This window comes from Cinclus cinclus, chromosome 3, assembly GCF_963662255.1.
Source record: "Cinclus cinclus chromosome 3, bCinCin1.1, whole genome shotgun sequence".
NCBI lineage: Eukaryota > Metazoa > Chordata > Aves > Passeriformes > Cinclidae > Cinclus > Cinclus cinclus.
This window is the reverse complement of record NC_085048.1, coordinates 3366166-3496200: the sequence shown is the minus strand read 5'-3', so window position 1 is coordinate 3496200 and position 130035 is coordinate 3366166. Positions and strand designations below refer to the sequence as shown.

At 48.7% G+C, this 130035-nt stretch overlaps 9 protein-coding genes and 4 non-coding genes across 13 annotated transcripts; 6 read left to right on the top strand and 7 right to left on the bottom strand.

Annotated features, from left to right (window-relative positions):
• Positions 1–3092: 3092 nt before the first annotated feature.
• XKR5 (XK related 5) lies at positions 3093–8149 on the bottom strand. Its single transcript, XM_062488400.1, has 7 exons — positions 8092–8149; positions 7105–7288; positions 6828–7003; positions 5931–6140; positions 5636–5805; positions 4992–5103; positions 3093–4270 (listed from the first exon to the last, which is right to left on the bottom strand). Exons 1-7 carry the CDS (start codon positions 8147–8149, stop codon positions 3204–3206), a joined length of 1977 nt encoding a protein of 658 aa, XP_062344384.1. The 3' UTR covers positions 3093–3203.
• Positions 8150–11900: 3751 nt separating this feature from the next.
• LOC134041563 (gallinacin-4-like) lies at positions 11901–15293 on the top strand. The gene is made up of 3 exons (XM_062488399.1): positions 11901–11967; positions 12704–12790; positions 15157–15293. The coding sequence occupies exons 2-3, from the start codon at positions 12733–12735 to the stop codon at positions 15291–15293; spliced, it is 195 nt and encodes a 64-aa protein (XP_062344383.1). The 5' UTR covers positions 11901–11967; positions 12704–12732.
• Positions 15294–18464: 3171 nt separating this feature from the next.
• On the top strand, positions 18465–20223 carry LOC134041508 (gallinacin-5-like). Its single transcript, XM_062488307.1, has 4 exons — positions 18465–18507; positions 18788–18874; positions 19446–19572; positions 20214–20223. Exons 1-4 carry the CDS (start codon positions 18465–18467, stop codon positions 20221–20223), a joined length of 267 nt encoding a protein of 88 aa, XP_062344291.1.
• Positions 20224–27109: 6886 nt separating this feature from the next.
• LOC134041507 (uncharacterized) lies at positions 27110–32635 on the top strand. Its single transcript, XM_062488306.1, has 7 exons — positions 27110–27192; positions 27949–28053; positions 28347–28488; positions 31014–31139; positions 31465–31552; positions 31923–32049; positions 32531–32635. The coding sequence occupies exons 1-7, from the start codon at positions 27110–27112 to the stop codon at positions 32541–32543; spliced, it is 684 nt and encodes a 227-aa protein (XP_062344290.1). The 3' UTR covers positions 32544–32635.
• Positions 32636–50745: 18110 nt separating this feature from the next.
• Positions 50746–53332, bottom strand: LOC134041562 (gallinacin-2-like). Its single transcript, XM_062488398.1, has 4 exons — positions 53279–53332; positions 51739–51817; positions 51471–51591; positions 50746–50936 (listed from the first exon to the last, which is right to left on the bottom strand). Exons 2-4 carry the CDS (start codon positions 51794–51796, stop codon positions 50888–50890), a joined length of 228 nt encoding a protein of 75 aa, XP_062344382.1. The 5' UTR covers positions 51797–51817; positions 53279–53332; the 3' UTR covers positions 50746–50887.
• A 15782-nt stretch (positions 53333–69114) lies between these two features.
• Positions 69115–71645, bottom strand: LOC134041561 (gallinacin-9). The gene is made up of 2 exons (XM_062488397.1): positions 71588–71645; positions 69115–69281 (listed from the first exon to the last, which is right to left on the bottom strand). The coding sequence occupies exons 1-2, from the start codon at positions 71643–71645 to the stop codon at positions 69148–69150; spliced, it is 192 nt and encodes a 63-aa protein (XP_062344381.1). The 3' UTR covers positions 69115–69147.
• Positions 71646–79399: 7754 nt separating this feature from the next.
• Positions 79400–79845, bottom strand: LOC134041560 (gallinacin-10-like). Its single transcript, XM_062488396.1, has 2 exons — positions 79788–79845; positions 79400–79536 (listed from the first exon to the last, which is right to left on the bottom strand). Exons 1-2 carry the CDS (start codon positions 79843–79845, stop codon positions 79400–79402), a joined length of 195 nt encoding a protein of 64 aa, XP_062344380.1.
• An 11908-nt stretch (positions 79846–91753) lies between these two features.
• TRNAW-CCA (transfer RNA tryptophan (anticodon CCA)) lies at positions 91754–91825 on the bottom strand. The gene has a single exon. It is a non-coding gene; the product is annotated as a tRNA-Trp (tRNA).
• Positions 91826–92913: 1088 nt separating this feature from the next.
• Positions 92914–92986, top strand: TRNAR-ACG (transfer RNA arginine (anticodon ACG)). Its single transcript has one exon. It is a non-coding gene; the product is annotated as a tRNA-Arg (tRNA).
• Positions 92987–95650: 2664 nt separating this feature from the next.
• TRNAR-ACG (transfer RNA arginine (anticodon ACG)) lies at positions 95651–95723 on the bottom strand. Its single transcript has one exon. It is a non-coding gene; the product is annotated as a tRNA-Arg (tRNA).
• Positions 95724–96645: 922 nt separating this feature from the next.
• Positions 96646–96717, bottom strand: TRNAW-CCA (transfer RNA tryptophan (anticodon CCA)). The gene has a single exon. It is a non-coding gene; the product is annotated as a tRNA-Trp (tRNA).
• A 3642-nt stretch (positions 96718–100359) lies between these two features.
• LOC134041559 (gallinacin-11-like) lies at positions 100360–103114 on the top strand. Its single transcript, XM_062488394.1, has 3 exons — positions 100360–100417; positions 101334–101462; positions 102987–103114. Exons 1-3 carry the CDS (start codon positions 100360–100362, stop codon positions 103112–103114), a joined length of 315 nt encoding a protein of 104 aa, XP_062344378.1.
• An 8416-nt stretch (positions 103115–111530) lies between these two features.
• LOC134041558 (gallinacin-13-like) lies at positions 111531–113479 on the top strand. Its single transcript, XM_062488393.1, has 2 exons — positions 111531–111591; positions 113358–113479. The coding sequence occupies exons 1-2, from the start codon at positions 111531–111533 to the stop codon at positions 113477–113479; spliced, it is 183 nt and encodes a 60-aa protein (XP_062344377.1).
• Positions 113480–130035: the final 16556 nt, after the last annotated feature.

Sequence of the window (130035 nt, the reverse complement as noted above, 5' to 3'; positions counted from 1 at the left end):
CCCAGGCCTCCATGTTGCTCCACACAGAGGAGTGCCCTGGGATTTGTGGGATGTCTGCACCCCATGGGCTGATGTGAAGACAGACTGGAGCGTGGAGTGACCAGATCACCCACCAGGGCACAGCTCCAAGGATACAGCACCAAAATCAGGACTCAGCACCATGGTGGTCACAGCTGGAGCTGGTTCCACCAAACCCCCCAGGGTCCCATTGTGTGATCTGGGACATCTCCCTTGCACACATACCTTTGGACATGAAGGCACCACGGGATATTTACAGGTCAGTGGCTCTTCTGAAGAGGGCAGGACCCTGACAGTGGTTTTCAAACATTCCCCATGGCCCAGTGAAGCCTGGGAAGTAAAAGGAGATGCCCACAACCATGGTCTCATTCCTCCAGGCCCTCGTTGTGCACTCCATGTCCAGTATCCCAGAGCTCCCCATTTCATCCCCACTGCCTCCCAGTACAATGCCACAGTAGCATCAGTCCTGCACCTCCCTCTCCTCTCATCATCAGAGCTTTTCCAACCTCAATGATTCCATAACACAGGCACTGGAGGTGCACACAGTATCTGGACCTTGAGCAGCATCTCCCTCTGGTGGCAAAGGAACAAGGAGTTTTGGGGAGAAACTCCTTCCCAGCATGATTTCCCTGGTCTGGCAGTATTGTGAAAAATCTGGAGGTGCACCAGGTCATTGGGGCATCTTCAGTTCTAGCCCCAGAAGACAGGAAGGGTGGAGAAGGATGTCTGAAGCTGTGATTTGCTGCTGGAGTCCTCCTACTTCAAACAGGGCTTTAGAATTCACTAAAGAATAGGTTAGATGGGACATAGGGAAGAAATCCTTCCCTGTGAGCATGGTGAGGCCAAGGTACAGGGCGCTCAGAGAAGCTGTGGCTGCTCCTGGAAGTGTCCCAGGCCAGGTCGGATAGAGTTTGGAGCAGCCTGGGATAGTGGAACGTGTCCCTGCTCATGGCAGGGGATTAAAACGAGGTGAAATTTAAGGTCCCTCCCAACCCAACACATTCTGGGATTCTCTGATTAAATACAGGTTATTTCTACAGGCAGAGACCTGTGGATCAGTGCTGGGACTGTACCACCATGCAGGACATGGACATGGAGTGCAACAAGGCTCTCACACAGGCTGGAAGCCTTTAAGGACAAGCAATCCATGTTATCCCCCCTGCTTTCACATTGCTCCCAAGGAGAAGGTGAAGGGGAGCATGGCTCACCAGTGACCAACTCTCATCACCAGGGACCAAAGCCATGGGAACACAGCCCTCACACAAACACCCTCATCTGAGGTCAGAGCTATCAGCTCACAGTGCCCCTCTGCACTGTGGATGTGCTCTGAGAAATCAAAGTCCACGTTTACACCTGGCTCATGTGCACAAAAATATTCTTTACCTTCTTGAAATTGTTTCTGTCCTGACTGGCCTGTAGGACAGTTTCATGCTGGCTGAATCTTTTTCTAACACCCCTCCTTAACCTTCCCTGACACATTTTCATGCCATTCCCTCAGATCCTCCCCCTCCTTGCCAGGTCCCTTCTTCACCCTCCCACTGGAAATCCCAACAGACAACTCATCCTGGGGCTGCAAGAGACGAGAGTGGGAAGAGAGACCCTTCCACACTTATTTTCACCCCCAACATGAGACAAAGACACAGCAAAGGATGGTTTGGGGTGTTTTCAAGCATAATTGTATATTATCAAAAGTAGAAAACCAAGCTAGATAAAAATTCCTGTAACGGCCTGGCAGCGACACTGCCTTCTGTGTGATCCACACAGAGAGAAGGGCTGTGGAAAAGCCACTGGAACTGCTCCTGCCTGCAGAGCACAGCCACAGCACAGGGGACTGGGGTCCAGATGGAGACAAGGAGCCTTCATTCCCCTGGAATGTGGCCTTACTCCGTAGTCAGCACCAACTGGGTTTTCTGTGCCCTGAGGAAACATCTGGCTGGGTCAGCCCTGAGCAGTGAATGCATCATGGAAGCTTTTTTAAATAATTAATCACATGTCTGTGCCCTTCCTGCTACCTTTCCTGCCCTGTGGCAGCACCAGAGTCCTGGCCACAGCAGGACAACAGCTGGAGAGCACAGCCAGATGTGTTCTAGCTGGCACTCAGGAGCTTGGTGGTGAATCCAGCTGATCACACCTTAGTTAACCTGTTAAGCCATGTCCTGGGCACAAACCTGTGCTCTGGGCACAAATCCATGCCCAGCCAGCCTGGTGGAAGCACTGGCTATTTCTGAGACCATGGTATTGATGGTTTTAGTTCCTGACACAAATAAACCCTGCCTGCGCTGGGGGTTTTATGGCAGCACTAAAACTGGTTTGAGATTTGGCCTGAGTCTGAATTTAGGAGGGAGCATCCAAGCAGATGTGGATTATAACCTGGTAATTTGGTCTAGTGGAAGGTGTCCCTGCATGTAGCAGGGGTTGGAACTAGATGAGCTTTAAGGTCCCTTCCAACCTAAGTAATTCTGGGGTCCTGTGATGTGCAGCTGGAAGGGGATGAGGAGGAGGTTGGAGAGAAAAGATCACTTGAGGAAGCAGGACAGTGGGCAAGAGGCAGGACATGGCTTTTGGTTGTAAATCCAAGTTCTGAGGTTCTGGTCTGCATCAGGAGGAGGATCTGCAATCCTATGTGGCCCCCAAAAATGCAGTTGGTAAAGACCTCAAGACAAACCCAGTGGTGAAAAAAAAATATCAAGCAATGCTGAGCCTTATTTGAGGCCTTACTGTGCCCAGAAGGAAGGCCATCCAAGAGTAAAACCCATCATTTTTCTGATTTAGGCACTTATTTGTCCTGAGAAAAATGCTTTGGCCAGCACTGCAGCCCCTGCAGACAGCAATCAGATCTCCACACTGGGACAGGCCAGCAGCTTGTGCAGGCACTGGTTAAAGGACACACTTCAAGTCACTGTCACAAATAACACCAAAGGCAGAAATCTCCAGCTGCCTGGCAGGTCTGTGACATAAGCTCAATAAATAACCAGCCCTGGACTTTTGGGCATTTTAAGGCTTTTGAAGTTCTTCAAGACTGCCAGTAGAAGATGTACTGGGAGGGAAGGTGATGTGTCAGTGATGGAGGAGCACATCTGCCCATGGTAGGGGCACCATGGGGACAGTCTTCATCCCCCCACCTCCTGTTGATGAGAGAGTGACCCCAAGGCTGACCCAAGATGACAGTGCAGCCATTTACAGGGTCACTCTGGTAACCCAGACAGGTCTGTCCCCTCTCCCAGCTCCCCCAGTCCTCGCTGGGAGCCTTTAGAGCTAGCCTTGGGGGTGGAGGTGAAGCACGGTGACCTCAGCTTGCTCCTCACCACAGTCCCCTGTGGGCCACAAGGGTGGGTGTCCCAAAGATGATGGCACCCCACAAGGGCACCCTCTGTCTCTGTGGGCTCTGAGCCCTCTTTGGGGGGACCTGCCACCCCACAGCTGCCTGTGTTGCCGAAGGAAGAGCTTCTCTGCAGATACTTGTGGGCACAAGCACCCAGGATTGGGCTGATGCTGGCCATCCCAAGGGATAAATCCCCTCCTCTTCCTCCTTCTCTTTCCCCCAGGCAGCCTGGGGGAGGCTGAGCTTTGCTGTCCCTTGGCACCAGGGCCATGCTTGTGGCTGTGGCTGTCCCTGTCCCAGGTGAGGCGATGCCTCCTGCACTTGCACTGAAATACATAGAGGAGCTCTCGGTTGAATCCGGGGAGAAGCCACTGGGATGAGATGTGGATGGGGGAAAATCAGGCTCCTGCCCTGCTCCATCCTCCTGTGCCATTCCCAGAGTACCAGTGCTGTGTTTGATGCCTCCTCCATTCCCCACTGCCAGTCCAGAGGGATGGATGTCCCTCATGGGGAGGGAAAAGTTTGCCCCAGGCTCAACACCAGGGGGTTTCCCCATGATCCATCCTCCAGGAAAAGCCTCTCCCACGCCACCATCTCCAAAAGCTGCATTGATCACGGACAGATCTCCTGTCTTCAAGGCCAGCTTCACCAGCAGCCAGTGGTGATGCTCTGTCCAGCTGTCCTCCAAACACCCTTTGGACTGCAACAGCAATGAGCTGGTCTCATTCTTGGGCTCTCTCTTGGTCCCTTCACCTGGCAAGGACTCTTCATCTCCCAGAGTCCCTGAACTCTGCCCAGCTTGGGAGCTCTCTCCAGACACCTCCTCATCCCCAGCTGCTGCAGCACTGCAGATTGACTCCAGAAATCCCTGCCAGATCTCTGTGGACTTGGGATGGAGCAGGCTGTAGTAAATCATCAGAGCTGTGGCACCTGGAAAGGAGCAGAAAAGTTGCACTGAGCAGCCCCAGCAGCATTTTGGTCAGGTGTGGAGAAGAGGCCAGACCTTGCTGCACCTCCAGATCAACAAGACCTTTATAAAGATGCTGCTGAGCATCTGATATATGAGCAGCACATATTTCAACCATTTACAGGGATGCAAGAATCCCACCTGAGCAGCTTTTGGCAAAGAAAGTCCACACTCAAATCCAAATTTAATCTGGATTAATTTGAAGACTGACAGTTGCCCAGCAGGGAGATGTGTGATGCAGGAAACCTTCCATGTCACAGCATCCCCATCCTCTGGCCCTTAAGTGAGACATCAGCAGTTTTTTAAGACAGCTTCCTACTTATACCCTGAACTCATCCAAGACCATAGGAATTGCTCCTTTTCCATCCCGTTTCTTTAACATGGTTGTCCTGAGGGTCTGGGGAGTTGCACAGCTTCCCTCTGGCCCCATCCTACTGGGAAAGTATAACCCTGCTTGGCACAAAGATGCTCCAAGGGCTGGATCCCCTCTGCTCTGGCAACAGGATGAGAGCTGGGGATGTTCACCTGGAGAAGAAAAGGCTCCAGGGAGACCTCAGTGCCCCTTCCAGTGCCTAAAGGGGCTCCATGAGAGCTGGAGAGGGACTTGGGACAGGAGTCTGGATGCTCATTTCCTCAAACAACTCTCAAAATGTACAATCCAGACTCTAAAATCAATGCTCTTACCTATTACAGACCCTGACATGACAGCCCCAGTCACAGTCAGGCTGTCCCTCAGCTCTGCCTGCAGGAATCGGGTGCCCAACAGCAGCAGGAGTGTGTTCTCCATCAGCATTATCTGCATGGCAGAGGGAAGAGAGTCATCACTTATATCCTTCTGATGGCTTTAGATATGCCTCTCTAAACAGAAAACACCCATTTTCTAGATTTTCATAGATTTTTAGAATCACAGAATGGTTTGGGTCAGGAAGGGACCTTAGAGCTCATCTCATTCTGCCCCTTGCCATGATCAGGGACACCTCTTACTATCCTGGGTTGCTCCAAAGCCCCACCAACCTGGCCTTGAGCACTTGTCCTGTTATATATTTTGCACCAAATCTATCACTTAAAACATAAAAGTTGTCAAACTGAACTTTCTGCAAGGTCTTCACCTATTCTTTTACCACTGATACTGTAAGGCTGCCTCTAAGGATTCAAAGCCTGTGCAGAAATCACATCTGCCTTGGTGACCACGTGGCTTTGTCAAGACACAGTAAAATGCTGGATTTTGAGCAAGTGGTGATGTGAGAGATGAAAATGAAGAGTCTGAAGCTGTTGCTTGTCCCCAGCAGCTCCATCCATGTGGAATACAAAACATTCCAGGTACTCACTGTGTAAAATACAGCCACCCTGGTCTTGGAGGGGCCGGGCCGGACATTGATGTAGCAGAAGATGTACACAGCTCCCAGCAGGCAGTTGAAGAGCCTCCAGCAGCATGGCTGGGCTACAATATCCGTCTGCTGGGCCCCCAGCCAGAAGGACATGAGCAGCCAGTGGACCCCTGCAGGGAGAAGGGACTGAATTTGCAAAGCCACTCCTGGGTCAGGCTGCAAACAATCCCAGCAGCAAGAGCATCACAGGGCTGATATTGGGCTGGGGTGTGGGGAACAGGATCTCAGGTCTTACCTGCCACAGCAAAAACCCAGAAGGAATAGAGCCTGGCAAAGAGCACCAGGGCCAGGACCCGGGTCCCCAGCATCCCTGTCCTCCAGAGCAGCAGGCACAGGAGGACGGCAGCTGGCGGGCTCAGGTGTCCAGGCTTCAGCAGGCAGGTGAAGTGGCTGTAGGAGACCAAAGCCCAGGCCAGGGACAGCAGGGACAGCCCTGCACTGACACCTGTATGGGGACAGGGGCAGTCAGAGCTCTCTGATGGAGGCCCAAATGCACAGCAGGGCCAATTCTCTGTGTTAAGGAGGTGTTGGTAGCATGGCACCCCCATACAAGCCAGACACACCTTGATCCTGCCAGGTGAATCATGGAATCAAGGAATCACAGAAGGGACCTTAAAGGCCATCCAGTCCAACACCTTGCAATGAGCAGGGATACCTTCCACCAGACCAGGATGCCCAGAGCCCTGTCCAACCCGACTGGAATGTTACCAGGGATGAAACTGGACTATTTCAACTAAATCCTGCTAAATCTGGTCTCTGCATGCTCGGCATCTCCATGTGGATACCCTCTGAGTGCTGTCTCCATGGGCAGAGCTCTGCAGCCCCAGGGCAGCTCCGTCCCAGTCACTGCCATCGGATCAGAGATGGACAATGAGCAAGTGTGACCTTGCACATGTCCTGACTCCACACCACAACGTCCCTCTTTGCACACCTGAAAGCTCACCTCTGGGGCAAAGCAGCCACCTTTGCATTCAGCCACAGCAGATCTTTCAGCCACACTTGTCCCTGCTGCTTCACATCGAGGCTTCCCAGTCCCTTTTCATGCAGCACATTCCTTCATCCAGAGACACACACATCCCTCACCCAAACTCATCACGCCTCGACAGCCTGAACCATCCTCCTGGGAACTCACCAGGGATGACGCCTGCTGGGTCCACGGCCACCACGACATAGGCCTGGAGCAGAAGGTGAGGCAGGGTCTGCAGCAGGGCCTCCAGGAGCCGCAGCACACAAACATCCCCGAGCTGAGCCAGCACCTCCCGGGCACCGCCGCCCGCCTCCGCCGCCGCCCGCGCAACATCCCAGTACCTGCAAGAGTCACCGTCACGGGATGCCCAGCCTGGTTTGGGGAAGCTTGGGGCAGCACTCGGGTTCTGGGGGTTGGGTGGATGGGAGGGAGTGTCTCTCACCGTTTCCAGAGCCCCAGCTGCAGGAGGTGGAGCGCCAGGAGCCAGCAGCCGGGAGTGTGTCCGTCTGCCCGGAACCAGAGGATGCTGAGGAGCTGGGCAGCATAGCCGGGCACCAGGCAGGCGATGGTCAGCCCGAACCAGCCCAGCTGCCCACGGACAAGGTAGTGGATGATGGCACAGAGCCCTGGAGAGGGTTACAGAGGCAGTGCTGAGGGATGGCACAGTCACCCCCCCCCCCCCCCCGCTCAGCAACTGAGCGGTGCCATTCATAACCACAGAATCCCAGAATGGTTTGGGTGGGAAGGGACCTTAAAGCTCATCCCTTCCACCTTCCCAGGTTGCTCTAAGCCCTGTCCAACCTGGCCTTGGACACTTCCAGGGATCCAGGGGCAGCCACAGCTTCTCTGGACACCCTATACCAGGGCCTCACCACCTTCACAGGGAAGAATTTCCTCCTAATACCCAATATAAACCTGCTCTCTGTCAGTTTAAAGCCATTCCCGCCAGAACTCCATCTCCCAGCCCGCCCAGGGAGTTCGCAGCCCTTGTCCTGGGCTTATCTCCAGCTGCCGGCTCCCGGTGGCTTTGTCAGCTGAGGCACAGCCACCGCCACCGAGGAGCCGGGCCCCCAAGAAGGCTCTGATAAATAGCTCGGGCTCAAAAATAAACTAATAAATAAATAAGTGGAAGGGGTTAAAAAAAAATCGATTTTTTAAAGATGAAAAAAAAAAAAATATTCCAAGAGGACGTCTGGACCCGCCGGGATGCCGGGAGCAGAACCGCAGGAATGCAGAACCGCATCTCCACAAGCGCGGGGCGCAGGGATGACCCCCCCCCCCCCTTCCCCCCTCCCCGGTACATGGAGGTGATTCGGGACCCCCGGGACGGCCGCCAAGGCGTCACTGCCATCATCCCATCGCCTTCCCCCTGCCCTCCGCCGGAGCGCAGCCCCCGCGCATCCTGCGCGCATCCTGCGCGCTCACTCACGGGCGCCGCTCTCCGCCGCCAGCAGCGTCAGGCTGAGCCTGGGGACGGCCCCGCGCATCCTGGGAGCACGACAGGGAGGAGGAGGAGGAGGGAGGAAAGGGAGGAGAAGGAGGAGGAGGAAGAAGAAGGAGCGCCGGGGCCGGTCCCGCTCCGCCCGCTCTTCCCCGGCCTCACAGGGCACCTCCCCCAGTGTCCCCTCCCCGGGCAGTGTGACATCACGGTGCTTGCGTCACCCCCGGGGGCTTGGGGACACAGAGACCGACCGGGGCTTCACCAGCCCGACGCCCCTGGAGCTGCTGTGCGCTTCCACAAGCCCATCCCGTATCCCCCAAATTGTTGTGCACCGGCACAAGCGCATCCCGATGTCCCCCGGGTTCTTGTGGAGTGGCACACGCCCACCCCGATATCCCCCAAACTGTTGTGCACTGTCACACGCCCACCCCGATGTCCCCCAAATTGTTGTGGACTGGCACACGCCCACCCTGATGTCCCCCTTGTGATGCCCTTGATGTCGCCGTGTCGCAGGGATGAGCACTGGGTGGCAGCTGGGACATGATGTGCACAGAGCCATAAATTAATCCCGTTGTTTTCCCGCCCCACCACAGAGATGAAACCGTTGTGAGATGGAATCCCAAGCATCGGAGGATGCAGGGGCCCTCTTGTGTGCATTTGCTTTTTATACCAATTTCCAGCCCTGCAGCCTCCAGCCGAGATGCTTTTTTTAGAAAATAAACTCCCAGCAGGTCACTAAAGTAAAAGCCACAAAGGGGGATTTAATTAAGTCAAAATATCACCTCTGGTTTTGGTGTTTTTTTACAATATGCTGCAGGAAGCTACCAAAACTTTGTACATCACCTGGGCTGTCACATGTGCCTGTGTTCTGGGACTTTTGTATGTTTGTTGTTGCTTTTTAAAGTTTTATTGAGGTCTTTTTGCAACTCTGGCAGTAAAGCCCCAGACTCTGCTGTGTAACAGGAGCCACCAAACTGCTCAGAAATGTCCTTGCCTGGTTTTCCCTACTCATGGGAGCATCCCCAGGCTCTCTGTGGGTCTCCAGCACTGCTTTTTACCAGGAACTTGGCATCTCTGCAGCCTCAACTCCATCTGACTGGGTTTGGGGGCCCTTGGGTTGCAAAGGACAATCCACTTTTCCTCCTGTCCCTCTGCCCTGCCTGTACTGGTGTTTCATTAATTAATGATATTGGGCTGCTGGGCCTGGCTCCAGCAAAGCATTTTAATAAAGTCAGGGGTATAATTAGGGCTCTGGAGTCAAGTGAAGCTCAGCCTTGGCTGTTTCTGTCCTCCACAGCAGTAAATACCACGTGGTCCATTCCTAGAAAACCCAATCTTTAGCATACAAGGCACAACTCAGCCTCTAATGGGCACCAAAGCCTCTTCCAGACCTGAGAGTGGGATGTGGAAGAACCATTTTTGCAAATTCAGCAGCGCAGATGCTGCCAGGGTCCATACAGGCACAATGTCACCCTTCTTGTCACCCACAGAAAACATGTGAACCTCACCATCTCATCCCCCCTGTCCCCCATCATCATCATTCCCACCCTGAGGTGTCTCAGCTGTCTTTCCTCAGTCTCTCCTCCTGTGTGCCAAGCCAGGAATAAATCCTGTGCCATCATCACCCCGGAGCTTTGGCGGGCAGAGAAAGCCAGAAGGCCTTCCAGAAGTTATTCCCAGAGCTAGCCACCCTCCCCAGTTTCTCTGCCAGTTCCCAGTTGCTCTGGCTGCCTCCCAGCCACCGCTTTGGCTGCACTTTTCTCTGCTGGATTTCAGCACCCAGGAGCCTCTTTTGCTAAAAAAACCTCATGTCTCCAAGAAAGCTATGTCCTAGAGAAGAGAAGGATCCAGGGAGAGCTCAGAGCCTCTTCCAGAGCCTAAAGGGGCTCCAGGAGAGCTGGAGAGGGACTGGGGACAAGGCATGGAGGGACAGGACACAGGGAATGGCTCCCCACTGCCAGAGGGAAGGGATAGACGGGATACTGGGAAGGAATTGTTCCCTGGGAGGGTGGTGAGTCCCTGGCACAGGGTGCCCAGAGAAGCTGTGGCTGTCCCTGGATCCCTGGAAGTGTCCGAGGCTGGATGGGGCTTGGAGCAACCTGGGATAGTGGAAGATGTCCCTGCCCATGGCTCCAGCCCTTGGAGCATCTCCATGGCCTCTTCTGGACTCACTCCAGCACCTCCAAGTCTTTCCTGTGCTGGAGACACCCTCAGATCTGGATTTGGTGCTCCACAGGTGACATTGCACACATTGCAGACCCAGCTGTTCCATGTTTGCCTGCACATCTGTCTGCAAACCCCTCAGGGAATGGTTTCAGCAGCAGCCCTGCCCTAAAGAACTCGGGGGACCAGGGCACATCTTCTGCAGGTCCCTCCCTTGCCTGAGGGGATGCAGCAGAGCAGATCTGACAGGTGATTGTGGCTGATGCCAGGTGATGCAGACATTAGATGTTTCCTCTGTAAAATGTACATTTTTCTTGCCGTCTCAGCTTCCACAAGAACATTTGCCTTCCTGGATTAGGTGCCGAGGACCCAATTCCAAAGCTGTTTGTGGGAGCTGCTCTGTAAAAGTGACCACAGCACAATTTTGTGTAACCACGTTATGAGACCAAGTACGGTCAACATACGAGTATTTAATCCAAAAAAAAAAAAAAAAAAAAAAAAAAAGCAAAAATGAGGAAAGAAAAGACAAGCACCCAGAGAAGCAGCCCAGAGAAACAAGAAGCTTGTGCTTGTGGGCAGCCTGAAAGCTGCTGAAAAGGCTGAGCTGGAAGCCTCAGTGAAATTGTTGCTTTAATTGGGAAAGAAAACAAAGAGATTTAAGAAAAATCCCTGCAGGGCATGAAAGGCGAGCCCAGGGAGGCTCTGGCAGGGATGAGCTCAGCCGTGCTCCAGCAGCTGCCAGAGGAGAACAGCAGCTCTCCTGGAATGTGGCCGGATTCAAGTAGGAAAGAGGGATAAAAGAGAAGTGAATGTCCCTTTGCAACAGGCACCTGAATTTATAGCAATGCCTTTAAATGCATAAAAAGCAGGGAGCCAATGGAGGAATCCTTGGTGAGAAATGAGGATGCTGTCCTCAGAGTACTCTTCTGTCCATGGCAAGAGAGTAAAGACAATGATAAAACCAAAATTGCTGGGCAAAGGCTGTAATCATTTTCATAAATGGGTATAGCATACAATATCTTACATGCCATGCAGGTAACCTAGTAATGAAAATGTTTTAGTGCAAAAAATCAAACCACTTTTTCCTTTTTTTATTCTTAATTCTTAGATTTCTGTTTTCCTCTCTCACATTTTTCCTTACCATTCCCTAGTGCAGATAGTTTCCATGTTCTTTATTGTCCACATTTTCCTTTCCAACAGTAGTAATGATGTAGAATTCATGACAGCCCATTAACACTCTTCCTGATTTTCCAAAGAAGAACTAACTTCCCATTTAACGTGGGTTTGGTGGTTTTATTTTAACATAGTCCCAGCTGATGATTATCTTTCTTCTGTGATGATATATTGTTCATGTTTGCAAGGAAATGCAAAACCTCTGAAAACAAATGGAAACAGTGAGCTGCTGTGGCCAAAAGGTTGCTCAAAAGGAGGAGCCCCAGGGTGGTTTTTCTCATCTCAACACATTTCCGAGGCGATGCTGCAATGGTTTGAAAGCCAGACCTTGGTTCCTCTTATACAACAGCAAAGAGGATCCACTGGGTGTCCCCAGAGCTTCCCAAAGCCTCATTGGCCACCAGAAAGCTGTGGAGGTCAAACATCCCTCACCACCCTCCAGAAAGAGCACAAACCACGCTCTGCTCCTTCATCCAGGTGGCTGACACTGATCCTGGGACTGTTCCAGCCTAGAGCTCCTCCTACCTGGTAACGACCAAAATATTCTCATTGTTCAGCATCTCTCAAAATGTTTTGTCCTTTTTAAATGGCCTGGACACTTCCTATCTTTCATGTTTATCTGCATTTTGTTTTAAAGCCTTAACTGTTCTTTAAAAGTGACTCCAGTCTGTTATGAGCCAGTTCTAGAGGTGTCAAGTTTTTTGTCAGTTTTTTGTTGGCTGCGGGAAATGTAAATACTCAAAAATTATCCTGGAAATAATGTAATTCTTGAGGGTAAGGAAAAACAACAGCCTCTAAGCAAGAATAAGGAGAAGCTGACTTTTGAGTTAATTGGGAAGAAAATTGCTTTTTCTGCTCTTTTTTTTAGGCAGAAAAGTTTAGAAAACCCATGAGATCTTTTTGTATAAATCTAGCAAAAAATTGTCTTATTTTTTGAATTAACAGCTTTAAATTCCGTAAGGCGAATCAAATTTATTGCAATACATTGCAAGTTATCAAGAAATCCAGGATAAATTGCTGCTTATTTGATGCATTAATTAAAAGGGGATTTAAAATTGAATTTTTTGCATAGAAATCTTTTTCCTATGCCATGATCTTATGTATGCTCCAGGAAAATCTTAGGACAACAGACATGATCATGACCAAAATGGGTAATAACCTCTTTTAGGTAACTTCCAGGTCTTGAAGAACATTTCTCTGTGTCACTTCTGGGACTACGGAGGGACAAGGCTCTAACCAATGTCCTGGTCTCCTTTCTCTGCAGTGACCCAAGATTCCAGCCCACCCTCTGCCATGAAAATCCTTCCTTTTCTCCTTGTTGTTCTCTTGGTGGCATTTCACGGAGCTGCAGGTAAGGTGAGGGACTGGAGAGAAGATGTTGGTGTCTTTCAAAGATCTCCTGTGCCCTTTGGGACGTGACCAAGCTCCGTCCTGCAAAGAATCCTCATATAAATCATCAAAACTCATTGGAGATTTCAGCTGAGAAATGAAATTAGCAGGCACATATTCCGAGCTTCACTTTGAATGGGGCAATCCCAAAATTACCATTCAGCACCAGTCTTTTCCCCGTTAAGCCCTGCAGTTTGTACTTAAATCACTTTGCCTCTGAGTCACCCAACAAACAAATTAAATCATGATCAAATATTCTTAAACCACACAGAAAAAAAAAAAAAGTATCTGGCCCCCATGTTCTTCAAATATCCTTTGTTTTAGGAGGTGGGACATAGGGTGGAGAGGCACAAAATGATGATGCCTGTTGGGCTGTGCAAAGGAGTCTGGAACACCAAACCAACTCTATTGTCCAGAAAAAGGGACTTTATTTTAATATCAGCCCTGAAAATGGCACAGCTACATCTGCAGGGTGCTCTGTGCACAAGCAAGGGCTGGTGGAGTTTTGGTCTCTGTGGGAACAGGGTGGAAAGTGTCCTCTGGGGAAGTAAGGATGGGAAAGACTGACATGAACTGCAGCAGAAATGCCAGAAATGTGGGAAAAGTGTCATATATGTCCCTGGAGGGATTTAAAAGCCATCTGGATGTAGCAGCTGGGGACATGGATTAGTGGTGGGCTTGGCATCCCTGGGTTAACAACTGGACTTGATGATCTTAAAGATAATTTCTAACCTAAAGGAGCCTGTGATTCTATGATTTTATGTGGTTGTCTGATGTTATTCTTACCTGGGCTTCTGCCTGGGCCACTTGTCAGAGGCAGGACACTGGGCAAAGAGTTCCTTAGGTCTGTGTTATGTCCTCATTTAACACACAGTGGATGTTTGGGCCATTTTCAGTAGCATCTTCTGGGTATATGAAACCCAGAAATTTATCTGTATCTGGGAAGAAATGTGTTTCTGGGAGCTCAAACTACTCATAATCACCTCTGCAGTGCCCCACAGACTACTAGTTTGAGACCAGGAGTGTTTCATTCACCCTTTAAAGAACTCCTTCATTTCTCCCTGAGATTTTCTGGGTGGGCATGCTGGGTGTTCACACGTTGGGAATCCAGCCCACCAGGGATGTGCTGCATACACTGTACGTATGTAATATCCATTTTCTGGTTCCTGGAACAAGCTGCCCTCTCTCTGAATATGCTGAGCTTTGTGTTGTTCCATGGATGAGCTGGAAGCTGGAATTAATTGGTTCATGTGCACTCAGTCAGGTGCATCCAGAACACTTCAGCTGCCAGGCCACGTCTTTATTAAATTGACTGAACAGGGGCAGGCAATCTCCTGCCTAATTACTAGTCTGCTCCCTGGGGTTGTTTTGATCCCTGTGAATTAGCACCTTCATGGATAAAACCTGTTCTGGGAATAGCACAGGAATGGCTGGTGGCCGTTCCTAAAAGGCAGTTTAAATGTGGGTATCCTATTTTAGCAGGGAATTCCATTCAGACATGTAGGGAAGAGCAATTCCAGATTGTTCATCCCCCGACCCAGAGGGCAATGCCTGGTGTGGTGGGTTTGGTGTTATGGAAATGTTGTTCTGCAGGGATTGATGAATTTATCCATGTATGGGAGCCATCCCTATGGACTGCTGGACATCAGGACCTGTTTGAGACGTGGGTGAAATGTGTAGGGAGGGAAACAGCCAAATCTGTAGAACCATGGAATTGTGGAATGGTTTGGGTGGGAAGGAACCTCAAAGATCATAAAATTCCAACTCCCTGCCCTGGGCAGGGACATGTTCCGTGATCCCAGGTTGCTCCAAGCCCCATCCAGCCTGGCCTTCCAGGGATCCAGGGGCAGCCACAGCTTCTCTGGCCAGCCTTTGCCTGGGCCTCACCACCCTCATAGGGAAGAATTTCTTCCTAATTTAAATCTCTCCTCTTTTAGTTTAAAGCCATTCCCCTCTGTCCTGTCACTGTTCATATCAAAAGCCTCTTCCCTTCTTTTCTACACAATGGGAGTCTCCCAAATGAGCTGGTGCACCTCTCCTGAATGACAAGGTTTTAAGAGGTGCTAAAAGCCTGCTTGCTGTTTTCTATCAGGTCTCTGATGACCATCCCTAAAATCTGAGTTCCTAAGGAAGTCCTGGGCTTGGAGACACATCAGAAGAAGGAATTAGAGTGTTTTCTTGGCTGTTGAGCCCACAGATCCCCTCCTCTGAGGGTTGAACTGTCACGACCCTGTCAGCTTACGTGAATTAAACAAAATGCAAATCCCTGCCAGAAATAAAATGTCTCCCATCTTTGTTTATTTGTTGGTTTATTTTTTATTTTTTAAGGTAGAAGCTTGGCACGACCCAGGAGACCTTACATGCAGTGTGGATATCGTGGGACCTTCTGCCACAGGGGGAAATGCCCCCGTGGCAATGATTACCTGGGGTCGTGTCGTTCTGGGTATAATTGCTGTAGGTGGTAAGTTCAAGATTTATCTGGGGAAAAGGCGACTCCCCAAGTTATCATTTGAATCCCAAGCAGCAGGACTTTCCTCATAATTGTAATTCTGAAAACCCTGAAATATCCTTTCTTTCATGTAGGCTGTAGTGTGGCTAATTGTGGAGAATCTCCAGGATTGATTGCTTTTGACTTCGCTGGATTCAAGAATTATTGTAGCAGCCACCAAGGATTTGTCATTCTCCTTTCAATAAAAGCAAGATCTGGAGAGGTTGCTTGGCTGCACTGTGTGGTGTTGTCGTTCATTTACAAAAGTAATTAATTTCCCGAGTCTTATTTTCATTAAGAATTTTAAACAAGAATTTTGAAATCAATCTAAACCTGCCAGGAATGTGTAGTTCACCGAAATATTTACCCCTCTTGGGCTGCTGATTGAGTGAGTGCTGGCAAGTTCTCCGTACATGCCTGCTAGGGAATTCTCTGTCATGACTAAGACTGAGATCAGTCACCATTTCCACTGGGAGCACAGAAGTCTTCTCCAGTGTCACCATTCACAACACCCGAAAACTTTGGGTTCCAATATCTTGATCCAGAGCTTTCATACCTGGGAACAACATATTGTTTTATTATGAGAACTAAAATCACACTGAGCAGGACAAATTGGTGACCTCAAGCCTGATCTTACTCTTGTCATTTCTGCCTGATATAAATTTGGAGTGAATCTGCAAAATGTATATTGGCTGCAGCTGCAAATCAGGACATCAGAGTTAGACCTGTGACATTGCTTGAGACAGTTGTAGAAACATGTGCAGGAAGTCAACCCCACAGAGCCTCTGATCACTTCTCTTCTAAGAGATTCAGCCTGTCCTGCCATGGACCACAGCAGAGAACCTAGAAGGTGCAGTGTGCTCAGAGAGCTGCTGTCTCTGCAGCTGCTACTGCATGGTCAGGAGCATCCTTGTGCTGACAAGGAATCCTTGGTGCCCAGAGTGACTGCCCCTGGACCCCTGGAAGTGTCCAAGGCCAGGTTGGATGGGGCTTGGAGCACCCTGGGATAGTGGAAGGTGTCCATGCCCATGGGAGGAAGTTGGAATATGATGATCTTTAAGGTCCCTTGTAATCCAAACCATTCCGAGATTCTGTGAAGGGAGGAGCAGTAATGTCTGATTTTTAAGGGAAGCAACCAACCCAAGTGCAAAGGACTGACTCAAAGCTCTGAGCAGCCCATTAGCTGCAAAGCATTTTCCCACCCTTCACAGAACCACAGAATTTTTAGTGTTGGAAGGTACCTCTGGAGATCACTCCAACACCCAGGCGGAGTGACCTGGAGCAGGTGACACAGGAACATGTCCAGGTGTGTTTGGAATGTCTCCTAAGAGGAAACTCCACACCCTCCCTGGGCAGCTGTTCCAGTGCTCTGCCACCCTCAACATAAAGAAGTTCTTCCTCAAGTGGAGGTGGAATTTCTTGTGTTTCAGTTTATGGCCATTGCTTTTCATCCTATGGCTGGGCACCACTGAAGAGAGTCAGCCAGCATCCTGTGACACCCCTTGGAAATATTTCTGTGGATTGTTGAGATCCCCTCTCAGTATTCTCCAGACTGAACAGGCGCAGCTCCCTCACTCTCTGGGCCTGTTCAAAGCAGATGTTTCTGCAAATGCCTCTGGCACCATTGAAACCACAGCCCTGTTCAGGGCAGGAAGCTGGGCCAACAACCTCCTCCAGGGATCTCCCTGCATGGAAACCTGAGGAAGTTGCCAAGTGGAGCCAAACCAAAAATTTACTGTTGATGTCCTAAGAGGTTTTTGCACAATCCACAGTAGGTGAATGTTTCACAAACTGGAATGGCACAAGATTTTTGCTCAAGGGCTGAGGGCTTTGCAGGGAGGGTTCAGCCCTTGTAATTTTAGATTCATCTGCCTGTAGCCAGCATTGTGCAGAATCCAGTCTCATCATGCTTTTAGCTCACCACCACAAAGAGCTGTCCTTGCCTTTCTGGGTGGGGAATGGCTTCAAGAGCCAGTTTAGAGTGAAAAGGGTGAAACCCTCTAGGATCCATGCTGCACATCTCCTCCCTGCTTCTTATACCAATCCCATCTCCCCAGCACTCTACAAGTTCAAATTCATAGAATCAGAGAATCACGAAATGGTTTGGGTTGTAAGGGACCTCAAAATCATATAGATCCAACCCCCTGCCATGGGCAGGGAACCTTCCACTATCCTAGGTTGCTCCAAGCCCCATCCAGCCTGGCCTTGGACACTTCCAGGGATTAAGGTGATGTGTGTGCTAAAGAGCAACAGCACAGAGATGCAGCTAATTGCCACCTTAATGAAACCCTGCAAGGTACCTGACTACTGGATGTAGCTGTTCCAAATCCCTTGCCTCCTGAGGTTTTGATGCCAAGACAGCTAAGCAGATTAAAAAAAGTAAAAAGGGGCATGGCCTTTTCCCTTTTTCTGGCTGAAGATGTAGGATCAGGATTTCCTTCAGTGGTGAAGGAAATAAGAAGAATCTATCCTGAGTGCTCTGACTGCCATGGCAGAGTAAAAGTGATCCCCCTGGATACAGATCTGCAAATAGTCTGTAGAATGTCCCTACCTGGGGAGTGAAAAAACAATGAAATATGGTGAGTTGTTTGGTTCAAAAGCATATTAATGTATTGCCCAGAGGAGCTATGGCTGTCCCATCCCTGGAAGTGTTCAAAGACAGGTTAGATGTGGCTTGGAGCACCTGCTGAAAGGTGTCCCTGCCCATGACAGCTGGTTGGAACCTCCTGGCCCCTTCCAAACCAAATCATTGTGTGATTCCACGATTCATGTGACTGCTCAATGAATACACACCAGGCACGAGTGTATTTTTAAAATCCACACACGTACCTGTAACTGCAGCAAGGCTGGAAATGCCTATGAAGGTGCTCCATCAAACAGCAAAGGGTTACACACAGCAAACTCCACCAAACAAAGCCACAATTAAAGCTTGTCCTCACTGGACGGGGATGTCATCCCAAGTGGCGTCTTCCCAATTATTTTCAAGTGAAGCATAGAGAGCGTGCTTCCCGCGGGGGGAGGAGGACAGAGCTCCTTTGTGTGGTGAAAGCTGACTGTTTGCCAAGGTCTAACGAACAGGGATGCTGTGTGTGTGTACCCAGAGGTGTCCAGCAAACCACAGCACCGAGCAGCCCTTATGCAAGGCGGGATGACACAAGATCCTGGGCTGGAGGCCTGGGAATCCTGCTCAGGTGTCAGATGAGGAAAGCTCTGCTTGTTTTTCTCTGTTGGGGGAAGAAACTGAAAAAGGAGCTTTGGGGCTGGATATTTTGAGGACTCAGCCATCCCAAGGGATATTGTGCCACGTGGAGAGACCAAACTCCTACTGCCAGGAAGCTCTAGGCTGCTGAGTGCATCCTCCCACCAGTGACTGGTCACATCCCCTCTCCTCAGTTCTGTCCCCACAGGTGCTACAGGACCTGCAGGAGGGGACCCTCCCGCTCACCTCTGCCTCCTTTCTCTTCTCCCCAGAGCTGCGACTCTGCTGGCGACTCCCAGGCATGAGGATCCTGCCTGTCCTCTGTGCTCTGCTCCTCCTGATGCTCCAGGGAGTGACAGGTAAGAAATGTGGAGGGTTTGTCCTTTGTCAGTGTTTTGTAGGGAGAATTTGTCACCTGAGCTGATGAGTCAAGTGTGAGATCTCCTGGTGGTTGTGTCATCCCTGCCGGGGTCCCTCTCACCCCACACCTTTAAGGAAAGACTCCAGATGCAGGTTCTGCTGTTGGGACCAGAGCTGGGGCATTGTATTAAAGCTGTCATCCTTCCAAAACTGGGATTTGACCCCTCTCCATGCCTCCGGACCCTTGCATTTCTGATTCAGCAGCACAGGGCACAGCAGCCCTGCTGGAGAGGAGAAGGGATGAAGGGAAATCCTGCTTCCACCCTTGGAGTTCTCCGTTGTTCCAGAAAGCAGGCAGCAGGCACGATGGAGAACTCTCCCAGAGCCTGCTTAGGGATGTAGTGACTGTGTCTCATCCAAGTGCCATGAACTCACCAGGGTTTCTGCCGCAGGCACCCTCGCAGCAGTTGTGGCAGGGGACAAGCAGGGCTGGGCTAACGCTGGCAGCGCAGGGACCAGGGGCTGTGCTCAGCATCTCGGCTCAAAGTCTCCTCTCTCCGTGTCCTGCAGGGCTGTCCCCGGTTCGAGCATCAGCCCAGGACTGCGAGCGCCGAGGGGGATTCTGCTCCCGCCGCTCCTGCCCGCCGGGCATTGGCCGCGTCGGCCTCTGCTCCGAGCAGGAATACTGCTGTCGGATGTGAGTTCAGGGCTGCCCGCAGGGCTCAGGTTCCTGCCTGTTGGGGGAAAAAAACGGGAATGTTCCTGATCCTCACTGCTGGGACAGGCAGTGCCAGACCTTTCCTCCCACAGGCGGTGGTATCCCTGATGGGCTCCTGCATCCCCGATGGTCTCCTGCATCCCTGATGGGCTCCTGTATCCCTGGTGGGCTCCTGCATCCCTGATGGGCTCCTGCATCCCTGATGGGCTCCTGTATCCCTGGTGGGCTCCTGTATCCCTGATGGGCTCCTGTATCCCTGGTGGGCTCCTGTATCCCTGATGGGCTCCTGTGTCCCCGATGGTCTCCTGCATCCCTGATGGGCTCCTGTATCCCTGGTGGGCTCCTGTATCCCTGATGGGCTCCTGTGTCCCCGATGGTCTCCTCTATCCCTGATGGGCTCCTGCATCCCTGATGGGCTCCTGCATTCCTGAGCACAGCACCAGCCTGTGTCCTTGCTGTGTGGTCAGGACTATGCTGTCTGGAGCCACCAAGCACTGCCAGGGGCAGCAGGCCTGGATCCCATGGGAATCCCATTCCCCAGTGTCCCCAATACAAGGTGGTGGTCATTCCCACTGCCAAGATGTATATCCTGGGTGTGCATCTCTTTTCTCTGCGTGTAGGGAAGGGTAGAGAGGATGGGGTGAATTCCTGACAGACATGGACACACAAACACTGTCCCACCATCCACCCTTTCTCCATGCTAGCCTCGGCCACACCAGCACCTCCACCCGTGGTGGGAGGGGGGACACGTGACACTCACATGGACCCCAACTCATCTTTTTGGCTCAGCAAGGGGACCCCATCACCTCTCACACAGAGATGGAGGGGCTGTTAGGACCACCCTAATTTCAGTGGGGGCCTGCTGGTTGTCCCCCGGCTCCCAGGCTGGGTCAGGAGTCCTTGTGGGCTGTTCCATGGGACACACACTGCCTTGGTGTCCCCAGCTGTGGGGCTTGGGTGTGGGGCACTGGTGGGTGTTGTAGGATCCAGAGGTATCCAGAGGGAATATGGACTGATGGCTGTGCCATGGGGTTTCTCAGGAGCTTGGGATTGAGTTGGGGGCCGAGGCTGGGAGAGTTTCAAGGCTTGGGGGCTCAGTTAGGAGCCCAGGTGGGTCATTGTGGACGATTTGTGTGGCAGATCCAGGATGTTCAGCTCAGGGGTGCCATAGGGCAGTGACCACAGGGATGCTGGGACAGGGGGACACTTACTGCTCCCCTCCATGGAGCAGGGCAGCCAGGGGTGGGAGCAGCCTCTCCTGGAGTACTGGGCACTGCTGTGGGTACAGCGAAGGTCAGATCAGGGTGCCAGCTGTGGGTCCAAATCTAGGTCTGGATCAGCAAGGCCAAGCTGCAGCTCTGATGGGGTCGAGCACAAGATCCCCAGGTCAGAGCAGATTCCCAGCCTGGCCCCAGCCATGGCTTCCCTGCAGTGGGGATTATAGAAGTCCTTTCTACACCATGAGCAGCAATCCCTGGCTATGCTGGCCCTGGGCTGGTCCTGAGTCTTGTTTCGAGCCTCCAGGAGTGAGGATATTCCAAGGACCCAGCAATGGACACCCTATCCTACTTCTACAGATTGATGCTCAAGGGATGTCCCCATCATACATCAAGGCCATGTTGGACAGGGCTTGTGGCATCCTGGGATAGTGGAAGGTGTTCCTGCCCACAGCAGGGGTTGGAATGAGATGAATTTTAAAGTTCCTTGCAGCCCCAATCATTCCATGATTCCATGCATCTCTCTGAGAGATGACACCAGACCCTGTGTCCCTGATGTATCCAACCTCAAGACCCATTCTGCTCTCCAGGACCCACCTCCAAGAGCTTTGGTCTCTCTGAGCAATGAACCAGTACCCTGGAGACACACCACAGACAGTTTGTACAAGAAAGGGTTACAAATAAAGTTTACTAGGAATATAGGACAGGTACTGAAATGGATGGAGGGCATGGCCAGAAAGCAGCCATGCAGACATTGCTTCTTTCTCTCTCATGATCTTTCCTCCATGAGCCACCTTGATCTTTATCTTTCTGAAACACCACAGAATTCCTATAAATCCAAAAAACTCTCCTGATCAAGTTCACACCTCTAAGGCCTCATAAGGCCTTATTCACCTTCCTTCACTAATCCCCTACAGATTGCACATTTTTATACAGCATTTTGCTGCTGTTGAACCACATTTGTGGATTTTGTACCAAGTAGGGCAGTTTCAGAAGCCGTGGATTCAGACAGAATGAGGTGAGGTGTGGTCTCCCCTGATTTCAATTCCTCTTTGCACTTTTTGAATATAAATTTGACTTTTATATTGGCCATTATACTGACTATTTGAGTCGACATAAGAAAGGCATCTTTAGGCTCACCACTTCCTGGCAGGTCACCTTGGCAAGGATGAAGCTATTCTTGTGATGTTAAAAGAGAAGGAAACCAAAATTTTTTGAATGCTTCTGTGTGTCACACAGCACCAGCTCCCCAAGCAAACTGACAGGACAGGAAGAGACAGATATTTTATCAAACAATATCAGAATGGTCTGGGGAAGAAGGGACTTTTAAGGTCATCCAGTTCCAACCCCCACCATGACCAGGGAAACCTTCCACTACCCCAGGTTGCTCCAAGCCCTGTCCAACCTGGCCTTGGATACTTCCAGGGATGGAGCAGCAACCTCTGGGCAGCCTGTGCCAGGGCCTCACTACCCTCACAGGAGAGATTGGTTGGGACTGGTTCCTACTTCTGCCTGTCCCCACCAGCCTGTTTTGTCCATCCCAGGCAGTTCATGCCATGCCACCACAGCCGGGGTGCCACGGGTGTCACAAGAGGTGTTGCATGGGGACAACTGTGGCATTGATTGCAACAGCCCCAGGAGGCACCTCAGCCTCTGCTGTTACATTAAAGAAGGATAAGGAGAAGTCCCAGCATCCCCACATGGATGGGTGACTTTCTGATTGGTCAAGAGGAGATGTGTCAGCAAAAATCAGTGAATGTCCCCATAGCTTACAACAATATAAAATCAGAGTGTTTTGGTCAAAAAAGTGCTCCTTGAATCCAAGGGCCACTGGAGACAGCAATTCTTGCTGGGTTTGTTGCTGCCTGAACACCCAGACCTTCATCAGGTAGGTGACTGTGGGGTCTCCTGAAAAAGGATCAGATGAGGTTATGGATTTCCCAGACACTGAAATATCATTAAATGCTCCTGAGGTTGTCAGGGTGGCACAAGCCACAGAATTCTTTTTTTAGAGGAAAGTAGAGGAATCATCATCAGCTGTGGCTGGAGGCAGCCAATCTGCATTTTAGTGAAACACAGAGCCCAGACTCCTGCCCCACCTGGGCTCCTGCGTGTCCCCATTGCTTTGGTGTCCCTCTGCAGCCCTGTGAAGACCCAGGAGAGGCAGCAGCCATGAAGATCCTGTTCCTGCTCTTCCCCCTGATCCTCCTGTTGGTCCAGGGTGCTGAAGGTGAGATGGAAAGTGGGGAGATGGGGAGAGGTGTGATGCTCCATTACTGGGGTTTTTCCATGTCCTGGGAGGTGGCCACTTTAGTGGAGTGATGCAGAGGTAAGAGAGAATTGAGGAGAAAAGTGTTTCTCCAGTGATAGTTCTATAGGACATAGAGTTGGGGTGGGAAGAGCCTATGGGGATAGAATACTGGTTTCTTTGGTTGGTCAGGAAGGGGTTTGGTCCTAGGCTTCCACCATACACCCAGCTGGTGGACACTCTTTGGTTGTCTCTGAATGTTCTTTTGCCCCATGTGTGATCTTTGCTGTGGAGAGGTTGGAGATGAAACCTTCCACTGGCCAGAAATGCACAAACACCATCAACCTTTTGCAACCACACACTGCTCTCGAAGATGATTGCTTTGATTCTTCTGTATGTTTCTTTCCCCGTGGAAACCGAAAATGCAGCCAGATGCAGGCGGAGAGGGGGATACTGCACTTATGGAAGATGCAACTTCCCGGCAAGACCCATTGGAAGATGCTCACTGTACAGTGTGTGCTGCAAGAGATAAGGTCTGGAATCCTGCCTGAGGACAGACTTCCCTCTTTTGTTCACAATGAAACATACAGCAAATTTATTTCCTATGAATGTCTGCTACATGATTTCCTATCTATTCCTTGTGGGAGAGATGCCTAACAAGGGAGGGAAAAGCCCTTGTAGGTTTTGGAACTGCCCTGAGTGTGGCTGCAGCAGCCCCAGGTCAGCCAGGGCCAGCCCAATCTCCTCCAGTCCCAGAGCCTCATTCAGGCTCTGCAGAGGACACCTCCGAGCCATAAAAAAGGGAAACATTCCCTGTCCTTGGGCAGCACTGGGGACATGATCCAGCTCTTGCTGCATCTGCACAGACCTGGAGCCAGGGCTGCCAGCACTGACATAGCCCAGGTCCAACCTGCCTGCACCAAGGACTGCACCTCACCTGCCCTGAGCCTGAGGCTGCTGCACCACACCCTGGGCATTGCAGAGCAGGGGGACAGAGTGGCAGGGAATGTGACAGCAGGTGATGTGCTTGTTTCTTTTCTTCTTACAGTCTCTGGGGATAAAACCCTGAAATTCCCAAGAAGAACATCCCATTGGCTCTCTTCTGTCTCCTGTCCCCATGTCCTGCTGTCCCTGCCCTCGTGCCTGTGCCGTGCCCAGCTGTGGTGACAGCAGCAGTGGCAGCTGCTCCTGCTGGGTGCTGCTGGGCTGGAGCCCTGTGCTGGCAGCCCCGGGCTCTTTGGGGCAGGGGCTGCTTTTCCCGGCTTGAATAAAGAGCAGCACTTTGGCATTGCAGGGCTGGGCTGTGTGTGCGTGTCCTGCTGCTGGAGGGGTGCTGTGCCTGCTGCCCCTGGGGGTGGCACTGCCTTGGTGGCAGCAGAAGGCCCTGGGGATGGTGCTGGGGCTGAGCAGAGGCTGTGTCCCTGGGGATGCTCCTGCCTGGCCGTGCTTTGGGCACGCTGAGCCTGTCAGTGCCTGCTGGGCCGGGCTGGGTGGGGGGCCTGTGCTGGAGCTGCCCTGGGGATGCTCCTTCTGGGGGAGGTGGGATCCCTGGGCTGCTCCTGCCAGTCCCACATGTCCCTTGTCCCTGACAGGCACAGCCTCATGTGCACAGCTGTGCTGGGGCTGTGTCCCTTGAGTGGCCATGGCCATGGTGACCCACAGGAGTTGTTCCTGCTGCTCCTCCTTGTCCTGTTCCTGTGCCACAGCCCTCCCTGCTGTGGCTGTGCTGCTCCACACCCCATCCCAGAAGACAGGATGGGGAGGAAGCTGTTTGCAGTCTTGGGCTGGGTGACCTGGGAAAAGGTGCTATACTGCTGTGGAAATGATCACATTTGTTTGCTCATGGGAGTCAGCAGAATGTCGTGACCTGTCTGCCCATCTCAGGCAGTCTGGAGTGACAATGATCTATCCCATGAAAGGTAGTTGCCTCTCCCTGTGCTCAAAGTAAACCTCAGGTGCTGACATTTGAATGTTTCACTACACGTGTGTCCATGTACTTGCGTGTGTAAGAGTAACTGGGGATCCTGCGTGGTTCAGGGACAGCTTTCCCTCCAAAGAATCATAGAGAAATGCGGTTATTAATGTTGGAAAGGCCCTTTAAACTCATCAAGTACAACCATTCTCCCAGCATGGCCAAGGCCACCACTAAACCACATCCCCAAGTGTCACATCTATATGGCTGTTAAATACCTCGAGATCTGGCAATTCCACCAGTGCCTTGGGCAGTCTTTTCCAATGCTGATTATTGATTCCACAAAGAAACTGCTCCTAATACCCAACCTAATTCTTCCCTGGTGCTGCTTGTGGCCATTTCCTCTGTTTCTGTCAATGGTTAGCGGAAAGAAGAGACTGACAGAAAGAAATTTTTGTTGCCATTGTTTTCTAGAACTAGAGAGTTTGGTGAGGGATGTTCATATCAACCCTGCCTGCTGTGGCCTTTCCTTCCCCTGCACTAACCCTGAAATTTTATTTTGTCCTTCTTCTTTACAAACTATGTAGACAAACCTGTTGAGCTGAAAGGAGAGGTAAAGCTTTCCTCTCACCGTACACAGCTGAGCACATTTGCAGTATTCAATCTTATCTTCCATGTCTGAGTATTTATAACATCAATAAAATCAGAGGATGCAAAGAACCAAGCCATTTCCTCATTTCTGCTCTTCCCAGCATGAATCACCCTTCCCTGTCCATCCCATCCCTCTCCTGCCCAGCCCGTTGCCGCTGTGCCGCGGGTGTCACAAGAGGTGTTGCATGGGGACAACGGTGACATTGATTGCAACAGCCCCAGGAGGCACCTCAGCCTCTGGCCCTGCAGCAGGGAGGGACCAGGGGCAGCCCCAGCACCCCACACACATGGGGCACTCCCGGGTTGGCTCAGGGCACTTGTGCCAGCAGCAGCTGGGGCCTGTCCCACCCACCAGCACTGCCATAAATCCAGTGTGTCTGGGGCACAGCAGCATTCCCTGGCCCCAAGGGCATCTGCACACAGCCATTCCTCTTGGGTTTGCTGCTGCCTGAATGCCCAGACCGTCTCCAGGGAGGTGAGTCTGGGGTCCCTTTCCAGAATCCTGCTCACTCAGGGTCTCAGCTCAAAGCTCAGGACAGCACAGTGTCTGAAATCACAAAGGGCTGGAAGCATCCAGGTGTAAAATTTGGCCATCAGAGATGGCTGGGAAAGAGAATGAAAGTCTTAATAGAAGTCTAAGAGTCCAGAATATGTGGAAAGTGAAATTTTGATTTCCTAAGTGCAGGAGAGATTGGAATGGCGCCTTTGCTGCAAGAAGTAGATGAGATCATTGTTGGAAGAATGATGACTTTCCAAAGCAAAATAGGGGGACACTTTTCCCAAACTAGCACAGAGATTTCCCATAATTTCAGGCTGTCAGTAATTCCACACATTGATTTCTGTTCCCATTTTGGGGCGTTAAGACTTCCCTGCCCTGTGGCTGCTCCCTGGGTCGGTGCTGCCCAGGGCAGGGGCAGCAAGTGTGGGGCCGGGGAATGTCCTTGCTGGGAATGCTGGGAATGCTCTTGGATTGGACATGGGCACTACCAAGTGGAGTTGGGAGGACTTTTGTGATCCCATGGAAGCAGAGCTGATTGCTCAGGGTGTTTGGGGCATATGTTTGATACATTAAGCCCAAAGGAGGAACAACCTTGTAGTTCCATAACTTTCAATGGTCATTTTATGTCTGTATTTCCCAAATTCCACTGGCTATTTATTTTGATGGCATCAGCAACAGTGGACCCAGATGTGCAGTCTGTGCTCTGGAAAAGGTTTTAGAAGATCTGTGGGGAAGGTGATTGAATCAGCATAGGTTATTGATTTCCTGGAGACTGAAACAGTGGAATACTCCCAAGGTCTGAAGGCTGGCACACACCTAAGAATTGTTTTTAGAGAAAGGGAAACATCATCAGCTGTGGCTGGAGACAGCCCATCTGCAGTTTAGTGAAACACAGAGCCCAGGCTCCTGCCCCACCTGGGCTCCTGCATGTCCCCATTGCCTTGGTGTCCCCTCTGCAGCTCTGTGAAGACCCAGGAGAGGCAGCAGTCATGAAGATCCTGTTCCTGCTCTTCCCCCTGATCCTCCTGTTGGTCCAGGGTGCTGCAGGTGAGAAGAGGGGGAAGGATGGCAAGTGTGAGACCCCACCAGGGGGAATTCAGCATCCCTGTAAGTGACCATGTTTGTGGGAATAATGGGAAGGTAACAGGGGATTGAGGTCAAAGGGGTTCCTCAAATGGGTTTCCAACTGGACAACAATATGGGATGGAGAGAGCCCATGGAGACAGAATCCTGGCTTGTTCAGTGGGTTGAGAAAGGGTTTGGATTCAGGCTCCAAGCCTGCACCCAGCTGTTCCTCTTTGGGGCTCTGGGTGTTCTCATGCCCTGCACAGGGATGGCAGAGAGCCCCAGGGGATGTTTGGATAGGAGGGTTTCCTGGAGAACAAAGATAACCCTTCTTACCCAGTGGTTCATCCTCCGAGTGTCCCAAATCCCCATCGCCACAAGGGATGATCCCTTCAAGGGCTGCACAAGGACTTTCCATCAGAGGTGACCCAAATAAGAGCAGAGCGAGGACAGGAACGTGGAATGTGAGGAGTCCCTGCCTGCCAGCTGTGCTGCTCCCAGCTGAGGTGGGAATGCAGCTGGGAGCCAGCACAGCTCTTCCTCAACCTCACACTGGTCTGTTCCACTCTCTGCTCTGGTGTGCCCCCAATTTAGGGGCACAGGGACCTTCCAGGTGAGACACATTTCAATTAGAGATGTGGCTGTGGGGAGGTTGGAACTTCTCTTGGCCTGTAATGCATCGGGAGCATCAGACTATAACAACACTGATGTCCCTGATTGTGGTCTTGTCCCCATGAGTGTCTTTTCCCATGGAAATAGGAAGTGAGCTTCAATGCAGACACCGCAGAGGATACTGCTCTTTTGGGAGATGTATCCCCCCTGCAAGGCCTATTGGAAGATGTACAGGACAAACCATCTGCTGCAGAGGGTAAGATCTGGAATCCTGCTTGGGGAGTTAACTTCTTTTTTCTCAGAAAGATCTGTTACAAATTTCTTACTTGACAACCCCTGAAAATACTCTCCTGCATTTATGCTTTGTGAAAGATGCCCAAAAAGGAAGGGGAAAAGTCCTTGAGGTTTTTTGGAACTGTCCTGAGTAGAGCCAGAGCAGCACCAGGACAGCCAGGGCCACCCCACTCACTGAAGCCGTAAAAGAGGGAAACATTCCCTGTCCTTGGGCAGCACTGGGGACATGATCCAGCTCTTGCTGCATCTGCACAGACCTGGAGCCAGGGCTGCCAGCACTGACATAGCCCAGGTCCAACCTGCCTGCACCAAGGACTGCACCTCACCTGCCCTGAGCCTGAGGCTGCTGCACCACACCCTGGGCATTGCAGGGCAGGGGGACAGAGTGGCAGGGAAAGTGACAGCAGGTGATGTGCTTGTTTCTTTTCTTCTTACAGTCTCTGGGGATAAAACCCTGAAATTCCCAAGAAGAACATCCCATTGGCTCTCTTCTGTCTCCTGTCCCCATGTCCTGCTGTCCCTGCCCTCGTGCCTGTGCCGTGCCCAGCTGTGGTGACAGCAGCAGTGGCAGCTGCTCCTGCTGGGTGCTGCTGGGCTGGAGCCCTGTGCTGGCAGCCCCGGGCTCTTTGGGGCAGGGGCTGCTTTTCCCGGCTTGAATAAAGAGCAGCACTTTGGCATTGCAGGGCTGGGCTGTGTGTGCGTGTCCTGCTGCTGGAGGGGTGCTGTGCCTGCTGCCCCTGGGGGTGGCACTGCCTTGGTGGCAGCAGAAGGCCCTGGGGATGGTGCTGGGGCTGAGCAGAGGCTGTGTCCCTGGGGATGCTCCTGCCTGGCCGTGCTTTGGGCACGCTGAGCCTGTCAGTGCCTGCTGGGCCGGGCTGGGTGGGGGGCCTGTGCTGGAGCTGCCCTGGGGATGCTCCTTCTGGGGGAACAGGAACATTGTCCTGATGGTAACAGCTCCAGATGTATTCTATTCTCTGAGCCCTGCTCCCATGTCCATTGCAGAAGACATGGACTAAGAACTCTGGACATAGTGGCCAAACCTCATCGCTAAAATAGGCTCAGCTTGGTTACAAGGTCCCAGCTCCAGTCCCAGCTGCAGAACTTGCAGCAGGAACCAGTCTTTAAAGGGATGGAAGAGTAGAACCTCAGGGAACATGACATAGACATGCAGAGAACTCATACATAAATCATGAGCCTGATAGTGGTAAAATAAATACCTGTACCAAAAGGTTTGTTTTGTCTTCTTTCATCTGCATTATGTCTGTGTGGAATGCTCAGGATCCACAGCACAGCTTCACTGGAGCATCACTAAAAGCCTCCATTTTTCCATACATTCAATTCATTATCATCTTTCCTGCTGCTTCTTGCAGCATCAGGATGGGGAGAGCACAGAGGCCAGGCTGGAGTCATTGGTAGCCCAAAAGTTCCTTTCCCTATTTCCCCTCTACTCCAGAGAAAAGGAGGTTTTGGTTTCCTCTTCTGGCACCTCTGAGAAGGATTCCCGGCCCAGGGTCTTGTGTCATCCTGCCTTGTAGAATGACCTGGTGGTGCTGTGCTTTGCTGGACACATCCATAGGCACAGGGACACATTCAGGGACACAGGGACACATCCAGGGACACAAACAGACCTTGCTCACTGGAGACCAGCACCAACCTTCTGCTCTGGCACAGAGTGGAACCTTTTCTCAGTCCCTTCAAGAAACCCTCCCAGTAAAGCCCACCAGCAGTAATGTGTGCAGCTGCTGCCTCTGCTGCTGCTGAGCATGCAGAATGCATCTCCCACATTTTTGAGGATTGTCACCTCGTCACTGTGACTTCGCATCTCAGGGTAGTGATGCAGAAGAGGATGAGACACCAGATTCCACGGCCAAATCCCCAGCAGCTCAGCTCACTTTGGGGGGACCAAAACTCTGATTTTGGTCTGCCAAACACCTGGAGAAGAAGCTGCTAAACTGTGCCCATGGCACAGACCCTCCTGCCTGGCAAGGACTGTCACTTCTCCCAGTGGCATGGCTGGCATCCAACTCACTGGATTCACAAGTGGTGGCTGCATCCAGCCTGTATTTATTCACCTTGGCTGGCATTAGAAGGAGACGCAGGTTTGTTGTGTCACCTGGGTTACAGAACTGACCATCTGTCCTGGTGTTGCTCTCACATTATCAGAAGAGTCACGAGAGAGAACACTGTTTAAACCCTGAAATGTCAGGTGCAAAGACATCTTGTCTAATAACATGTTTTTGAAGTTTCTAAAGTTGCTTTCCGCGTTCTGTAACTATTTGCACATCCAACACAATCTGGTTGTTCAACCAGAGTAGGAAAAACAAAGGATAGGAGAGAAGAAATTGTTTTAATTTCACTCTGAAAGAGTTTAAATCAGATACTAGGAAGGAATCCTTCACTGGGAGGGTGGTGAGGTGCTGGAACAGGGTGCCCAGAGAAGCTGTGGCTGCCCCTGGATCCCTGGAAGTGTCCAAGGCCAGGCTGGATGGGGATTGGAGCAACCTGGGACAGTGGATGGTGTCCCTGGCCATGGCAGGGTGTGGAAAAAGATAATATTTCAATTCCCTTCCAACCCAAACTATTGAAGACATGATCCTGTGAGCTTAAGCAAAAAAGAATTCTGCTCCCCCAGGACTGCACTGATGCCTCTGTCAGCCCCCACCAGTCCCTGTGCCCATCCCAAGGATTTCCCAGCTGGCCCCACAGCCCGTTGCCGCTGTGCCGCGGGTGTCACAAGAGGTGTTGCATGGGGACAACGGTGACATTGATTGCAACAGCCCCAGGAGGCACCTCAGCCTCTGGCCCTGCAGCAGGGAGGGTCCAGGGGCAGCCCCAGCACCCCACACACATGGGGCACTCCCGGGTTGGCTCAGGGCACTTGTGTCACCAGCACAAACAGCCTGTCCCACCCCCTGGAAACAGGGCAAAAGCAGCGTGTGTGGGGCACAGGGACACTCCCCTGGCTGGACTCTTCACACAGGTGATTCCAGGTTGGTTGGTTACAGACCACTTCTGCCTTGCTGTGCTCGGAACCAACACCTTTCTCAGGTAGGTCACGGGTGAGTCACTTCCAGCCCACCAAGTCACTTCCCTGCCCTCTTGCTCCTGCCTGGGTCAGTGGTGCACAGGGATGGGGAGTGGGCTTGCTGGGAATCCTGGGAATAATCGGGAGCTGAGGGTGGATACGTGCAAGATGAGCTGGGAAGACTTTCTTGACCTCGGGGCATTGTACAGGCTGTTTGGGCAACAAACTTTGGGCAGGCTGGGCGGTAAAGAGCATTGGATAAAATTTCATTTAGCTTGGCATCTCCAGGCACAAAGATTCCCCTAAATCCTTGACCCTGCTTTGGTTCTTGCTGTGTCCCCTGTGCAGCCCCAAGAAGACCCAGGACAGACATCAGCCATGAGGATCCTCTACCTGCTCTTCCCCTTGCTCCTCCTGTTGCTCCACAGTGCTGCAGGTGAGAAGGACACAGGGGTCATGGCTGAGGTGTGAACCCACAGCAGTGGGGTTTTCCAGGTCCTGGGAATCGACCACGGTTCTCAGGTGTTTATAACATTTGGGAAGGATTTGCTGTGAGGAAGGTCAGTGCAGCAGAGGATCCAGCTCAGCAACTCCTGTAGCTCACGCTGGTTTTTCCCTGTGTCTTTCCCCACATGCACACATTGCTGGAGGACAAATGAACTCTGACTGGAGAGTTGAAGATGTTGAGTTTGATTCTCAGTTCCCATACAAGACTGGGACTCAGAGCCAGCAGCAGCTCCTCTGGATTCAGATCCATTCTTTACATTTAGGCCGCACTCACCTTGATCACTTTCCTTTTTGTGCAGGATCTGCCTTGGCTCCAACAAATAAGAAACAATGTGAGCGAGAAAATGGGTTTTGTGGATTTCTGAAGTGCTCTTTCCCCTTCGTCATCAAAGGAAAATGTTCCAGGTTCTTCTTCTGCTGCAAAAAGTAAGTTTTGGAATTACAAAACCTGCTGTCAGGACAGAAGATGGTTAAGGAGCCCTGAGTAGCTAAAGGCTCAGCGCCCTTCAGGCTCCAAGGCAGAGCTGAGGGGAGGGAAGGTGCTTGGAACTGCCCTGAGTGTGGCTGCAGCAGCCCCAGGTCAGCCAGGGCCAGCCCAATCTCCTCCAGTCCCAGAGCCTCATTCAGGCTCTGCAGAGGACACCTCCGAGCCATAAAAAAGGGAAACATTCCCTGTCCTTGGGCAGCACTGGGGACATGATCCAGCTGTTGCTGCATCTGCACAGACCTGGAGCCAGGGCTGCCAGCACTGACATAGCCCAGGTCCAACCTGCCTGCACCAAGGACTGCACCTCACCTGCCCTGAGCCTGAGGCTGCTGCACCACACCCTGGGCATTGCAGGGCAGGGGGACAGAGTGGCAGGGAAAGTGACAGCAGGTGATGTGCTTGTTTCTTTTCTTCTTACAGTCTCTGGGGATAAAACCCTGAAATTCCCAAGAAGAACATCCCATTGGCTCTCTTCTGTCTCCTGTCCCCATGTCCTGCTGTCCCTGCCCTCGTGCCTGTGCCGTGCCCAGCTGTGGTGACAGCAGCAGTGGCAGCTGCTCCTGCTGGGTGCTGCTGGGCTGGAGCCCTGTGCTGGCAGCCCCGGGCTCTTTGGGGCAGGGGCTGCTTTTCCCGGCTTGAATAAAGAGCAGCACTTTGGCATTGCAGGGCTGGGCTGTGTGTGCGTGTCCTGCTGCTGGAGGGGTGCTGTGCCTGCTGCCCCTGGGGGTGGCACTGCCTTGGTGGCAGCAGAAGGCCCTGGGGATGGTGCTGGGGCTGAGCAGAGGCTGTGTCCCTGGGGATGCTCCTGCCTGGCCGTGCTTTGGGCACGCTGAGCCTGTCAGTGCCTGCTGGGCCGGGCTGGGTGGGGGGCCTGTGCTGGAGCTGCCCTGGGGATGCTCCTTCTGGGGGAGGTGGGATCCCTGGGCTGCTCCTGCCAGTCCCACATGCTCCTGGTGCCTGCCCCCACCAGTCCCTGTGCCCATCCCAAGGATTTCCCAGCTGGCCCCACAGCCCGTTGCCGCTGTGCCGCGGGTGTCACAAGAGGTGTTGCATGGGGACAACGGTGACATTGATTGCAACAGCCCCAGGAGGCACCTCAGCCTCTGGCCCTGCAGCAGGGAGGGACCAGGGGCAGCCCCAGCACCCCACACACATGGGGCACTCCCGGGTTGGCTCAGGGCACTTGTGCCAGCAGCAGCTGGGGCCTGTCCCACCCACCAGCACTGCCATAAATCCAGTGTGTCTGGGGCACAGCAGCATTCCCTGGCCCCAAGGGCATCTGCACACAGCCATTCCTCTTGGGTTTGGTGAACCACAGAGCCCAGACTCCTGCCCCACCTGGGCTCCTGCGTGTCCCCATTGCTTTGGTGTCCCTCTGCAACCCTGTGAAGACCCAGGAGAGGCAGCAGCCATGAAGATCCTGTTCCTGCTCTTCCTCGTGATCCTCCTGTTGGTCCAGGGTGCTGAAGGTGAGAATATGAAGGGGAAGATGGGGAGAGGTGTGATCCTCCATTACTTCTGTTTTCTGTTTCCCTGGAATTGAGCAGTAGTAGGAAGGATGCAAATCTTAGGGGGACTTGAGATGCTTTTTAAGTGATATCCGAATAGGACATGGATTTCAGGTGGGCAGAGGTACTGGAAATAGAATCCTGGCTTGTTCTGGGGATTTAGTTTCAGGTTCCTGGCATGCACCCTGCTGTTCCTCTTTTGGACTCTCTGGCTGTTCTCATGCCCTGAAGAGGGATGGCAGAGTGACCCAGGGGATGTTTGGATGGAAGAGTTTCCTGGGACACAAAGGTGACACTTCTTACCCACTGGTTCATCCTCTGAGTGCCCCAAATCCCCATCGCCCCAAGGGATGATCATTGCAAGGGCTGCACAAGGACTTTCCATCAGAGGTGACACAAATCATGGCAGAGTCAGGACAGGGATGTGGGCTATCAATGAAGCTTGGGTGGCCTTGGCTGAAGAAAACCCTGGGGCTTGAGACTGAGCTGTCCAGTGGGAGTTGCTGAGTTCAGGAACTCATCCAGCAGCCCTGAACCTCATCACAACCTGGAAACTCTTGGCAGCCAATGAATTACTCCTTCAGGAACTATGGGGCACTTCCAATTCAACTGCTGTTGCTCTTATGGAGGGCTCATCTTGCCAGGAATCAACTGGGAACATCACACAGCTGGTATAACCAGAGCCAGAAAATTCCTGAAAAACTTGGATGACAGCTTTTTGGATCAGGTCCTAAGGGAGCCAACTCACACAGATGCCCTTCTTGATCTGCTGCTTGTCAACAGAGAGGATCTTGTGATCTTCTCCAAGTGGGGATTGGGGCTGTCTTGGCCACAGCAATCATGGAGCATTGATGTTAAAATCCTCTTGACAGGAGGAAAAACCTCAAAACCTCAAATCTGGACATGAGGAGAGCTGACTTCAGGGTGCTCAGGGAATTAGTCAGTAAGGTCCCCTGGGAAAATGCTAGAAAACTGTGCCAAGGAAAGAGACTTGGGGATCCTGGTTAATGGCAAGTTGAACATGAGCCAGCAATGCCCTGGCAGCCAGCAGGGACATCCCTGTTCCGGGGGCCATCAGGCACAGCATCATCAGCAGGAAGAGGGAGGGGATGGTCCCTCTCTGCTCTGCACTGAGGTGGCCTCACCTTGAGTCGTGGGGGCAGTTTTGGATACCACAATATTAAAAAGACATTAAATTATCTGACAGTGTCCAAAGCAGGGCAACAAACATGGTGAAGGGCCTGGAGGGAAGTCGTGTGAGGAGTGGCTGAGGCCACTTGGCTTGTTCAGCCTGGAGGAGACTGAGGAGAAACCTCATTGCAATTACACCTTCTTTGTGAAGAGGAGGGGCAGACACTGATCTCTTCTCTGTGGTGACCAGTAAAAGGGCCTCAGAGAATGGCCTGAAGCTGAATTAGGGGAGGTTTAGGTTGGATATCAGGAAAAGGTTTTTCACCCAGAGGGTGGTTGGGCACTGATCAGGCTCCCCAGGGCTGTGGTCACAGCACCAGGTGTTCAATTGATAGAGTTCAATGAAGATTCAGACAGTACTCATGGGCACAGGGTGTGACCCGTGGGTATGGTGCTGTGCAAGGCCAGGAGTTGGACTCAATGATCCTTGTGGGTTCCTTCCAAATTGGCTTATCCTGTGATTCTGTGAGGAGTCCCTTGCTTGCTGGTTGTGCTGGTCCAGGCAGAGATGGGAATGCAGCTGGAAGGCAGCACAGTTCTTTCTCAATCTCACACTGGTCTTTCCCATTGTGCTCTGGTGTGCACCCAGTTTAGGGGGAAAGAGTCCTTCCTGCAATTGGAGATCTGGCTGTGGGGAGTTTGAAGCAGAGCCCTTCTACTGGCTTGAAATGCACGGGGAGTGTCACCCCTTCTGCAGCTACACACTGCTCTCCCCAGTTTTTTATTTAATGGCTCTGTATGCATCTTTCCCCATGGAAACAGGAATTATGAATGCATGCCAGCTACTAGGAGGATACTGTGCTTTTTGGAAGTGTCGCCCCCCTACAAGACCTATTGGAAAATGCTCAGCCTTTACCATATGCTGCAAACGGTAAGGTCTGTGTTCCTGGGTGAAGAATTTTTCCTTCTTTGTACATAGAAATACCTGTTAAAAGTTTATTTCTCACCAAAACTTTGTTTCATGTCTGTCTGCTTTATTCTTACAGTGTGCGGGGTTGAGACCCTGAAGTAGGACATGTCCCTCTGTTCTGTCTCCTGTCCCCATGTCCTGCTGTCCCTGCCCTCGTGCCTGTGCCGTGCCCAGCTGTGGTGACAGCAGCAGTGGCAGCTGCTCCTGCTGGGTGCTGCTGGGCTGGAGCCCTGTGCTGGCAGCCCCGGGCTCTTTGGGGCAGGGGCTGCTTTTCCCGGCTTGAATAAAGAGCAGCACTTTGGCATTGCAGGGCTGGGCTGTGTGTGCGTGTCCTGCTGCTGGAGGGGTGCTGTGCCTGCTGCCCCTGGGGGTGGCACTGCCTTGGTGGCAGCAGAAGGCCCTGGGGATGGGGCTGGGGCTGAGCAGAGGCTGTGTCCCTGGGGATGCTCCTGCCTGGCCGTGCTTTGGGCACGCTGAGCCTGTCAGTGCCTGCTGGGCCGGGCTGGGTGGGGGGCCTGTGCTGGAGCTGCCCTGGGGATGTTCCCTCCTGTGAAGCAGTAACCATGTCCTGCTTTTTATATGCCCAGACTTCTTTCTTTCTCGGCCCTTTACTCCCCTGTCAATCACTTCAAGGTGGGTGATGGTCCTTTCTCATGGAGGATGCTCAGCCCAAGCCAGGATGGGCTCAAGGGAGGCACTGTCCTACTGGTTGGTGGGAAAAGAGCTCACAGGCTTCTTTGCAGGGATGTCTCATATGCCCAAATGGAGCAGCACATGGCTCTGACTGGGAATCTCAAGCTACAAGTCTGTTTTTGTGTGTTCATTGTCTACACACCTTGGGAGTCCCCTCTCAGTGTGGTTGTTTTCTGGGCAGATCTGAGACTGGCCATAGCTCAGACAGTGCTAAGGCCACCTGGACTCTGCAGAGCTCTGGGGCTTGTTGGAGTGTCCCTGCAGCCCAGGCAGATGCTCTGGGCTGGGCATGGTAGCAAATTCAGACCACGGCTGTCCCCATTTCCCCGTGCTGCCAATTATCCCCTGTCTTCCAACAGGGGAAGTTTTCTTGTGGAAGTTGGGTGATGTTTATGGCACTTGACTGGGACACATTCAGGACCTTCCCTCAGCAGCCTTTGGCAAAGACTCTCCAACATGTCTGATGCTTCCATCCCTGCACAAGGCAGGACTCTGAGGGTGAAGCAGGATTTTCCCTCCTCCTTTCTACCCTCCTGTCCACCAGGGCTGCTGTGTAAAATGCTGTGATCTGAGAAAGACATTGGATAGGAGCCATGGTAACAGGGCAAAATCTCATTCCTAAAATAATCAGAGCTTTAGTACAAGGTCCCAGCCCCAGTTCCAGTTATGAAACCTGGAGCAGGAGCCAGTCTTTAAAGGGATGGGGCAGTGAGGAACCTTTCAGTAGCACAGCCACAATAACTCACATGTGACTCATTGTCTCAATACAGGAAAAAAAAAACAAACCTGTACCAAAAGGTTTGGCTTCTGTCTTCTTTTGCCTTCATTCTGTTTTTAGGAAAATTCAATTTCCACAGCACAGTTTCACTGTAGTTTCACTTAAACCCTCTAATTTTTTAATCCATTTAATTCATTACTGTTGTACCTGCTGCTCCTTGGAACATATACAAGAAGAGAGCACAAAGGACAGGTTTGAGGACTCAAAGGACACTTGAAGACTCAAAATGTCCAGCCCAAAAGTTCCTTTCCCTGTTTCCTCCCCGCACCAGAGAAAAGGAGGTTTTGGTTTTCTCCTCTGACACCTCTGAGAAGGATTCCCAGCCCAGGGTCTTGTGTCATCCTGCCTTGTGCAAGAACTCCTTGTGGTGCTGTGGTTTGCTGGACACATCCAGGGACACAGGGACATATCCAGGGAAACACACAGAGAGCTCTGCTCACTGGAAACCAGCACCAGCCTGCTGCTCTGGAACACAATGGAACCTCGTCCACTTGTATTCAGAAAACTTTCCCAGTAAACCATCAGTAATCTAGGAAGTAGGGCCCTCTGTTTCTGCTGAGGATGCAGAACCCATTTCTCAAATTTTTCTTAATTGTCAGCTTGTCACTGTGACTTCAGATCTCAGGGTTGTGCAGGGAAAATTACTGAGACATCAGGTTCCACTGCCAAATCCCCAGAAAAGTCAGGCTCTGCAGTTCGGGGACAACCAGATTGCTCTGCCAAATAGCTGGAGAGGGAGCTGCTAACTTGGGCACATGGCACAGAGCCTCCTGCTCATCAAGGACTGTCCCCAGAACTGGGCTGGGGCTGGTGCCTGCCCCCAAAAGTTCCTTTGCCCATCTCAAGGATTTCCCAGCTGGCCCCACAGCCCGTTGCCGCTGTGCCGCGGGTGTCACAAGAGGTGTTGCATGGGGACAACGGTGACATTGATTGCAACAGCCCCAGGAGGCACCTCAGCCTCTGGCCCTGCAGCAGGGAGGGACCAGGGGCAGCCCCAGTATGTGAATTGACTCTGCAGGACTGGGACTGCACTCACAGGAATGCTGAGACCATTAGAAGTGAGAAATGTGGTGAGACTACTTTGTCTGTGCTGGCAGAAGACACAGCTTTTGCACTGCTGGGAGATATTTATGGACATTTTCAGGTTGTAGCCGAAGGGACCCTTTGGAGAGATCAGCTCCTGGAGGAGCTGCACAGCCAGCCTAGGAGACCTCTATCCCTTGAAGGCATGCTAAGGTCTCCTGGGGACTGTCTGCAGGATCAGGCTTCTCCAGAAGGGATGTGGGAAGGGCAGAGGCTGTGGGCTGATGGAGGAGTTGATGCTGTGGGACTGGAAGAAGAGAGGGAACTGAGCAGAGACTGCACTGCAGACCTCAGCCCCAGGGCAGACGAGGCAGATGGAGATTCCAGCCCATGGTGTGGTGGGAACTTTGGGACGTCTGGTATGGATTGGATGGGCAGCATGGTGAGGCACAGCAGAGACAGCCCTCAGCACAGCCATGCACATGAGGCTGTGCCTGTCAGGGACAAGGGACATGTGGGACTGGCAGGAGCAGCCCAGGGATCCCACCTCCCCCAGAAGGAGCATCCCCAGGGCAGCTCCAGCACAGGCCCCCCACCCAGCCCGGCCCAGCAGGCACTGACAGGCTCAGCGTGCCCAAAGCACGGCCAGGCAGGAGCATCCCCAGGGACACAGCCTCTGCTCAGCCCCAGCACCATCCCCAGGGCCTTCTGCTGCCACCAAGGCAGTGCCACCCCCAGGGGCAGCAGGCACAGCACCCCTCCAGCAGCAGGACACGCACACACAGCCCAGCCCTGCAATGCCAAAGTGCTGCTCTTTATTCAAGCCGGGAAAAGCAGCCCCTGCCCCAAAGAGCCCGGGGCTGCCAGCACAGGGCTCCAGCCCAGCAGCACCCAGCAGGAGCAGCTGCCACTGCTGCTGTCACCACAGCTGGGCATGGCACAGGCACGAGGGCAGGGACAGCAGGACATGGGGACAGGAGACAGAAGAGAGCCAATGGGATGTTCTTCTCAGGAATTTCAGGGTTTTATCCCCAGAGACTGTAAGAAGAAAAGAAACAAGCACATCACCTGGTGTCACATTCCCTGCCACTCTGTCCCCCTGCCCTGCAATGCCCAGGGTGTGGTGCAGCAGCCTCAGGCTCAGGGCAGGTGAGGTGCAGTCCTTGGTGCAGGCAGGTTGGACCTGGGCTATGTCAGTGCTGGCAGCCCTGGCTCCAGGTCTGTGCAGATGCAGCAAGAGCTGGATCATGTCCCCAGTGCTGCCCAAGGACAGGGAATGTTTCCCTCTTTTATGGCTTGGGTGACTCCTCTGCAGAGCCTGAATGAGTCCCCTGGGACTGGGGAAGTGTGGGGAGGCCCTGGCTGACCTGGAGTTCCTGCAGCCCCACCACGGGGGGATCAAACCCACAAGTACTGTTCCCTCACTTTTTGATCATCTCTCTCAAAGCATAAATGCATTTATCATGAGTATTTATCATGACTTGTCAAGAAAGAAGCTTGTAACAGAACTTTCTGAGGCAAAAGGAGGAAAATCTTCAGAAAGGGATCTGGTCCTTACATTTTGCAGCAGAGAATGCCTGGTGAACATCTTCCCACAGCAAGTGTACCACGGGGACAATCACGCCTAAAGCAGAATCCCCGTATTTGCTGGCATGTACTTGCACTGCCTGTTCCCACGGGGAAAGACACACACAGAACAATTAGAGAACAATTAAACAATTAAACTCATCATCTCGGAGGGCAGAGTGTGGTTATAGGCAGGCTGATGCTACCTGGTGCTGGGGTATTTCAGGCCAAGAGAAGGGCCCAGCTCCAGCCTCCACACAGCCACATCTCTAATTGAAATGTGTCTCACCTGGAAGGTCCCTGTGCCCCTAAATTGGGGGCACACCAGAGCAGAGAGTGGAACAGACCAGTGTGAGGTTGAGGAAGAGCTGTGCTGGCTCCCAGCTGCATTCCCACCTCAGCTGGGAGCAGGGACTCCTCACATTCCATGTCCCTGATGTAGAGAACAAGCCAGGATTCTCTTTCCAAGGGATCTCTCCACCCCAAATCAGTGTCCAGCTGGAAACTCACTCAAGAAACAGCTTTGACCTCAGTCTCCTGTTACCTTCTCATAACTCCCACAAACACAGTCACTTCCAGGGACACTGAATTCCCCCTGGAGCTGGTTTACATTTTTCCCCTTTTCCCTTCTTCTCCTCTCACCTGCTGCACCCTGGACCAACAGGAGGATCAGGGGGAAGAGCAGGAACAGGATCTTCATGGCTGCTGCCTCTCCTGGGTCCTCACAGAGATGCAGAGGGACACCAAAGAAATGGGTAAATGCAGGACATCATAAGTGAGCAAGATTCCAGAAAGAGACCCCAGACTCACCTCTCTGTCAAAGGCTTTGGTGTTCAGGCAGCAGCAAACCCAAGAGGAATGGCTGTGTGCAGATGCCCTTGGGGCCAGGGAATGCTGCTGTGCCCCAGACACACTGGATTTATGGCAGTGCTGGTGGGTGGGACAGGCCCCAGCTGCTGCTGGCACAAGTGCCCTGAGCCAACCCGGGAGTGCCCCACGTGTGTGGGGTGCTGGGGCTGCCCCTGGTCCCTCCCTGCTGCAGGGCCAGAGGCTGAGGTGCCTCCTGGGGCTGTTGCAATCAATGTCACCGTTGTCCCCATGCAACACCTCTTGTGACACCCGCGGCACAGCGGCAACGGGCTGGGCAGGAGAGGGATGGGATGGGATGGACAAGGTATGGGGGTTGATGTTGGAAAGAGTAGAAATGAGAAAATGTTTTCCCTCCTTGCCATCTCTCATTTTATCAGCTCTATTCTCAGAATGGGATGTGGAAGATCAGACTGAATTCTGCAGTCCTGCTCAGCTTTGTATGGTGAGAGGAAAGGTCTGCCACTCATTTAATTTCAACGGCTCTTTTTTGGGTAGTTTGGAAAGGAGATGGAGAAAATAAAATTTCCTGCACTCTTGAGAAAAAAAAGTGTTTCTTTTTTTCCCTCTTGTCCTTTACCTCTCACCTGTGTGCCCCTGGTAAACCCTGAGCTCGTTTTCCACACCTCCATTGGTGTGTCTCCAGATATTCTGGTCCAAGGAGCCCCTGGGGTGGGCAACAACACTTCCCTGAAGAGGTAAAAGGAGTCTGATGTAACAGCTCCAGAGTCAGTACCAGGACAGGTGAACACACATGAAGGAAAAGCCATGGATGATCCGAATATCCCTTACCAAATCCTCCAGTTCTGGACAGCAATAGCAGTACAAACATTTTTGGGGTCACTCTCTTCTCCCAGGTACACAATTGACAAGACCAGATGAAATGGTCTGAAATATCACCAGGGAAAGACGAGACTGGGTATTAAGAATAATTTTATTGCAGTAATTATGATGTTTATCGCACGCTGCCCAGGGCAGAGATGGAGTCACCATTCCTGGGTGGAATTTAAAAGCTGTGTGGATGTGGCACTTGTGCACATGGCTTAGTGTTGGCACTCCTGGGTTGATGGTTGGACTCGGTATTCTTAGAGGCATTTTCCAGCATCAGTAATTTTATTGGCATGATACTCGAGAGGGAAGATCTTCAGTGAACCAGGCAGGGGCCCCATTGCTCCCATACACACAAGTACATGGACAGACACAGGTATGGAACTACTAGGGAAATCAAATGCCTGAGGTTTGCTTTGAGCACAGGGAGAGGCCAATGACTGAGATGGAGCAGAGCATTGTCCCCCCAGACCCCCTGAGGTGGGCAGAGAGTCCAGGAGATTCTGCTTATTCCACATGAGTAAATGCAAACAAAGCTGGATATTTCCACACAGAAATGGGACCTTTTTCACAGGTCACACAGACAAGGGGTTGCAAGGTTTCCTCCCCATCCTGTCTTCTGGGATGGGGTGTGGAGCAGCACAGCCACAGCAGGGAGGGCTGTGGCACAGGAACAGGACAAGGAGGAGCAGCAGGAACAACTCCTGTGGGTCACCATGGCCATGGCCACTCAAGGGACACAGCCCCAGTACAGCTGTGCACATGAGGCTGTGCCTGTCAGGGACAAGGGACATGTGGGACTGGCAGGAGCAGCCCAGGGATCCCACCTCCCCCAGAAGGAGCATCCCCAGGGCAGCTCCAGCACAGGCCCCCCACCCAGCCCGGCCCAGCAGGCACTGACAGGCTCAGCGTGCCCAAAGCACGGCCAGGCAGGAGCATCCCCAGGGACACAGCCTCTGCTCAGCCCCAGCACCATCCCCAGGGCCTTCTGCTGCCACCAAGGCAGTGCCACCCCCAGGGGCAGCAGGCACAGCACCCCTCCAGCAGCAGGACACGCACACACAGCCCAGCCCTGCAATGCCAAAGTGCTGCTCTTTATTCAAGCCGGGAAAAGCAGCCCCTGCCCCAAAGAGCCCGGGGCTGCCAGCACAGGGCTCCAGCCCAGCAGCACCCAGCAGGAGCAGCTGCCACTGCTGCTGTCACCACAGCTGGGCACGGCACAGGCACGAGGGCAGGGACAGCAGGACATGGGGACAGGAGACAGAAGAGAGCCAATGGGATGTTCTTCTTGGGAATTGCAGGGTTTTATCCCCAGAAGCTGTAAGAAGAAAAGAAACAAGCACATCACCTGGTGTCACATTCCCTGCCACTCTGTCCCCCTGCCCTGCAATGCCCAGGGTGTGGTGCAGCAGCCTCAGGCTCAGGGCAGGTGAGGTGCAGTCCTTGGTGCAGGCAGGTTGGACCTGAGCTATGTCAGTGCTGGCAGCCCTGGCTCCAGGTCTGTGCAGATGCAGCAAGAGCTGGATCATGTCCCCAGTGCTGCCCAAGGACAGGGAATGTTTCCCTCTTTTATGGCTTCAGTGAGTGGGGTGGCCCTGACAGACCCGGGGTTCCTGCAGCCCCATTTAGAGTATCTCCAAAACCCACATGGATTTTCCTTTTTCTTTTCAAACTCTTACCCTAATTATAAAAGCAGGCTAGATTTTTTCAGGTATTGGCTAGAAAGAAATTTGTAACAGATCCCTCTGTGGAAAAAGAAGAAACTGTTCAGGCTTCAGGCAGGGATTTGTTCCTTACCTTTTGCAGCACACTTTGAATGTTGAACATCTTCCAACAGGTGTTGTGGGGTAGCGACAACTCCCAAAGGTGCAGAATCCTCCTTTGCGCCGGCAGTTCGATGAATTTCCTGTTTCCATGGAGAAAACCACACACAATTACAGCAATAATACTTATACACTCAGCTGATGGATAAGAAAGGCACGCCTTTGGGCCCCAGGAAACATCATCATCCAAACAACCCCTGGGGCTCTCTGCCATCCCTGTGCACGGCAAGTGACTCCCACACAGGAATAGCTAGATGCAGACTTGGAGCCTGAATCCAAACCCCATCCTGACCTACAGATGAAGGCAGAATTCTGTCTCCATGGGATTTTTCCACCCTAAATCATTGTTGAGCGGGAAACTCACTTGAGAAACCCCTTTGACATCAATCCCCTGTTACCTTCACATCACTCCCATAAACTCGGTCACTTCAAGGGACACTGAATTCCCACTCACATTTTTCCCCATTTCCCCACTTCCACTCTCACCTGCAGTGCCCTGGACCAAAAGGAGGATCAGGGGGAAGAGCAGAAACAGGATCTTCATGGCTGCTGCTTCTCCTGGGTCTTCACAGAGCTGCAGAGGGGACACCAAGGCAATGGGGACATGCAGGAGCCCCGGTGGGGCAGGAGCCTGGGCTCTGTGTTTCACCAAACTGCAGATGGGCTGCTTCCAGCCACAGCTGATGATGTTTCCTCTACCTTTCTCTTTAAAAACAATTCCTGGTTTTGTACCACTCGCCAAATTTTGTGAGTGTTTCATGTGTCTGTCTTTTGGAAATAGACCACTTCAATTGATCTTTTCAATTAATTTCTTTGAAGGGCTTCCAAAGAGTTTCCTCAGAGAAGGGGCAGCAGACCTGGGGTCAATTGTTTCCATTCCATTGAAAATACATGGCCAGAGAAATCTGGGAGATGGCACTGGGAGAATTCTAACTGAAAGTTTCAGAAAATGAGGTCTTTCACTCCTTTAGGTTTAGTGCATCAAACACATGCCCCAAACGGCCCGCCCAAACAACTCTGCTTCCCTGGGTGCAGGAAAATCCTCCCAGCTCAGCTTGGCAGTGTCCATCCCAAACTCCAGAGCATTCCCAGGATTCCCAGCAAGGACATTCCCCAGCACCAACCCAGGTGCAGCAGCCAGAGGGCAGGGAAGTGTCTTGATGCCCCGAAATGGGAACAGAAATAAACCTTTGGAATTACAGAAAGCCTGAAATGATAGGAAAACTCTGTACTGCTGTGGGAAAAGAATCTCCTTATTTTCCAAGGGAAAGTACCCATACCCCCAGCAAAGAAGATTCTGGGTCCCTCCTGCAGCGTCAAGGCACCGTTCCAGACTATCCTGTACTTAGGAAACCTCAGTTTCAGCTTCCACTTGTTTGCAATACTTAGACTCACATGAAGGCTTTCACTGTCTTTGCCAAAAAAATCTCAGATGGCCAAATTTTACCTCAAGATACTCCCAGCCATTTGTGGAAATGCTTCTCTGCCGTGCTTTGAGCCGAGACCCTGAGTGAGCAGGATTCTGGAAAGGGACCCCAGACTCACCTCCCTGGAGAAGGTCTGGGCGTTCAGGCAGCAGCAAATCCAAGAGGAATGGCTGTGTGCAGATGCCCTTGGGGCCAGGGAATGCTGCTGTGCCCCAGACACACTGGATTTATGGCAGTGCTGGTGGGTGGGACAGGCCCCAGCTGCTGCTGGCACAAGTGCCCTGAGCCAACCCGGGAGTGCCCCATGTGTGTGGGGTGCTGGGGCTGCCCCTGGTCCCTCCCTGCTGCAGGGCCAGAGGCTGAGGTGCCTCCTGGGGCTGTTGCAATCAATGTCACCGTTGTCCCCATGCAACACCTCTTGTGACACCCGCGGCACAGCGGCAACGGGCTGTGGGGCCAGCTGGGAAATCCTTGGGATGGGCACAGGGGCTGGTGGGGGCTGGCAGAGGCATCAGTGCAGTCCTGGGGGAGCAGAATTCTTTTTTGCTTAAGCTCACAGGATCATGTCTTCAATAGTTTGGGTTGGAAGGGAACTGAAATATTATCTTGTTCCACCCCCTGCCATGGCCAGGGAAACCATCCACTGTCCCAGGTTGCTCCAAACCCCATCCAGCCTGGCCTTGGACATTTCCAGGGATCCAAGGGCCGCCACAGCTTCTCTGGGCACCCTGTTCCAGCACCTCACCACCCTCCCAGTGAAGGATTCCTTCCTAGTATCTGATTTAAACTCTTTCAGAGTGAAATTAAAACAATTTCTTCTCTCCTATCCTTTGTTTTTCCTACTCTGGTTGAACAACCAGATTGTGTTGGATGTGCAAATAGTTACAGAACGTGGAAAGCAACTTTAGAAACTTCAAAAACATGTTATTAGACAAGATGTCTTTGCACCTGACATTTCAGGGTTTAAACAGTGTTCTCTCTCATGACTCTTCTGATAATGTGAGAGCAACACCAGGACAGATGGTCAGTTCTGTAACCCAGGTGACACAACAAACCTGCGTCTCCTTCTAATGCCAGCCAAGGTGAATAAATACAGGCTGGATGCAGCCACCACTTGTGAATCCAGTGAGTTGGATGCCAGCCATGCCACTGGGAGAAGTGACAGTCCTTGCCAGGCAGGAGGGTCTGTGCCATGGGCACAGTTTAGCAGCTTCTTCTCCAGGTGTTTGGCAGACCAAAATCAGAGTTTTGGTCCCCCCAAAGTGAGCTGAGCTGCTGGGGATTTGGCCGTGGAATCTGGTGTCTCATCCTCTTCTGCTTCACTACCCTGAGATGCGAAGTCACAGTGACGAGGTGACAATCCTCAAAAATGTGGGAGATGCATTCTGCATGCTCAGCAGCAGCAGAGGCAGCAGCTGCACACATTACTGCTGGTGGGCTTTACTGGGAGGGTTTCTTGAAGGGACTGAGAAAAGGTTCCACTCTGTGCCAGAGCAGCAGGTTGGTGCTGGTCTCCAGTGAGCAAGGTCTGTTTGTGTCCCTGGATGTGTCCCTGTGTTCCTGAATGTGTCCCTGTGCCTATGGATGTGTCCCTGTGACCCTGAATGTGTCCCTGTGCCTATGGATGTGTCCAGCAAAGCACAGCACCACCAGGTCATTCTACAAGGCAGGATGACACAAGACCCTGGGCCGGGAATCCTTCTCAGAGGTGTCAGAAGAGGAAACCAAAACCTCCTTTTCTCTGGAGTAGAGGGGAAATAGGGAAAGGAACTTTTGGGCTACCAATGACTCCAGCCTGGCCTCTGTGCTCTCCCCATCCTGATGCTGCAAGAAGCAGCAGGAAAGATGATAATGAATTGAATGTATGGAAAAATGGAGGCTTTTAGTGATGCTCCAGTGAAGCTGTGCTGTGGATCCTGAGCATTCCACACAGACATAATGCAGATGAAAGAAGACAAAACAAATCTTTTGGTACAGGTATTTATTTTACCACTATCAGGCTCATGATTTATGTATGAGTTCTCTGCATGTCTATGTCATGTTCCCTGAGGTTCTACTCTTCCATTCCTTTAAAGACTGGTTCCTGCTGCAAGTTCTGCAGCTGGGACTGGAACTGGGACCTTGTAACCAAGCTGAGCCTATTTTAGCGATGAGGTTTGGCCACTGTGTCCAGAGTTCTTAGTCCATGTCTTCTGCAATGGACATGGGAGCAGGGCTCAGAGAATAGAATACATCTGGAGCTGTTACCATCAGGACAATGTTCCTGTTCCCCCAGAAGGAGCATCCCCAGGGCAGCTCCAGCACAGGCCCCCCACCCAGCCCGGCCCAGCAGGCACTGACAGGCTCAGCGTGCCCAAAGCACGGCCAGGCAGGAGCATCCCCAGGGACACAGCCTCTGCTCAGCCCCAGCCCCATCCCCAGGGCCTTCTGCTGCCACCAAGGCAGTGCCACCCCCAGGGGCAGCAGGCACAGCACCCCTCCAGCAGCAGGACACGCACACACAGCCCAGCCCTGCAATGCCAAAGTGCTGCTCTTTATTCAAGCCGGGAAAAGCAGCCCCTGCCCCAAAGAGCCCGGGGCTGCCAGCACAGGGCTCCAGCCCAGCAGCACCCAGCAGGAGCAGCTGCCACTGCTGCTGTCACCACAGCTGGGCACGGCACAGGCACGAGGGCAGGGACAGCAGGACATGGGGACAGGAGACAGAAGAGAGCCAATGGGATGTTCTTCTTGGGAATTTCAGGGTCTCAACCCCAGATTCTGCAGAAAGAAAACAAAAAAGCACATCAACTGGTGTCATTTTCTCTGCCTGCAGAGTGATGTAGTCCTTGGTGCAGGCAGGTTGGACCTGGGCTATGTCAGTGCTGGCAGCCCTGGCTCCAGGTCTGTGCAGATGCAGCAACAGCTGGATCATATCCCCAGTGCTGCCCAAGGACAGGGAATGTTTCCCTCTTTGGTGGCTTGGAGGTGTCCTCTGCAGAGCCTGAATGAGGCTCTGGTACTGGAGGAGATTGGGCTGGCCCTGGCTGACCTGGGGCTGCTGCAGCCACACTCAGGGCAGTTCCAAGCACCTTCCCTCCCCTCAGCTCTGCCTTGGAGCCTGAAGGGCGCTGAGCCTTTAGCTACTCAGGGCTCCTTAACCATCTTCTGTCCTGACAGCAGGTTTTGTAATTCCAAAACTTACCTTTTGCAGCAGAAGTAAAACCTGGAACATTTTCCCGCTATACCATAGGGGAAAGAGCACTTCAAAAGTGAGCAATATCCCTTTTCTCGCTCACATTGTTTCTTATTTGTTGGAGCCAAGGCAGATCCTGCACAAAAAGGAAAGTGATCAAGGTGAGTGCGGCCTAAATGTAAAGAATGGATCTGAATCCAGAGGAGCTGCTGCTGGCTCTGAGTCCCAGTCTTGTATGGGAACTGAGAATCAAACTCAACATCTTCAACTCTCCAGTCAGAGTTCATTTGTCCTCCAGCAATGTGTGCATGTGGGGAAAGACACAGGGAAAAACCAGCGTGAGCTACAGGAGTTGCTGAGCTGGATCCTCTGCTGCACTGACCTTCCTCACAGCAAATCCTTCCCAAATGTTATAAACACCTGAGAACCGTGGTCGATTCCCAGGACCTGGAAAACCCCACTGCTGTGGGTTCACACCTCAGCCATGACCCCTGTGTCCTTCTCACCTGCAGCACTGTGGAGCAACAGGAGGAGCAAGGGGAAGAGCAGGTAGAGGATCCTCATGGCTGATGTCTGTCCTGGGTCTTCTTGGGGCTGCACAGGGGACACAGCAAGAACCAAAGCAGGGTCAAGGATTTAGGGGAATCTTTGTGCCTGGAGATGCCAAGCTAAATGAAATTTTATCCAATGCTCTTTACCGCCCAGCCTGCCCAAAGTTTGTTGCCCAAACAGCCTGTACAATGCCCCGAGGTCAAGAAAGTCTTCCCAGCTCATCTTGCACGTATCCACCCTCAGCTCCCGATTATTCCCAGGATTCCCAGCAAGCCCACTCCCCATCCCTGTGCACCACTGACCCAGGCAGGAGCAAGAGGGCAGGGAAGTGACTTGGTGGGCTGGAAGTGACTCACCCGTGACCTACCTGAGAAAGGTGTTGGTTCCGAGCACAGCAAGGCAGAAGTGGTCTGTAACCAACCAACCTGGAATCACCTGTGTGAAGAGTCCAGCCAGGGGAGTGTCCCTGTGCCCCACACACGCTGCTTTTGCCCTGTTTCCAGGGGGTGGGACAGGCTGTTTGTGCTGGTGACACAAGTGCCCTGAGCCAACCCGGGAGTTCCCCATGTGTGTGGGGTGCTGGGGCTGCCCCTGGTCCCTCCCTGCTGCAGGGCCAGAGGCTGAGGTGCCTCCTGGGGCTGTTGCAATCAATGTCACCGTTGTCCCCATGCAACACCTCTTGTGACACCCGCGGCACAGCGGCAACGGGCTGTGGGGCCAGCTGGGAAATCCTTGGGATGGGCACAGGGACTGGTGGGGGCTGGCAGAGGCATCAGTGCAGTCCTGGGGGAGCAGAATTCTTTTTTTAGAGATTCATCATGGGCTGGTTTGGGTTGGAGGGCACCTGAAAGCTCATCTCTTTCCACACCCTTCCATGGGCAGGGATACCTTCCAATTATCCCACTTTGCTCCAAACCTTGTCCAACCTGGCCTTGGACCCTTCCATTGATGGGGTAGCCACAGCTCCTGTGGGCAACCTCACCACCCTCAGAGCCAATAATTTCTTCTTAATATCCAGTTTGACCCTGCTCTCTGTCCGTTTGACGCCATTGTCCTTTGTCCTGTCCCTCCAGACCCTGGCCCAAAGTCCCTCTCCAGCTCTTTTGATCTCCTTGAGGCCCTGGATGGGGTTTAAGGTCTTCCCAACCTCTTCTCTTCTCCATGCTGAACATCCCCAGATAACTCAATCTTTATGGTTTATGTTTTGGCATGTATGAGTCTGATTTTTGTGTAAGGCAGAAAATGAAAATGTCTTTTTAGCCTTCTGCTCCATAACTGCATCACTGGGCAGAGTTTTGCTGCCAAGCCATCACCCTGAGACAGATGTTAAATATTTTGTTAATGACATAATGTGTTTTGGAGAAATATGCGGCAGGATAGGGGCATCTTCATAGGAAGTGAGAGGTGGATGACATTACCCAGTGAAACAAGATGGAAGAAAATGCCAATAAACAACAACCTGGAATCTCTGCCAGGCGCTTCATACCCAGCTGGGAATTTGGAATTGGCCAGGGTGGCATCCTTGGATAGAGAAATCTTTATCAGTAGTACCACAGCCACTCGTTAGGAATACAAATGTTCATTGGTCATGATCATGGAGGCATTTTCCAGAGAGGCTGAAGTCAGCCTTAGCAGAGGAAAGCCATTCTGACCTCAACTTGTGTCCAGGTGGGTGGAGACCCTCAGCTCCCACCTTGCAGGATGACCCAGGTTACCCATCTGATTCATAGGCCACTTTGTGATATCACCTTGAGCGGCACCTGCACAGTTCCCCTGGGAACTTTTCCTCTTTTCCTCTAAGGTCCACAAAGGTCTCCTTGGGGTGTCCCCATGGGATAATCCCATGTGCTCATGAGGGCAAGGGAGTCCCTCCCTGTGGGATGATGTAGTGGGATGGGGTGTGGAGCAGCACAGCTCCCAGCAGGGCCTCTGGCAAGGAGGGTCACAGTGGGCCCAGGACCTCCAGGTGGGGAATGAAGGGTTTTAACCATTCCTGTACTCCCAAGAAAATATTTCTTCACAGTAAGAAATAAGGGATTTTGGCATCTGAACACATTCCCACAAAGGGAAGCTGAGTTCTTTTAGCCAGCCTTTCTCTTGGCACTGTAGGTTAAGGTCTGTGTAGACCTTCAGAACTGTATGGCTCAGAAAAATTCAAATTAAGCAGCAGTTTGCACCATAAATTTTGCCCTCTGGGATAAGTGCATTAAACCCCAGGCAGGATCATGACCCAAGTTTCAGTGCATATTTCAGTGACCAATGCTAAACAACAACAATTTATTTAGAAGGAGGGGAAGCAATGCAGAATACTTTTGGATTTACTCTATATCATAAAGCCTTTTGCTTTGGCAATGAAAAGAGTGTGAAGTTTTGCTGCAGGATCCAGTGAGTTTACAATTAAGAAGATTCCAAGCAAATTTTTAGGCTTCGAAAAAATTTTCATTGCTCTTCAATGAATGGCTCATCAACATTTCTTAGGTTCCATGGCCTGCACAAAGAAAAAAAACAAATCAGTTTTTCTTTCTCCTTATATTCCCCCTCTAGTCACTCTCAGCCCAGGCTTTTTTTTTATCTGCTGGACACAATTCTTCCCAAAATAGTACATGTCATTTGTAGTCACGTTGGGACAGCTCTATGCAATCATACCTATGAGTAGGAGACTTTCCCTATTGCTTCAGGAAAAGCAGGGAATTAAATTGATATCCCTAGATTCTGGGCTGAATGCATTTATTACTGAGTGAAAATAGAAGGCTATCTTTCATATGATAATTTAATTTTCCAACAAATTTTACAATAAAAACCTCACCCTGTGCCTGAGAACATTGTCCAAATGCTTCTGGGGCAGCATGTAACACTTGAGTCAACACAGACCACTTGACTGTCCTCATGGCATGATAACATTTTTTTCCCCCTTATACCTAATATAAATATTCAGGAACACCCCAGGATTTAGGAGACAGGCAAAATATTTTCTATTTCCCTGCTCATCCTGCAGATGAGCCTTGGTGAGCCCCAAACTCACGGTTTGCAGCAGGAGCGGAACCCAAAGCAGCTTCCAACTTTAACCAGGTGGATGGGGCACGCTCCAAAGTGACAGCTCCCTCCTCTACAGAAAAGCATTTCCCTCCGGGGAGAAGACAAACCTGCAACAAGAACAGAATATTTCTTTCCACCCTTGATTAATTCCTGACTGGCTTCTAGCAATTTGAAACAGAAGTGGTTAAAACGTGCTGGGAATTCTTCTTCAGGTGCACAAAAAATCCCTTTCCAGCATCTCTTTCCCACCTTACCTGGAGAAACCTGGAGTGCCAAGAAGAGGAGAGAAAAGAGAAGGCCAAGGATCTTCATGGCTGAGGATTTGCTGTGGCACTGTTGGGAAAAGGACCAAGAAAAATGTAAGACAGTGCCTGGGACCTGCAGTCCCCTAAACTACACAAACACTGGGTTAATAAAAATTGCATTTATATTAATTTTATCTTTAAGCTTTCAAAAATAATCACTAAAACCCATAGGAAATCCTTACCACTGTGTATGGGCAAAATGTTTTCAGAACATGTCATCATTAAGTTACTTTAATAGTTTGGTTGCTCAGATTTCTTTTCCATTTTACAAATAGTCCTTAGCCAGAACATAATCATCGAATCCCAGAGCAGTTTGGATTGGAAAGAACCTTGAAGCTCACCTTGTTCCAACCCCCAGGGCTAAGACACCTTCACTGGACCAGGCTGTTCAAAGTCCCATCAGCCTGGTCTTGAATACTTCTAAAAATAACTTTATTTTTAACTAATAGTTTTTTCTAGTAAATAAACAACATAAAGCAAAATTAGAAGATAATGCAGTAAAAACTACAAATTTCAGGGGGAAAAAAGTTCATTTTGTAATGTTTAAATTTATCAGTGTTTAAATTTATCAATTTATCACCATCTCCAGTCTTGGTCTACAGGCAGCAGTTCTAGAATGGAAATGTACAATCAAATCAATTCCCATTTGAAAATAAAATTTTAAAAGCAAGCATGATGCCTTCATTTCAGGATTTTAAACTAATATTAGGATTAGCTTTATAGTATAAAATAGACTAGAAGGGTGATTATAGGTAAAGAAGTGTAAATTTCATTTCCTGACATTAGGAATGTTCTGATCTGTCACAAATGATGATCTCTCAAGCAAGGAATGGAAATGAGATTGTGCTGAATTGTCCTGTTGTTGAGAACAGAATTGATAGAGGGTGACCCAAAACTATTTCAAAATTAGTATTAGAAGTTTGCACAAGTTTCTGTAGATTTGAAATTACCAGGAGAAATAAGGAGACAAAGTGAACAATTCTGTAAATGAAATAAGGTATTTAACATAGAGACATAAATAAAAAATGCAATATATAAAATACATATTATATACTATATATAAATATATAAATAATATATAATTTTATACCTATTATTCATTGTGAAAATACTGTATAACTATTTATAATATGTTTATATTCCAAGGTTATATATTTAATGAAAATGTATAGATATAGACATGTAGATTTCTGCTGAGAGGTCACCAATTTCTCTGGACCACAGACTTCTCTGAAGTAACCTGAACCAATCAAACATTCATTTTCCTAGGACTTTAGAATTAAAGAATTTTTATTAAAGCATTCTAGGTATTAGCATATATTTGAACTAGTTATTCAACATGTCCAATTTTCCTAAATCTTAGGTTTAGATTTTTTAGTAACATACAGATCAAAGTTAATGAAGTAGAGGTTTGGGGGTTTGTTTTGGAGTTGGATTTTTGAGGAGAAAAACAAAAGCTGACATTGAAAGAAAAGAACTGAGGCATTACCAGGTATCAGGTGAGTCCTGAAGCCAAGCAAGACTTGCTGGTGGTCCCTTCCCTCCTGAAGACTTTGGCTCTGGGACTGGGATACTCCTTTATAAGGTGAGTCCCAAAAAAAGACTGGCAAATACTTTCTCTCCCCAGCCATTCATTGAACCAATCAAAAAAATACTGTTTGTTTTTTTTTTCTGGTGGCATCTAATCCAACCAGTAACCAACTGCTTTTCATTTCCCAATGATAAAATAGGGTTTCTTTCTGAATCTGTTTAAGCTTTTTCCTGGAAAATCCCATGTTTTTCATGCAATACCTCTTGTGACACTCCAGTTTGTGTAAGAGACGTTAACCCACCATGGTATGTGTCAAACATCTTGGGATAGAGGTTGAGCTGTCCCTGCTTAGGAGCAACTTAAAACCTTGCAATACAAAGCATCTGTATGTTCTCTTCAATCTCAGTTAATTTTCTGTTCCATAAATACAGAATATAAGAACACGGAATGGGTATATGGAACTAAAAACGAATGTTCATTGGCTTCCTGGCCAGTGGCCACTGAAGATGCCTGAGTAAAACAAAATGTACTGAAATAAAGTGAATACATCATGGTTATGTTCCTGGACACCCTTCTAGCTGATGAGAAATATGTAAATTTAGGCAAATCTAGTGCCAGAGCATGTCTTTGGACCCTCAGGCCCCAAAGCTCCTGCTTGAGCTTTTTTTTCCAGGACTCTGGTTGATTTTTTGATGCTTCTGTCTTCCACAGGGCCTTCAGTTGATCATTCCAAAACCACATTATGCCTTAGATGAGCATTCAGTTTTTGCTTATCTGCTTCTAGCCTTCCAGCTGTTGACCTCTGCTTCTTCTGCCATGGGAAGTAGCACCCAACTTCTGCATGGATGAAGCACCTCTCCTGTAAAGAGGTGGAGAGAGGGTGGAGAGAGTGGGTGTTCAGCCTGGGAACGAGAAGGCTCCAGGGAAACCTTAGACTCCATCTTAGTATCTAAAGGGGTATTATGAAAAGGAGGGAGAGGGACTTTTATATGGACTGACAGTGACAAGACAAGGGGAAATGGTTTTAAACTGACAAAAGGCAGGTTTGCAATAGATGTTAAGAAGAAATTCTTCCCTGTAAGGCTGGTGAGGCCCAGGCACAGGTTTCCCAGAGAAGCTGCAGCTTCTCCATCCCTGGAAGTGTTCAAAACCAGGCTGGATGGAGCTCGGAGCAACCTGAGATAGTGGAAGGTGTCTGGGTCTACACCGGGGAGGTTGGAATTAAATGGTCTTTAAGGTCCCTTAGAATCCAAACCATGCTATGTTTCTATGATTCTAAGATATTAAATACTTTTTCAGGCCATATTTTACTTTAAACCTCCCTGCAATCAACAAACAAATATTGTTCATGCAGTATTTTAACATGGTATGTGAAGTGCATTGTAATAGGTAATGATACATTAGCTAATTTGAATGATTGGTGTTTCTAATTGACCAAGACCTCTGCAAATGATACCATGTCTTACAGAACCTTTAGTAACAAAATTAAACTGAAATATTTTAATTGCTGACTAGTTTACCTTCTAACATGTAATTTTCTCATTATTTTGATATTAAGTTCTTAAGTAGAATCATAGTATAGTCTGAATTGGAAGGGATTATTGAAAGATGAATAAGTTCAAGCCCTCTGCAATGAGCAGGGATATCTTCAACTAGATCAGGTCAGCCCAGAACTAGCTCAGAGCCCTGTCCAAGTATATAGGTACACAGAAGTACCTGAAATACAGAAATTATCTGTATGTACATGAGAACATGACCACAAACCCTCTCCCTTACAACCATACCCTGACACAGCTTTTTATTCTCTAGATAATTTTGTATGTGAACTGTGTCTGCAATAGGAAAAAAATCATAATTGAATTTCTGGTGTGACTGCCAACATCTGGCCATAAAACTGAAAAATTGAGGGAATAAAATTGCAAAAGTTGCAGTTGCTTCACCTCTTGCCAAGTGTTTGTGGTTAACTTGCCAACTGTTACTCTTACCCAACCCAATTCCTCAAGGAAACAAAGGTGCATCATTAATTTTTTATTGTGTGTAAGATCCTATGTGCAAGTACTGTTGAGGGCTTGGCTTTAGCACTGGGCATCCTTGGCCCTGTTTAATATAAATTTCACATGGTCACAGTCCCATCCAGCCCATCAAAAAACCTCTTCCTGGACAAGGGGAAGGGAGAAGCAGAGGAGGGGTGGAGCACCTTTGGCAGAACTCAGCAAGATTTTGGGTTGTGGCTCTTAGGGTGGACAATCTTTCCATCCCCATCTGCAGCTCCTTCTGAGTGAGAGACAATCAAACACTTTCAAATATTATGGTGTGGTCAGCGTTTTGTGTAATAATACAGTGCTGAGGAGCTGCTGTGCCTGATGCAGGTGGGATACACTCCAATGGGAAACGTCCTCGCAGGAGGCTGCAAAGTGAAGAAGGAATGTCTTTCACCCTTTTAAAATCAAGATATTTGAGTAATTTTACCAAGATTGCCTTCCAGAGAAGGAGAATCTTATCTCCATCTTAGGAGTTTGTATCTGTCACAGAAGATGAAACAATTAGGAGCAAAAAAGGAGAGACACAAACTCTGCTCCTAGAAGTTTTCTCTTGAAAATAAAGAAGGAATATTAGGGACGTCTTTCAGTAGTGTTACGCTTAAAGTGCTTCAAACTGTACACAAAATTTATTTAATCAAGCTCAATACTAATGATTATGCAACTATCTTGGATAAATGATGAGGTTAACATCTGCATGAACAATTCTGGCTCTATCTTTTGACCTGACAGCTAACTGAAGGTCCTGGGGTACAAGGGCAGAGTCCCTTTTCTTTTTTTGAGAACCACAACATGACTGGCAGTGATGTGTGTATGATCAAAGCTCCTTGTCACAGGCCAGGTACCCCAAAGTTTCTTAAATTCAAAGAACTTTTCTAAACTAGATCAGATTTTCTAGAGAAAAATGGCAGGGTTAATCTCAACCAGTTGCAGATATCCTAAAAGGAAATATCTAAGTACATCCTATTTTCACAGTTTTTCCTTTATGGATAAAAGAGAGAGACTGTTCCATGAACTTTAAATATACATTTGCAATAAGATTATTAGAAATGAAACATAGAAGTAACAGTAGGGATAGTAGAAACCCAGAAGCATTGCAGGAGGAGGTGTTTTGCAGTAAGAGCCACGAGCAATAATTCTGCAGAGCAGCACAAGTGGCAGCTGTGTCTCTCACAGAACCACAATTTGCTCTTCAGAGGGCTTTTTAAAAAATGTTGTCACCTCTCCAGACTCACCCAAAAAGTCATTAGGAGTCCAAACCATCTGAGTTTGGTAACATATTCCACTGGCACTGTTGTGTGACTGTTCAGCAACTGCTTTTGAAGAGATAACAACCAAATCACTATGCTGAACATCCATAACTCTCAGGAACAGATTTTTTTTACTCTCTTTCCCCTTTATTTTTTACATTTTTTTCCTGTTTTGTGTTGCTGATATGTTTCAAAATGTTCCCAGTTTTCCTTTGCATAAGGTCCACTCAGAAGCAAAATTTCTCAGATGCCTCCAGGCCCTCTGAAGGAAACATCTGGAGTTCTCTTGGCTTTATCTACACTGGTAGGCTGTGAGGGCAAGCAAAAAGAGACAGAAGCACAGATTCCAGTCTGCATTTTGTTTCTTGCAATGAGAAAGGAAGGTTCACTTTGAGACTGCAATGACTGCTCATTTTGGTACTGAGGGCTCTTCATTTGTAGAATTGCAGAATGGTTTGGGTTGGAAAGGACCTTAAAAATCATCTCAACCCCCTACCAAAAGCAAGGACAACTTCCACTATCCCAGGGTACTCCAAGCCCTGTCCAACCTGTCCTGGAACACTTCCAGGGGCAGCCACAGCTTCTCTGGGCACACTGTGCCAGGGCCTCACCACCCTCACAGGGAAAATGTTTCCCTCCTTCCCTACAAAGAATCACCCAAGGCTCAACCACATGAATGCGACGATAACTGATTTTATTAAAGGAGAGGAAAGAAATAGTTTCCACAGTTCATGCTTGTGATGTTTGCTTCACTGCAAGGGAAGATTGTGACAGCTTTTCATTGCAGCAGGAACTGGTGCCACCAGCAGCCATGGGAGCAGGGTGATTCCCAGGAGCCATTCAGGAGAAGCAGGAAGGATTTCCAAGGCTAAGCCAGAGACTCTTCAGCTACTCCAGCCCCTGCATGAAGAACAGAGAGTCTCAGGCTCCCCACCTGTAGGTTTTCTGCAGAGATGTTCTCCTTATCTCATGACATCAGAGCAGAGGCTGCCATGGGATGTGAATTCCCCCTCTATGCCAGCAGGTTTGGCACCAGTGAAGTGGTACAAGGTGGCAGGAGCTGTGCCTCTAAGATGCTGCTCTGGAGAAAAGACAATGAGGATATGAGCCCTTCCCACAGAGATCCCTGCATTTCTACTCACTTTCTGCAGCAAGAAAATCCATTTCTACACGTTCCAATCCAGTAGAACGGGCGACGACAAATCCCTGGGAAGCAGCGTCCATTTTGGAGCAAACAAGAATTATGTAGCCTAGGAAACACTTGTTGTCCTGCACAGCACAAAGAGAAGAGTCATTTGCTATGAAAGAGATCAAAAGTGAATGCAGTCTTCTTCTTCACTCCCCTCACTCCTTACCTGCAGCCCCTTGGAGCATCAGGAAGAGGACAACAAGGAGCACGTGAAGGATCCTCATGGCCACAGCTGGGATGTGAATTCTTTACCTGAACTGAGCAGAGATCACAAGGTGGAACAGCGTTGGACAGAGGAGATGAGGAACTACTTAAAAAATGTGTCCAGAGACACCACAGCCAAAATCTTTGCCCAGCGGATTTGTACAAGAAACAGAGTGAAAAACCTCATCCTTGGAGATATTAGCAATTCCAAGAAGTGCATCTCTCAACAACCTGACCTAACTAGTACCACTTTAAGCACAGATTCAGACTAGAAACTCCTGGGTTAGCTCAAAACCTAAGTAATACTGAGATTTTATGGTGTTTTGGTGCTGGTTATCCTTTTTATTTTCTTCTTTTAATTTTGTTTTTACTGCACTGAAAAAAAATATATCCCAGATCTCTTCAGCACCAAGTAGGTTACTCTGATACCAGCATAGGCCCACAAGTTATCCCCCTTCCACACACTGACATACACAAAGAGTTCAGAGAATGAGCCAATCTTAACCCTTAGGAAAGTCTAATAAAAGACATCTATCTTTTCAGTATTAATTAAGGTAGCAACTCATTTAAAATGCTACTGCATTCTGGTGAGATATGTGGCTCAAAATGCAAAGCTCAGCTGCTGTGCTGGCTGGGTGTCTGTTCCTGGAGTAAAACAGACATTTCTGTCTCTGATGTCTCAAGGGAAGGTTCTCAGATCTCTGTTCCTCCTGGAAGCCCTGCAAGGAGCCAACCCATGGTTCTACAGAACATGTACACACAGGAGGCCCCTGCTGGAGTAAAGAGAGGGAAGGTTAATCAAAGCAGAAACTTGAGACTGGTGAAAGGAAGAGAGGTTTGTGAAGATGGAGAGGTGAGGGTGGCTCTCCAGAACCAGGCAGAGTTACCTGAGGAGAAGATGGAGGGTCACTGCTGCTTCTGGCCTCCCGTGGATGCACCACACCCAAACACGCCTATAAAGGGCTGGGGATGAGCCAATGCAGTCATTGTCCAGTGGAAAAAAAAAAAAAAAAAAAAAAAGCCTTTTCCAGCCTGTAATTTGCTTCCTCCAATGAGAAAGGAAGGTCCACTTTGAGACGGCTTTCACCACAGAGCCCCTGATCTTTGTGCAACCCATCTTAGACCATCCAAGTTTGCGTAATGCACGTTAGACCGCAGGGTGATGTAAAATACCTGGGAACATTCACTGAATGCTCCTTCTGATCCTGAGGGCTCCTCAGTTGTAGAATCCCAGAGTGGCTTGGTTTGGAAGGGATCTTAAAGATCTCTTGGTTATCAGGTTTTCCTTCTGTGAACGTGACATCACCAAAATTCTGCTAACATCATGGTGACCTCACACCTGAATGAAGCCTGAATCTCTGACATATGTATACAAGTAGCCAGAGAAAATTCCAAGCCAAGCAATATTTTTCTGTCAAACCAGAATCCCAGAAGAAAACAGAAAAAAAAAAAGGTAAATTATCTGCCTTCCCCCTTCTTTTTCCTCCTAGAAGTTGGTTTTGATTTTAGAAAATCAAAGAGACACAGAACTATATGAGTTGGAATGGGCATTAAAGAACATCTACTTCCAACCTCCTTCCATGGGCAGGGACACCTCCCACTGCTCCAGGTTACTCAGAGCCCTGCCCACCCCAGCCTTGAACATTTCCAGAGATCCAGGGGCAGCCACAGCTGTTCTGGGCAACCTGTGCCAGGGCCTCACTACCCTTACAGGGAAAAATTTCCTCCCCTTCCCTGGAAAATAATCGCTGGTAATGTCACCAGCTTCCCCTGGTGACTGCTGTGGTGCTTTACTTCTGGACCAAGAAGCCAGCACAACCAGAAGCCTTGATGCCTAGGAGGGATCTCAAAATTGCATAAGGAAGAGGACAGGAGTGGGCTGTGGAAATCTGTGTGGATTTTAAGAAATCTCAATGTTGGGAATATCTTCCTCAAGGTATATCAGCTTTAGAGCTGCTTGAGTGTCCTGAATGAAAAACCAGCTCAGATGTCCCACCTTCAGGTTAGTAAAATCTAGGGTTTGTTCCCAGATAGGCCAACTCCACATGGGATAAATCACAGCTTTACATGCAGTCAAGGAAGCACAGATAAATATTACTGAAGCTTTAGAGATGTAAAGTTCAATTTCTGCTCTCTGGATCTCCAAGCAGCACTTTTATCCTCGTGTTTCCAGAGTTTTGGAAGCAGCTGACAAAGCCTGTTTGTTTGTGCCTTCCCTTTGTTGTGGGAGAGGTGCAATTCCCAAAGGGAGCAGGGGCAGCTCACTCCACCTCTCTGCTCAAAATACCCAAGAGCAGATGGGATTTCCAGGCAGGGTCTGGCCAAATCAGGTCTGGGCAGTTTTCCACAGGGCTGTCCAAGGTCAGTGGATGGACAACAGGGTTGTTCCCACATGGATTTCATGCCATTTTTTTTGCCAGGTGTGGAGGTGCTGTGGGGACAAATGTTGGGCAATCGTACCAAAGGTCTGTCACCCTTCCTGTCATTTGCACAGAGGACGCTGGAGGAAGAGGATGGCAGAGAGAAGGTGAAGGATCCTCATTGCTTCGAGTGTCTGGGCACATCTCATTGTCACAGGTAAGCTGAGGTCACACATGGACACACAGGGCTTAACCCAGTGGCCTTCACACCAGCTCCTAGAGTGATTTAGGGCTGGCTTACATCTCTTCCTGGGACTGGTAGGAAAGGGTCAGGAGAGAGGAAAGCAAGCCAGGAAGGAAGGATGGGACACAGGGACACCTCAGGCAGCATTTGTCTAAGTGTGGGCAAAGGAACTGAGACCTGGATTTTCACTGGGAACAAAGTCTGTGGTGTGCTGAGTGATAAAAAATCAACTGGGACTTCGAAGAGTCCTTCCACATATTCATTTTTACAGTATTTTATATATAAATATATCTACGTTAGTGTGGATTTGCTAGGAGGGAAATAGAGAAACAGGAGAGTAAAAAATATAATTATAGAATTTCTCCACATTTAAATAAACAATCTCTGAAATTAATTGCTGAGTAAACCACAGGTTAGGATATCTGGATTATTCTTCTCTATTTGCATGTTCTTCAGCAGAGATAAAATATAAACCAGTTGAGTAAATCCGGCCTTTGTTTCTCTTAGATTATTTATAGACTCTATGCATAGGCATACAAATAAATATTTATGCTCGGAGAACATAATTTTGGGGGCTCCACACCATGTCCTTTGCAGTACCCCAGGAAAAGAGAACTAAGACATTCAGTAGTCAAAGTGCTTTCAGGATGCAATATTAATTGATTTGCAAAACTCATTCTTTAATTGCAAGTGTTTAACTGCCAAGAAACAGGTGAAAAGTATAACTTTTGTAATCATAAGTGGCCAAAACAATGTTTTGAGTCAATACAGTATGTTGGAATGAAAATAAGAGTTAAATTACAGTATTTAAGATATTTAAAGAAAGTTTACCATCAGTCATAAGAATAAATAAAATTAATTAGTTAAAGATCTTATCCAAACCCTGATATTTGAGCTTGGATCTGTTTTGTTCCACTTTGTGCAGGTGGCACAAGCATGAAGTGGAAAAACAGGAAGAAAGAATAGTTTTATCCTATTTTAATCTCCTTTTCAGAAGGTTAGTCCGAATTCTCAGTTCAGAGCTCTGTGCCTCTAAAAACCCATTTATACAGTTAATATTCACAGTGTATATTTCTTCTTCTTTGCATTTCATCACTTGAATTATTTAAATTTTTGTGGGTTATTTTAAAGAACAAAATCCAAATCCAAATAACAGAAACAAGTGCTCTTCCATATTATACAGCAAATATTTACATTCTTCCAAATAAATTACACAGGAATGGGATTTTAAGTAGCTGTCTTTTTCTGGGGAGCCTGTTCAGTGCCCAACCACCCTCTGGATGAAGAACTTTTCCTGATGTCCAAACTAAACCTCCCCCCAGTCAGCTTCATTCCATTTCCTCGAGTCCTGTCAATATGATTTTGAGAGCAGTGACTGGTTTCTTGTCCATCAGAGGAATCCACAGCAGAGTGCAGAGCAGGGAGGGCTCTGACCTGTCAGAAAACATCATTTACTCACATATCAGTGCTGGGACTCAAAAGACATCAGTATAATTAAGGGAAAAAAAATCCATAAAACCCTGCTGTCAGAATAATTTCTGTACTCTTCACTGAAGAACGTAGCTGGAGGGGAATTTCAGCATTAGCTCTTCATTGCCATCTTCTGGGAGATACCCGGGTAGGTGAATGCTCTTTGAAGTACGGGATTTTTTTCCTGGTCTCTTGGTGTATGACAATGAAAACACAACATCTGGGCTCACAAGGTTCAGGTTAAACCAGGGCTACCATCAGTTTCTGTAGTCCAGATCCTCTGAGGGCACATATTTTACCAAAATATTTTCTGTGAAAGTTGTTTCCTTTGGCCATCTGGAATCAGAAAGGCTGTGTGGAAGTGGGTGCTTCCCTGGAATTAATTACTCAAACATAATTATTTTCTGTGGGACAAGCAGAACACAGATGTGGCAAATCCAATAAAGAGTGACCAGCAGGTCAAGGGGGGGCAATCTTCTCTTGTGACATCCTACCTGGGGTCCCCAACAAAAGGACATGGACCTGCTGGAGAAAGTCCATCCATGGGGATGCTCCAAGGGCTGGAGCCCCTCTGCTCTGGAGCCAGGCTGGGAGAGCTGGGGGTGTTCACCTGGAGAACAGAAGGATCCAGGGAGAGCTCAGAGCCCCTTCCAGAGCCTAAAGGGGCTCCAGGAGAGCTGGAGAGGGACTGGGGACAAGGCATGGAGGGACAGGACACAGGGAATGGCTTCCCACTGCCAGAGGGCAGGCATGGATGGGATATTGGGAAGGAATTGCTCCCTGGGAGGATGGTGAGTCCCTGGAACAGGGTGCCCAGAGAAGCTGTGGCTGCCCCTGGATCCCTGGAAGTGTCCAAGGCCAGGGTGGACAGGGCTTGGATCAGCCTAGGATAGTGGAAGATGTCCCTGCCCACGGCAGAGGGTGGAATGGGATGAGTTTTAAGGTCATTCCAACCCAAACCCTTCTGGGATTCTATGAACACAGAGGGGTCTCACCTGTATTTCACACGGGAGAGTAATTGCAAAATCGGAGCTTCCCTAATCCGGCTGTTTCAGGGCTGTGGATGCATCTGCAGGCTCCAGAGACAGCCCTGCAGGGTTTGGTCCTCCCTTGGATCCCAACCTGTGTGTCCCAGGCACGTGAGGTGTTTTTGGGAAGAGCCAACTCATGTTCCAGGGAGAGGGGAGGGAGGTCACGAGCGGTCACCGCCCCCCATCAGCTGCTGGGAAGTGACATTCCAGCTGCTGGGAATTGCTGTGACAAGTCCATGTCCTTGGCCAGCTGGTCTGTGGCAGCTCTGCCACCCAGAGAATGTATAAAAACAGTTGTTCTGGGATGAGACACCACTCCGTGAAGATCCTCTGGAGTGGAACCAGGCAGGACCCACCATCCCCCTCTCCTCAGGTCCTCTTGGGTGAGCTAAAGGTGCAGTTTTCACACTGATTTCAAACAAAGAGCAGAAAAACACGTAATTTTTCAATAAAATTTGTTGCTCCTCTAAAAAGAAATTAATCATTCAAGATGTAGAATATTGCAGCTTAGTTAAATCCCCGTGAATATCTGAAATGGTCAGTGCTTGGTATCTCAGTAATGCATTTAGCTGGTTATTGTAGTTGGTATGATTTCCCAAAGGTAGCTGGAATCTGCAGCAAGAAATGATGGTGGAGAGATAATTCAGGGCTTCCAGGATGGATAGATGGCTCCTTAGATTTTCTGTTAAGATATTTCAGGGAGCAATTACTGGCTTGTAAGCTAAAAAATTACCATTATTTGAGTAATTAAAGCTTTTGAATATTTATATTCCAAGAAATTGGAAAGGCTTAAGTTATAAATTGAATAAAATGCATATTTTAGTCATTAAATAACTCGCTTTGAATGTGAAGCACTGCACTGTATGGGCTGCCATGATTAAAGTTAACTCCATCCCAGCCAGACTCAACAGAGTTGCTCAAATTCAAAAATTGATAACAGCATTTATAGTCATAAATACATTTTATCAATCTTATGCAATATGCTTTCAAATTTATCTTTCCTTGAAAACTGTTATTTCTATAGGTTCATTCTAGAACATTTACTCTATTACAGAAATGCCAATTTTTATTTTAAAAATTGCAGCTAATTTGTCATTAATAGTCTTTGTGCTGGGTGATTACAAATGCAGGTTAAATGCATGACTTCTTTTTTTGTTTGTCTTTTTCTTAGCATCTGTTTATTTGTTGGCACTGAATTTGGCCATGAAGATCTTTTCCTTTTTCTTTGCAGTTCTTCTCTTAATGCTCCAGGGCACTTCAGGTAAGAGTTAAATAAACTGTAAGGAAATTCAGAGGGAAAATTGTGAGTGTGGAAAAAATGGGAATAGGAATAGGAATAGGGAGAAATAGAAATAGAAATAGAAATAGAAATAGAAAGAAATAGAAATTTAACAAAAGAGGTTTAGTCCCTTTTGCCTATGGCCTAAGTGCTACCAGTGTGTTGGGCACATTTTTAGCAGTGACCAGACACCAAATGGATGCATTGGATGCACTGAACCCTCCCAGTTTGGAAAATAAGGGAATTTAATGGTGTGGAAGTGGCCAGCCTGCAAGTAAACTTCAACACTGCTGCCGTGCTATAACGTGGATTGTTCTTAGTCTTCTTTGGGAAGGTTAATCACGACTCTGCATTGGTTTTGTTTTTATTCTGCCCAGGTTTCCTGCGTGCCCCCAACACTGAGGTGCAGTGCAGACAGGCTGGGGGGGTCTGTTCCAGGGACCACTGCCCCCCACCCCACACGAGACCCTTTGGACGCTGCCAGCAGGGAATTCCCTGCTGTAGGACCGTGGTGAGTCCAGGATGTAATGGATCACACACCCACAGAAGGGCCTGGGTTGGAAGGGGCCTTTCCAGGTCTTCTATTCCACCCCTATTATCAGGGAATCCTTCAACAAGATCCACTTGCTCCATGCCCCTGTCCTACCTGGCCTTGAACATTTCCAGGGATTTCTTGAGGTTTATTACTAATTTATTAGTAATTGTTTTTGCACATCCAGTCTGCCCTTCAGATGGAAAATTGGAAGGGCTTGGATTGGAAGGAGCCTTTCAAGGTCATCTATTCCACCCCCATTATCCAAGATCCAGTTGTTCCAAACCCTGTCCTACCTGGCCTGGAACATTTCCAGGGATTTCTTGGGGTTTATTACTCACTTATGAACTCATTTTTGCACATCCAGTCTGCCCTTTAGATAGAAAATTGGAAGGGTTTGGATTGTAAAGGGCCTTTCAAGATCATCTCTTCCACCCCCATTATCATGGAATCCATCAAGAAGATCCAGTTGCTCCATGCCCCTACCCAACCTGGCCTTGAACATTTCCAGGGATTTCTTGGAATTTATTGCTCATCTATGACTCATTTTTGCACATCCAGGCTGCCCTTTAGATGGAAAACCCCTCCAGCATTCAGATATAGGCTTTCCTGAGGATTTCCTCACTGCTTCCCTCTGTACCACTAATGATGCAGCTCAAGTGCCTCGTGGGAAAGATCACAGTGAAATCTCTTTGGCAGAGATGATTAATTAGCCAGAAATGAACTCTTCTTGCTGCTGTTCCCATTAGCTGGTTCAAGCTGCTCATGATGAGTGGTACTGGCTTCAAAGGAGACAGGTCTTGATGTGCACACAGTCCTGAGACCTGGGATTTTTGGACCAGATTCATAGGAAACCTGCATGCTCCACCTTGCAAAGGCTGCCTGGTCCCAGAGTCAGAAGAACAGCCCAAAAGTCATGTTGCTCTCCCAGATTTTTTTTTTCTCATAAACTTCCTCTTCTAGACAAAATCAAAGTATTTGGTCTAGTGAAAGGTGCCCCTGCCCATGGTAGGGAGTTGGAACAAGATGGTCTTTTAGGTCCTTTCAATTTAAAATAATTCTTTAATTCTGTGATTAATTTCCTCAAATTCCTTACTGGAATACTAAAGTTCACCCAATATCTTTATTCCAATATGAAAGTGCAGTAACAAATATGCCTGAATATTTACACTCTGCCTCCATTGATTCTAACATTTCATTTTCTGTTTCTCTTTTGCCTTGTAAAATGCTGCAGGTATTTTTATTATTGGAGGCTTTTACTTAAACTTTGTTCAATATTAGTATCAAGAGATGTTAAAAACAAAGCATGAGCAGCAGGAACTCTTTTCCATACCAGAAATTCCAAGAGGAGTAGGAAGCTTCAGGCACAGAGTGTGGTCAATTCATTATTAATTAAAATAGAGAAGCAATTAATGATTAAAATTCAGCAGCAGCAGGACTGTTAATATCCAGAAGAGTTGGATTCAGGGATATCAGCCTTTGGTGCTCGTTCAATCCCTTCTGTGCATTTTATTTCATTCCTTTCTGGTTGTAAGTACAAAATCTGAAAGTTTCTTGCCTTTTTTTTTGCAGTATGATTAGTGACCACTGACATCTCAGATGGGCTAACCAGAGCTTCTGGCAGTTAAAGGGATGCATCATCCCACTGGAAAATCTGGAATTCTGAGCAAACTGCATTTGACATACAGGTGCACGCACAAGGTGAACAACAGAAAAAGAACAAATCCCTCCAAAAACATCCTTAATGACCTGAAAAAACTCCAAAGCAATTCTTGAACCACCCAGAAAAGACCAGTGTTTTTCATTTTTAAAAATGTTTTGCTGCTGAAATTTTATTGTGTTAACATCTGTCCCAGAGAGGTCACCAGCATGCAGGAGTCTGTGCCTGTGAGAGGATGCAAAGTTCTTCCTTTGTCCCTCAGAACAGCTATTCTTTAGCTATTATTATTATTATTATATTATTTTCCTTTTGAAGTCATCAATAACATGAGTAATGCCAGAATACTCAGCTAAGGTGTTTATATTTCATAGTCTGCACATCACAATAAATTTTAATAAACTTGCTCTGGAAGATCTGTGTTTGATCCTTATCCCCATGAGGTATAACCTCCTTATCCCCATGAGGAATTCTCTTGCTGTGTGTTTTTGCTGGAGGGTCTCACCTGGAATCAGTGTGAGATGTGCCTTGTGGTAAACTTCTCCAAGAAAACGGGAGGAAAACAAGCCCATGTGGTGACAGGAATATGTCCTTGTCCTAATCACTATTAATTTCATCAAGAATAGCTTCAAGGCCAGGCTGGACAGGGCTTAGAACAACTTGGGACAGTGCAAGGTGTCCCTGCCCATGGCTGGGGTGCAGCTGGATGGTCCTTTCCCACCAAAACCATTTCATGATTCTGTGACTCTCAAACTCACTATGATTAGGCCAGTGGAGAGATGACACCAGCTCACCAGGCTGAGAATCCATGGAAGTCCTGGAGCCATCCAGCAGCTCCTGGCACGGAGAGCACGGACACCTTGAGTCACCCCTTGGCTCAAATCCTTGTAGCCTTTGCACTGGGGATAGGGAAGGGAAGGGAAGGGAAGGGAAGGGAAGGGAAGGGAAGGGAAGGGAAGGGAAGGGAAGGGAAGGGAAGGGAAGGGAAGGGAAGGGAAGGGAAGGGAAGGGAAGGGAAGGGAAGGGAAGGGAAGGGAAGGGAAGGGAAGGGAAGGGAAGGGAAGGGAAGGGAAGGGAAGGGAAGGGAAGGGAAGGGAAGGGAAGGGAAGGGAAGGGAAGGGAAGGGAAGGGATGAGTGTTGGTGATGAGAATCCAGGCTAATAGACACACAGCCTACTACCTCCAGACAGAGCAGTGCAGGGAAAAACAGTTTGACCAGTTTAGAATCCAGAGAAATTCAATTCCAGGGGCATGATACTGGTCTACACTAAATAGAGACAGCAGGAGCAGAATCTTGTGAATGTGCTCACACAGTTTCAAGCTCTTCTTCCCCCCTGGAGTTCCTTAGTATTCAGAATATTTCAGGCTGGGTTAGCAGATGCATCCTTGGAAAGGAGCAGAGCACTGAGCCTGTCTCCTGAATCCCAGCTCTGGGCTGGAATGGCAGCTGGAATGGGCTTTAATGCTTTTCCATTTATTAACATAAATGTTGCCACACAAATCACTGCAACACGGGGTGATTTAACAGGACTTGATGACACATGGACTCAATATAGTTAAATAAAATTCATTTACATGCTGATTTTTATAGACAATAAAAACAACCAAAGCCACCCGGACATACATGAGCAAGTATCAGCAACATGGTTTCACAAGAACTTTCTTTTATTATAATTGAAACTGCAAATATCTTTATTGGACAAGAACTCCTCCCCAGCTGTTCTTGTGCTCCTGAGGGCCTCCACCCCTATGGAAAAGGCTCCCCAAGGCACTGAGGATAGGATCCATCGGTGTCAAAAGATGGGGGATGTCTCAGATATCCAGAGCTCTTGTTTCAGTGGTCAGTGAGGTGTCAGATTTAGGAGCTGGGGGTCCTGCAGAGGAAAGTCAGGTGCTTAGCACGTCCACCAAACAAATAAATTGTACCTTAATACCTCAGACTGCTGGAGACATCAGGGTAAAGATAATATGAGGGTATATAAGATAATATGAGGGTAAAGACAGCTGGAGACTCTTGTGAGCTGGACCCTTGTTTCTGGCCACAAAACAACCCAGATAAAATATAGGATGGGTTATTCACCTAGAATAAAATATAGGATGGGGCTGTCACCTCCCAGCACACACCACAGATACTCATTTGTGGCTGCTGATGCCCCAGGAAACCAGGAACACCTTCTTCTATCCCAGGTTGCTCAAAGCCCCATCCAACCTGGCTTGAACATTTCCAGGGATGGGACAGTCACAGCTTCTCTGGGCACCCTGTGCCATGGCCTCCTCACCTACACAGGGAAGAATTTGTTCCTGACATCCAATCCAGATCTAATCTCTGTCAATTGAAGCCATTACCCCTTGTCCTGTCACTCTTGTAAACAATCTCTCTTTTTTCTCTGGAATATTTCAACACCACAAAGGCTCTGCCTTCTTTTCACCCCACAGGACTCCCAGCAATTAGCAGGGACTTTTTGGAGGTTGTAGGGGGATGCTGGAGAAGGGGCTCTGATGCTGGAAAGGGGAAAAGCTCAGTGATTCTACTTGCTTTTGGTGCAGCAACACTTCCCTGGAGGAATTCCTCTTACCATTTGCAGCATTTTAGCTTCCCACCACGGCAGGTCCCGATGTCAACCAGAGGAGCAGAGCAGGGCACGAAGGAGCAGGAGCCCCGGCTCTGCCGGCATGCGAGGGTGTCAGCGGCTTCCTGGCTGTAAGCTGCAAAAAAAAAAAAAATTGAGAAAATTCGTGTTTGTTTGTCCTGGCAGAGAACTGGAGACTTGAGGCAAGAGATTTACCTGGCCCTGTGTTAAGGTTTTTCCATCAAATTGGCTTCCATCCCTAATTTGAAAGGCATGACAGCTTTATTCTAAATTAGGTCTACTACATTTCAACCCCTTTGTCCCAGTGGTTCTTGAGTCCTTCCTCTTAATCACACATTATTCAAGGATTACATGTTTTTTATGTCTCTCAGCTGATTTTAAAGTTACTGTTCCATTATCTCTTACATTAAAAAGCCCTATAGTGTTTAATGCATATAATCTTTATGAAGAGATAGAAAATAGCTGGTGGCCTTTTCCCCAGAGATTATACTGGAATTGTACCAGTCCTGCAGCCATCTCAGGGGTCAGAGGGTTTTTTGATATAAATAACACACTTTGTTGGGCATGGAGTAGGAAAAGACCAAGAAAGCAATCCCAAAACATGTACAGATGTCTCAATGGCTCTACATTTTTTCTTTGGGTAGACAGACATTTGGTGATCTAAGAAAGCTGGTACATATTTAAGACTACTGCAAATCAAATTGAGATAACTTCAGTTGCTTCAAAAACACCCAAATAGTCTGGAATAATACGTGAGCTCCAAACCCACTTAATGCACCCAGCCTATCCAGAGTTCAGGCAAAATCTGACAGTCAGGATAACATTTTTCCCAAAAACAGATGAGGCATCCTAATCTAGAATAGACAATCAGGACACCCGGGTGAGAATTTGAGAAGAGAAAGCTCTCATGTTCTCAGGTTACATTTTTAGCATTATTCTAAGAATTGTTCCACTAAAATCCTCAGGAAATCATTCAGGTTGGAAAAGGGTCCTTGGATCATCCATGACCATCGAGTCCAACTATTCCCCAGCACCACCAGGGCCACCACTGACCCATGTCCCCAGGTGCCACATCCACAGGGCTTTGAAATCCCTCCAGGGATGGGGAACACTTCTGGTGAAGAAATGTTTCTTAATATCCTATCTAAACTTCTCCAGGCACAACTTGATATCATTCACTTGTCTTGTCCCTGCTCCCTGGGAGCAGAGCCCTGACCCCCCTGGCTGTCCCCTCCTGTCAGGGAGTTGTGCAGAGCCACAAGGTCCCCCCCGAGCCTCCTTTTCTCCAGGCTGAGCCCCTTTCCCAGCTCCCTCAGCCTCTCCTGGTGCTCCAGCCCCTTCCCCAGCTCTGTTCCCTTCCCTGGACACGCTCCAGCCCCTCAATATCCCTCTTGTCAGGAGGGTCCCAGAGCTGTCCCCAGCACTGGAGGTGTCCCAGCAGAGCCAGCACAGGGGACAGGCACTGCCCTGGTCCTGCTGCCACCCCAGAGCTGTGACAGCACAGGTGCCTTTGTCCACCTGGGCACACCTGGCTCGTGTCCATGTCCTGTCACCAGCACCCCCAGGGTCTTTTCCAGTTCTTCAGCCACTCTGCCCCAGCCCGGAGCTGCAGGGATTGTTGTGAACAGCTCTTGGCTTGTTCAACTTCACACAATTTGCCTCATTCCACGGATCCAGCCTGTCCAGATCCCTCTGCCTTCCTGCACTCCAGCAGATGAACACTCCCACTTTAGTACAATCTGCACATTTTCTGAGGTCACCCTCAATCCCCTCATCTGGATCATTCACGAAAATATCAAACAGGACCAGCCCCAGTACTGAGCCCTGGGAAGCACCACTGGAGACAGCCTCAGTTGGACTTAACTCCATTCCCCACACCTCTCTGGGCCTGGCCATCCTGACAATTTTTAACCCAGTGAATAGTGCATCCATCCAAACCAGGAACAGCCGGTTTCTCCAGGAAAATTCTGGGTGGAAATGGTGTCAAGGATTACCAGAATCCAGCTAGATTCCTAATCTCCTAAATAGGACACCTTGTCATAGAGGAGATCAAGTTGGTCAAGCAGGATCAGCTTTTCATGAACCAACGCTGGCTGTGACTGATCCCCTGGGTGCTCTGTACATGCCACATTAAGGCACTCAAAATGAGCTGCTCCAAAATCTTTTCTGGCACCAAGGTCAATACAGAATCATTTTTCCCCATCTTGTCATCATATTCTAGAAAGAAACCATCAGTATCACTACCAAGAAACTTGATTCAATAGCTTGAAAATTAGGACTGTGACCAGGGAAGGGGAATTCTAATAGGAATGTCATGGATTCCAGGAGCAGAGAGGTACTCTGACTCTCAGCACTGGGGTCTAATGAACTGCTCTGCATCTTCACCCTTTTAGCCTCCATCTCATCTCTTTCCAGCCTTACCTGGAGCAGCCTGGAAGAGGAAGAAGAGAACAGAGACGAGGAAGAACAGGATTCTCATGACTGGCAGCTGGCAGCAAGGTAGCTCGTGCAGGAATGGAGACAACAGCAGTGTGAACAGAAGCTGTCCGAGACCGAGCACAGGTGGTACCTCTGCATATAAAGGCTCTGGGACACAACAAGGTGGGTGGAGGAGTGGCTGCCTGGAGAACAGAGTGTTCATTGCCCTGTTCCCATGGAGATTGGTGATGTAGGGAGATGTTGCAACCTCTCTCGTTAGGAGATCCCGACCTGAGCCATGACCACATCTCGCTGGCTGACCCGAGCAGCCAAAGCACCCCGTGCCAGCTGGGGGGCTGCACCCAGGGAGGGCACGGGATTGGAGCAGGAGGGAGGTGGGTTCCTGGGATCCACAGGGTGGTAAACCATGCGGAACTGATGGTGCCCTGTGGCTCCTGGCCATGGTCTTGTGACAGCTTCTCCTCCCCCTCAGCTGCCAGGCTGGGCGAGCAAAGGAGAGAACTTCTCCTTGGAGAAAAGAGCATGGAGTGACAGAGCAAGGGACAATGGCTTCAAGCTGAAAGAGAGCAGGTTTAGATGAGATACTTGGAAAAACTCCTTGCTGTGAGGGTGATCAGACAATAGCAGGTCCAGAAAAGCTGTGGCTGCCCCATCCCTGGAAGTGTCCAAGGACAGGTTAGATAGGGCTTGCTGCAACCTGGGACGGTGGAAAATATTCCTACCCAGGCAGGTGCTTAGAATGGGATGATCTTTATGGTTCTTTCCAACCCAAGCCATTCTGTGATGATGAGGATGAATGCAGGAAAGGATCAGCGATTTAGTCCTTGCTTGGGTTGGAGTTGTAGGGCTGCAACAGAAGGGAACAGAGTAGGACTGAAGTGGTCATGGATATTCCCTCACCTGGCTATGAAACTGGCAGACATGGCAGGTTCTCCAGACCCCCAGGAGTTTTTCCAGCATGGTTCACTGCTCAGTCGCCCTCTGTAGTTTTTATTTGTGACTTTAGCTGTGGATTTGTATTGCAGAAGTCATTAAACAGGACTGGAAGGGACACTGCTGTGTGTTCTGCCACGCTGTCATAGGAGACTGATCCTAATTCCCTTCAGCAACCCCTAAGATCTGTCCTGAAAACAACGATATCATAGTCTGAACCTTCTTGCCAAATCTGGTATGCATAGAGTGTCCCAAATTACTCATTGTTGCCCAAATGATCTTGGTTTAATGACATTTTTCCTGGCTGTCAATCACCTTGCTAAATGTGGTTATGAAGAATCACATCTCTCTGATTTCACAGATTCAACATATCAAATACACTTCTATGTGGTGCATCCACCTCTCTTATCACCTTGTAGCTTATTTCTGTATCTGAAAATAAAATCTAACCTTTTTTTTTCATGCATGTGAAGGTCCAGACATATCTCAAAAGGCCCCAAGGGAGTGTCACCAGAACTCTGTAAAGGTCTCTTAACCCTTGTACTTGTCACCAGGAAATGTCACTCCTGAGAAATATGGGAACTTCAAGTGAACATTTTTTTTTCAAGCAAACAGGACAAAACAAAAGTCATCAGTGGAACAAAGTCACAGGGTGATTAATTATTTACTGCTTCTGTGAGAGCAGCAAACTGAAATGATGGAGACCAAGAGCAGGGGTGAGCTCTGACTGCACACAGAGATCTGTGCTTGCTGAACTGGCTGCTGCAAGTTGGGTGTGGGGCATTAAAAGTCTTCAGTCTTAAAAAAAAAAAAACAAAAACAAAAAAAAACAAACAAACAAAAAAAAAACAACATTAATTCAGTATGTTAGGACTAGAAACAAGCAAAAATCTTCTTGTGGATGGCAAGAGGATACAGATGGCAAAGAAAATGAATTCCCACCCATACTTCATGGAGCCCACATCCTTGAGGAACATGGTGAGGAAATGGACCTTCAGGCCTCTGCCAGGAGCTGTGGGAGCTGGGGTGGGCAGTGATGGTTTAGGGAAAGGTCCTGTATTTTCACACACATTATTGAACCAGAGGCACAGGCTCTAAAATGGGCTATTGCTGTCACCTCTCCTCCTTTCCCCTCCTAGATAAAGAAGTTTCAAGGAGACAATAATTTAAATTAAATAACTCTGTGTCCACATGTGCCTGCAATTTTGTTTAAAGGAGTCATAGGGAACACTGACCATCTCCCTGATTCCTGATGTGTCATCAAGGACACAAACACAACCCCACCACCCAAACCACTCTGAGCACCTGCCCAAGGCTTCAGACAGGCAGCCCATCCACCTGCACCCTCAGCTTCACCTTTGGAAAGACAAAAAGAAGGAAAAAAGTGCAGTCCATGATCTTAACACAGCCAGCTGTAAGAAAACCATCAAGGGTGAAGCTTACTTGTAGAAATAATAGGATTTAATGGAAAAGGGAAAAGTGCTTTCTAGTCCTTGCATAAGCCCCCTCCTGCCTATCCCAGGCAGCACAAGGGGCAGGGATGTTTAATTTGGGGAGTGAGGCTGCTGAGCAAACCCTGCTGGGATTGGGCCATGATGTCAGTGATGGTTCAATGCTCTTTGGAACCAAACAACATCAGGGAGAGGGAAGGAAAGGGGGGATGGCTCCAGGCTCCACAACTCCCTCCCCAGCTCCAGCTGGAGAGTGGCAGCAATGCTTGTCCCAGGTCCAGGCTCCCTCCAGAAACATGAATGTACCCAGGGTGATAACAGCCCCCTTGGAAACTGCTTGGCACCAGGAAAAGGGAGCTTGAACATGGTGCTCCACTTCTTCCTTCTTCTTGAGGACCAGGAAAAGATGCTCCAAACATCTCCAGTGAACAGAGAAAACACTGAGGCTATGACTGACAGGAAGTTGTTGATCTTGAGATGTCTGTAAGAGTTAATATTTGACCTGGCAACCAAGCAGTGGGTGGTGGAATTTGCATGGGACCTGTCCTTCTGAAGGAAAATAATTTTGTCACCCAGAAAAAGCAAATTCATCTGTTTGGATTACTGATCCTTCAGGGAGCTTGGGAAATTTGCCTTTACACCTTGGGAAATCACCACCTGTGGTCTGTATTTGGAATTGTGGGGAAACCAGTGCAAATATCTTTGGCTCTGGAGGAGTTTCCCTGCTTTTAATTTCAACTGATGAGCAGCTAATCTGCCTGATCAGAAGGGGAGAATTAATTTAGTGACAATCTTCTCTGTTCTAGCAGTAGATAAACAGGAAGGAGCAAGAAGTGGTGTTGAGTTCCTCTGTCCCAAAGTTAAGGGCTTGGAACAGGTGACAGAGAGAGGGACAAGAGTCTGCAGTGGGCAGAAGGTACACGAAGTTCGTTCTCCTTGACAGAGCACTCAGTAAAGGCTGCTCATGCATAAAACTGATTTTCAGTGGGGAAACTCCAGTCCTAGTGACTGAAGTGCCTGTCCACGGCAGTCATGGGCCCATCTCCAATCCATGTTCTAGCCATGGAGCAGAGCAGGGAGAGGGATAAGTCACTGATAGCAGACTTTTGGAAAGCCTTGTTCCAACCATCATTTTGAAAATTGATCTGTTCTGAAGGTCATCAAGGATGATGAGCTTGATGCATCAGGTTTGGAAAGGGACTATCAAGCAAAACAACTCTTTCCTCCCATATCTTGGGCACCATCAAAGAGTTTGGTTCCAGCTGCTGCCCCGCCAGCTCTCCAAGGGAAAACACCAATGGTGTCCTAGGACACAAGTTCTCAATAGACATGGAATGAGGAAATTATTGGGAAGAACTCTCAGTGGTCACTGAAGGAAAGAAACAAGGCAGGGAACTGGGATGGAAGAAGCAGATCCCTGCAGATCCCTGCAGATCACCCACAGAGCAGAGCTGTGGCAGTTGTCTCACATGAGGCCAAGGTTCCACTCAGGCTCGTGGGGACTGCAGAGGTGAAATGGACACTCAAGGGGCTCCATAGAGATTGGGCACAAAGGGAAGAAAAAGCCTGAATTGAGGGTGGCTGCTGGGCTGAACTGCCAGACCTTGATGGACATAAGGTCCAGCATCCAGAGACAGAAATGGAGACAATCCTGTTTGGAATAGCACCTCTGTGATTTATACACCAGAGATATATTTCATTTCATATTTCAAGGAAGTCTGAGGCTCAGTCTGTTCTGAATTTATCCAGATTGAATATCAGAGATTTTCTTCAGGATGTTGTGGCTTTTGCTCACTTCTGCCCTGGTGGAATGGGGAGAAAATGAGAAGGGTGAAAGTGAAAAAACTTGTGGGTTGAGATAAAGACAGATTAATAGTTAAGCAAAACCTGTACAAGCAAAGCAGAACCATTTCCCATGGGCAGGCAGGTGTCCAGACATCCCCAGGAGAGCAGGAATCCACCACATGTAACAGTGACTTAGGAAGAAAAACTCCATCACTCCAAATCTCCCTTCCTTCCTTGTTCTTCCTGCAAGTTTTGTTGCTGAGCATGACCCCACATGGTCTGGAATATCCCTTGGGCCACCTGGGGCCAGCTGTCCTGGCTCTGTCCCCTCCCAACTCCTTGTCACCCTCAGCCCTCTTCTTGGTGGGGTGTGGAGCAAAGAAGGCTTTGGCTGAGTCCTGCTCAGCCATAACAAAACCATCCCTGAATTATCAGCACTGTTCCCAGCACAAATCCAAACCACCATTCGTACTGGGAGGCAAATTAAATTAATCCCAGTCAAAACCAGCGCACAGAAAGAACTTGAGGGATGCAGAACAGATCATCAGTGTCTGTTTTGTAAGTTGGACATGACCAGGTTATGGGAAGTGAGATGTCCTTGCTACAGTGTGCTCTTAAAACATTGAATTTTGTGACTGTTGTTAAAAACTCGTCTGATTGTATACATCACCTGAAATCTTGTCTCTGTGGAGGGATAGTTCAGACCCCATCACTGTGTTAATTAATTCAGGTGTGTGTGTGTATATTTTTAAATACATATAAATTATATATTCTATATGGTGTATTATACATTGTATATTATGTTTCTATTTCTATTTCTATTTCTATTTCTATTTCTATTTCTATGTAAAATTTGAAATACTGCAGGTGTTTATTGGCTGCCATGTGGTCATAAAATTATTCTCTGTTAAGAGTTACCTGTACAGTTCTTCCCACTCAGCTTTCATTCCTGTCATCCTAAATGCTTTATTACCATCACCAAAATTGGTTGCTCTTTTCCTTTTCCTTTTCCTTTTCCTTTTCCTTTTCCTTTTCCTTTTCCTTTTTCTAATCCCTTTCCCAAATCGCTTGGAATATGTAAGATTGCACAGACTCACATTTTTTTAAAAAAATGCTGCACCACTCTGAGCCTTGAGTCCAAACCAGAGAGGAGGTTACTGTAACAGCAAAAATCACGGCTTTTGGCTTAAGAAGACCTTTATTTTCACATGCAAATAAAATAATAATATATATATTGCTTCACATCCTCCAAGAGCTGATTGAACCTGAAGTGATTGAACCTCCAAACACCCCTGTGAGGTAGGCTGGAATAGGTGGCTAAGGAGCCAAAGTGGCTTGAGTATTAAAAGCAAAAAGGGAGTGACTTCAGTGAGGAAAAACCCGGATCTCCAGAAGCGGTGTGCTAACAGGACATGCCCTCTGGAAGCTTCTTTTAATGCTCATTTGCAGGAGGCTTTAAATAGAGGAGGAATCCATGAAAATCAGCTCCTCAAGGCAGTGGAAATGTTGCTGGTACAAGGGCTCTGATCCAGGAAAGCCTTTTCTTCTTACTCTGCCAAAATCCTGCAAGGATACAAAGGGTCTTGTTATTGTGCTGCAGTGCCACCTCAACTCGTTCTCTAACAGCCCCAATACCTTCTAATGACCTTTCAAAATGAACCTAGAGGGTGGGTTCAGCCTGCAGGTTTAAAAACCTACATCTCTGTGTGTGTTGGGTGTCCAGGTCTGCAGATAACCAGTGTATAAGAACCGTGGCCACTGGCAAATGAGTTCTATGACTTGTAATGACATTTTTTATTCAGTTTACACTAAAATAAGGATTGGGGATTTGATGTAGTTACTGAACACACAAGTCTGGTGCCATCTGAAGTGGTCTGGGCTGTCTGCTTGGCCTCCAGACATCTATCTTTTCTGAAAATCAGTGTTTTCCCTTAGAGATAAATCAGCCAGCTACGTTGATATGATTTAAATACTCCAAGGAACTTCAGATGCCACTAGACATCTCAATGTACCCTGCTGAACCAAGCCCTTCATGTCTAAACTCAAAAGTTTGTTTTCAAACAACCTGACCTGGAAAAAAAAAATTATATTGTACTTCTGAATACCCTATTGGTTTTAACTTCTTCCCTTGTATTGGTCAGCTCAGCTGAAAATCAAACAGCCAATATAAGAACGTGAATCCTGAACTGACAACCATCAGTATCATGTACATTCTTCCAAGAAAGAGTGTTTCTGGAGGAAAATTACACCTGAAACTAAACTCAAGAAGTCTCGTTCCTTTCCCAGGCTCACTTTTCTTTTGGTCAGGTCTAGCAGATGTTCTGACAGAAATTTGATGTTGGAGATGTTCCATCTGCTCCTGCCAGTCCATTTGCTGTAGGTGGAAATTGCTTCCCAAGGAGGATGAGTGGTCATAGAAACTGAGGGATCACATCACTCCTTTGCAAAGTCATCAATATCAGGTTTCTTCTGTTCCATTTACTTTCCTGAATTCCCAAATGTATCTTTAGCATCTTATTCCTTAACATTTTATTCTCATGGCAACAAACCTGTCCTATTATTGGAATTACTTGGGTTTTCTGAAACCACTGAGGATCCCCATTCGCTGAATAAATTTACACGACTGTTTTTTTCTAGAACCATCTCATCAGATTTCTTCAGTTTTTGGGAACCCTTAAACCCTGGCAATTCTATAAATAATGGAATTATGGAATAAGTTCTGGAAAATTCAGACATGACAGTTCTGAGCTCTCCCTTTGTTTTGAGCCAAGGTCTGTCCAGTCACATCAGTGGCTGGGGATCTGCCTTAACATCATGATTGGGATGAATTATATCATCACACCAGTCTTCTTCATCAAAGGTACAGGAACTTCTCCTGATCTCGCACTGAATTTGGGGGGTGTGAATGTCACTGCAGCTGGCAGGGTTCATCTTTAGGCCATTAATGGAGCAAAGTTATTCTAAGAATTAAGTAGCTGGACAATATGTCTTATTTTAAGCTGAAAAGCATTCCTCAAAAGTATGTTCAAAACCTTAAGGAAAGAAAAAAAAGTCTGGCTATCAGGGAAACTCCAGACATTATTACAAAGTGGTTTCCAAGGTCAAAAGTGAAATGCACACCCAAGTCTCCACTCACTGACAAATTTACTCCTCTTCACCTTTCTAAGAGCTGTGCAGTGGAGGGAGGAAGGACAGATGGGGAGAGGTTGAGAAGCAGAGTTCCGTGAACACATTTTTTCCCCTTTAAATTTTAAGATTAAGACAGAGGGACAATAAAAAGTTTCCCCTGATGGGTATGAATACTGTGAAGTATTTTCTTAATAATTTATTGAAAAAAAAAATCCTTTCTTTCCATAAAAATTCCAAATAAAGTGAAAAAAATATTACTTAATTCTTGGAAATTTTGACTGTTCTGAACCCTTTCTCCCACACACAACTTCCATTCACATGAATTTTCTCCCTAAACACACATCATCGTTTTACCCGTGTTCCTCCTCCCTCTTGCACTTTCCCACCAAGGGTTGCCCTGCAAGCCCCCCTGCAGTTTTGCTGATTATTCAGAGAAAGAGGGGGATTATTCAATAAAACAGTGGGACCCTCTGAGGCCCCTCAGGTGTTTTGTCACTCACTTGGAGCAGCAGTTCAGCAGCCCCCCGTGGCATGTCCCCGTGGCAGCGAAGGTGGGTGGGCACGCCCCGGCACGGCAGAATTTTCCCTGGGTCCGGCACTCGACGGTGTCAGCAAAAAGAGGGTCTGCAGAACCTGTGGGGAGTGGCAGGAGTTAAAACCTCAGATTTCTGCTTGAAATGATGAGAGGTAAATGTTCAACAAACCACGTGTTGTCCTTTTTAGCAAGAGTGGCATCCTGAGCATGGACGCTCCTGGTCCCATCCACTGCACCATCCCCGTGGCATCAGGTTTTGCCTTGCAGCTGATGGTGGCTTTTTTTACCCCCTGTGAACACTCTTCTGCTTACAAACCCTTTTGCTCTTTATAGGATTTTTGCTTCTCACCTGAAGTAGCCTGGAAGAGGAGGAGGAAGACAGCGAAGAGCAGGTAGAGGATCTTCATGGCTGTCAGCTTCTTGTGGACTGTCAGGTCCTGCAAAGCACCTGGAAGACCAATGGTGGCTGGAGCTGGCTTGAGGGAGGGCTGGGACAGATACCTGGTATTTATAGGGCCTGTGGGGTTGTGCAAGTGTGACAAGTCAATGAGTAACAGCCATGAACTCTCTGGAGAAGGACTGGTTATCCCCCTTATCACTAGAGGTGGCAGTGAACGTGTTGCAATCCCCCTAGGGTGAATTTCCACTTTGTGTGTCAGTTATATAATCTGACCATCAGCCATGCCTGACTGAGCTGTATCAATTTTTATGGCTTTTGGAAACCTCTTCCCAACACAGGCACCAGGATGGGTCGGGGGGACTTGGAAGTCAGTGACCATTGGAGTGGGGACCCAGCTTTGACCCTGGATTTGTCACTCGCTGGCAGTTCATGTGACATTTTGTCTCCATCTCCCCATCCTTGTAGCCAGGTGGATGATGTCAAAGGCAGAGGAAAGCATTGGGAAAGACTTGAGGTGATGCAAGTGTTCTTTGTCACTTTTTAAACAGGTCTCAGGACAGCCTCACCCTCTGCAGGGGGCTGACACAAAGCTCTACCCCTCCTTCAGTTCCTCACTTGCATCACAGAATGGTTTGGGTTGGAAGGGACCCTAAAAATCATGTCATTCCAAACCTCCTGCCATGGGCAGGGACATTTCCACTAGAACAGGTTGCTCCAAGCCCCATTCAGCCTGGCATTTCATCCCACATCATTCCCACTGCTTTGCCTTCAGCTCTAAGGCACAAATTCTGACCACTTAGCATTCAGTTCCAGTTTGTCCATATTAGAAACCTCAGGAGTTAAAGAGTTCTAACACTCACTAACATATCTCTGTTTTTAAAAGGAAATAAACCACTTCATATATGTGAGCAAGTTTGTGATGCAATGCCAAAAGTTTCCCCTCTTACTGCCCCTAAATGTTGGGAGAATGGGCTGATTCCACAAGAATCATGTCTGACATAATGCTTTGAAGGGCAGCATCCTCTGGGGCTCCACTTCAGAGCATGATCCCCGTGGCTGTAAATTTTCTTTAAAGGACATCAGTGCAGGGAAGGTTCTTCTTTGCAAAATTCTGGGCTAATAAACAGGTTAAACACTGTCACAGCCCAGGTTTTCTTTAGTTCCTACCTCTGATATTCTGGTTCAGTGGTTTGTTTCCTTATTACCTCATTTATTATATTTAACTAGGAGTTAATGGTATTTTTGTTCCAAGAATTGTTCGAAGGATGAAAACATTACTGAGGTTTATGTTTAATTTGCACAGTAATGGGGCAGCTCAAGCAGCTGAGAGAGAGGCAACAAGGTGAGTTTATGCAGCAAATAACAGCAAGGTAAACACTGATTTCCCTCTTCCACTCATAAAATCTAATTAACCAAGAAATTCCAAGTGCTCCTTTTTTGTCCCTCTTTTCTTTTTTTCTACCCTTGCCTTTAAAATTATATTTTCCTCTTCCAGCAACTCTCCAGCTTTCCACATTTCTAATGGAGAAGAAATTTAATTTGTCACCCCTCTCTTTTCTCGTTAGTGGGATACAGGGAGGCAAACACCTGACTTGCAACACAAGCATGAATAAACCAAAAAATAAAACCTTTTTGTTTTTCTCAAGGCCCACTGAAATGTGAATTCCTCTCACCTGCCTTTCACACAGACAGAACAATGTGGGAATGTTCTGCAAATGGAAGCACTTGCCTGTAAGACATCCATGTTAGGGATGAAGGAGGTTTTTCCCAAATAAAATCAGAATGTGCCACTGGGGAAGGTTGTGATTACTTTTTGTTATTTGAATAAGCTCTACTCACTTCCATGGCTTTACTCTTTCCTTCCTCTGGAACAGAGTCAATCTATTATTAGAGTTAAATGACTTAAATTTCATTGGTATCACTTGCCATAGCACTCGGATTTTGCTATGAACCACCTTTTTTCTTGCAGAAGCAGAATGACCCTCTAGGAAATAGGGAAGAAGATTTTTACAATGAGGGTGGCAAAACACTGGCACAGGTTGCCCAGAGAGGTGGTGGATGCCCCTGGAAACAATCAAGGATGAGGCTTGGAACGATCTGGTCTAGTGGAAGGTGTCCCTGCACCAACACTTTGAGCCCTGCTAGCACAGGCAACCCAAAAATGTCATTCAGAGCAAGAGGAAAATTCCATGACTTTGACTTTAACAAAAACAAAGACAGGTGCAAACTGGCTGCTTAAAACCGGGGAAAACTTGTATAAAACAGGCAAGGAGCAGAACAATTCATGCAGCACAGCAGTGACCTGGGGCTGGAACATGGAAGTGTGTGCATGGAACTGTATCCCACAGTACCCAAGGCCAGGATGAAGTCCTGGAGATCTCTGTTGAACATTAACTTCCACACATGAGATGGGAATTTAAGGAGCTGCAGGTTCCTGTCCCAGAGAAATCCAGCTCTCTAAGCAAAGAGGAGCCAGGGGGGGACTTTGCAATTCAATTTTCCTGAATTTTGCCTCAGCAGCCCTTTTCCAAAGGTGATACTGCAAGGAAAATCTGGAATTTTGATTGGGGAAAACTTTGCAAACAGCTTTCAAGCTGATTTCTCAGTCTTCTGTATGACAGGGGTATTTCTTCTCTTCTTCCCTCCTTGGTAACAAACTCCCCCCCATAATAATTCACAGCAAGCCCCATACATGATGTTATATAGGAGGGGGTTGCCTCAGTATTTTCTCTTAAGTGTGCCTTACCAGCTAATGACAAATGAAAAGAAGTCTAAGAACTCCTGTGCTTTGGAGAAAGGTTGATTAAAATAGGGTAGATGTATTTGGATGGTGACAGAACTTCATTTTATCATTGTAACTATAAACATGCCTTTAAAATCTCATAGGAACATGGTTATTTAAGAAATAATGTATTTATGTTCCATTAAAACCAAATGCATGCTAAAACAATCCAGTATTCTCCTGGCTTTCCTAATTACGGTGCAAATAATTTTTACAGAGTCACTGAATCATGAAATGGTTTTGGCTGGAAGGAACTTTAAAGATCATCCTGTTCCACCTCTGCCAGGGTAGGGATGCCTTCCACTGCCCCAGGTTGCTCCATCTGGAGCAGCCTGGTCTAATGGAAGGTTGAACATCCTTTGAACTGTTCAAAGCCAGGCTGGAGGAGGCTTAGAGGAACCTGGACTAGTGGAAGGTGTCCCTGCCCATGTCAGGGGGTTGAAACTGGATGGTCTTTAAGTTCCCTTCCTACGCAAGCCATTCTGAGATTCCATGTTTTCACCCTTTGGCATCATCCTGCTAAGGGCACAATGAAAATGAGAAAATGAAGGCCAAGGTTGTTTCATCCATGAAAATTTATTAGTGGACATCCTCTAAAAGATACACTTGGCTCTTGCACACAATATTCCCATATGTCACTTGCCATTAGAGTGGTTTGTGCCATTTCCCATGGGCTAAATGGGTGCACAGGACAGGTTTTACTTCTGCTTCTCCACCAGTCCTCACTGCACCTGGCGACAGCCACAAAGGCTTCCTATTAAAGAAGTATCCTAAAATTTTTAGATGAGGAAAAATACATCAGATCAGCTAATGAATCCTGGTGTGAGAGACATTGGCTGGTGTCACTGAAAAGGCACAAAGGGAGGCCCTCGCACATTTAAGGTTCAGGGATGGTGCCGTGCTGAGGTCTGGGAATCTGGTCAATTATTACCTGCCCTTGGCTGCTTTGATCTCAAATGTTTGTGCCCTCATGTTGCAACCCAGACACTGAGTCAACATTAAACAGACATTTAAATGGCAGCACTGAACACCAGCTGGGAGAGTGTACTGTCCTCTGTGCCTCTAAGCTAAAGGGGAATTCCTCTGTGGAGGGGAGGGTAAGAAGGAATAATAATGAGTGTTTAAGAAGAAGGAGAAAGGCAGGTTGTCCTGTAGGTTATGAAGAAAACACCGGTATTTCTCTGGTCCTGATGAGGAGTTTCATTATCTGGCACACAGTCCTAGCGCTGCTGCTTTTCCTGAAAAATACTGAGACTTCTGTATGCATGGTATCCTACAGAATAACACAGAAGACTTAATTTTTAAAAGTTATTGTCCAGTTGATGACAAACTAAAATACCAGAAGTATCTTCATCAAACGGTGAGCAGGGTCTAAATGCTTCCCTCAGTGCATCATTTGAATACCTACTCCTGTGGTGTATTGGGTAGGTTGTGCTGCCTTTGGCACCATCATCATCAAAAAACAGAATCATGGAACTCAACTGGTTCTTGTTAGGTAGGAAGCTGTTAATGCTGCAGCCACAATATTTAGATTTATATATATTTATGTCTATAATCAGTCAGGTCAGCATGGTATTGACCTTCTTGTTTTCATCTGTTGTAGCCAATCCCTGTGCCTGCTACATCCAAGATCACATTATAATTTATTGAGCTGCCGCTAATTCAGGTAGCAGAGTGTGAGCAGTGACTCGGGATGTGACCACTGAAAACTCATCACCTGCAATATTCAATTATTAGAACAGCCCTGGCAGCTTTGTCCCCTGCTAGCCCTCTGCCAAAAAACCTCCTGAGCTGTTTCAATGATTGTCCTGGCTAGGAACTATTCCAGCAGAGAGCCTGGTGTGGTTACCTTGGACTGGAAACCAAGAATTGCACAATATGGTCAAAAGATGCCATCTCAGAACCCAGAGAAAGGCACTGTTATGAGTCCAGAAGCTTTCCAGACTTTATTTGCTACTAATCGTGTTACAATTATTCATATTTTTCTGGTTCAGCACCAGCTGCAAATAAGCCTTTAATAAGATGTTTCATCAAGTGTCCTTTTCCCCCTCCTCATGGGTCAGTCGTCTTGAATTCCTCTGTCCTGCTGCAAGCAATCTTTCTTCTGCTATAAATGTAAACTAATAATAATTTTTTTTTGAGATCTAAACATCTGTATTCTGCACAGGTCAGTGTCCTGATCAAAGTTTGGAATAGCACAGAGTTTCATGCCTGTCTCTGCTTGGATGCCACTGTCCCCAAGAGAAATCACAGCGATTACGGATGTCTAAATCCCACTCTTTGAGTCAACCACAGCAGATCTCCACTTGTACAGATGGCACACAGTGAGGGCTAACACTAAAAGAAAAGGTATCACTAATCTAACAAAAAAGTGTGTCCATTCAGTTATAGAAGATGGCTTGAAATATCATATCAAGGGATGGTTTGGGTTGGATGGACCTCAAAGAACATCTAGTTCCACCCCCTGCTATAAGCACAGCCACCTTCCACTATCCCAAATTGCTCCAAACCCTGTCCAGCCTGGCCTTGGACAGTTCTAAAGAACAGAGAAAACCAGCTACCTGGAGGAGTCACCTGAAATAATTAGATACTTTGATTTGGTCACTTACCTCATTTCTAGCCCTCTGGAGAGCAGCCCACAACTTCAAAGGTTAATATCAGGGACAAAATCCAGTTGTGCAAGCCATGACATCATCAAGCACATCACCAATTTCTGATGAGCCAATCAGGGCATTGGGGGTGGAATTTGCTTTCTCCCACCCAATGGGTCACATCTGCTGGGGATGAGAAGTGACAGTGACTGGCTCTTCACTTGTTTCTACATCACCTAATTGTTTGCTTTCCAGGTTCTAGTTTAAATTTCAATTTATTTTTTATCTTGAAACAGTTTTTTTCCTGAAATTATTTTTTTTTCCCCTGGAACTACACCCTCTGTGGATTGAAAGCATTTCTCAGATGACTACTATTTCTTACGAGTCATAGAGACAGAACTGAGGATTTTCTTAATATTTGATGTCCTTTAAATATCTCGTTGAGATAAGCATGAGAGTGGTGAGGCCCTGGCACAGGTTTCCTAGAGAAGCTGTTGTTGTTCCATCCCTGGAACTCTCCATGGTCAGGTTGGACAGGGCTTGGAACAACCTGGGATAGTGGAAGGTGTCCCTGCCCACGGCACAGGATGGAAGTGGATGATCTTTAAGGTCCCATCCAGCCCAAATCATTCCATTCTGTGATTGCTCAGATGCCCTGGGATCACCACATAAATATTCTTTCTGCCTCTCCTTTAATTTCATCTCTTCCATTTCCTCTCTCCATTCACAGATACTTTTCCCCACCATGCTGGTCTCTGTGCTGGGGGATGAGGTTTGCTCCAACCTCAGCTGGGAGCAGGGCTGACATTGCAGCAGCTGCACACTCCAGAATGGAAGAAGCCCTCCAAAAACCGGGAAACCGCAGAGCTGCTAATTTTTGATTGCCCTTCCTCACAGACATGTTGACATGGCATAAAACATCCTGACCTTACTTGCTGAAGCTTACAAAGGGTTCAAGATGCTTTTCAGTGACCCCAAGTCTGCACAGAGGTCTCCACAGAGCCACACAGGGCCAAAAGCTCCTGCTCCCCTGTGCATGACTTTCCTGGGAAATCACGTCTTGAACAGCAGCACTTCACCCCCTCCTTCAAGGATGAGATTCCTCCTGGATAATGAACCATACGCTTCTAAGAAAATGACCTTTGGAAAGGCCAAGACTTCCTAGAAGAATTAAGGGTTGCATTTCTCAAGAGTCATCAGTACATTTTCACTCCCACACATTTGCTGGGGGTATAAAACAGAATTTAATTCACCTTTTACCCCCATCTCCAGCCCTCCAGAGGGGCAGTGAGGTTGGGTTTGTGGGTGTGGGTGCAAAGGTTCTTTCCAGTCCAAACCATTCTGTGATTCTGTGGCAACAAGGGTGGCTGGCCACATCCATACTGTTAAATTCTTTCACCTTCAAGAACAGGTGGCTGGATTAAAACTATCCACGGGTGTTGGAATCCTGGATGCTGAGAATTTTAGACTTTCTGTTCTGACATGTACTGACCCTCAATAAAACACTGGGGCCTTGGAGAAGGCTTCCAGGATTGAATGATAAAACTGGGATCACTGGTGTGTAGTTTGAATAGAAGTGCGTAATGACACAGGGTAAAAAATTTAGACTTTATGGTTTTTAAATATAGCAATATATAGAAAAAGAAGAAGGTTTTAGGGCAGAAGTTTCTTTCTTCTTCACCTTCTTCTTCATAGGTCTGGGTGGAATCTTGTTTATTTGAATAGAAAAATCCATAATGCAGGGCACCGGTGTTTGGTTGTTGGGTTAAAAGCAAAAAAATTTAGGTGTCCATTTTTAATTGGACTGTTTGCCCTTAAAAGGCAAAGAAAGATACATCACCATTTCCCCATTTTTAGCCTATTAGCTAAAAGTGCTGTAGCACTCACAGTAATACAAATAATAATTAATAAACATCTAAGTCCAAACACAAAATACCGTCTCTCAAGCTTTTAATCCCAACTCTGGCAAAAGAGAAAAAAGAAAATAAAATGCAATACACAGGGAGTGATTCCTAGCCCATGTCAGCCCCCAAGGATTTGTGACAGTTGGTCTGGACTTAAACTGAGCCAGGCCCTGTACCTCTGTCCCTGCACTGTTTTACTGCCAGCATGGCCATGGTGCTGCTCCAGGACATTTTGTTATGGATGTTCTCACAGGAGAGGGTAGACAGAGCCTTTCCTTCCCTCCTTTCCCCCCACTCACTCCTCCTGCCCCAGGACACTCAGCAATTCTGCTGGTACATTATTTGGACCAAAGCTCTTGCAATCACACCACAAGTAAGTGAAATCACTGGTTCTTACCCTAAAAGTTAATTGGTCTTTCAGATTACAGCAGCTCTGTATTTAATCAGTCATTTCTCCCATGTAAAGGACATAGGTCTTGTGCAGTGGTTTAGTTGTAAGAACAACAGTTTTGGTTAAAGGGATATGATATAAAATATCAGAAGCAGAAGGAAGGAAGGATTCCAGGAAGGATTCCAGGAAGGAAGGATTCCAGGAAGGAAGGATTCCAGGAAGGATTCCAGGAAGGATTCCAGGAAGGAAGGATTCCAGGAAGGAAGGATTCCAGGAAGGATTCCAGGAAGGATTCCAGGAAGGATTCCAGGAAGGAAGGAAGGAAGGAAGGAAGGAAGGAAGGAAGGAAGGAAGGAAGGAAGGAAGCAGCCAAGCTGTTGGATCAAATCCCATTTGCAGACAGCTCCTGTTCTTACATAAGGAACAAAATCCCAGGGAAAAGTTCAGGCAAAGGAAAGAAACTTGGTCGATTTTTCATGCTCGAAAGTCTAAGAGCTGTATTATTTTTCTATCAACTTTGGGAGATTAAGAATTATGTGCTGAGCAGAGCCATCTGCTCCAGCCTCATCTTGCCATTTTATTTCTTGAGAAAACTTCCCAACATGATTTTTTCCACTGCAAATAAAAGGCGTAAGGAGTGTCTAACACATTTCTGTGGCTTTGAATAGCTCATGGACTGTGATAGAGCAAAGAATGCAATTAGAAGGATGGGTATCTACAAACTGATGAACTCTGGCTTGTATTTACTTAGACATTCATTCATTTTAAAAATCTACTGTTGATTACATCTCATTGCCAGCACTGGTGTCTGCTCACAAGGATGGTGTCTGTGCTTTGTCAAGGTTTTCTTGGAGTTTGTTCTGAAATTCTCCCAGTTCCTAAGACAGCAACCTGAAAATCACTCATGAGTTCACCCCAGGTCTACACCTGGCAAAACAGCTGAAAATTGAAAAAAAAAAATAAAAAAGTTTACAAGAAATTAATTATGAATTAAGGTCTGGAATCTGATGACAAAGAAGTTTGACAATTTTCAGGCTTGGTGACTGCAAGAGAGATAAAGATAAGAAATAGCTTTGGGGCTTTTTTATTGTTGTGTTTCCCCGACATAAATCCAAGGAACTATTTCTCTCTTGAAGATTCTTAGTTGATAATCCATCCCATACTGGTTTATGGCCTGATTTTAAAGATATCAGTGTACAAGCTGAAAGCCCTTCTGCTTCTTGATTGCAGAGAAAGATAAATATCAACCACATGCTGTCAACAAAATGTACATTGGGAAAGAAATTAGCCAATGTCACAACCTGGGTTATTTTCCCCTAAATCCATTTCCCCCATGTACTTCTGTTATACATTTTCCCACTTGCTCTGTTTTATGAAGCTCCCTGCACTCAGTGTGGTTTTTAAATACCTGGAATAAAATTGCCAAAACCTGCCTCTTTGGAGTTTTTTTTTCATACCATTGCTGAAGATGTTTGGAAAAATTCATCCCCACATGGAAAACTGGGGCACCCCATGGGCCCATCACAGCCCTGGCTCCCCCATCCTGCTCCACACTAAGGCTGGAGGGAGATACAGATGTAAACAGGGAAGGGATGAGAGCACCAGGGAAAATGAGAGACACAAAATCTGTTAGAATCTCAGAATCACTGAATTATTTAGGTTGGAAAAGAGCTCCCAGATCACCGAGTCCAACCTGTGACTGATCCCCACCTTGTCACCAGCCCAGAGCTCTGAATGCCACATCCAGTCATTCCATGGACACTTCCAGGGATGGAAACTCCACCACCTCCCTGGGCAGCCCTTTCCAACTCCTGTCCACCCTTTCCATGAATTCTTCCTGGAATCTAAATGTTAATAGATTCCTCTGTCACTTCTCCAGCAGCCACTTCATTGGTTGATTCAAGTACTGAGGGAATAAAGAAGCTAAAAATCTTTTTTTGGCATGGAATGAGCCTCCCTGCACAAACAGGACCCACAGGCTGCCCAGAGACTGTGTGGAATCTCCCTCCCTGGAGATACTCCAGACCGTCTGGACACAATCCTGTTCAATATCTTCTAGGATGAACCTGCTTGAGCAGGGAGGTTGGGCCAAATGACCTCCAGTGATGCCTTCCAACCTTATCCATTCTGTGTTTCTGTGATCTTTATCCTTAGGAAGTTCCAGCAGATCAAAATCAACCTTTCTTTGGTCACTCACAGGGAGATGTGACCTTGTCCTCAACTTGGACACTGAAACTTGAGCCTACAGCATGGAGAGAAATGAAAATGAAATTTCAGCTTCCAAAACAGTCATGGGATCATTCTAGAAGGAAGCCCGGTGACACAAGAGTGGTGACACAGGAGTGACACTGCAGCTTATACAGACAGAAAAAAAAAAAAAAACAACAAAAAACTAACAACCTTGCTTCCTGACAAAACATAGTTCGAGTTTCTGCAGAAAAACATTTCTACCAGACACAAAAGGTCCAGAGTTGAACCCAATCTGTCACTGTGTGAAGGAGTCCCAGCTTTCAGGTTTCACATCTTCCTCTGATCAAGCTACTTCTATGTCAATATTCAGAGTAAACTACTTTGTGTAACAGACCTCAATAGGGCTGATCACAATTCCCTGAGAACTGGATTTTCACTGGAAAATAAAGTTATATGGGAAAGAACATTTATTACATGAATTTACAGCAATATGGAATATTTTAAGCCCTTCTCCCTCGCATTTCCCCATTTGTTACGGCCTCAAAGATTTTCTTGTTTATGCAAGACAGAGTATTTTAACCGGAAACATTCAGAGAGACTCAAGATTATGAAATAATCTTGGTGATTAAATATTTTATGACAACTTCACTTGAATGGGAGACATGAAATTCTACACTCTGTTGAAGTGTCCCTTTGATTAAAACTCATCACCAGGCTCTTCATAGAATCATCAGATGGTTTGGTTTGAAAGGGGACCTTGAAGATCCAAGGGGACTTTGACGTCTCCTTCCAAGCCCCGTCATGGGCAGAGACACCTTCCCTAGATTGTGACTCAAATGCTGCTTTAAAAAAAGAAAGGCTTTCAGAAGTCTTAAGAGTTTGGCCCTTTGAAAAGTGAGAATAGTTGTAAATTCAGCATTTTTTTGTGAAATGTAAAACTGTTCCCGTTGCCTGCAGTGAAAATACTTCTGATGAGAACTCTACAAGCATAATGCTTCCTGGCAGATACCCCTTCAAGGGAGTGCCAGCTGTGCCAACAACAACATCTTAAAAATTGCACTATTTGGGGTTTTTCATGGGTGGAAGATCTGCAAAAGGAAATGCCCGAGTTTCTTTCCATTCTGAGAAGTCAAAGGGACGGAAAAATCACATTACGGACAGAGAGCCAAAGACAAGGACACTGGACTTACTGATCTTGGGGAGTTCTTTTCCAGCCTCGATGGTTCTGTGACATTGAAAGCAGTGAGGCAGCGACATCTTGAGGAAATCCCTGCTCACTCAACCCTTCGGTGGCACTCCAGGAGTTACGGGCTAAGGGATCTTAGGTTCTTGTCTTTCTTGTTGATCCATTTTTTTATCTCAGTATGTCTCCTGTTTATATATTTTTAATTTCACCTTGAAAGAACCTTCAAAGGAGTTCAACTACTTTTTATGAATTATAACTCATATAAGGTCATTCCTACAGATTAAAGCCTTTTTTCCAGCCCTCCATCCCCTCTGTCCATGTCACCATGGGGAATCAAGAAGAGACTAAGTAAAGAGGTAAAGATCCTGATGGCTCAGTTTTGGCTCCCCACAGCCAGATGTTTCAACAGAATCAACAAAAAAACCTCACTGACGTAGTGAAGCAAGTTCAGTGAGAGCCATCAGGGTGGTGGGGGAGCTGGATATGGGGGATTCAAGGAGAGAGGGGGAGAAATTTGGATTATTCAGTCTGATGAAGGGCATACAAAGGAATTTTATGGCCCCTAACAGGTCCTTGCCCTTCTAAAGGGATTTTGGGACCAGAAGAATCAATACCCAGACATAAAGCCCCCTCTGGGGTGCCCATTGTTCCTGTCAGCTTTGCAAACATAGGATAAGGGGAAGCTGCAGTTATACTGTGCAGAATTATAACTTTGAAGATACTTTGAACACTCATCCAGCAAGGAAAGACCACTCTGCCACGGCTCATCCACTGCCCTTCAGCAGGGATTTGGGCTACAGAATTAGAGAGTGGGAGGGTAAAATGAAATGTCCAGGAGATGGCATCTCACATTCCCACTGAGGGGGCATCCTGACCCCGGTGTGATTTGAACACACAGCCTTCTGATCTGGAGTCAGACGCGCTGCCATTGCGCCACGAGGTCAAGGATGGAATGTTTTTTGCTCTAATATCATCCTGGAATTTGGGGCATTCTTGGAGGGAATGGGAATTTTGTTTCACCTGACGGAGGAGTAGAACCATCTTTAGCCTTGCCTAGTTAAACAAAGAGGGCTCCAAATGAGATCATTCAGAGGAAAAAGGCTGAAAATGCTAAACCTCTCCCAGGAGAAACAGATTCCTGGATGTGGTGTCTCCAGAGGGACAGGAGAAATGGTGGCCCAGCACCTCCCTGGGGACAGAGGCCCTGTTCACCTGGAGGATTCATGGATATCAAACCCATGATTCTCAGGTCACAGGTGATAAGCAAAGTGCAGGACAAAGCAGGGAGGTGTGGCGTGTGTGGTCATCTGCTGCACTTTGCCTCATGAGGAAGCTGAAGGGAGTGAAGGCTTTCTCTGAAAAGTGGAAAAAGCTTCACAACTGCAGGTTTAGTCACTCCTGGGAGACCTGGACTTATCTCCATGTGATATTTCCCTGGAAGATCAGTGTGGGGTGGTACAGTCAGTCCAGGGAACTCCTGGAGTGTTTGAGGACAATGATTCAATGTAAGATGATGTAAATAGAGGGAGGTTCCTGATGAACACCATGAGGAGTTTTTTTAAGACAAGAGTAAAAAGAAGAGTCTGGTCCATCCCACCTTAGAGGTCAGGGAAAGATTATGAAAGGAATGTTCCTGAAATGCAGGAAGAATGTGATGATGACTGTAGACAGAGATCATGAACATCCAAAGGGCAAGACACTCTAGGACGATGCAATTTCTTCCTCAATGGCCAAATGGACACTGAGGAACATCATTTACCTTGACTTTGTTTTCACCTCTGGAAAGGTCTCCCAGATATGTCCCTGCAGCAGGACACACACACACAGAGCAGATGACATCAATCCAAAGGCAAAGCAAAATGCCACGACCAGGCACTGAGGGGCTTGGGGTCAGGGCTTGGTGGTCCAGGGGACCCTCCCCTGCTGGATGTTGAACTGGTGTGGTTTGGTGTCTGTGGTGGGAGCAGAGGCTCTTCCACAGAAGGAAGGACACGGGCAGCCTGGCAGGGACATGGGGATGCCAAGGGGACAGGGCCAGTGGCGCAATGGACAACGCGCCTGACTACGGATCAGGAGATTGCAGGTTCGACTCCTGCCTGGCTCGACACTTTTAGCCCAGGGACATTCCTCCTGCTCCCTTTGTGAGCACCTTCCTTCTCCTGCCCATCATCTCTCCTGCCTCAAGCTCCTCATTTCCTGTCCCATACTCCAAAAGGGGCAGGGTTGGAGCCCACACCAGAGCCAGGCCACCACAGCAAATCCCATCATGGAATGCACGTACCTCCTGAACTGCTGTTCCACAGCCAGGACAGAGCCAGCACTCCCAGGATGTCCTGGCACCTTGTGTGCCCTGGTCCCCGCTCCCTTCCAAGGCTCCCATTGGTCCTGCTGACCTTTGTCAGTGCCTTCCCAAGTTCTGCTCTGGAAGCAGTGCCCTGTTCAGAGCCTTGATGTCACAAAATGATGTTCCTGTGGTGGTGATGTTGGACAGACGGGGAAAAAAGCCTGGAAGCTTAAGAACCTCAGGAAGACGGCTGTGTCTTGTCACCTCTACCACCAGCTTCAGGGTGATCCAGGCAGGACTTAAACCTGCAGTCTCTTGATCCATAGTCTGGTGTGTTCATAGTCCATTGAGCAACTGGCCCCAGCCTCTGATCCCACCTACTGTCCTCACTTCAGGACCACCTGGATTTATTACTGGTTAAAGGGAAGTGGAAGGATCTCACCTTGCTCCCACCTGCCCCTTCCATGTCAGCCTTGCCTTCCTCACCTATGAACCCACTGGCTCCACCACCCAGGAGAGGTCAAGTCATCTGTACTGAGCTCCAGGCTCAGCTCAGCTGCTCTGGAGGGTTGGAGGGCATCTTGCTTTTCTCATGGGATGTGTAGTTAAACTTCCCAGCCCATACAGAACTCTCCTGAGCTGTGGTGCCCAGTGAAGGGGAAAGCTTAGCCCAAGGCCGCCTCCACTTGCTCCAGGCTGGTGACAGAGGGATGGGCAGGTGAGCTGTAGCAAGATCTTGCTTGATGGCCAGTTGGTCTGGGCTACCCTGCACATAGACACCTTTGACCTTCCTGGCCCAAGCCACAGACACAGTGAAGGTACAAAACAGTGATGACAGGACCATGGGTGTGCGAGTGTGGGATGAAGCAATAAAAGCACATGGAAACAGGAATTTTACATCAAACAACAGTGATTCGTGCAGGAAATGACATGTGGTGGTCTCTGGTCCAGACTTTACTTAATTCACAACATGCAGATCAGGACTACGTGCTCAGACTCTGAATATCTCCAAGGACGTAGAGGCCACAGCCTCTCTGGGCTGCTTTCTTGGTGATTTACCATCTCACAGAGATATTTTTTGCCAGTGTACCCAGCCAGAACCTTCCCTCATGTGATGGAAATTTTTCCGTGCAGGAAGCCCACTGTCTTGGGTTGTAATACAGGATGTGACCAAAAGTATGTATTCTGTCACCACCTGTTAAAACCAGGTGGGGCAGTTATCTTTATCTTCTCCACAACCCATCCTTCCTCCAGGAGATATCTCCTGTTAATGGGCCATTGAGTCCCAGTGCATGACTGATAAAATTATATCATTCCAATGCGAAATGCTCCACCCAGGGGGAGGACATAAGCATTTCCTACCTAAATAAACTCTGAGATTTGGAACATCAGAGCAGCCTTTTTCCACTGGATTCCAGAGGAAAACCAGACCCTTCCATATCATCACTAGACCTTTGGAGGAAAACTGCACCTTCTCCAGGAGCTCTGCTCCAAAAGAACCACATCTGTCACTGCAGGAGGATGCAGCCACGATTTAATGGGACTGCTACCAACGCCCTGACCAACAGGTTGTCAGGTTGTATTCTGGCTCTGTCAGTGTTTTGGGTTTGTTCTTTGTAATACTTCATTTCTATTTTAAATTTTTCCTAGTAGAGAACTGTATTCCCATATCTTTGCCTGAGAGCCCCTTAATTTTAAAATTATAATAATTTGGAGGGAGGGGGTTTACATTTTCCATTTCAAGAGAGGCTCCTGCCTTTCTTAGCAGACATCTGTCTTTCAAACCAAGACACCCACCTCTGGGACAACACCAGAGAGAGGCAGGGCACCATGGGGAAAGATGTCCCCTATCACTATCAATACAACAGCCGGGCTGTGGGCAGGAAAATGGCAAGCCAGGCAGGAGTTGAACCTGCCATCTCCTGATCCGTAGTCTGGCCCTTCCGGAGCTCTGGGGGCTTCCCATCGCTGGATGGGCTTTGTGACATAACTAATTATGTATAGAAAAAATAGATTTTAGGAGATCCCTGGGAAGCAGGTGATCTAATCTCTGCTCAGAGCACAACAGTCTTTGACTTCAGTTGTAGTCAAGCTTTAAATAATTCCAAGGATGGAAACTCCAAAGCATCTTTGGGCCTTGTCCTATACTGAGACCATCGTTGTCACATGCAGAACTTGGGAAGGCACTGACAAAGGTCAGCAGGACCAATGGGAGCCTTGGAAGGGAGTGGGGACCAGGGCACACAAGGTGCCAGGACATCCTGGGAGTGCTGGCTCTGTCCTGGCTGTGGAACAGCAGTTCAGGAGGTACGTGCATTCCACGATGGGATTTGCTGTGGTGGCCTGGCTCTGGTGTGGGCTCCAACCCTGCCCCTTTTGGAGTATGGGACAGGACATGAGGAGCTTGAGGCAGGAGAGATGATGGGCAGGAGAAGGAAGGTGCTCACAAAGGGAGCAGGAGGAATGTCCCTGGGCTAAAAGTGTTGAGCCAGGCAGGAGTCGAACCTGCAATCTCCTGATCCGTAGTCAGGCGCGTTGTCCATTGCGCCACTGGCCCTGCCCCCTTGGCATCCCCATGTCCCTGCCAGGCTGCCCGTGTCCTTCCTTCTGTGGAAGAGCCTCTGCTCCCACCACAGACACCAAACCACACCAGTTCAACATCCAGCAGGGGAGGGTCCCCTGGACCACCAAGCCCTGACCCCAAGCCCCTCAGTGCCTGGTCGTGGCATTTTGCTTTGCCTTTGGATTGATGTCATCTGCTCTGTGTGTGTGTGTCCTGCTGCAGGGACATATCTGGGAGACCTTTCCAGAGGTGAAAACAAAGTCAAGGTAAATGATGTTCCTCAGTGTCCACTTGACTACCAAAGAGATCATCTTTTCAAAGAAATCTGTTCTTCTGGTCAAGGATGTTCTGATTTTGGTAAATCCTTGGCCTTCCACTCATTTTTTACATCTTTCCTCCTTTTGGGCATGGCTTTCTGAAGGATTGTTTCCACAGTGTTCAGGCAGACTTGGGGCTTGATTGCCCAGACTGGAGCTTTCCAGATGAACTTTCTTAATACTGAAAAAGATCTTTCCATGTTGTTCATCAGAAACTTGTCCCTTTTTCCATCATCCTACACAGAGTAATTGCTCTTGATTGCCCTCCAGATACCCCCTGGACTGACCATACCACCCTAAGTTACCCTGCCAGGCAACCATGTCCAAGCCCTCCAGAAGTAGTTAAAAAGTTTCCTGCATTTTCCTGAGGAAGACATTACCTCCTTGTTGAGGTAAATGATGGCACATACCCACCACAACACAACCTCCCTGCTTTCATCCTGACCCATAATTTCCATCCAGCACAGCACCCTACTCAAAGGAGAGCTCTTGGCATCGTGTTCCCCATATGGTCTTGTCCATGCCCGGACACCCTGAGCCCTCCCCTCCCAGAGAACAGCCCCCCAGAAAAGCAGAGGGGTGCCAGTGGCACCCCAGACTGACCCCGGTGTGATTTGAACACACAACCTTCTGATCTGGAGTCAGACGCGCTGCCCTTGCGCCACGAGGTCAGGGTGGAGGGGTCCAGGGGCCCAGAAGTTCCCACTGGGAATGTTTTTTCCATGGGGATCACCCTGGGGTGTCCCTGCACCCCAGGAGCAGGGCTGTGGCTATAGAGGGGCAACCGAGGGGTGGGTGGCCAAGGCCTGGCTGCAGAGACCAGTCCAGGCTGCAGGATGAAGGTACAGGGTGGGATGAGGGGATGCTGCAAGGGAGGATGTTGGTTCGGGGGGGAACACAGGACAGCCAGTGGTTGGTTTTGGCTGTGGAGCCAGGAATGGTTTGGGTAGAGTTGAGCACCCGTGGGCTCAGGCCAGTCACAACTCCTGATATCCTGCCCCAGCCACAACCCTGTGCTGGCTGGGAGTGGCACCTGGACCTCCAAGGACAGCAGGATGTTCCACCAGTGCAGGCAAGGTCCAGCACCAACCCCAGCTGCCCAATCCTTTCCTCATGGGTGCTTAGGGCAAGGCTGCCATGGACAAGAGTACCAGTAAGGAGATGAAGCCCTCCTTACCCCTTTCCAACTCCATTTCCAGCTTCATTCCCACCCCATGGAGACATGCTGGAGACAGTCTGCTGTGTTTCTGTGTGTCTGGAGAGGGGCAACACAGGCAGGGGCAGTGGCCAGCAGTGCAATGGGCAAAGCACCAGGAAACTCCTCCCTGGTTCAACCTGATCCTGCTAAGAACAGAGCTCTCATTATTACCATAGTTACAGATTTTTTTAAATTTACAGAAACATTAAAAAAAATAAATGAAGTTAGAAAACATTAACTTTATAGTTAAACACTTACCCCAAATGTGACTCCCTCCAAAAATTCGATTCCTCTTGTAAAATTTGATGCCTGAAACCAAATCTCATACCAAATCTCATCTGCTCTCCAAACATATTAACAATCACCACGCATTTAATCTATGCATTACCATTGCTGAGGATGGAGCAAAGAGGCATTTCCTCTTGCTTTTACCTTTCCACCTGTGCAAATCCTGTACCTTCCTCCTCCAGAACCTTTTCCCACAAGAGGGAGCCAGGAACCAGCTCATGGACTCCATGAGCTGTATATCAGGCTGGAGATTAATTTTCTTCAGTGAAGGATCCTCCATCCCAAGTCCAGACTGGAAATTCAGCTTGTTTCCTTCCAGGAAATACAGTGGATTTTTTCCTCTGCCCAAAGTTTTTGTCTATTCAACCCCAATTGTTGTTATTAGATTTTCTTCCCCCCACATTTTCCCCTTGCTGATCACCCCAGTGGCATGTCTCCTCATTCATCCTACTCTGTCACCTGCTCTTTACACTGTTGTAAGTCAAGTCAGGCTTTCAGCCAGTTCCAGGACGACTTCACCTCAGCTACAGTCAAATCCTGCTGATTTGTATCACCATAACACAAATCTGGTTAAGCACTTTGCAAAAGAAGACGTTTCCCATAAATTTAGCTTCCCAGCTTCCCTTCTGAATTTTTTTCAGAGCTGTCCCATGACTGAAAACTTCAAAATGAAAGAGAAATCTTCCCTTCTCATAAAAACTCTCTTACTCAAAGGGATGTGTGTCAGGCCAGATCAGCAAAACCCTCCAGGGATGGGGACTTCACCACTGCCCTGGGCAGCTGTGCCAGGGCTGGACAGAGCTTTCTGTGAAGGAATTGTTCCCAATATCCAATATGAACCTCACCTGGTGCAATTTGAGGTGATTCCTCTTGCTCTGTCACCTGCTACTTGGGAGAAGATCCCGACCGATCCCCGGCTGTCCCCTCCTGTCAGGGAGTTGTGCAGAGCCACAGGGTCCCCCCTGAGCCTCCTTTTCTCCAGACTGAGCCCCTTTCCCAGCTCCCTCGGCAGTTTCTCACAAGAAATCCTTAGGCAAGGGCAGAACTTCCACTCTGTGTAAGCATTTAATTTGTATCCATATAAAACATGTCTCCAACTTGGAATAATCCAGGAAAAGTAACCCAGGAAAGGAGGAGAACAAAAAAGAGCAAAGTGCAGAGGCATCGAGGCAGACTGAGATGGTACTTGAATTTCAAGGAATTGGGGTTTTTCTCTGGCATAATTTCTGATCCTACTTTTAAGGGGACTGTGATTGTGTAAGCATTTACCGTCTGATACTGAGGACATTCTAGAAATGATGGAGGAGGATTTTGAATGTGAGATTACTGGCCAGTCACTCCTCTTCCACCAGACTGTTAACACACTTCAGGTTTTGAATTTGTACTTCGCCTCCCATGGAAATTTTCCCATGGAAATAAAAAGGCAAACATTTCCAGTCTATCACTACAGAACAGGACCATATTTTTGAGATTTGAAAAATAATTGTTGAGAAAGCTGAATGTCTGCTCCAGTCTGACAAAGTACAAGGACAGATCCTGTCTGAGAGCTGAGTATCTCATCTAGGATCCCCTTGGATTCTGTGGGAACCTGAGCCAACTGAAGGGTTCTTGTACCAGCCTTTGTTTCATCCCTGTCCCTAGAGTACCTGGAAATGGATACAAACACCTCTCCATGGCACCTGCAAATTTGCAATGGAAAGCAAACAAAGAGAGCAGAGAGGCAGACAGAGAACAATGCACATGACTGAGGGGGAGGTTTGTAGTGTTGATATCAAGGCTGCTGGGTCAGAACAACATCAATAAATATCTTGTCTAGAAAGAGGCTGAAATAAATGACTGAGGGAGAACCTGAGCTGTCAGCTGCCACTTCCATGTGCCTGCTGATGAAATTCAAACTCTGTACAGGCAAATGCTGAGAAAACTCACGAATCTCACTTGTCATGTGCTCTTTGTGCACCTGCAAAGTTGAAGGTGCTGCTGGTGACACCTGAAAACTGATAATCTGCACATCATATATCATAGAAACATGGAATGGCAGAAGGGTTTGGGATGAAAGGGCTCTGAAAAGTCATCTTGCTCCAATTCCCATGGACAGGAACACCTACCACTAGACCAGATTTTCTTTTCTTCACAGCATCTTTCACAGAAAAAAAAATTACACAACTATTTTATATGTTTGTGTATGGAGTGATCATTATCCTTTACTTCTTTCTCTTGAGAACAGCGGTCACATCACAGGACATGCAACAGGATCAGATATTCTCTGTTGCCCAGAGAAGCTGTGGCTGCCCCTGGATCCCTGGAAATGTCCAAGGCCAGGCTGGACAGGGGCTGGAGCAACCTGGGATAGTGGAAGGTGTCCCTGCCCATGACAGGGGGTTGGACTAGATGGTCTCTAATGTCCTCTCCAACCCAAACTATTCCATGATTCCATGATGATTCTATGATATCCCAGCTGCCTTCTCTCCCACCAAACAATGGCTAATTTCCTCCAGATAACCCATTACCAACTACATTGATATTTCCAGTTAATGATGCTCTCTGGATGGATCCATATTGATCCGGGGCCCTCCCAGCAGCCTTCCCCAGTGGTCAGGCAGGGAGACACAGCTGTGTGTCCACTTGTTCTTGTGCCCCCGAGCCATTGTTCAGGTTTAACCTGTGCAGAGGTCAGGCTGTACCTCCTGCCTTCCCCTGCCACCCATGCCAAGATTCCCCAGACAGCCACAGCTGTTCCCACTGCCCTATAAATGCCAAGTGCTCCCTCCTCCCCTGCTCAAAGATTCTAGCATTGTGGCCCTGTCTCCTGCAGCAGAGACCTTCCACCATGAAGCTCTTCTCCTGCCTCATGACTCTTCTGCTTTTCCTCCTCCAGGCTGTTCCAGGTAAGGGGCAAGCCCCACTCTGGGGTTTACCTGTGTAGGAGGTACAGCTCTCTTGTGTGGTGGTGCAGAACATTCTCCTCAGCTCCTTTCCTTAGATCAGTTCCCTATTTCTCAGTCTAGAAGCATAAGTGAACAATTTACCTGTGGTGAGCAGGTGTCACACCAGAACCTCCCCACTTCTGGCAGGTGTTGGCTCTTATGACTTTTGAAGTCTCTTTATTCTATTTTCTGGCACTACTGGATGGTGATACCATGGAAATCACCTCCTCTTCTAACCCCAGGGTTAAAAATTGTCCCCTCTGTGTATGGCAGAAGAGAGCAGAGGTGTTCCCTGGTATTGTTCATGTTGAATTGCACCACTGACTTCAGGTCTCTGAATATTCTCTCTCCCCTTCCTCTGCCCTTCTGCTGCACTGACTCATTTTCTGATTGTGTTTTTAATCCTAATTGTTCTTCATGCTAAATGAAACTCTTCACCTTGGAGAAAGACTTCCAGAGAAAAATGGGACTGGGCAAACTGCTTGGTCCTGTTAACTGAGCCAGATTCTGCTTTTGGGGATTTTTCAAAGTCATAATTTTATCTTCAGGGCATGTGATGACCATGTTGTCCCTTGTATGTCCCTGCAGCACTGCAGTCCTAGAGTACAGAAACATCCAGGACTGGGTTGTCCCAACTCATTATAACATGAATGACCAGGATATGTTCCAAAAATTGCCATCGACCCCTGCGTTTCACTGGAGTTGTACAAAAACCTTCCTTGGAATGCTCTGAAGTCCCATGAATTCCTCAAAACTTCTGGGTTTTGGGGGTCCTTGTGTCAGATCCCTAACTGGGGTCTGTGGGGTTTCAGCAGGAGGAAGACCATAAGAGTGGACTGATCCTGTAGCACAACTGGGAATCCCGTTCTCCCTGCAGGTCTCGGCTTGCCCAGGGACACCTTGCGTTGTTTGGAATACCACGGCTACTGCTTCCACCTGAAATCCTGCCCGGAGCCATTCGCCGCCTTTGGGACCTGCTATCGGCGCCGCAGGACCTGCTGTGTTGGTATGTGTGGGAACCCTGCCCAGGAGGGCAAAATCTGGGTGGAAATGGCTGAACTCAGCAAAACAAACTTTGCCTCCAAATCACAGAATCACAACAGAATGGTTTGGGTTGGAAGGGACATTAAAGATCATCCATTCCACCCCCTGCAGGGACACCTTGCAATATCCCAGGTTGCTCCTACCCCTGTCCAACTCTGGCATTTATAGGGCAGTGGGAACAGCTGTGGCTGTCTGGGGAATCTTGGCATGGGTGGCAGAGGAAGGCAGGAGGTACAGCCTGACCTCTGCACAGGTTAAACCTGAACAATGGCTCGGGGGCACAAGAACAAGTGGACACACAGCTGTGTCTCCCTGCCTGACCACTGGGGAAGGCTGCTGGGAGGGCCCCGGATCAATATGGATCCATCCAGAGAGCATCATTAACTGGAAATATCAATGTAGTTGGTAATGGGTTATCTGGAGGAAATTAGCCATTGTTTGGTGGGAGAGAAGGCAGCTGGGATATCATAGAATCATCATGGAATCATGGAATAGTTTGGGTTGGAGAGGACATTAGAGACCATCTAGTCCAACCCCCTGTCATGGGCAGGGACACCTTCCACTATCCCAGGTTGCTCCAGCCCCTGTCCAGCCTGGCTTTGGACATTTCCAGGCACTCCCAGAGGTCTAAGCTCTCTCTTTCCATGTACAGAGATGGACCTGTGTGTCCAATGACATCAGTGTGGAGCCTTTGGGGCTGGCCAAAACAACCCAATGCTCTACCTCTGACTGGGAAAATAAAATAAAAGTTTTGACCCACAGAGAGTCCTCCTTCCATGGTAAATCTTCCTATAATCATCTATTGAGGGACTGCTGGCTGCACCACCCTGCTGTGCCTAAGAGATGACCTCGTCCGTGTTATTTTATCTAAATCTTCTCAGAATTGCTTGTTTCCAGTGCTCCTCAATAGATAGTCCTCAACATAAATCTCTACTGAATATATACTTTGGAAACAAATGTGTTAATCCTAATGTTCCTCTGATCCAGCATCCTGGATCTGTCTGTGGCCTGAAGTGGATATTTCCTCACAGTTGCTCTGTGTGTATTAAGTGATCAAAACCATATCAGTGCATGTCCTTATATGTTAATCTGCCTTTCATGAAATTGAAGTTTGGGATTTTTAGATTTAGGCATCCTTGTGTTTAAAAGTCCTTACTGGATTTTCTCCCCAGGTTAGGAGTTCCTTCCATTTTTCTTAAAACCTCATCCCTCACAATTTCTTTCAGTGCCACCTATTTCAAATGTAGTCACTCTGCATCCATCTTTTTCATAGCTTTATAATTTCCCTCCCTCTGTTAATTATTTTCCAAGTTGGTGGGTCACAAATTCTTTCTTTTACATAAGTGCTGTGGTAAGCCCCAAAGTTCATCTTTGTGTCGTTTTTTGGAGACACAGTAACCACAACTTCCCAACAATTTTTGCGCATGACATGGTTCGGATGGCAGTGTCAGGTTACCTGGTTTGACTTAAACCCTCTGAATTGCAGACACGACATCCAACTTCCACATCTGCCAAGATGAGGGGGGCCATTGTGTGCCCCCAGAAATCAGATGTCTGCAAGAGCAGGAGGGAATCTGCCCTCGCAGAGGATGGAAGTGCTGCACAGAAGTGTGACAAAGACCACGTGGGATTGCAGAAAAGCATGGGAATGAACATCCAAGTAAACAAGTTTTATTCCAAGTGTTGTAGACGTGTCTGGTGTTGTCAACATGCAAAGTGTGTAATTAACTAGAGGTGATATGTTTATATACAAAAGGCAATAAATGCTAAATAAACATGTATAATAGTCATTTATCTATGGAAAGAGGCAGAATGTCTCTCTATTAGAGCCAAGTGTAGAATTACACAAAAATTTGCTGTTGCATCCTTGGAAACCCCATCCTCTAATCCTTCTCACCAGCCTAATCTTATTTACCATATTGGTTTTATACCTGGATGCTTTAGAGAACTGAGGGCATTTAATCACAGAATCATTTAGGATGGAAATGATCCCCAAGGTCTCTCGAGTCTCCAACCTGTGACTGATCCCCACCTTGTCACCCAGCACAGAGCAGTGACACATCCAGTCATTCCTTGGACATTTCAGAGAGCTGGGAAAGGGGCTCAGCCTGGAGAAAAGGAGGCTCAGGGGGGACCTTGTGGCTCTGCACAACTCCCTGATAGGAGGGGACAGCCAGGGGGGTCAGGGCTCTGTTCCCAGGGAACAGGGACAGGAGGAGAGGAAATGACCTCAAGCTGTGCCAGGGGAGGTTCAGGTTGGACATCAGGAGGAATTTCTTCATAGAAAGGGTGGCTAAGCATTAAAACAGGGTGCTCAAGGCAGTGATGGAGTCCCCATCTCTGAGGGATTTAAAAGACAGATAGATGTGGCATTTGGGGACGTGATTTAGTGGCAACCCGGGGAATGACTGGACTCGATGACTTTGGAGGGGTTTTCTATGATTTTCAATTATTCTAGTTAAGTTGTTCTGTTTGGGTATGTTTTTTAGGGAGAAAGGGACTTTTAACCTTGCTCTTTCACCTGTCAGTTTAAGATGTGTTCACAGAGCAGTTTTATTGCCACAGCTCAAGGGACAGCAAACAGCAGGGCCAGGCAGGGCAGCTGAAATATCACATTTTACAGCCAGAGCTACCCACTCACTATAGATTTACCACCAGTTCAGCATTGCTGAACTAACAGCTCTTCCATCAGCCCTGTGTGCTCATCACACTCAGGAACGAAGCCTCCCAAATTCCTCAGAAGCCAAAGCTGGGAAAAAAAAAAAATAACACCCAGGTTTCAGCTGGAGAAAATATTCACACGAGCTCAGATTAACAATTCATCACTCCCAGCCTGCATCTTTCTCTTCCATGCAGATCCTCAAGAGTCTTCCCTTGCAGGATGCTTCCCTCCTCCCTGTCACTTCCAAGGGCTTTTGCTGGCTGCAGGTGAAGGGCAGAGGATCTCTCAGAGCCTCTTTTTTTTTTCCCAGCTGGAATTCTACCAGCCCAAAATGCCAGCTGCCAAGGAGAAGAATCAGAAAAGCCAGTGACCAGTGAACATGAAAAAAGTCAACATTGTTTGGAGCAGCAGCGCTGGGTCAGAATGACACAAAAGGGTTTCTCAGCAGCAAATGTTACTCTGGGGACTGGAATATAATTAACTCCTGCCTACTCCTCCCCTATTCCATGGATGCCATCCAGCATGCCAGCAGCACACAGAGGCTTCTGCAAAATCTCACTCCCAGCCCTGCGATTTTCCGGCAGAGTAAAAGGAATGGGGATCCTTGTGCTCGTTTTCATGTTCATCTCTCTGGCCCAGCTCGGTAAGACCAGGAAGGCCTGGGGTGGTGAACAGTGTATTTGGAAACAGGGATAATCTTTCTTTGCTGTGTGATATTGCAGGCACTGAGGAAAGGTGTTTTCTGGGTGAGAGAGTGGGTGAGATACTCTGGGAAAATTAATCATTTAATCCTTTGGGGGAATACAAAAATGAGCAGGGGGGAAGCTGTGAAAATGGGGCACATCACTGAGTTAGGAGATGCTCTAAAGAAGGATCCCTATGCTCTGGGAAAAAGTTCCTGCGTTTTCTCAGGCTGCAGCTGCCTCCTTGGCAGGGGGAGGACAGCCCCTCTGACCTCCCATGCATAGTCTTTGCCAGCATCCTAAAAAAACAACTCCATGATGAAACATCCCTTGAGAGAGGTTGCCTCAGCAACTTGGGATTTTTAACATGGATATCTGAACCTGTCTGTAGACTGAGGACCCCAGGTGTGCTCGAGGTGCCCAGGCTCTTTGTGTACTCCCAGTGCTGGCTTGGCTGGCAGGGAGCACAAAGCCAGAAGGAACCACATGAATTTTATCCACAAGTTTTCTTCTCCTTTATCCAGGAGATGCTTATGGACCAGACAGCTGCAACCACGGAGGGGGCTTGTGCCGAGTGGGAAGCTGTGTTTCTGGTGAATACCTGGCTCAGTACTGCTTTGAACCCATCATTCTGTGCTGCAAAAATCTGTCACCTGCCACCACAGAGAGCTGAGGGTTTCCAAAGGAGCACATGGAGAGCTGCAGGCTCCACTGGCAAGGCACGAGCAGTTGTTGGGAAAGAGATTTTGTGGTTTCTGTGACTGCTGCTCTCCTGGGAGAATAGGGCTGTGGATTCACTCATGAACTTCGGAACACTTTGGTTTTGCTGTAACTTCTTAGGAAACACTGTGACAAGAGGAAACTGGGGCCACCCAAACTCTTTGTCACCCTTTTGGGATTCTGATTGTTACCTGACATGGCAGAGGTGAAAAATTGCCTTTCTCCTTACCTGACACCAATAAACCTGAGGTTTAACAAAGCAGCAAGTGCCCACCTGCGAGTCAGCAACGCTGCCAGTGGTGGGATGTCACTGACCAGGAGGGGCCACAGAATTCCTCACCTCCCCAGAACACCAGGGGGACTATGTCCCCTTATTTCCCCTCCCACAGAAAACAGCTGCAGTGGGGAAAGTCTTTTTGGCATCACTTTTGGTGCAAAAGGCACTTGGTTTGACATAAAAGTGAGTGTGGTCTGTGCTGCTCAGGAAAGATCCACTCCCATCCACTTCTCCTTTCCAGGCTGCGCCAGGTTCTCAGGGCAGTCATGGAATCCCAGAACGGTTTGGGTTGGAAGGAACATTAAAGATCATCTCATTGCACCCCCTACCATGGGCAGAGACACCTTCCAATATCCCAGGTTGATCCAAGCCAAATCCAGCCTGGCCTTGGACACTTCCAGGGATCCAGGGCCAGCCACAGCTTCTCTGGGCACCCTGTGCCAGGGCCTCACCATGCTCACAGGGAACAATTTTTTTTTCCCCCTAAGATCTCAGATTTACTTGTTTTAAACATGGTGGGGAGGGGAACTGAAAGCTGTGTCCCGTGGCCCTGACAGGCTGCCCTCTCCAACCATGAACTGCATTTTTGGTGCAACTCCTTTCCCTTTTGGTTACCCAGCCCCAAAGAAATCAGTCTCTTTATCCTTCACAGATTTCCTCCTATGAGCTCCCTCACTCTAATCTGATTTTCTGTCCAAATCCACTCTCAGCCCTTCTGTGTCTTTTCAATATAAAATTTTGACACTCCCCTGCCCTTGTCAGCTCTTGGTCTCCCTTTCCAGGTAAAATATTTCTCTCTGGGTCAATCATTTCTGTGAAAGCAAGGAAGCAATGATGTAATGAGAGAGTTATGCCAACCAGCTGAGGCACTGGTCAGATAGAGCCAGGGAAAAGTCCTCACTGGGAGACGAAATTCTTGTTCTAATGAATCAAACTGGGAAAATTCCCACTGACCTCACCAGGGTCAGGCCCCACTGCCAGAGGGCCCACAGTTCATTCACCCCAGCATCTCCATTCACCGACGAGCAGCCCAGTTACTCTCCCTGGGTCATCACTGGGACTCCAGCACACACAGGGAGATGCCAGCGCTCCCCTGGAGATCCCCTGCAGCTGGATGAACCCTCAGGAGGGCCAGAATACCCAGAGCTGGCTTTTGGCTTGGGAACGAATTCTGAAAACAGGGACAGGGCTGAATCCAGAGCCAAATTCCAGCCCATCCCTCTGACGCACGAGGACAGCACGGGGAGGGGTTTGAATCGAGGCACCTCTCCAAAACAAACAGTTCATTTCTCACGTTCATCCACAGGGTTCACTGTTCGTGCCCCTCATCTGGCAATGCTCAGCCATCGTGGTTACAGCCTGGATTCGTAGGAAAGTGAAGAGTGGGCTCTTGCAGCACACCTTGTACATCTCCCTCGCAGTCACTGGGATTTCTGCCTCTGATGTATTTTGGACCTCCTGGCCAGTCCACCAGGAAAGGTGGAAATGCTCAGTTCATAGGGAATATTGTCCCTCTGGCACTAATGGGCATGCTCAGAGGCATGGTCCTGCTGTCCCACTGCTGTGTGTTCCTTTGTTTGCTGATCTGGATGGAAATAACCTTTAAAAATCACTTAACCACAACCCAACAACAACAAAAAAATAAACAAAAATCTCTCCTTATTTCTGCCCAATGAATAAGATGAACTGAATTCAGTCTCACACAGAGGAAGGAGAGAGAAAGCACCAAGGATACAGTGGATGGTGAAGAATGGTACTTCCAGACCTTATAAAACTCTTTCTTGATGTGGTTTCTTGACCCCTGAGTGCACCTGGGGCAAAGCAGCCAGCTCAGCTCACGGGGAGTCGCTTGAACAGCAACATGAGCTGTTTTGGTGTAAGTGTACGACAGGGAATGATGCTCAAATTAATTAAACCTAGTTGGAGTATCCTGTAACCCTGGGGAGGAGGAAGAATCATAAAACCATCATAGAATCCCAGAATGGTTTGGGTTGGAAGGGACCTTAAAGATCATCCAACCCCCTGGCGATAGTCAGGTGAAAGCCAAATGATGAAGAGGATTTCTGTGGGAAATTCTTGATTGGGCTTTGAACTCCAGCAGTCTGTACCTGGTAGAGCTCAGAAGGCTACAAAATTTGGGTTCTTTAGTACTACCTTAGCAGACCTACACCTAAAGGGGATGCCAAAATCATCCAGACATCTTGGGATGTATATTTGGGATGTCTGCAGTCATGCAGCCAGCCAGGATAGACCTCTACCCTCATGCCATGTCTGTCCACCAGCACAAGCTGCCTGGATAACTGGGGATTTTAGTCCATCAAAGCATGGCATGGATTCTTTCAGCAGGATTTGTTTGCTGTTCCCAGGCAACAGGCCAGCGTCTGGCAAAGAGAGCCAAATCCTCCTTTTCTACCCTAAAAGCACTATTGTGATGTGCAATCAGGAGCAGGATGGTGTTGGATGGGCTCCTGCTTGGGGAAGCTGAGGTGCCATAGCCGTGGGCAGCCCCTTGGATCCAAGTCGTCTCTTACACCCCTGGAAATCCCACACAAATCAGTGCAATCCCCTGCGTGCCTGGATCTCCCTCCACCCTCACGAAGGAGAAAGAGGGTCACATTCCAACATTCCAACATTCCACCTGCTCACGTGGAGCTCTTCCACCTCACCACAGCCCAGTTCTAGGGCGTGCTGGGGAGATAAAGCAGGTCAGGTTTCAGAGGCTGTACATACAGGAGCAAAACAAATCATGTGAAGCTCAGAAATTAGTGGCTACTCAAATGTGCTGTCAGAAAATGAACTGTTTTCCATGCTGTTCCTTGGCACAGTTTGGAGGTTGGCACGTGCCAGGAATGATTCATAATTGGCACCTGGATGTGGCCCTGCCCTGAAAAGGAGAAGTTAATTGCACAGTGTGTGCTCTGACCATTTTCTGTGGGGCAAAACCCATTATTTTTTGTTGTGTCCAGCTCTGGGGGGCTCTAATTAAGGCAGACAGGGACCTGTTGAAGAGAGTTCTGAGAAAGCCATGAAGGGTGGTCTGGAATGAGAGCCATAGGGTGGGGAGTGAGCAGTTCTGGACGAAGGCTGAGCCCAGAGCTGAGCCCATGAGCATTTCTCCACAGGTTGAATTGCAGAGCTCTATCAGTGCTTGCTTGTTTGGCAAAGTGCTCTGAGTGGGATTGGGAGTAGGAGGTGGCATCACAAGCTGGCAAAAGGGTTCATTCACCCAAGGAATTGCTTCTGCTGGCAAAAACTTATCCCAGGATGCATTTAAAAATCATCCTGCTCAAGTCCTGGCCAGAGCATTACCCGAAGGCAATGAAGTCAGTAGGAACATCCCTCCTGTTTGGGACCAGAGAGCAGATACAGACTGATTCAGCTCCTCCCAACCCCAAAACCCAGGAACCAATTCCCGTGCCACGTGTCTGAGCACAGATCAGCCTTTGTGCATGGTGAGCTCTGAAAAAAGACATCTGCTGGCAGGTTGGGAAGCAGGGGAGGGTGGGAGGCTGCTGGGCCAGCTCAGCAGAGGCTGAGGCCAGAGGGAGCCAGGCCAGCTGTTGTACAAGCAGTTACCCAAGGGACAGAGATTTCCTGCCCCTGATTTCTGGAGGAAATCTGTTTTTTTGTCGGTACTGTATAGCGCTGGATTTCTTTCCCAAGGCACATTCTGCAGCTCAACCCATGCATCATAGCTGCAGAGCAGGGGTTTGTGGTGGTGTGGAGGATGCAGCCTGGTCCCCATCCAAACAGCAGCATCCAAGCAGCTCCAGGAACAAATCACCCTCTGTGGTGGTGCTGCTCCCACCATGGGAGAACAGCTGAGCTGGAGACAAACACCTGGAATTTTGCCATCCATCATTGGGAACACTGTGGCCACGTGGTGCCCTGGCTCCATGCTGCACATCCTCTCTGGAGAGCACCAAGCCATCTGCACACACATGTTCAGACACTTCAGGTCACACATTCAGAGCAGGACACTCTCAGGAGCATCCACATGCTCCTCCCTGCTTGGACTGTAGCTCAAGAATCACCATCTCCTTTCTGCTGGATAAACTCTGCCCAAATTCTTTGCTTTGGAAGTTCTTCCCTGTGAGGGTGGTGAGGCCCTGGTACAGAGAAGCTGTGGCTGCCCCTGGATCCCTGGAAGTATCCAAGGCCAGGTTAGATGGGGCTTGGAGCAGTCTGAGATAGTGGAAGGTGTCCCTGCCCATGGCAGGGGATGGACTGGATGATCTCTAATGTCTGGATGATCTCTTCCAACCCTAACCATTCTATGATGCCCTAATTCCACAAATTCCCATCTCTCACACTGGAGATGCCAATCCTCAGAGGTACAAGGTGGGTTATTGTCCTCCACCCAAGCAGTGTCACCAGATAGGCAGAGCACCAGCACTCTGGCAGAGGCTCACACACATCCTTGCATCCCGCTGTCCCCCAGGTGGGTTTCCAGACCCATGTCCCTTCCCAGGCTGTGTGTGGCTGGATTGCAGGACACCCTGGTTAAGAGCTCAGTGTCCCCGACTCCAAAGTCCAACTGGTGAAGGCCCCTTTATCTGCACTGTTTGATGAAGGTGATTCTTGTTCTGTTCAAGCCGCCTGAAGGACATGGGGTTTGCATTTTCCAGCACTCCCTGGCATCCAGTCTGCAAAGAAAAATCCATCGAGGTGACTTCTGAAGGGAAAAGGAAAGGCTTGGTGATGGCCTCTGCTGCATTATCGCTGTAAAAAAAACCTTTATAAAGTTTCTATTTTCTCTTCCTCCATTTGTTGTTGACTGGGGGACATTCCTGCTCGTTGTTTGCTTTGTGTTGTTTTCCCAAGTTGAAGCTCAGATCTCACCTCTGTTAATTTCCTGGAACTGACCTGGAGAACTGGTGCAAACCTGAGAGCCTGCCAGGATCCCTGGGAGAGCTGTAATCCACCAGCTCTCCTAACACCACTGAATATTGCAGGGAGGTATCCCAGCTTTCCCACTGAATAAGTACATAAATGAATAAAATATTGAATTGCCATTTTTTCTTGACAGTTGTAAACAAAAGCTTGGCAAGCATCCTCTCTGCAGCCTGGAATTTGGGAAATTGAAGCAGACACATTATTTTTTTTAAGGATCCCATTATTTTCAGGCCAGCTTTGTGTATTGGGGAGTGCTGAGGAGGAGACTGGATTTTTTCACACTTGACAGTTTCAGTGCTAAACACAGAGAGTGAGAGCTGGGAAAAAAAAAAAAAAAAAAGAAGAAAAACCCAACACTTTGATGCTGCAAAACCCAGCACTTGGATTGGATTTTAAGATCACATGCTCGAGCCTTCAAACAGAGCCAGACTGGGTCAGTCCCAACATCCTGTCTCCAGCAGCAAGCAGTAGCAGACTCCCTAGTGCTCAGTGTAATTCTCAACAAAACCCTGATTTCCAACCCCCCCTTTTGTTTTTTTTTTCCTTCTATTTTTTCCCCTTTATTTCCCCTTTATAATTTCTGTCTGTGACATGGTATGACTGAGGACAAGCACACCCCATGCAACTGTTTACTGTCGTGTTGAAATGCACCTGAGATTATCAAAGTTCTCTCCAGTCCAGAAAAATTACACAACCCCGCCCTGGCCACTATAAATCCAGGATTTCTCTCTTCTTCCTTTCTTTAGGGCCTTTCACTCCTCCTCGGGGTGGAACCTCCACCCACACCAAGCCATGCAGGTTCTCCAGCTGCTCTTTGCAGTCCTTGTCATTCTCCTCCTCCAGGGCACTCCGGGTAAGGACAAAATTCTCACAGGGGTTCCTGCAGGACTGTGGAGAGAGAAAAGGCAGGTTCCTACTCAGAGGTAGAAGAGAACAAGACAGGGCCCTCAAGTCAAAGCTGACCTAACTCGTGCTTCCAAGGAAATAATTTCTCCCGAGATGGTCTCCATGAAGTCTCTGGATGCAGCTGTGCTGAGCTCATAGGTTGTGCATCCCCTCCTCTCTGCACCCTCAAAACTCACCCAGAAATGCTGAGCCTAAGCCAGGAGCCTGAGCTTTGCTCCAGGATGAAAGCCTCATCCTCCACAAAACAAGGAGAATCCTGTTACATTCTCCATGAATGGAATACAGATGTGGCAAATGCAGGAAGATGCAAGTGTGACAAGAAGTTTGAGGGAGGTGATTTTCACCCTCTGATCTGCTCTGGTAAGATCCCACCTCCAGGGCTGCCTCCCGTTTGGGATCCCCAGCACCAGAAGCTGATGGAGAGAGTCCAGAGGAGCCATGGAGATGTTCCAAGGGCTGGAGCCCCTCTGCTCTGGAGCCAGGCTGGGAGAGCTGGGGGTGTTCACCTGGAGAACAGAAGGATCCAGGGAGAGCTCAGAGCCCCTGCCAGAGCCTAAAGGGGCTCCAGGAGAGCTGGAGAGGGACTGGGGACAAGGGATGGAGGGACAGGACCAGGGGGAATGGTCTTAAGCTGAAGGAGGGTAGATGTAAATTAGATATTAGAAGGAATTCTTGGCTGTGAGAGTGGTGAGGCCCTGGCACAAGTTGCCCAAAAAGGCTGTGGACTCTCCATCCCTGGAAATGTTCAAGTCAAGGTTGGATGGGGTTGCATCAGCCTGGGATAGTGGAAGGGAAGCCCCTGTCCATGGCAGGAGGTTGGAAGTAGATGGTCTTTAATGTCCATTCCAACTCAAACCATTCTATGTATCTTTGATTTTCTCAAATCAAAACCATTTTTCAGGGGCAAAAAGAAGGGGGAAAGGCAGATAATTTACCCTTTTTTGTCTGTTTACTTCTGGGATTCTGGTTTGATAGAAAAATATTGTTTGGCTTGGCATTTTCTCTGGCTACTTGTATACATATGTCAGAGATTCAGGTTTCATTCAGGGGTGAAGTCACCATGATGTTAGCAGAACTTTGGTGATGTCACATTCACAGAAGGAAAACCTGATAACCAAGAAAAGGAGAATTACTTGCTTAGCTTGTTTATGCACTCATTTATTTAACTGAAGTGCTGGGGACAACAAAGGGAGAGAGAAGGGTTTGCCCACTCCACTGGTGATGTACCCCCCCAGAACCCCAAAACTCGGTATTTCTGCTGTATCTAAAGAGATGCTCCACATGCCCTTTTAATCAAAACAGCAAAATATTTGAAATATTGAAAAAATATTTAAAAAGCAAACAAAAACTCCAAACACCAAGAAGCCAAAAAATCTCTGAATAAAACAATAGGTGAAACACCTGTTTCAAAAGGTACTTCTCTGTCTTTTGATGCTGTTCAACCTCACTCAACTCATCTAACCTAACACAGCCAAGTCAAACCTGGCTGTCTCACCAGGCCAGTCCTTAGGAGACTCCCAGTGCTTGCTGGATGGAGAAGCTCCTCCCAAGCACATCTGATCCTCACCATGGAACCAGCTGAATTTCCCTGTTGCCAACTGAGAGCACCCGATTGCCCGGCCACCAACACTAGTGGAGTTCCCAGTAGGTTTTGGGGGCTCTGAGTGGGTTCCAGCTCCCCTAACCAGGTTTCCTATCCTCTTTCCCCAGCAGCCAGAGGCCTTTCAGACAGCCAGCAGTGCAGAAGCAGCCGTGGCCACTGCCGGAGGCTCTGCTTCCACATGGAGCGCTGGGAAGGGAGCTGCAGCAACGGCCGCCTGCGCTGCTGCCGGTGACAGCAGCCACCCCAGGGTGATGTGACAGCCCCAGGAGAGCCAGCCCAGTGCTCCTGCTGCCAGGACTGTGCACAAAACCTGCCCTGAGATATCTCCGTGCCTCCACTTGTAGCTCGGTTTGTCCACCACCAATAAACCTCTTGATTTTCTATGTCCTGCTGGGTCTGGAGTGCAGCTGTGCTTCCCCCTCAGATGGAGCACCCTGCCTGGTACTTGGGGGTTAATGGTGCTGGAGGTGCACTGGGGGATCCAAATCATCTTCACAAAGGTGACAGATGTGGTACAGGAGAGAGGGGAGCCCTTCCAGAGTGGCAGCAAGAAAGGGATCTGCTGGGTTGGTCCAAGCAGTTGTGAAGCCTCTCTTTGAACCCATCCCTCCACCTCTCTCTCAGTCACTTCCTTCAACAACCCGAATTTCTCACAGCTCAGTTCAGAAGAGGCCATGGAAGGCCTCTTCATCCTCTTCAAGGGGATGGACCCAAGACTGAGGTATGATTTTCCCTCCAGAAGTTCCTCTTCCTCCCCTATAGCAGCAAGGTGAATCTGGGCAGGTGACTCAGGTTATCCAACCTGATCTCCTTGAGGACATTCCTGGTCATTGCAGAAGTGCTGGACTAGGTGACCCTTAAAGCTTCCTTCCAACCCAAACCATTCCATGCTTCTGTGATCCATCTCTGTGAGGAGGTAAAGGTGGATAAGGCTGAGAAATCCCAGTGAGGAAAACAATCCAAACAATTCACTCGGTCTCACAGGGATTGTGGTGGTTTCTCCATCTGCCCTGCTCCTGCATGGAGCAATTCCTAGGTGAAATCTTAATCCCACAGTACAAGTTATTCCAAACTCTTTCCCAGTGTCACCTGATGGGTATCACTGCCTCTTGTCCTGCACAGGCTGATTTATTGAGTAGAATTACAAGTGGGAATGAGCCAAGGCCAAGTTCACTTCCAGCAGCTCCTCACCAGGGAGTAAGAGTTGTTGGGTGTGGACTGCTGCTTACTGAAGGAAGGGGAATTGCCCACCATGATTGGTGCAGGTTCTGGACCAGGACCCCCAAAGCAGGAGGTTGTGAGGTGGAAAGGAGCAGGAACAGAGATATCTTGGAGCTGTGAGTAAAGAGATGGCTTGAAAGGGTATGAAAATCGCCTCAAGAGAAAAGCTGGAAGATTTATCTCTGGAAAACTCCCAGTGTGGTATTTAGGGTATGGAAGAAATTAGGTGGGAAAAATTCCCACCCTAAAACCTCCAGCTATACACCTGGCTTCAACCTAAACCCACTGTGCTATCCATCCCAGAGGCACCAGCCTTGCCCTAGAGAAAACCAGTAAAACCAGTGACCCAACTGTGCCAGCTGACACCCAGAGGAGATCTGACCCATCTCTGGCTGGACTGTGAGCAGGGAAAGAGCCTGTGATCTTCCTCACTTCTCCTACAACCATGAACTGAAGCTGTGAGAGACTGCTGGGCTCCATGCTGGGATGTCCCACCCTGCAGGCTGCAGACATGGTGGGAATGCCTCCATACAGTCCCCTCTCCTGGATGCTTCTCCTCTCCTTTGAGTGATGGTCTGGCTCCTCAGGGACCTCGGAAAGCTCAGCCAGAGGTTAGCAGCCACTGTGGCTCACATGAGCCATCAGCCCCATCCAGAGATAAGGCTCCCCGTGATAACAGGACCAGCCAGAACTGAGCCTCCGGTTTTTCCACCTTTTTGAAGTCTGGCCGGTGAAGTTTTGCAGAACTTTTGTCTCTTTGCCAAAGTAACCAACTTCCACCTCCAGCCTTTGCCTTCTGTCCTTCTCCCCGACCTCCTCCCCCTTGCTTTCCCTCTTCCTCCTCGCTCCTCCAAGCGCAGCCTCTCCGTGGGGCTGATAGGGATTCTGGGGGGAGGATGGACACGACGAGAGGGTGATGTCATCTGTTTTTGGTCCTTCAGAGGGTTAGACACGTCTGCCTCTACCCAGCCTGGCGCCGGGAGCAACTGGGAGCCTTCCTCTGGCAGCCACCCCTGTGCCTTATCAGGGGCAGGATGACAGGATGACATCCCGGGGCTGGGATGCCGGAGCTGCGAGGGAAAGGAGGCGGGGAGCCCCTGAATGTGAGCCCTGTGCACAGGGTGTGCACAGGGATGTGTCTGTGTGTGTGTGTCTGAGCTGGATGGAGCCGGCTATCAGAGAAGGGGAAAACGCCTCTGTGCCAAAGCCCGGCCACGTCAAGGGCGATGCTGTCACCCAGATCTGCTCCTGGGAGGGTTTAACCTCTCATATTCCAGGCAGACAATGCAGAAAATCCATCTGAAAAAGATTAGAAGATGTCCCTTGCCATCAAAGGAGGTCAGGGCAGATAGAGGGAGATAAATTAATTTGTCCCATACCCAAAGCTCTGGGTCTAGAGTGCTGTCAAGCAGAGACCTGAACAGAAACAAGTGCTCTGTTCTGTTCAGATTTGGGTTTTCTTGGGCTGGTCTCCAGAGCGGGTACGAACTTGACACGGAAATGGTTTTGGGATGGAACATTGTGTCCTTCTCTTGTTTTGGCCACTTTCTCCAAGGTGGAATGTAAAACCTTCATTCTTTGTAAAGTAGTGATTATTCTAACACCACCCCCTCTTTTCTTCCCTCCCCCAGAAAGGCAGTTTAATCAGAAAAGTATGAAAAAATTTTGACTAAATCCAGGGAAAACTTGGTTTCCTATCTCCTACAGCCCACAGAAGGAAAGTCTCATGGGACATGGGAGTCCAAGGAGACAGACATTTCCTACAGCAGTGGTCTTAAAATAAAATGAATTTTTATATTATTTATTAATGCTAGAAAAAATGGTTTTTCCCCCCATTCTGATGGATCATCATCCTCACTTTGGAGACCAGTGCTCTGGAGAGAAAGGGAAATTTTGGGGAGACCATTTTGGGGAGACCATCTACAGCCCCTGAGGATTGGGACAGAAATCTAAACAACTGGTAGCTCTCCTTCCAGCTGGGAAATTTATAAAATTTATTTTCTTTTGCTTGGAATAAATAAGGTTTTCTGCAAAAGTCATTCTCAGCTGTTGTAACTAGAGTGATAAAATGGATACTGAAAAATAATAAGTGCTATAAAATCAGTGGGAATGACTTCAAGATGGGCCAGGGGAGGTTCAGGTTGGACACCAGAAGGAATTTCTATCAGGAATTTTTATCAGGCTTTGGAAGGGGCTGCCCAGGGAAGTGGTGGAGGTTTCCGAGGAATGACTGGACGTGGCACTCAGTGCTCTGGGCTGGTGACAAGGTGGGGATTGGTCACAGGCTGGACTCAGTGGTCTTGGAAGTCCTTCCCAACGTAAATGATTGTGTGATTCTGTGTCAAATGAACCTCTGCGAGTCAAACCCTGCACATTTTTTTTCCCCTCCATGAATTAATTGGTGCCCTGTCCATACATCCTGACAAGGGATGGGAAGAAACACAGCCACTGGCACAAAAGCCCCGTGCTGACCTCGCTCTCCACATCAGCACAAAAGCCTGGCAGTGGCTCAGCCCCAGCATCTCGGAGGCTGTGCAATGAAGTACACGTTCTTCCTAGGCATAAATAAATGACTTCACCCTCCTGGCGAGCTGCTCCAGGCTCTTTCAGCAGCTCCACGTGGAAGAGAGGCAGTGCTGGAGCAGCACAGCCCCCTCTCCCCACAGAGGGATGGGGAAGCTCCAAAACAAACACCGCGGTGAGCAGCGGCTGGGCTGCTCCCCAGCACAACAGAAAAGCCAAAACCTTGTGGCTCTCAGTTTGGAAATGCCTCAGGGCAGGGTGGAATCTGGGGAGTGTGCAAAGGAATGGCTTTGCACCCCAAATGAGGAGGATGGATGAGCCTTTTCTCCTCTCCACCTTCTCCCCAGGACCACAGATTGCAGGACCCTTCCCCAAATCACACAAGTTCTTCCAGGACTGTCCCCCCATGTCCAGGATGGACACAAAAGCTGTCAGGAGTCTTTATTGTCCAGATCTTTGCACTGTTATCAGTGACTCCCACACACTGGAAGTGAGATATGTGTGACAACATTTTTTCCATTGGTGAGTTTATCATGGCTGAGAAGAGTGGAAGGGGTTGGGGAGGGTGATGGGGGGGAGGAGGAGGAGGGAAGGAGGGGAGGTGCATGGGCATGAAAGCCCACCCAGCCCATCCTCCACCCACCCCATGATCCCACATGTATGGAAGAAGGAGAGGAAAAAGAGGATTTTGGAGCAATATGTTGTCAAAGTAGTTATGCCAGACCCAAGGCCTCCTGACCCAGTAGATCCCGTCCTAAATTCCTTGGGTGGGATCCGAAAACACCCTTCCTGCAAACACATCTCTTAATTCATATGGGTGTATGTACAAGTGAGGAGAGCTTCTGCAAGGATGTTGGGTGGGCTAGCAGGACCCCAAGGGGTCTGACCCCTCCTTGGTGTCAGGCAGATCCTTCCCAGGGCAGGGGGAAGGTCCAGCCACCAGGAAAGACATTAATGTGGAAAATATCTCAGCTGCATCAGACCACAACAGAGCTACTGGGACCCCAGCACTGCATCCGTGGTCGTGAATTGTGTGCTGCATCTCGCTGGGTTTCTGCTGTTGCCACTTTTCTCAAGCCTTGGGACTGCAACCCAGGTTTGTAGGGTAGAACCTGAAGCCTGCCCTTCCCAGTCTTCATCTGGAAGAGATGGAAGGAGCAGAAGTAGGGAATGATTCTTTAAGACTGGAAGTTAATCCCCAGCCTGAGGACCTGATGCCATGGTCCTGAGGCACCAAGAAACAGCAAAGTTTGTGCTGCAGGGTGATGGGAAGGTTTTAGGGAACTACTAAACCTGGTGATAAGAGATGTGAAGCTGGCAGCACTTGCAAGGGCAACACATCCCAGTGAGGTCTGCAGGACAAGCTAAAAATACGGATGTGATGTCACAGAACCATAGAATGCTTTGGTTTGGAAGGGACCTGAAAGTCCCTCTTATTCCACCTCCTTCCAAGGGCAGGGACACCTTCCACTGTCCCAGGTTGCTCCAAGCCCCATCCAACCTAGCCTTGGACACTTCCAAGGATAGGGAGTCCACAACTCCCCTGGGTAACCTCATAATCCATACAGTAAAGAATTTCTTCCTAATTTCAAAGGCTCTGTACATTTGCTCTGGAAATCACTACATTTATTCCAAGTTCATGCATATCCCAAGCTTGCCATTAGCCCCTTTTCTCCCAAAGCTTACCCCATAGCAGCCACTTCAAATGAAACACAATTGCTGGGATAAAAAAACCACAGAAATTAAATAATCCCTCTCTCCAGGCTGCTGCTTTCAAGGAAAGCCCAAGAAGATGCTACCCTGGTTTTACTTCAAGGTGGGGAGTCTGGCAGTGCCGTCTTGAAACCATGGGGAGGTGATTTCCCAAAGGAACCAGCTCTGGAAGCAAAGGGGAAGCTGAGGTCCCCTTTGCTGGCATGGGAACAGCTTTATCTCCCCAAGGAGGAGCTGTGGATATGTCTGTTAGGATCTGCACGATGAACAGTTAAGGATTTGCATTATGGACTCCGCAGGCTGATGTTTCCAAGGATGAGGCTGGATGACAACACAATCCTTCCATATGTGATCCAGTGTTCAGGGGCAGCCCTATCTGAGCACCAGACAACTCCTGACGCAGAGCACATGGAGAGAAAACACATGGGAGGGGAAAAATGTGGATGTTTTGTCTACTTGGGGTTGTGATTAGTCCTGGTAGCTGGGATGGGGAGGTGGCAGCTGTGCTCCTGTGATTAATGGGAGGTTTCACCATCAGCATTGTAGCTGCTGGGCTGCCTGTTCCCTCAGGAGCTGCTATCTGCTGGGAGATGCTACTCTGGGAGCTGAAATCTGCTGGGACATGCTGCTCTTCAAGCACAGTTCGTTAGCAGGGTCCCCTGGGGGGTGACAGACTGCGGTGGGTTAAGCACAGGCTGGAAAAGATCTATTGGATTTTGTGAGTTGACACGGTGGGGGATGATCTGAGGTCCTGCTGAGTGTAGGCAGAAGCAATTCCAGCTCGAGTTAATCCAGTTATCAGCCCCCACAGCAGCCCTGTCACTCACCAGAGCCATGTGGTGAAATATTGCGAAAATGTCTTCAGAAAGTCATCCCACCATCCATTGTCAGTCACCAGCTGGACAATCCTGAGGTAAAAGTGGATCCCAAAATATGTGCAGAGACCCTGTGTAACTTGGGCATGGGACTAAGATGAGTGGGTTTCTCGCCACGGATGATCGGCAACGGTGACTCTCTCATCAGCCTTAGAACAAGAAATGAGGTTTGAGGATGAAGTCAGTGCAAAAAAAAAGATGGGGACAAGCATTTTAGCAGGGCCAGCTGTGACAGGACAAGGGGTGGTGGTTTTAAACTAAAGGGGAGACAATTATGATTAGATATAAGAAAAAGTTTTTGCAGTGCAGTTGGTGAGACCCTGGAACAGGTTGCTGTGGCTGCCACATCCCTGGGAGTATTCAAGGTCAAGTTTTGTTCAAATCAGCTTTTTCAGGGCTGAATGGTTTGGGTGGGAAAGGACCTTAAAGCTCAGCCAGTCCCAGCCCCTGCCATGAGCAGGGACAGCTTTGACCAGCCCAGGTTAATCCAAGCCCTGTCCAACCTGGCCTTGGACACTTCCAGGGATCCAGGGGCAGCCGCAGCTTCTCTGGGCACCCTGTACCAGGGCCTCACCACCCTCCCAGGGAACAATTCCTTCCCAATATCCCATCCATCCCTGCCCTCTGGCAGTGGGAAGCCATCCCCTGTGTCCTGTCCCTCCATCCCTTGTCCCCAGTCCCTCTCCAGCTCTCCTGGAGCCCCTTTATGCTCTGGCAGGGGCTCTGAGCTGTCCCTGGATCCTTCTGTTCTCCAAGTGAACAACCCCAGCTCTTCCAGCCTGGCTCCAGAGCAGAGGGGCTCCAGCCCCTGGGAGCATCTCCAAGGCCTCCTCTGGACTCTCTGCAACAGCTCCATGTCTCCTGTGCTGAAGAACCTGGAGCTGGATTCATATGTATCTCTCACTTCATGCTTTTTATGTTGGAGAGGGAAAGAGGGTCTGATCCTCTCTGCACAAACAACTCACTGAGCCCTTCTTTCCTCCCCCTAATTAGTTACAATTTTGTATCACAGTTGTCCCAAGCACCATTTTCTCATATCCCATCTCATGTCCAGGATTCCAGGTCGAGTTCTCTGTGTGCTCATGGTTGTAACTCCGAGGCTGGAATTTCAGTTTCCATCCCCAGCACTGTCAGTGATGGCTCTTGGATCAGGTCACCGGGATGATTCTGCTCAGGCTCCTGTGCTCACACGCCTTGTCTGGCAGTAGAGCCGGGTGTTCTGTATCCCATCTCATTCCAGGGGACACTGGCACCATGGAGGTCTCCTCAACCTCTGCCGTATCTGAAGGATTGACCTCTTCCCTTCTGGGGTTATCATCTACCAGACCCCCCCAGCTGGCAAGTTACCTTGGCAAGAAAGGGATAATCCTTCCCATCCAGGAGGGAATTAAATTTGTCTGCACTTTTAAATTGGTCTCTTGTTGCTTTTAACGCTGACCAGTGAGCACAGAGCTAAACAAGCCCTCAGCACACTTTGGCCATCAGGACATTCCTAACAGGCTCCTGTAGGGAAAAGGTCCCAGAGAAATGATTCTGAAGGAACACCAGGTTAGGTTTGCTTCCAATGCACCCATCTGTGTTTTGGGGCGGGTTCCTGCACAGGTTATGGTCATGAACAGAATGGATCTGGATTGGTGTTTCATCCATGTCAATGTAGAAGAAAGGCAGTGTCTTGGAGTAATGATGAGATTTCCATGTGCCACAAGTGTGACCTGCTCCAAGGTGAGAACATGGAAGTGATTAGTGCCTGAGGGATCAGCAGAAAGTGAAGATGTCTGCAGAAACCAGCCAGGAAATGCAGTTGTTGTGCTCTGCCACATTAAGATTAAACAGCAGGACAACTGCACAGGGAACCTGAGGCAGGACACACCTGGAATATGGACACAAGCCCCTCTCTCTGGTTTGTTTCACCCCAGTAGGATCCAAGGGACTGGCTCACACTGAGTCATAGCAACACGGAACCACAGAATCAATCGTAGAGTCATGGAATGGGTTGGGTTGGGAGGGACCTTACAGATGATCTGGTTCCAAACCCCTGACATGGGCAGGGACACCTTCCACTAGACCAGGCTGTTCAGAGCTCCATCCAGCCTCCAGAACCGTCCCTGTCCCCAGGATTGTCCCTCTTTAAGGACAGCATGCACCAGGCTCAGTCTCACAGCAATGGGAAGCAGGCCACTAACTGATTAGCAGTCTTCACAACGGGCTAATTACCATTTTCTCACAGGGCTGCTCTTGGAGTTTCCCAGCCAGGTATGACCCCGTGGGTGTGTGACAACCCCTGCACGCAGACCTGCTGAGCATCCCTGTGCTGTGAGGCTGAGACCTGTTTCCCAGCACAATGACAGGGATATTTCTGGGCTGCTTTTCTTCCAGCAGCTTCCTCTCGCAGCACAACGCCTGCTGTGATCTTCATTTCCCTCTTACCCTCCATTATTCCTCAATATTCCTCTTCCAGGTCCTTTTCCTTATCTGCCGCCGCTTTCCTGTTTTTCTTCCTTGCTCAGCACCCTCCAGCCTGCCTGGCTCCTGGACCATGGGCTCCTGTTGAAGAGTTTCCTCTTCCTCTGGCCGATGTCCTGCCAGAGATAGCCCCGAGCATCCCGGGGGACCACGGGCATCCCGTGGGGTCCTGCCAGGACAGGGTGGCGGTGCTGACCCCGCGCCGAAGGAAACGGCGCCGGGAGGAAACGGCAGCGCTGGGCTCCCAGAATATCTCTGCTCTGGGTTACCCCAGGGATGCAGAGATAAGCAGAAAAATGGGGAAGGAGGAGGAGGAGGTCAGGGCTGTTCAGCTGAGATGTTTGTGTGTCTTCTGGCACAAACACCAGTCTGGGCTTCCCCAGCAGGCGCCAGTGTCGTTTTGGGGGGTAATTGTTTGTTCAGCCCCACTCACCTTGGAACGTGCAGCTCAGCACCATGGTGGAGAGGGAGATGCTCGAGGCCATGGGGAGACAATGCTGGGAGAGCCAAGCTCCATCACAGTAATTCCCAGGAGAGGATCCCCTCTTTTTGTGGTGTTTGTTGCCTTGGGTTAGGACCTGGCTGTGCCTGGTGCTGGAAAGACTCGGGGCTATCCCTTAGCCCTCAGATGGGAATACAGGTACTTGGTGTCACAGCCCATCCCATGGGACAGCTGTCTGCTGTGTGGGGACTTCCATGGGTAATGTCCACCCTTAGTGGGGCAGTCTCAGGAGCTCATGGCCCCTGAAAGCACCAGCAAATAGAGATTGCCAGGTACAAGTCCTTGGAGAGGCTGCAGATGCTTGGAAAATGCAGTAAGGCCTCTCTTGGGAGAGCCCGTGGTGTTCTGTGAGCCCTCAGACCCTGAAGTCCATTCCAAGGCAGGTGACCAGGGGACTTGGCACAGTGAAGGCTGCAGTCAGAAGTCACTACCTCTTTCCCCATGCCAGGAACTTCCTGCAGCCAAGTGATGCCTTGGCAGATAAATAAATATTCCTGGAAGAGGAATATAGAGGAATAATGGGGGGTAGGAAGGAAATGAAGATCACAGCCACTCCTTCAGCACAGACATAGCTGGAGTTAGTGGCATTCTGTTCTATTCTATTCTATTCTATTCTATTCTATTCTATTCTATTCTTCCATTCCGTTCCATTCCATTCCGTTCCATTCCATTCCATTCCATTCCATTCCATTCCATTCCATTCCATTCCATTCCATTCCATTCCATTCCATTCCAATGACTCCTGGTTCCATGGCTCTGCACCATGGGTGTGCTTTTGGGACATCTGCCACCCTGTTCCCTGGAGAGAAGAGTCACCTCAAAACTAAAAATAGCCCATTCCAATCCAGATGACTTGTTACCTCATCAGCTGAGAAAAGCACCCAGCTGCCAATTTCCCCTCCAAACCCCAAGACCTCTCCAAAGTCCCAGGACATCATAACTTTCTGCTTAGGTCTTGGTTTAAACACGTGCACGTGACTCTGTTGCAATGAGTACAAAGCTGACTCAGAGCCAGTTCCCTCTCCTCGTCCCCAGCCAAACCTGCTGCCTTCCTCCTGCTATATTTATCAGAAGGATTTGGCTGGTTGGAAAGTGCTTGGAGAGGCAGCAGGGGTGGAGCCACCTTGGAGATCAGTCATGGGAGAAAACCTGGAGCCGGCTCCAGCCTTATGCAGCTGTTTGGAGATGGTGTCACATCCCCCTCTGGGTAATTCCAGTATAAACCTGGGAGGCTGCTCTTCAGCTGGTGAATTCCTCATGCTTTACAGATAATTTATAAGTCTTTTGCACCTCTGTGCTTGTCCTTGTGCTGGAGACCTGCTCCCTTCTCAAACCTTCACAATCCTCATCTCCAAACAGAGGCTTCCAGGCAGAAACGCTGCCAATTTGCTTTTTACCCGGGAGATGTTCAAAGCAAATTTTTTTTTTTTTTTTTTTTTTTTTTTTTTTGCATCCTGTCTCTCTGAACCACAGGGAGTGTCACCCTAAACTGAGAATTCTTACGGACAACACACAAAACCTCTCCCAAACCTCCACAGTGAGGCAGGACAGTGTTTGCTCCTCACTTTTCTGCATCCCCTGGGAAGATCTGTTCGCCGCTGGAAGCCTTGCCCATGCCAGCCTGGAGGTATTCCCTCAAATCCCTGCAGCTTCGGATGCTGAGCCAGCTGTGCAAGAGATTCCTGCCCTACACCACAACACGTGGTGGGCACACACAGCTCTCGGGCAACCAGGCTTGCAGCAACACAGGAACAAATCTCTTGGATGTAGAGGTTTTATGGTGCTCAGCTTCCTCTTCATTCCTGGAGCACACATCCCTGGCATTCCAGGCTCTGAATGTGTTTTATCTTTCTGTGCTGGGGTGCTTCTCCGAGTAACTTGTACCAGGGCCTCACCACCCTCCCAGGGAACAATTCCTTCCCAATATCCCATCCATCCCTGCCCTCTGGCAGTGGGAAGCCATCCCCTGTGTCCTGTCCCTCCATCCCTTGTCCCCAGTCCCTCTCCAGCTCTCCTGGAGCCCCTTTAGGCTCTGGAAGGGGCTCTGAGCTCTCCCTGGATCCTTCTGTTCTCCAGGTGAACACCCCCAGCTCTCCCAGCCTGGCTCCAGAGCAGAGGGGCTCCAGGCTTCAGAACTCAAAATGAGACAGGATGAGACAACCTAGCTCCCTTGAGGTATTCAGGATGGCAATTCTCAAACAGACATGGGATGAGGTGATGGAAACTATCCTCCAGGAATGCGACCTGTTCAAAATGACAAGGCCAGGGGCAGATTTCATGATTTTGCCTGAGATGTGACAGCAGGAGCTGCCCAACTCCACAATTTTCTGCTCAGCCAAGGAAATATTCTCCACACATCCCTCTGTAAAACCTTCCCAGACCACGAGATGGCATCAAAAACCAGAGCAGCCTGAACCAGACAGGTTGTTTTGTTTTGTTTTGTTTTGTTTTGTTTTGTTTTGTTTTTCCCCCTCTGGTCTGGCCTCCTCCAGCAAACTGAGACTTTCTGAGGTTCATCCTGCTGGGATGAATGGCACAGCATGTCTCTTCTTGCAGGAATGACACTTCTGCCCCACGAATCTCCCTGTTGGCTCCCTCATCCTGCACATTTATTTTCTAAGGAAGTTAAATTAAAATTTAAATCAATGTATTTCCAGTTTGTCTCACATCCCAAACAGGTCCAGGTACCCATCTCAAGGGTGCCTTGCTGCTGACTGTCAGGAAACTCTCCCAGCACTTTGCCCTTCCTGCCCCAGCTCCCTACGAATGACCCCAATTTCCAGTCCCACCAGTTCTCCTCCTATTTCCATTTCCCCCCTGAGGCTCATGTATAAACAAAGAGAACAGGGAAAACAGGGAAAACAGGGTTACCAGGAGAAAACGGGTCCCGAGTGGCTGGTGGCATGTGACAGACCCTCCCACGTCACCAGGAGCCTGGCACAGTGCCTGGTGAGATAACCTTTCACTGGAGCACCAAAAACACCCTTTTCCGAAGAATCCTGGGAGGTTTCCCTTCCTGCTAGGAGCCAGCAGCTCTTCTGGCTTTGCAGGCAGTCAGAGGGTGCCAGCAGCACAATGAAGTCACTGCAGCAGGGCTCTCCATGGAGCAGCACTGTGGCTTTCTCCAGCTGGACTCACTGTGGGATGGAGCCTTCCTGCCTCAGTTTCCTTCTGCCAAGAGGACAACAAAAATCACTCTGCAGAGAAATTGGTCTCTCCCTGAAGCCAAATTCTGCCTGTACCAGACACAGTCTCCATCCCTGTGCCACGTTTCCAAGCCAAAAACAGCACAGAATAAATGCTTGGGCCTAAGGAACCCCCCGACCCACAATGGGTGTTTCATGCTGTCAGCAGGAGACATCAAGAGACGAAGTCACCGACACAAATGAGAATCTGGGGATCTCTTGGAACAGACGAGGGCAATCACAGCCCCATTCCTTGGCCAGGCACATTGGGAAAGCACCTTGCCAACCCTGTGTTGGGAAGGAAGGCTCAGGTGAGTGAGTGTAGGAGGAGCCAAGAGCTCAGGTGATCCCCTCATTCAGGCTCTGCTCTGGGCCATGGCCAACCTCTGAGCCTGCAGAGAAAAGGCAAATTGTGAAACACTCCCTCAAAAAGCTGTGCCCAGAGCTCTCCCAGTAAAGCCAGGATGGCAAAGTTGCCCTGGTTGGAAGGGACTGACACACTGGTCATGCAGCAGGGCAAAGGACATGGAATTTTCCCTCAGTTTTGCTTTCCCTCTGTACAACAGCCACAGAAAGTGCTTTGGATGCAAATTTTCACATGTCACTGTCCCTACCTCTCTCACTTCTCTGCAGTGGATTTTCTCCTATGGACCCAGCTGGGAGTTTCTTTTTGAAGCATAAGGTCTGTCCTCATCCTTAGATGTCCCCATGCCACAGCTGTCATCTGGAAACAGGGTGACCACAGAGGGGCACAGAGGGGAAGTCAGATCTCACTTTCCGTCACAAGCCAGGATGGATGGACACAGATTGCAGCTGAGTGGCTCAAAAGCACAACCTCAGCAAGAATTTGAAGGTCGAGGTCAGGATCGGGTGACCAGGCAGAGCAGCTTCCCACCACTCCTGAATTCCCTGAAGGCTTGGGGTATGGCAGGAACAGGAGCAGTCAGGTGTGTACCACAAAGGGAATGGAGAACCCAGTGTCTGCTCCAAAGTGTTGGAACATGCCTGACCCAGATGGACAGGAGCCAAGTGTGCCCAGGTGGGCAAGAAGGTCAAGGACACCTGGGCTGTCCCAGCAATGATGTGTCCAGCAGGACCAGGGCAGTGCCCATCTGCTGTGCTGGCACTGCTGTGACACCTCCAGTGCTGGGGACAGCTCTGGGACCCTCCTGACAAGAGAGACCTGGAGGGGCTGGAGCGTGTCCAGGGAAGGGAACAGAGCTGGGAAAGGGCTGGAGCACCAGGAGAGGCTGAGGGAGCTGGGAAAGGGGCTCAGCCTGGAGAAAAGGAGGATCAGGGGGGACCCTGTGGCTCTGCACAACTCCAGAACAGGAGGGGACAGCCAGGGGGGTCAGGGCTCTGCTCCCAGGCAACAGGGACAGGACAACGAAAAATTACATCAAGTTGTACCTGGAGAGGTTATTAGATTGGATATGAGGAATAATTTCTTCAACAAAAAGGGTTGTCCAACCCTGCCACAGCTGCCCTGGGCAATGATGGAGTCCCCATCCCTGGATGGATTTAAAAGCCATGTAGATGTTGTGCCTGGGGACATGGGTCACTGGTGGCCTTGGCACTGCAGGGAGATGGTTGGACTCGATGGTCTTAGAGAGCTTTCCCAAACTAAGTTATTCTATAACATCTTGTATGGAAAGCCCGTGGCAAAAGTGCCCTGGAGTTAAAGTGTTTCCAAAAGACCTTGCTGCACTATCTGGGGCCAGAGCAGCTGCCCTAACCAGCCCCCCACTGATGGGGATGCAGCTTTGGAGAGCTGCCCCAGCCCCAAAAGCTGAGAAACAATCCCCTGCCAGGGCAGAGACAGTATATGGAACAAGTTCCCATAGATTCAAAAATCTGTCAGATTCATGGAGGAAAACTCGGTTCTGATAAACACCAAGTTTTCTACCTTTGGCTCCAGGAGAGCTGGAGCCAAAAACTGCTGGGGGGACAGGTCTGGCCATGCTGAGCAGTGACATTCACACAGCTCTACAAAGCTGTCTCAAGCAAGACACAGAACAAGTTTGTTCTCTGTCTCTCTGACATGCCAGATATGAAGAAAAACAGTTCCACCTTCGGATGAGAGCAGCTGGGCATGTCCTTGGGCACAGCTGATGGAGACACCCCAGGAAGACACGATGGATGGAGAACAGGAACCAAGAAGAGATTCTCACTAAAAATACATCGGACTATTAATGTTTAATCTAGACAAGGCCTCTGCCTTACGCTGGTGCTGAGGATCAATTCTGTTGCCCTGCAAAGGAACATAAACTTCGCAGGAAAAAATAATATCCCTGTCCTTGTCTCCCCACATCCATGCAGGGCCAGCAAGTTCAGCCCTTGGAGCCTCGCTGCTCACCCAGATCTGGGCTGGATTAATCCCAGCGGACAGTGGGGAGAAGCTTTTTGCTGATGTCACCTGCTCCTGAGTCACATCCCCGCTGGTCACAGGGCTCCTCGTGAGCCAGCCCAGCTGAATCACCATGGCCAAGGGGTTGCACAACCGGAGTTCCCTGTTTGCACGGATTTTTGGGGAATCGGGGCTCTCCGCTTGCAAGGATTTGCAGAAAGCAGAGGAGGAGGATTTTGTAGGATCCACCATCAGTAGCACAAGGCTAAAGGTGCTGCTGGTGGGTGTTCAGGGGGTGTAGGACACCAAGACCTCCCCAATGCCTTAAATTATTTCCCATCCCCACCAGGAACACAGTTCCCACCAGCCAGGACAGCCTCTCTTGCTCAACAAGGCAGCAAAGCTCCTTTTCTGTCTGCACAGAAAAAATCTAGTCAGCAAACCCCAACTTGCACCAGACAAGCTTAAATCCATCAGAATTAGCCAACAACCCACCCATGGCATGTTTCAGTGAGCTTTTTAAAGCCACGTGCTCCAGTGGTGACTCTGGCAGACCCTGAATGCTTGGTGGGGGGAGGGGGGGGTGAGGATTTGAGCTCAGGATGTCCCAGCTGCCATGGAGAGGTGAGGATTACATTGGTGCCCAACCCTTCCAGCAGGGATTTATCAGGCAAGCATTATGGCTTTACAAAATCCTGTTTTAGTTGCCCTGGGCAAGTATTTTACCTTGGCAGCTGGTGCAGCCACATAATAACCATCATTATTCCCATCAAGGCCTCACTGATGTTCTGCTGCTGCCAGGGAGAGCAAGTCAGCTGCAAAATCATGTCACAGAAATCTTAGAATCATAGAAATGCTTGGGTTGGAAGGAACTTTAAAGCTCATCTCATCCCATGCCCTGCCATGGGCAGGGACACCTTCCACTATCCCAGGTTGCTCCAAGCCCTGTCCAACCTGGCCTTGGACACTTCCAGGGATGATGCTCAAAGAGAGACACAAAGCCAAGAATAAAAGAACCTCAGAGGGAAATACTGAAATGCTGCTTCAGCAGTAAAATTATAGTGTTTAAAAGTGTCTGAAAAGGATGAATCAGGAAAAATCAGGGTGGATATCCCCCAAAGGAGACGTGGCAGCCCAGCTGGACAGGCTTTGGGTTCAGGGAGGAGCACAATTCACTCCTTTCCCTCAAGCAAAGCAAAGCTATTTGGTTATTAAATAAACCTGCATTTCATACCCTTTTTGTAAGCAATGATGGTTTTAAACCCTGGAGATGAAAAAAGCCATACCCGCATTAATTAGGACCATTAAAAAATTATGGTAGGAGGTGAATATACATATAAGCATTTTTTTTTCTAAAACCTATGTGCTGACCCTGCAGCAGACTGGTTAAGAGCTATTTGCTGTTAAGCATTGAAACAGGCGCACCATGATTCAATCAACATTGATTAAATCAGTGATAAGAGAGGTTTGCCCAAGGCCTCCTGACCCATTTCCTTATCTTGCTCCTGTAGTGGTGGATTTTGCTCCAAAGGCCAAAGCCTCAGCAAACACCATTCATTTTTTCTGATAAACTGAAGGAATACAACGAGGGAAAAGGGTAAGGAAAAAGGGGGTTTCCTTGGGTTTTGTCTGGTTTGGGCACACAAAGGATGTTTGAACTCTCTGGGAAGTCTCAAATGGGGAATCTTTCTTGGCTGCATTCAGCATCAAATATAAAAATAACATATAATTGAACCACAAAATGGTTTGGGTTGGAATAACATTAAAAGTTAATCTCATTTCACCCCTGCCATGGACAGGGACACCTTCCACTATCCCAGGTTGCTCCAAGCCCTGTCCACCCTGGCCTTGGACACTTCCAGGGATCCAGGGGCAGCCACAGCTTCTCTGGGCACCCTGTGCCAGGGACTCACCATCCTCACAGCCAAGAATTCCTTCCCAATATCCCATCTATCCCTG

Coding starts and splice junctions, on each gene's coding strand:
- LOC134041561 (XM_062488397.1), bottom strand. CDS start 71,645: ATGAGAATCCTGTTCTTCCTCGTCTCTGTTCTCTTCTTCCTCTTCCAG. Junction 69,282..71,587: donor CCTCTTCCAGGCTGCTCCAG/GTAAGGCTGGAA, acceptor TTTTTTTTGCAG/CTTACAGCCAGGAAGCCGCT.
- XKR5 (XM_062488400.1), bottom strand. CDS start 8,149: ATGCGCGGGGCCGTCCCCAGGCTCAGCCTGACGCTGCTGGCGGCGGAG. Junction 7,289..8,091: donor GGCGGCGGAGAGCGGCGCCC/GTGAGTGAGCGC, acceptor AACCCTCTCCAG/GGCTCTGTGCCATCATCCAC. Junction 7,004..7,104: donor CAGCTGGGGCTCTGGAAACG/GTGAGAGACACT, acceptor TGACTCTTGCAG/GTACTGGGATGTTGCGCGGG.
- LOC134041507 (XM_062488306.1), top strand. CDS start 27,110: ATGAAGATCCTGTTCCTGCTCTTCCCCCTGATCCTCCTGTTGGTCCAG. Junction 28,054..28,346: donor CAAACCATCTGCTGCAGAGG/GTAAGATCTGGA, acceptor GCATCTGCACAG/ACCTGGAGCCAGGGCTGCCA. Junction 31,140..31,464: donor GGAACCAACACCTTTCTCAG/GTAGGTCACGGG, acceptor TCCCCTGTGCAG/CCCCAAGAAGACCCAGGACA.
- LOC134041563 (XM_062488399.1), top strand. CDS start 12,733: ATGAAAATCCTTCCTTTTCTCCTTGTTGTTCTCTTGGTGGCATTTCAC. Junction 12,791..15,156: donor GGCATTTCACGGAGCTGCAG/GTAAGGTGAGGG, acceptor TTATTTTTTAAG/GTAGAAGCTTGGCACGACCC.
- LOC134041559 (XM_062488394.1), top strand. CDS start 100,360: ATGAAGCTCTTCTCCTGCCTCATGACTCTTCTGCTTTTCCTCCTCCAG. Junction 100,418..101,333: donor CCTCCTCCAGGCTGTTCCAG/GTAAGGGGCAAG, acceptor TTCTCCCTGCAG/GTCTCGGCTTGCCCAGGGAC. Junction 101,463..102,986: donor CCGCAGGACCTGCTGTGTTG/GTATGTGTGGGA, acceptor TCTGAATTGCAG/ACACGACATCCAACTTCCAC.
- LOC134041508 (XM_062488307.1), top strand. CDS start 18,465: ATGACACAAGATCCTGGGCTGGAGGCCTGGGAATCCTGCTCAG. Junction 18,508..18,787: donor GGCCTGGGAATCCTGCTCAG/GTGTCAGATGAG, acceptor TCTTCTCCCCAG/AGCTGCGACTCTGCTGGCGA. Junction 18,875..19,445: donor GATGCTCCAGGGAGTGACAG/GTAAGAAATGTG, acceptor CGTGTCCTGCAG/GGCTGTCCCCGGTTCGAGCA.
- LOC134041558 (XM_062488393.1), top strand. CDS start 111,531: ATGCAGGTTCTCCAGCTGCTCTTTGCAGTCCTTGTCATTCTCCTCCTC. Junction 111,592..113,357: donor CCTCCTCCAGGGCACTCCGG/GTAAGGACAAAA, acceptor TTTCCCCAGCAG/CCAGAGGCCTTTCAGACAGC.
- LOC134041562 (XM_062488398.1), bottom strand. CDS start 51,796: ATGAAGATCCTTGGCCTTCTCTTTTCTCTCCTCTTCTTGGCACTCCAG. Junction 51,592..51,738: donor GGCACTCCAGGTTTCTCCAG/GTAAGGTGGGAA, acceptor TTCTTGTTGCAG/GTTTGTCTTCTCCCCGGAGG. Junction 50,937..51,470: donor TTCCGCTCCTGCTGCAAACC/GTGAGTTTGGGG, acceptor TTCTTTGTGCAG/GCCATGGAACCTAAGAAATG.
- LOC134041560 (XM_062488396.1), bottom strand. CDS start 79,845: ATGAAGATCCTCTACCTGCTCTTCGCTGTCTTCCTCCTCCTCTTCCAG. Junction 79,537..79,787: donor CCTCTTCCAGGCTACTTCAG/GTGAGAAGCAAA, acceptor CACTCCCCACAG/GTTCTGCAGACCCTCTTTTT.